Source organism: Ovis canadensis, chromosome 24 (genome assembly GCF_042477335.2).
Source record: "Ovis canadensis isolate MfBH-ARS-UI-01 breed Bighorn chromosome 24, ARS-UI_OviCan_v2, whole genome shotgun sequence".
Taxonomy (NCBI): Eukaryota; Metazoa; Chordata; class Mammalia; order Artiodactyla; family Bovidae; genus Ovis; species Ovis canadensis.
In genome coordinates, this window is record NC_091268.1 from 46,408,413 (window position 1) to 46,552,591 (window position 144,179).

Here is a 144,179-nt window from a genome sequence, read left to right on the forward strand (position 1 = left end):
TTGTGTTTCTTCCAGTCCAGCGTTTCTCATGATGTACTCTGCACAGAAGTTAAATAAGCAGGGTGACAATATACAGCCTTGACGTACTACTTTTCCTATTTGGAACCAGTCTGTTGTTCCATGGACATCTACACATGGACATCACCAGATGGTCAACACTGAAATCAGATTGATTATATTCTATGCAGCCAAAGACGGAGAAGCTCTATACAGTCAGCAAAAACAAGACCAGGAGCTGACTGTGGCTCAGATCATGAACTCCTTATTATCAAATTCAGACTTAAATTGAAGAAAGTAGGGAAAACCGCTAGACCATTCAGGTATGACCTAAATCAAATCCCTTCTGATTATACAGTGGAAGTGAGAAATAGATTTAAGGGCCTAGATCTGATAGATAGAGTGCCTGATGAACTATGGAATGAGGTTCGTGACATTGTACAGGAGACAGGGATCAAGACCATCCCCATGGAAAAGCAATGCAAAAAAGCAAAATGGCTGTCTGGGGAGGCCTTACAAATAGCTATGAAAAGAAGAGAGGTAAAAAGCAAAGGAGAAAAGGAAAGATATAAGCATCTGAATGCAGAGTTCCAAAGAATAGCAAGAAGAGATAAGAAAGCTTTCTTCAGCCATCAATACAGAGAAATAGAGGAAAAGAACAGAATGGGAAAGACTAGAGATCTCTTCAAGAAAATTAGAGATACCAAGGGAACATTTCATGCAAGGATGGGCTCGATAAAGGACAGAAATGGTATGGACCTAACAGAAGCAGAAGATATTAAGAAGAGGTGGCAAGAATACATGGAAGAACTGTACAAAAAAGATCTTCACGACCCAGATAATCATGATGTGATCACTAATCTAGAGCCAGACATCTTGGAATGTGAAGTCAAGTGGGCCTTAGAAAGCATCACTATGAACAAAGCTAGTGGAGGTGATGGAATTCCAGTTTAGCTGTTTCAAATCCTGAAAGATGATGCTGTGGAAGTGCTGCACTCAATATGCCAGCGAATTTGGAAAACTCAGCAGTGGCCACAGGGCTGGAAAAAGTCAGTTTTCATTCCAATCCCAAAGAAAGGCAATGCCAAAGAATGCTCAAACTGCCACACAATTGCACTCATCTCACATGCTAGTAAAGTAATGCTCAAAATTCTCCAAGCCAGGCTTCAGCAATATGTGAACCGTGAACTCCCTGATGTTCAAGCTGGTTTTTGAAAAGGCAGAGGAACCAGAGATCAAATTGCCAACATCCGCTGGATCATGGAAAAAGCAAGAGAGTTCCAGAAAAACATCTATTTCTGCTTTATTGACTATGCCAAAGCCTTTGACTGCGTGGATCACAATAAACTGTGGAAGGTTCTGAAAGAGATGGGAATACCAGACCACCTGACCTGCCTCTTGAGAAATCTGTATGCAGGTCAGGAAGCAACAGTTAGAACTGGACATGGAACAACAGACTGGTTCCAAATTTTCTGACAAAGGGGGAGTGGAAATGAAGAGAAAATAAAGGCGAAAAGAGGGGGGTGGTTCTGAGTACATTTTTTGACCTCATGAAGCCTCAGATTCTTCCGATGTTAAAGAAATGTGTGTGTGTGTGTGTGTGTGTGTGTGTGTGTATAACACTACTATTTCACATGGTTACCATGAGGCTTAATGGTGAGAGCATATAACAGTTTCTGACTCATTCAGAAGGTGGTCAGTTGATGGTCACAGCAGCTGAGTCTGAAAGGAAAAGAGGGGAGGGAGGGCAGTGTGAGTACGGTGGAGCAGGGGGAAGGGGACCAGAGGGCAGGAGAGGAGGCAGGAAAGACCTGTCCGATTTCACGGGGACTGACCTGGAATATAAGGAGAGTGGGTGGGAGGGAGCAGGGGTTAGCGCAGTGACGGTGGATCTGAGGATCTGGAAGGGGAGGCTGAAGGTGGGAGAGCCAAGCGGTGTAGGGTGCCTGAGAAATCAGAGGGGAAAGCACTTTTTATGGCCGCTATTAAAGAACCTAAATGAATGTGCTTTTAAATGAATTGTGTGTTTATGTTTCTGCGATGGACATGTGCCAGGACTGCCTGGGGACGCTTCTCCCACAACTCACCCACCCGCTCCCAACCAAGTTTGTGAAAATATATACCTGCTTCTCTCTCCAAGTCGTTCTACCAGCTAATTATCTGTGAAGATTCAAATCGTGAACGGAAACTCCGAAGCTTTTTATGGGCATTAGGGGAGTATTAAACAGGAAGATTGGAAGCAAAATTACAGTTCCCCCAATAGATTTTTTGGGGGATTGATAAAAATCTGCTTTTAATTAAAAATATAAAGCAACGAAGCCCCCATACACAAACTGGAAAGTCTTTGGGGTTTAGTCCCCTGTGCAAATGTCTACGGATGTCTGGTGGGCTCCCAGCCTGTGCTGCCTGGTCTGTGGGCCTCCAGGAGGAATGATTGATGGGCTGGCTGGATTTTCAGCTGAGAGGCCTTGCTAATAGATACACGAAAACAGAGGCCATAATGCAGCTCACAAGATGAAGTAATGGGCTTGTCTCTGTCTAGGTAGGGAATTCTGCCAAACTCTGTGTTTTAAATAAAACGAGGCTTTTGTGGTTCTTGGCATGGGCCCACCAGTGCAGGCTAACCTTGGCATCTGTGTGCTGGGCTTTCTCTAGAATGTGGCTAAGAGTGGATAAGAGCTCATGGGTGACCCAAGGGAAGGGATACTGGACTTGGAGACCCTCCCCATCAAAGCTATTCCTCTTTCAGCAAAGGCATCTGCTCATTTTCTCAAGCTGCAAACCTAGGAGTCAGCCTTGATTCTACCCTGATCTCAGATCTGCTTTTGCCGTTGTTATTCAGGCACTCACTTTTGTTGTTGTTATTCATGTCCCACACTTTTGTGGCCCCATGGACTGTAGCCCTCCTGGCTCCTCTGTTCATGGGGTTTTCCAAGCAAGAATATTGAAGTGGGTTGCCATTTCCTTCTCTAGGGGATCTTCCCGACCCAGGATTGAACCCATGTCTGCTGCACTGGCAGGCAAGTTCTTTACCACTGAGTCACCAGGGAAGCCCCAGGTATATCTTAAGTCTCTTCATTTTTCTGTTTTCACTGCTTCCAACCCAGGCCTGCCACCAAAATCTCTAAACTAGATGCTACAAGACTTTTTCTTAATTAGTCTGTGCGGTTCTCTTGCTCACCCTCCACAATCCACCCTCTTGCTACAGTCAGAATGATTTTTTTTTTTTAAGATTGTGCACACCTTATTTTTTTACTGTGTATATCAATCCATTTCTTTTTATTATTGAGTATTATTCCATTATATGAATATAACCACAATTTATTGATTTTTTTCCCATAAGACAATCTGGGTTGTTTCCAGTATTTGGTTACAATGAACAAATAAGGACATTTATGTTTAAATTTCTGCGTTGCAAAGAACACTCATATACAAGTATTTCTGTAGACATGTATTTTCTTTTTTTTTTTTTTTTTTTGAGTAAATACCTAGGATTCAAAGGGCAGCATTGCGTTTAACAAACTTTCCCTGGTCGCTCAGTGGTAAAGAACCCACCTGCCAGTGCAGGATATGCAAGAGACACGGTTCCATCTCTGGGTCAGGAAGATCCCTTGGAGTAGAAAATGGCAACCCACTCTAGTATTCTTGCATGGGAAATCCCATGGATGCAGGAGATGATGGGCTGCAGTCTGTGGGGTCAAAAAAGAGTCAGACATGACTGAGTGACTGCACCCACACTAACACCCTTGCCTCCACACATGCACAGCCTCCTACATTATCAATGTCTTCCTCCAGAGTGGTGCATTTGTTACAATTGATGAACCTACATTGACACATCATTATCACTTAGAGGGCTCACTCTTGGTGTTGTGCATTGTTTGAGTTTGGACAAATGTACAGCTGACCCTGCACAATGTGAGTTTGAAGTGTGTGGGTCCACGTATGTGCAGATATTTTTCAGCAATGGAAACTGCTGCTGCTGCTAAATTGCTTCAGTCGTGGCCAGCTCTTTGCCACCTCATGGAGTGTAGCCTGCCAGCCTCCTCTGTCCATGGCATTCTCCAGGCAAGAATACTGGAGGGGATTACCATTTCCTCCTCCAGGAATAAATACTATAATACTACGCAATACATGGTTGGTTGAATCCACGGATGGAAGAGCAGATACCAAGAGCCAACTATAAGCTATGTGCCAATTAACCCCCATGTTGTTCAAGGGTCACGTTTCCATTGTGATATCCTACAGTGTGTTTTCACTCCCCTAAAAATCCACCCCCCTCCTCCCATCACACACAGGATTGTTTTTCTGTGTGAGGTCCCCAGCAGGAAAGGCAGCGCGGTGTTGTGCTTAAAACACGCACTGAGAAGCCAGGTCACCTGGGTTTGAATTCTGGCTTCTACCTTATACCTGACTGTGTGGACTTGGCAAGTTGCTTAACCTTTCTGTGCCTCAGTTTCCTCAGCTGTAAAATGGGGATAATGGCATCTACTCATGCAAATTTTTGAGAATTAAACTGATATAAATGAAGTACTTAAAGCAGTACCTGATACTATACATGTAGTCTTGGTATACATAAGCTTGTTACTATGCATGTAATGGTTAGGTATTGTGGTGGTTCCTGGAGAAGGGAATGGCTACCCACTCCAGTATTCTGGCCTGGAGAATTCCATGGACAGAAGAGCCTGGCCAGCTACAGTCCACGGAGCTGCAGAGTCAGACACAACTGAGCAGCTTTCACTGATTGTGGTGGTTGGGCTTCCCAGGTGGTGCTAGTGGTAAGGAACCCGCCTGCCAGCACAGGAGACGTAAGAGAAATGGGTCCGATCACAGGGTCGAGAAGATCCTCTGGAGGAGGATATGGCAGCCCACTCCAGTATTCTTGCCTGGAGAATCCCACGGACAGAGGAGCCTGGTGGGCTATAGTCCATAGGGTCACAGAGTTGGACATGACTGAAGCGACTTTGCATGCACGCATTGTGGTGGTTATTATTTGTATCAATTTACCCTTGCTCTTAGAAAATACCAGATTTCTCCCCCTGGTGCTCAAGGTCATGCATAATCTAGCTTTTCCTTGCATCTCCAATCTTAAATTCTCTCATTCATGACCTTCAGCCATGCTAGCCTCCTCCTCTTCCTCATATTTGTCAAGTTTTCTCTTTCTTTATTTTTCACTTTTTTGGCTGCAGCACGCTACATATGGGATCGTGGTTCCCCAACCAGGGATTGAACCTGCACTCCCTGCATTGGAAGGTGGAATCTTAACCACTGGACCATCAGGGAATTCATATGTTCTCTCTTTCTTAAGCCTTTGTGCTCTCATCCCCTCAGTCTGGAGTCCTTCTGATGGCTGATTCACTCTCTTTTTTGGGGTGTCTCTTCAAATGTCACCTCTGCAGAGAGGCCTTCCACTTGCAGTGTGAAGCAAAGTGACTGGTCAGCCATTGAGATCACATGGCGGCCAGTGCAGAGCATGGACCGAAAGTCCTTTCAGAGAAGGTTTTCTGAAGCAGGAAGGCAAAGTGAACATGTCAGGTTTTCCTGAACCTGAGCAGGAGATCTTAGACCAGCAGCCTGTCCCTCTCACTGTCCACTTAGTGGAGAGATTCTCTGGGGCTCTTACTTCCTCCCCAATGGACAAGTTCACTTAGATGTGAATTTCCTACAGGAACTTGAATACCAAAAGAGTAGAGAGAGATTGATTCCAGCTGGGGAACAGAAGGTGGACTCTTAGCAGATAGCTTAAGAGAAGAGCCATTGAAATGGGTCTTGAAGAATAAGTAAGGTTGGACAAGGAGATCTAGTGGTGGTGTGGTTGGCATTGTAGAGTCCAGTGTTTAGAACAGAGTGAACCCCGGGGTTCAGAGGCTGTCACCTCGGCAGATGGGTATCTGACTGTGGGGAGCATGCCAATCAACAACCATCTGGTTTCAGAGGCAGACTCCTGGATCCCACCTTCGGAGACCTGATTTGGAAGGTTGGAGGAAGGTGTGTTTTAATGGCACATGAATGAATCTGATGCAAGTGGGGTCTTGCTGAAGATGCTGTCTTGGGCTAAACAAGTGAATGTAGTGAGAAGTATGTTTGGTCCAGTTGGAACTAACAGCCTGAGTCCAGAGTTCCAGACTGGGGATTTGACATGTTATCTTGTTGGGACTATTCGATGACTTGCGGCTCTGAGTCTGAGCTCCAGGCAAAGGCCTCCAGCTCTGAGGCCGGCTCATATGTAAAATGTATTCATCAGCCACATGCAGAGTGAGGCAAAATGCAGCATACAGGGGAAGCCACAGTTGCAACGGTGAGTGTGAAAGTCAGCCTGGACGAGGACCAGGGCAGGGGGAGGGGAGGTGTGAGAGATGAGAGGTGGCGGAAATGGACTGAAAGTCCCACAGGCAGAGGGATTCCCTCCCCCTTGTTCACCTACTGTGTGCTTGGCACCTGGGAGATGCTCAGTAAATATTTCTGAAATGAAAGAATCCAGGAGACTTGCTTAAATGTCCTGATGCTCTATGGTTGCTTAGAAAACACTCAAGAGCTGTGATTTCAACCAATAGTCCAAGCAGATGGGTTCAATAAAGCCAATGGTTATTTACATCAATGCAAAGATTGTGTGAGTTTATTTCTGGCTCCTGGGGTCTGGAAAGGAAAAGGAATGATTGAAATGAGGAACGTGCTGAAAGGAAAAAATGAACAATCTAACAAGGCAAAAATGCTCATGCTTAGCCTAGTCCCTTTCCTCCCCGGGATTTCTGAGGGCTCAGTGAGGGGATCTGTGAGCCCTCCAAAGACCTCAGACCCTCCCAGCTGGCATATAAGGCGAGGGCTCTGGGAACCCCTCTCCTGAGGTCAGGGGACAGAGGGCCTGTGTGGGAATGCAGGAGGAGCAGGGGGCTGTGCTCTGGGGCTGGAATCCTGCCCGCTCCCCCTTTCCTAGTGCTGACATTGGGCGAGACCAGAACCAAGCTGGGCTTCAGTTTCCACATCTGTGAAAGGAGCAGAGTCATCAAACATCCTTTGTTGGGGTGGTGGGAGTTAGGAGAGGGGTTGGGAGGGTTAAGTGAGTATGTGTTCGAGTGCTTGGAACAGCCTGGCAGTATACGCCCACTTGCTGCTCCAGTTAGGGGAGTGCTGTTGGTTCTCCAGTGGAAGGCCTTCTCTACATCCTTGATAATGCCGCAGTGAACATCTTTGAGAGAGGACAGGACTCACAGAACAACAGTTCACTGATTTTTGTGAGGCTCTTTCCCTTCTTTTTTTTTTTTCTTTTTTAAAAATTTGTTTATTTATTTGGTCTTAGTTGTGGCACACAGGATCTTCTTTAGCTGTGGCATGTGAAGTTTTAGTTGTGGCATGAAGGATCTAGTTCCTTGACTAGGGATCAAACTTCGGCCCCCTGCACTGGGAGCCCAAAGCCTTAGCCACTGGACCACCAGGGAAGTCCCTGTTGAGCTCTTTTCTTGGGCATAGTCAAATGAGGCATGATTTCTTTCTTTCTTGGGGTGGAAAGAGGGGAAATCTAGTAACTCAAGAAACATGCCAAGCCAAACCAAGCCCCCAGAGGAGGGGACTGAGCTATGCTGGTTTCATGGAGGAAACGGAGGATGGTGTGGTGTGCTTGTCTGAGACATGTATGGTGCTATAGTTATTGCTTGTGGCTTTTGAAACTCGTCTGGGCAACACCTGCCTGCCTGTTCAGATTTGTGTTCAGCTTGTGCTGGCTCACTCAGTGGTGTTCGACTTTTTGCAACCCTTTGGACTGTAGCCTGCCAGGTTCCTCTGCCCATGGATTTTTCAGGCAAGAATACTGGAGTGGGTTGCCATTTCTTCCTCCAAGGGATCTTCCCGCTCCAGGGATCGAACCTGCATTTCCTACATCTCCCATAATGGAGGTGCACTCTTGTGGCTGAGCCATCAGGGAAGCTCCACATGCTCAGGGAAAATCCCTCTTTCTCTCAGGCAAGAGCACCTGGCCCCTGGCTGCCTTCTCTCCCATGGAGTCTTGCACCTGGGCTGCCTGGCTGTGGCTGGGGCAGGGCTACATCAGAACCAGTAGGATTGCCCAGGAGAGTGACCCTCAGGGAGGAGGCCTGGTTGAAGCTCCATAGATCCTTAACTCCTGCTCTGCTCAGGGGAGAAGAAAAAAATTTAAAAAGAGTATGTAGGCTTATCTAGGTCTGTAAATGTCCTTGTCCAGCACTCGTGGATAAATGCCTTTGTCCAGAGCTCTTCCTTATGAATCAGGCCCCACCAGACCTATGGCTTCCCAGGCGGGGCTAGCAATAAAGAACTGGCCTCCCAAAGCAGTAAACATAAGAAATGTGGGTTTGCTCCCTGGCTCAGGAAGATCCCCTGGAGAAGGAGATGGCAACCCACTCCAGTATTCTTGGCTGGAGAATCCCATGGACAGAGGACCCTGGTGGGCTACAATCCATGGGGTCACAGTTCAGTTCAGTTCAGTCGCGCAGTCGTGTCCGACTCTTTGCGACCCCATGAATCGCAGCACGCCAGGCTTCCCTGTCCATCACCAACTCCCGGAGTTCACTCAGACTCATGTCCATCGAGTTAGTGATGCCATCCAGCCATCTCATCCTCTGTCGTCCCCTTCTCCTCCTGCCCCCAAACCCTCCCATCATCGGAGTCTTTTCCAATGAGTCAACTCTTCTCATGAGGTGGCCAAAGTACTGGAGTTTTTGCTTTAGCATCATTCCTTCCAAAGAAATCCCAGGGTTGATCTCCTTCAGAATGGACTGGTTGGATCTCCTTGCAGTCCAAGGGACTCTCAAGAGTCTTCAGAGTTGGACATAATTGAGGCAATTTAGCATGCACACACACCACCAGACTTAGCATACCAGCCAAGCATGTGGCTCTTTAGATAAGACCTAGCATCACCTCAAATTGAGCATCTCAAAGGCATCTCTGATGCTGCAAACACTTCATCAGAGCCTCGCTACAAGGACGCTGCCTCCTAATGGTGTGCTTCTCCCAAGGTCTGGGGTGCTGGAAAGCTGAACCTGCGGGCAGAACCAAGAACAATCTGGTCTTTTCACTCATCTCATCCCATACATTCCTGGGCTGCAGAAAGCCTTTTCCTTTTCCTTTTTATGCTGGATGAGGAAACCAGCTCAGGGCTGGAAGGAGCAGGCAAGTGCTCTTCCATTATGAAAGCTCTGTCGCATGCATTCTCACCCCTTTTCCAGACAACAGCGGTGTCTGATTTGGGAGCACCTACAGGAAGTGCTCTTTTACTTACTCTTGAATGCCGAGCAATGGCTGACACAGGGTGGGTGCTCATGACTGTTGGCTGAGTGGATAAAAGAACAAAAACTGGCTCCTCTGCAAATGGAGTGGAAAGCAGTAGAGACCGTGGAAGAGCAAGAAGTGGGATGTATGGAATCCAGCTGCAGGACTGGCCCCATCAGGGTATGAGGATGGTGGTGGTGGGGTGGGGGTGGGGGGTAGGCAGAAGGAGAGCCGGCTATTCAAATGACAGAGCTCAAGGAGGCATGGGTGAACTCCAGCTCCAACCAGCTGCCTTTAGTTTCCAAACCATCCCCCATTGTAGGGGCTATAGGGCTGCAGGAGGAACCTCTGGAGAGGGACATTTCTTGAAGTTGGGTGAGTGGCAGGGTTTTGGTTGTAAATGACTTTTTCCCACCTGGCAGGAGTCTAGGCAGCATCAAAGCTTTGGGGGCAGGGTCCTGACTTCAAATTTCTCGGTCTGACAAGAGTAGGCAAGGAAGGCAGGACCCAGCCAAAGTGGTTGGAGTTCTAGGATATGTCTTACTATGGACTGAATGCCTGTGTCCTCTCCCAGTTCATACGCAGAAATCCTATTCTCCAATGGAATGGCATTTAGAGGTGGGACCTTTGGGAGGTAAATTAGGATGAGGTGAGGTCATGAGGGTGGGGCTCCCATGATGGAAATAATGTCTTTCAGAAGAGACGAGAAGGTCTGATGCTTTCAATTTGTGGAGCTGGAGAAGACTCTTGAGAGTCCCTTGGATTGCAAAGAGATCAAACCAGTCAATCCTAAAGGAAATCAGTCCCAAATATTCACTGGAAGGACCAATGATGAAGCTGAAGCTCCAATACTTGGCCACCTGATTCGAAGAGCCAACTCATTGGAAAAGCCCCTGATGCTGCGAAAGATTTAGAGCAGGAGGAAAAAGGGGTGACAGATGATGAGATGGTTAGATAGCACCATCAACTCAATGGACATGAATCTGAACAGACTTTGAGAGATAGTGGAGGACAGAGGAGCCTGACATGCTGCAGTTCATGGAGTTGCAAAGAGTTAGACACAACTTCGGAGAAGGCAATGGCACCCCACTCCGTACTCTTGCCTGGAAAATCCCATGGACAGAAGAGCCTGGTAGGCTGCAGTCCATGGGGTCGCTAAGAGTCGGGCACAACTGAGCAACTTCACTTTCATTTTTCACTTTCATGCATTGGAGAAGGAAATGGCAACCCACTCCAGTGTTCTTGCCTGGAGAATCCCAGGGATGGGGGAGCCTGGTGGGCTGCCGTCTATGGGGTTGCACAGAGTCAGACATGACTGAAGCGACTTAGCAGCAGCAGCAGCAGACACAACTTAGTAACTGAACAACAATGCCAAGAAGAGAAGGAGACAAGAGATCTGTGTCTTTGGCATGTGAGGATATAACATGCAGACAGCTGCTTGTAAATGAGAAAGGGTGACTTCACCAGATACTGGATCTGCTGGTGCCTTAATCTCCAACTCCTCAACCTCTAGAACTATGAGAAACATGTATCTGTTGTCAAAGCACATGGTCCATGGTATTCTATTATAGCAGCATCCTCTCCCTCCACTCAGCCTAACTGTTTCACAGGATAGAGAAATAGAGGCCACCTCTTGATGATGGTGGGAGCCGTTACATTGCAAAGGGTGTGCATATAGGGTGGGGTGGGGATGTAGCTCTTTCTGCAAATGACTCTGGAGCCATCCTCAGCTCCCACCTCTCATACCTGATTGGTTGCCCCATGCTGTTGAATGTACCTCTGCAGTGTCTCTCTTAGACTATGTACCTATTTTTCATTCCATCACTTACCTCTCTCTTTTTAAAAAATAGCAAAAGCATTTATTTGGCTGACTGGGTCTTAGTTGCAGCATGCAAGATCTTTGATCTTCATTGCAGCATGTGAGATCTAGTTCCCTGACCAGGGATTGAACCCAGGCCTCCTGCATTGGGAGCACGAAGTCTTAGCCATTGGACCACCAGAGAAGTGTCTGCAATCCCTTATCTCTTACTTGAACTTATGCAGTAAGAGCATTTACAGCTTTCTAACTGGCCTCTGTGTCTCCATCTTCCCCTTTCACCCCAATCCATCTCCCAGGAGCTTCTGGAGTTATTTTCCTAAAGCACATCTGACCAAGATCCCATTGTCCACAGGAAAACATTAAAATTTCTCGGCATGATATTCAGGCTGTGATTTACTTTTTCAGCCTCACTTCCTGGCATTTTCCACCCACATATTCCAGAAATACCAGGCTTTTCTCCACTCCCTGAAGGTTCTCATCACTTTCCCTTTGGCTAACATTCTCCCCTCCACTGTATTATCGACTGTCAGAGTCCTGAGCATCCTCCACAGCTGAGCGCAAACATCTTCCTGTGCCACGCTTTGTGACTGCCTGCATCTCCCTGCCTATACGGCCCTTTGTCTACAGGTCATTGAGCAAACACTCGTTCAATTAACTTGTGCTTGTGTTGGGTTCTGGGGTTATAAGGTGTGTCTTGTCTGCTTTACTTATTTGTTTGTCTGCTTCCTTGTTTGATTTTCCTTAACCATGGAACTGTGAGTCCCACAAATAAATGGAATATGCCTTCCAGTGTGTACCAGGGTAGTGGGTGTTTAGCAGACCTTTGTAACTCGAATTGAAGTAAAACACATTGGCTTGTGGGTGAGAAGAGAGTCACCTTGTGCTTCATATGATTGATTGGATTCCATCGATGTGGAATACAGTATAAAGTGCACTTAACGCTAAAGTGCTACTGAACATAATTTAATCTTTCTTGGATGATTCAAAAGCTCTCCAGACTCTTGTAATACTGCAGAATCATCAGTGCAAGCACCCATTCTCATTGTGTGACGCTGCCAGTCAGGAGTTCAGGTTGATAGGAGTTCTGGGGAAATTGGAATTCTTTTTTTTTTTTTTAACCAACAAGTTGCTTAAGTGTTTTAAAAGTACATATTATAATCAAATGCTTGATTTAAAAAACTTTTTTTTTGGACAGAGCAGGTTAATTCTGGTGAGCTGTGGGGTGGATGAGAGTATAATAGTGGTTATCTGGGAGATGAGGTCACATGTGTCAGTGCTTGAAGTTGAGGCTTCTGAACTGAGAGCACAGCAATCACATCCTGGAACAATGACACCAGTGCCACTAAGGTTGTAGGGTAGCCCAGGTCATGTGCCATGTGCCCAGATGTGTCTGACTCTTTGCGACCCCATGGACTATAGCCCACGAGGCTCTTCATCCATGGGACTTTCCATCAAGAATACAGGAGTGGATTGCCCTTTCCTCCTTCAGAGGATCTTCCCCACCCAGGTTTCAAACCTGCATCTCCTCTGTCTCCTGCGTAGGCAGATTCTTTATTTGCTGAGACATTGGGAGGAAGACCTACCAGAATGTAACTGTTGTTTTGTGCAAGTAACTCTAGGCAGGAGGGGTCCTCGCATCAGATTGGAAGATGGATATCTTGCATCTGAATTAGGAACTGCTTTCTCTCTTTAGCCCAGGCCTGGCCAGGGGGATAGAGCAGATCTGAGCTGAGGGACTGGACACTTTGGGAAATCAGCAAACACAACTGTAACCTCCATGATATAAAATGATCTGCTGGACTTCTTTCAGCTTCAGTTCCAGCATGGGATGAACTTGGAAGTTGTGGAACTTCCTTGTGGTCCAGTGCTTAAGAATCCACCTTCCAGCACAGGGGATGTGGGTTCAACTTGTGGCCAGGGAACTGCATTCCACATACCACGGGGCAACTGAACCCTCACAGCACAACTACTGGGCCCACTCACTCTGGAACTTGTGCTCTGCAACTCAAGAGAAGCCCAAGTGCCACAGTGAAAGACCCCACATGCTGAAACTAGGACGTGATGCAGCCAAAAATAAACAAAGTACAACTGATACACCGAGAGAGGAGACAAGATGTAATCATATAAAATCTCAATTAAAACCAAAGGCTGACACAGGGTGCAGCATGCTTGGGGCTGGTGCATGGGGGTGACCCAGAGAGATGTTGTGGGGAGGGAGGTGGGAGGGGGGTTCATGTTTGGGAACGCATGTAAGAATTAAAGATTTTAAAATTTAAAAACTAAAAAACTAAAAAAAAAAAATTCCATCCCCCCCCAAAAAAATAATAATCATAAAACCAAAGGAGTAGAAGGAAATGGCACTCCCGAATTCTTGCCTGTGAAATCCCGCATGGACAGAGGAGCCTGGCGGGCTACAGCCCATGGGGTCATTCTAATTGTACACAATTCAGTGAGTAAACAACAACTCTGACTATAGGCATCCAGCCTAAAGAAATCTTCATGCAAGTGTCCTAGGAATCAGGTGTAAGACTGTACCTTCAGTCAGTCAGTCAGCACCTTCAGTCAGTCACTCAGTCATGTCCGACTTTTGCAACCCTATGGACTGCAGCACTCCAGGCCTCCCTGTCCATCACCAACTCCCAGGGTTTACTCAAATTCATGTCCATTGAGTCAGTGATGCCTTCCAACCATCCCATCCTCTGTCATCCCCTTCTCCTCCCACCTTCAATCTTTCCCAGCATCAGGGTCTTTTCCAGTAAGTCAGTTCTTCTCATCAGGTGGCCAAAGTACTGGAGCTTCAGCTTTAGCATCAGTCCTTCCAATGCATAGTCAGGACTGATTTCCTTTAAGATGGACTGGTTGGATCTCCTTGTAGTCTAGGGGACTCTCAAGAGTCTTCTCTAGCACAACAGTTCAAAAGCATCAATTCTTTGGTGCTCAGCTTTCTTTATAGTCCAACTCTCACATCCATATATGACTACTGGAAAAAGCATAGCTTTGACTAGCTGGACCTTTGTTGGCAAAATAATGTCTCTGCTTTCTAATATGCTGTCTAGCTTGGTCATAGATTTTCTTCTAAGGAGCAAGCGTCTTTTATTTCATGGCTGCAGTCACCATCTGCTATGATTTTGGACCCCCCAAAATAAACTCTCTCACTGTTTCCATTGTTTTCCCATCTATTCGCCATGAAGTGATGGGACCAGATGCCATGATCTTAGTTTTCTGAATATTGAGCTTTAAGCCAACTTTTCCCACTCTCCTCTTTTACTTTCATCAAGAGGCTCTTTAGTTCTTCTCCACTTTCTGCATATCTGTTATCTGCATATCTGAGGTTATTGATATTTCTCAATCTTGATTCCAGCTTGTGCTTCCTCTAGCCCAGTGTTTCTCATGATGTACTCTGCATAGAAGTTAGATAGCAGGGTGACAATATACAGCCTTAATGTACTCTTTTTCCTATTTGGAACCAGTCTGTTGTTCCATATTCAGTTCTAACTGTTGCTTCCTGACCTGCATACAGATTTCTCAAGAGGCAGGTCAGGTTGTCTGGTATTCTCATCTCTTTCAGAATTTTCCACAGTTTACTGTGATCCACATAGTCAAAGGTTTTGGCATAGTCAATAAAGGAGAAATAAACATTTTTCTGAAACTCTCTTGCTTTTTCGATGATCCAACAGATTTTGGCAATTTGATTGCTGGTTCCTCTGCCTTTTCTAAATCCAACTTGAACATCTGGAAGTTCATGGTTCTCGTACTGTTGAAGTCTGGCTTGGGGAATTTTGAGCATTACTTTACTACTGTGTGAGATGAGTGCACTTGTGTGGTAGCTTGAGCATTCTTTGGCATTGCCTTTCTTTGGGATTGGAATGAAACTGATCTTTTCCAGTCCTGTGGCCACTGCTGAGTTTTCCAAATTTGCTGGCATATTGAGTGCAGCACTTTTCTTACAGCATCATCTTTTAGGATTAGGAATAGCTCAATTGGAATTCCGTCACCTCCACTAACTTTGTAGTGATGCTTCCTAAGGCCCACTTGACTTCACATTCCAGGATGTCTGGCTCTAGGTGGGTGAGCATACCATCATGATTATCTGGGTTGTGAAGATCTTTTTTGTACAGCTCTTCTGTGTATTCTTGCCACCTCTTCTTAATATCTTCTGCTTTTGTTAGCTCCATACAATTTCTGTCCTTTATTGTGCCCACCTTTGCATGAAATATTCCCTTGGTATCTCTAAATTTCTTGATGAGATCTCTAGTCTTTCTCATTCTATTGTTTTCCTCTGTTTCTTTGCATTGATCATTGAAGAAGGCTTGCTTATGTCTCCTCACTATTCTTTGGAGCTCTGCATTCAAATGGGTCTATCTTTCCTTTTCTCCTTTGCCTTTCACTTCTCTTCTTTTCACAGCTATTTGTTAGGCCCTCTCAGATGGACATTTTGCCTTTTTGCATTTCTTTTTCGTGGGGATGGTCTTGATCCCTGTCTCCTGTCCAGTGTCATGAACCTCTGTCCATAGTTTTTCAGGCACTCTGTCTATCAGATCTAATCCCTTGAATCTATTTCTCACTTCCACTGTATAATCATAAGGGGTTTAATTTAGGTCATAGTTGAGTGGTCTAGTGGTTTTCCCTGCTTTCTTCAATTTAAGTCTAAATTTGGCAATAAGGAGTTCATGATCTGAGCCACAGTCAACTCCCAGTCTTGTTTTTGTTGACTGTATAGACCTTCTTCATCTTTGGCCGCAAAGAATATAATCAATCTGGTTTCAGTACTGACCATCTGGCGATGTCCATGTATGAAATCTTCTCTTGTGTTTTTGGAAGAGGGTGTTCTATAAGCTTCCATATGGGTGTTCCATAAGCTTCCATAAGCCTCTTATCCTTCTTCATCAGAGGGCAGAAAGACTGAAAACCACAATCTCAGAGAACTAACCAATCTGATCAGATGGACCACAGCCTCGTCTAACTCAATAAAACTATGAGCCATGCCATGTAGGGGCACCCAAGACAGACAGGTCATAGTGGAGAGTTCTGACATAATGTGGTCCACTGGAGAAGGGAATGGCTAACCATTTGAGTATTCTTGCCTTGAGAACACCATGAACAGTATGAAAAGGCAAAAATATAAGACACTGAAAGATGAACTTCCCAGGTTGGTAGGTGTTCAATATGCTACTGGAGATCAGTGGAGAAATAACTCAAGAAAGAATGAAGAGACAGAGCTAAAGCAAAACAACACCCAGTTGTGGATATAACTCGTGATAGAAGCAAAGTCTCATGCTGTAAAGAGCAATATTGCATAGGAACCTGGAATGTCAGGTCCATGAATCAAGGCAAATTGGAAGTGGTCAAATAGGAGATGGCAAGATTGAATGTCAACATTTTAGGAATCAGTGAACTAAAATGGACTGGAATGGGTGAATTTAACTCATATGACCATTATATCTAGTACTGTGGGCAAGAATCCCTTAGAAGAAATGGAGTAGCCATCATAGTCAGCAAAAGAGTCGGAAATGCAGTACTTGGATGCAATCTCAAAAATGACAGAATGGTCTCTGTTCATTTCCAAGGCAGACCATTCAATACCACAGTAATCCAAGTCTATGCCCTGACCAGTAATGCTGAAGCAGCTGAAGTTGAAAGTTCTATGAAGACCTACAAGACCTTCTAGAATTAACACCCAAAAAAGATGTCCATTTCATTATGGGGGACTGGAATGCAAAAGTAGGAAGTCAAGAAACAGCTGAAGTAACAGGCAAATTTGGCCTTGGAATGTGGAACGAAGCAGGGCAAAGGCTAATAGAGTGTTGCCAAGACAATGTGCCTTACAAAGCATTTTTTTTTAAAATAATAAAAAATTAGAAACAACATAATTGTACGTAAACAAAGAAACTGTTGAATTAGTACATGCCAATTCCTACCATGCCATACTCTGCAGCAGATAAAAATGGCTTCATAGTGTGGACATGAAAATATTTCTAAGACATAATTATATGAAAACAAGGTGTACAATAATACTTAATTGCACTCTCCTGTTTACATTCATGTGGCTACAAACCTGTTTACATATTTATGGCATATGTGTGTCTGTGTGTGCCTAGAAAAAAGTCTGTAATAATGGATATCAAGTTGTTGATAGTTTCCTTCGCCCAAGGCACTAGGATTGGAAGAAGAGGAATGAAAAAGGGCTTTATGTAATTTACTCCATCTGCTTCTAGGTTATTTGATCTGTTTATAATCATGTTTTTATTAATGACATTTTCTTGAATAATGCAAATATATAATCTTTGATACAATAAAAAATATCAAAGAAGACAGAAATAGGAAGAAAACAACCCCAAAGAACAAATATAGCAAACAGAAAACAGAGAAAAGGTCATATATGTGAGAGACAGTAATCCAGCTTGATCAATTATCATTTTAAATGGGAATGGTCTACCTTAACTAAATTGAATCTATGAAGATTCTTTTCCTACATAAAGTCAAATTTACACTGTTGGAGGGCATAGGTCATGGACGTATTTTTTTGTGTGGGGGTTACCATTGTTCTACACCTGAAACTAGTATAAGGCTAAATGCTAGTGGTAAAGAATATGCTTGCTAATGTAGGAGACGCAAGAGACGTGGGTTCAATCCCTGGATTGCGAAGATCCCCTGGAGTAGGAAATGGCAACCAGCTCCAGTATTCTTCCCTGAGAATTGCTATGGACAGCCTGGCAGGCTACAATCCATGGAGTTGCAAAGAGCTGGACTACAACAGACTGCACACACACACTTGTCAATTATACCTCAAAAAAAAAAAAAAGTACTTTTGTGTGTCTTGAATTCCTATGAACTTCACAACCAGTATCTGTGAAATAGGTATGAAAGTATGCACTGGACAGATCATTTCACTTCTTTTTTTATGGATTATATAATCCAGGATTCAAACAGATGAAATCACTTGGCTGTGATTACCTACCTAAGAAGTGACAGAGCTGGATAGAATACTCAGTTCTTACCCCACTTTTCCTTCCACTCCACTAGGTTTTCTCTCAAAATAACTGGGTTTGAGAGAGATTTTGTTGCCTACTGCAATTTTGGACTTTGTAGACACAGCATTAAGGGAAACACCCCCCACCAACACACTCCAACATCTATACCAAGTACCCTTCCAGAGACGTTTTTTTGAAAACAGCAACTAGTGTTTATGAAGTCATTCTGGATTTGAGAGGATACAGTCGAGTAGTCAATGCCTCCCCGCCCCCTCCCTGTCTCGTTTCCTCTAGAGCACTCCCTCCACCTCTCCCTCCTACAGACATTGCATTTGAGGCCTCCATTGCCTCAAGAACAGAGTTGGAGGAAAAGGGCTTCCCATATTTTGCTTTTAAGATGAAATCCTTGTGTAAGTCAGAGAGATTTTGGAGAATACAAATTGTATCAGTATCTTTTTTTTCCTATTTAAGATGAGATTTTGAAAGCAGGGACTCTCGCTGGGTTGGGGTTGGGTTGATTTATAACAGGGGTCCCCAACCCCCAGGCTCTGGACTGGTACGGATCTGTGGCCTGTTAGGAACAGGGCTGCAGAGCAGGAGCTGAGCCGCAGGTAAGCGAGTGAAGCTTCGCCTGTATTTATAGCAGTTCCCTGTCACTTGCATCACCACCTGAGCTCTGCCTATGAGTGGATCATTGGTGGCACTAGATTCTTATAGGAGCACAAACCCTGCTGAGAACTGTGCATGAGAGAGATCTAGGTTGCATGCTCCTTACCGGACTCTAATGCCTGATGATCTGATTTTGTATTATGGTGAGTTGTATAATTATTTCCTTATATAGTACAATATAATAATAGTAAAAATAGAGGGCACAATACATGTAATGTGCTCGAATCACTGGAAGCTGGTCTGTGATGCCAAAAAGTTTAGGGATCACTGATTTATGAAGCGACTAGGGCCCTGCCAGTGTTCTGCCTCTCCACATCCCTTACTGATGCCCCACTGTCAAAGGCAGGTGGGCAACAGAGCTTCTGAAGCCTATGAGCTCCTGAGCCTAGAGGGCTGCTTTGCAGGAGCTGTGCTGGTATGATCTGGAAGGAACAACTGCAGGAGGAATCTACTGCAGTCAGAGGACGAGAAACCAAGCTCCTGATGACCTTGAACCAGCAAGGTGAAACCGGCAGAAGCCTCAGGGCTCCCAGGCCAGGGTGGCAGGTAGCTGAGCGAGACTGGTGGGCCCCGTGGCTCGTCATTACACAAAGAGGACCCTGCTGTGCAGCGCCTATGACTCTCGGGCAGAAACTGATGCACTGTCTACCTCCTTTCCTCCTGCCACTACTGGGACCCCAAGTGTTACCCGTGTTTTCTCAGCTTCCACTGCAGCTGGGAGTGGCCATGCTCTCACCAAACAACAGCCACTAACTTGCAGACTTTGTGTTTTGTGAAGAAAGTAAATTATTGGTTCCCAAGCTTGAGCATGCATCAGAATCACCTGCAAGGCTTACTTAGTGCAGGGATTACTAGTTCTGATTCAGTCTCCTGGAGTGGGGCCTAAGAATCTGTGTTTCTAATAAGGACCCAGATGAGGCTGATGCAACTTCCAGAGACCAGACTATAAGAAGCACTGATTTAACTCACCATAAGTCAGGACAACAAGTATTTTCAGTGGAGCACAATCCCAAATGATGCCAGGTCCTGCCTGAAGCCAGATAGTGACAGAGACAACTCAGCAGATGTCAACTTGGAGAGGTGACCCTGGGATTTGAAAGACTGCAACATCCACCTGCATCCCAGGTGGCAGAGTGGTAAAGACCCCGCCTGCCAATGCAGGAGTCTCAAGACATGTGGGTTCGATCCTTAGATCGGGAAGATCCCCTGGAGAGGAAGCGGCAAGCCATTCCAGTGTTCATGCCTGGGAAACCCCATGGACAGAGGATCCTGGCTGGCTACAGTCCATGGGGTTGTAAAGAGTCAGACATGATTGAGCATGCATGCACACCCAGCAGCCCAAAATACGGCTTTATAAATCTGCTGTGAGTGGAGAGCCAGAACGTAAATGCCAGGATGAGGAGCTAGGCTGGAAGCAGAAAAAGAGATCCCAAATTTAACTGAGTTCACCATGTATTGGCAAGATTTCAGTTTTCAGCTGGGGGTGTGGGATAGAAATTAAGTTCAGCTTAGAAAAACAAAGTTAAATTTTCGCATCCTCTTCTGAGTCAATGGCTTGTGAATTCATACTTACATATTTAATAGGGCCTCCTTAAATTTGGGGAGGGAAAAATAGAAAGCCCACAGGGAAGTATTAAATGAGTAATGTTCAACTTAATTTACTGTTTATGATTTTTAGATGAGTGAAAATTGACTGTAATTGGCAGCCTGAAGGAAGATAGTTTAAAAATTCATTAAAGCACACACAGGTCACATTCAAGAAAAGGGTTGCAACAGAAACCTTTCATAACTAGGATCTCAGTGCTCCATGCCTTCTTGTCTCCCTATTCCCAACTGATTCAACAGAATGCTGCTGTATTCCAAATTCTAAATTCTAGTGCTAGAGAAGACTCTTGAGTGTCCCTTGGACTGCAAGGAGATCAAACCAGTCAGTCCTAAAGGAAATCAATCCTGAATATTCATTGGAAAGACTGATTGATGCTGAAGCTGAAGCTCTATACTTTGGCTATCTGATGCGAAGAGCTGACTCCTTGGAAAAGATCCTGATGCTGGGAAAGATTGAGGGCAGGAAGAGAAGGGGGCGATCAAGGATGAGATGGTTGGATGGCATCACCAACTCAATGGACATGAACCTGAACAAACTCTAGGAGAGAGAGTGAAGGACAGAGGAGCCTGGCATGCTGCAGCCCATGGGGTTGCAAAGAGTTGGACATGACTTGGCAACTCAACAACAGCAATGAGGCTGGTATAATCAGAAGGATTTCTGTATCTTCTTATGATGGGATATGACCTGTAGCATAGGTTACTTAGTCTATGCAAACACACTTGCATATTTGAAAAACAAGACAGTGAAATACAGCACGGTGAGATATCAAGTAAATGTTATCCATTACCCGGATGTTCCACAAGTGTATGCTGACCACTGGTTGCAGGTTGGGGTGTGCTGGGAGGGGTACACACAGATGAATGTGTTCAGTTCAGTTCAGTCGCTTGGTCATGTCCGACTCTTTGCAACACCATGGACTGCAGCATGCCAGGCCTCCCTGTCCATGATCAGCTCCTGGCGTTTACTCTAATTCATGTCCACTGAGTCGGTGATGCCATCCAACTATCTTCCCAAATGGATTTTAAGTTCTTCAGGAGGAGGGATTAAGGCAAACCACAAATGTCTTTAGGATTAGGTGTGATACGGCAAGGGCCCTTAAAGAGTTATCTTAAAAGGGGTGGGGGATTCATGAGAGGTCCTTGGTAAATTCGAAAGGCAAATGTTTGAGATTCCCTTGAATTATGGGTGGGGATTTTTAAATAATTATATGTATTTACTTGTTTTATTTTTAGCTGTGCTGGGACTTCATTGCTCATCAGGCTCTTCTCTGGTTGCGGCAAGCGGGGGTCACTCTTGAGTTGTGGCGCGTGGGCTTCTCACTGCAGTGGCGTCTCTTGCTCTTTGGAGCGTGGGCTCTGGGGCAGGCAGCCTCAGCAGCTGCAGCTCCCGGGCTCTAGAGCACAGGCTCAGTAGTTGTGGCGCATGGGTCTAGTTGCTCTGCGGAATGTGGGATCTTCCCGGGCCAGGGACAGAGCCTGTGTCTTCTGCACTGGCAGCTGGATGCTTTACCCCTGAGCCACCAGGGAGGCCTTATGGATGTGATTTTTTGATAGTGAAGAGCAGACTTATTTTCTTTTTTTTCGTTTTGCAAAGGACAGATGAGAACACAGTCATGGACTAGCATGAGTTCAAGAACTGCCAGTTGGTCATTTGTGTAAGAACGGCAACCAGTATGTGGTAGAGTCAGAGGATATTCAGGTCTGTCTGACTCCAAAGCAAGTGACACTTCTGTATCCATCTACCTTTGACCCATGCATCCCTTCTGTCATTCAATAAATATTCAGTGAGAATCTATTATGTGCAGGGTACCATGCTCATGTCAAGGACACGATGAACCATTTTTCTCCCTGTCTTTCTCACCATTTCTGTTTCCCTTGGCAGGTTTTTTTTTTTTGCGGGGGGGAGGCGGGGCTGCATAGCATGTGGGTTCTTAGTTCCCCACTCAGGGATCAAACCTGCATCCCCTGCATTGGAAGCGTGGAGTCTTAACCACTGGACCACCAGGGAAGTCCTAAAGAGCAGTTATTTGGGCATTAAAAACAGACCTTAATTTACATCTATTCTGGCCACTCACTTAGAGGCTTTTAATTCCCTCCCAGACTATGTCCAAATAGTCATTGCCTCCAGTCGTCTCAACTATTCATTCCTTGGCTTGTTCAGCACGTAGTTGCTGAAGCTCTTGTGTGCTGACAAGGCAAAGAGATGGTGAGCAAACCCAGATTTAGCCCCTGCCCACCTGGTGCTTACAATCTCATAGGTGAGACAGCAAACAAAGAAACAAGGAGTCATCTGCGGTGAGGAGAGCCTGGAATAAAGGCAATGAGCTGCTCTCTTAAGGGCTAGAGCCTGACTCTGTCAAGATCTCAAGGATGCAAAGCATGCATTAGGCTTAGGAAGGGAGAGAGGAGGGGCTGCCCTCGTGGTTTGGTGGTTAAGACTCCAAGCTCGTAATGCAAGAGGTCTAGATTTGATCCCTGGTTAGGAAACTAGATCCTACATGCTGCAACTAAGACCCGGTGTAGCCAAGTAACTTTTTTAAAAAAAGCATACTTAAAAAAATGAAGAGAAGAGCTTTCCAGGTGAATGGAACTTCCTCAGCAAAAGTCTTGAGCAGGAGAGTTTGGTGAGAGGTTCCTAAGTAGGGGCAGAAGGAATAAGGAGGAGAGAGAAGAAGAAGAGACCAGAATGAGCAGAACCTCACTGGCAGCATGAAGAACTATGCTGCTGAACTCTGAGGACACTGGAAAGCCCTAGAAAGATTTAAATCAGGGGTTTGGGTAGGGGTTGAATGGTAGGGGAGATATGTGTGTGGGATGAAGGGATTCTGACTGTGTGTTTGTGTACGACATAATCAGATCTGTACTTTTTTTAATTTTCAATTTTATATTGGATGGCTCAGATGGTAAAGAATCTGCCTGCAAGGCAGGAGACCCAAGCTCAATCTCTGAGTCGGGAAGACACCCTGGAGCACGGAATGGCAACCCACTCCAGTATTTTTGCCTGGAGAATCCCATGGACAGAGGAGCCTGACAGGCTACAGTCCACGGGGTCCCAAAGAGTCAAACCCAACTGAAGCGACTTAGCAAGCACGCATGCACAGTTTCTGAAGGCGAAGCAGACCCCGACCCTCCACCTGTTTCTCATCTGACTTTACCTGAAGTCCCCTCACCACCCTGGTCTTTTCCCTCAGAGTCTGCTAGAGCCTGGCCCATGAAGTGTGATGCTCAGAATGAACCCAGAACCAAGGTATGGTCTGGCTGGCACGTGCGTTATCTCATTCTAGCAGCTACACTTTTAGTGCAAGCTAAGGTTGTGTTCATTCTTTTGGCAGTCAGATCACACTATTGACCCGCGCTGCGCTCCCTGACAACTCTGACTCCCCAGGCTTTCCACACAAACTGCAGCTGCACACCGTTCCCTCTCTCCGCATATATGCCTTTTGGACCCAAGGGCAGAACCTTACATTTGTTCCAATTAAATTTTATCTTGTTAAACCCAGCTCATCACTCTAGCCTGTCAGAAATGCCTGGAGCCCTTATTAGGTTTTCCAAAATATATGCTGTACTCCCACAAGTTCCCACCCATCAATCTACACATATTTGAATGCCTTTTCTGTGTCAGCTCTGTTCTCCTTATTGAGGATTTAGAGATGTTTAAGGCTCTGTCACTGCCTTTAGCGAACTCACAGATATGTCAGAAGGCAAGTATAATGCAGTGCCTGGGGTGCAATAAAAGAGGCACTGGGTTCTATGATAACAGGTGGGGAGAAGTCCCTGATGGAGACCTGGAAGATGCCATAGAGCAGGAGGAAAGGCTCCTTTACAAGGGTGGCACCCTCAATAAATACTGCATAGAAAGTAGAAGCAGAAGATACAGGATAAACGGCACTTCAGACACAGGAGAAGGCTCAGAGGCATGCATATTGAAGAACCTGAAGGCGCTTTGAATAGCGTAAGGATAATGTATGGTGGAGCATAGTGAGGTCAGATTGTGAAAGGCTGAGGGTTTTAGACTTCAGTTTTCATCATGATGGGAAACAGAAGAACTGAGCTAAAGAAACACCACTTAGGCTGCGAGTGGAGGGGATTGAACACATCTAGAAGTGGAGAGGGCACTAGGGCTGTCTCAGTGCCCCGGGGGAGGGCTGATGGAGGTGGTGTGGATGGAGAGAAGGATACAGATCCGAGACTGGAGCAACAGGGCATGGTAACATTTGGGAGGAGTGAAGCTTGATGCTCAGAATCCCAGCCTTGGCACCTGAGTATGTAATGGCAGTCTTCATTTGGATAAGAAATTAAGAAGAGGAATAGGTTTCAGTTTGAGCATTTGAGGTTGAGGCACGGTGAGACATCTGGCTAGAGATGTCCAAAAGGCAGCTGAATACATCCATCCATGGGGTCTGCAGAGAGCTGGGTTAGAGATAAAGATTGGGGGATCACTTGCCCGGAGACAACAGCTGAATACGGATTGGATGAAAATGTTTCGGAAGAGTATGCGGAGTAAAGAGAGGCTGAGATGTGATCTTATGAGATTAGTATCTATCCATCCACCTAGTCATCTATTTATTCATCCATTCTTTCATCTAGCCAGCAAACTGAGTACCTCTGATGGGCCAAGTATAGTCATAGATGTCCTCAAGGAACTTATATTCTGGTGGCGATGGGAGGAGACAGCTAACAAACACACAAAAATTACTTCAGTCATTCACAAGCAGCACAAAGAAGATAATATAGGGTAACGTGGAAGAGAGTGGCTAGGCGAGACTGATTTAGCTAGGATGCCAAGGCAAACAGGAAGGGCATTTTGGTTGAGACCTGAATGAGAAGGAGGCATCCATGTGACAGTCTATAGGAAAATCCCAAGATGGCTAAGGAGCAGCAGTATAAAGCTCCAGGAATCTTAGCCTTTGTGAGCAAGAGCAGCCAGAACAGCTGGACTGTCCTGAGCAAGAAAAAGGAGGGTAGAGGAGGGACGACGTGAGAGAGGTGAAGGAGGCACATCCTCGTTCATGTCGGCTCTTTCAGACCTTGCTAGAGAGTTCAGATTTCATTCTGGTTGTGATGGGCAGATTTGGGAGAATTTTCATTCATGATACAATCTGATTTGATTTATGATTTGAAAAGATCACCATTGCTGCCATGTGGAGGATGTATTCTAGGCAGGCAAAGTGAAGTTGGGAGACCAATTAAGTCACCGTGAGTGGTCCAGGCTAGAGATAATGGTAGTTTCACCAGGGAAGTCATAGGGAGGTGGGAGGAAGGGTCCTATTGGATAGGAGTTTGGGAGGTTTAGCTGAAAGAACACACTTATGGTAGTCAAGGGTATGCCTAGGTCCTGTGCACGCACTTTTGGATGATGTTGATGCTATTTGCTGAGAGAGGCAAGGCGTGAGGATGGAGCTTTTTTTTTTTTTCTTTTTGTGGGAGGTGGGAGTAAATGGTTTGCCGTGTATCAAGGTAGGTTTGAGTTTTCTCTCTGTCATTCAAATGAAGATGCTGGACAAGCAGTTGGAGATAGGCATCTGGGCCAAAGGTGCTTATTTAAATGTGGTGAGATCACAAGGAGGGATTCAAAGCCCTGGGACTGGATGCAAACTTTCAGAGTTGAGAAAGGAGAAGAGAATCAGCAGGGGAAAGGAGGGCTGGCAGGAAGACTGAAAGGAGAGTTGGGCACAGTGACAACAGGCTTTAAAGAAGAGAGGTCAGGAATTCCCGGTGGTCTAGTGGCTAAAACTGCGCTCCCAATGGAGGGGGCCATGGTTCCATCCCTGGAAGGGGAACTAGGTCTTGTATATTTATCAGACGGACTGATGCTGAAGGCCATCTGATGCAAAGAACTGACTCATTAGAAAAGACCTCGATGCTGGGAAATATTGAAGGCAGGAGGAGGGGACAACAGAAGATGAGATGGTTGGATGGCATCACTGACTCAATGGACATGGGTTGGAGCAAACTCCAGGAGATGGTGAAGGACAGGGAAGCCTGGCATGCTGCAGTCCATGGGGTCACGAAGAGTTGGACACGACTGAGCAACTGAACTGAACTGACTGATCCCGCAACTAAGAGTTTGCATGCCGTAACCAAGAATCCTGCATGCCACAACTAAAGATTCCACATGCCACAACTTAAAAAAAAATCCTGCAGGTGGCCCGAAGATTCCGTGTGCCACAGCTAAGACCCAGTGAGAGAGAAAGAGAGGTCAAGTTAAACAAGGGCTGACGACTGTTCATTGGCTTTAGCAAAAGACAGGACAATGGTGATGTCTTTGTCAGAACATTTCAGTGGTGTTGTGGCTTGAAGAGTAAGTGGCAAATGAAGATATGGAGAAGTTACTTTTCCAATAGCTTTTACTCTGAAAGAAAGCAGAGAGACAGGGTAGAAGGCAAAAGCTGATGGAGAGTTTTAGAAATAATACTCGTGGTTTAAAAGATGGGAAGGACTTGAACTTATTTAAGGGCAATGGAAATGGACCATGAGGAGGGAGGACCATGAGGAGGGAGGACCATGAGGAGGGAGGACCATGAGGAGGGAAGACCATGAGTTTTGGGAGATTGAGAAGACAGTTGATGAAGTGAAGGCTCTGAGGAAGAGAGAGAGGAAGGCTCAGGTATTACATAGTAGGATTAGTCTCCTATAAGGGAGGGAGAGCTCAGCCACTGAGATGGAAAGGAAGAAGCAAAGAGTGGATATTGAGGTGACTGTTTCATTTGATGGATTCTGTTTTGTACCAGGACCTTGAAGCAGCACCGTCTCTTATAAGGGAAGGGGAAGGTGGGTTTTGGGTAGGGAGAGGAGGAAGACTGTAGTGTAAAATAGAAGGACTGTTACATAGAGCCATGGGCTCAGTTCTAGATAGAGACTGCAGTCTAAGGGGGGTGTAATTTTTCTTCAGTTGTATTTGGCAAGTCGTGCGAGTACTCCTGAAAAGTAAAACCATTATAAAACCTCAAACAGTCCTGTACCCAGTGGGGAAAAAGGGTGTGAAGCTAACCTGTCATGGCTATGTTTCAAATGAATCCTTGCTGCTTCCTTTTTTAAATGCTCAGAAACCATCTCTTCTAGAAACTTTCTTGGATCAACATAAAGCACATTTGTTTGGACTCCTCTTGGGTTGTGAGGCAGGGTTCCAATCTTTTTTCCCTGTCTCAGAAAATTGGCAGAAGCAAGACATATTGTCACTTTTAGGGGTGAAGGTGAGGGGAGCTTTCAAAAAGAGGAACTAGGTGTAGGGGCTGATACTGGAGGCTGAGAGAACCAGTCTCCATGTTTTTTCATACACAAAGTATGGTTTGGGGACCAGGAAAGTCACCACTGCCCTGAGTTTGTAGAAATGCAGAATCTCAGCCCCTACCATAGACCTTGAAGAATCAAAATCTGTGTTTGAACTGAGTCCCCATATGAATCCTCAGCCATTAAAGTTTGAGAAGCAGCCTAGATGCATCCCATACTCATCAGAAAAGAACTTCTGGGAGTGGGACCTGAGCATTTTTAACAAGCTTCCAGATGATGCTGATGCTCTAGGCCCATGGACCACACCTTCAGTGGCATGATTCTAGAGCTGGGACTGGTCTCTGATCACTGGTGGGAGCTGCAGGGTACCTGACACTCCCGGCCAGGCTGAGGAATGGCAGGGTCAGGAACGCCCCTTGGAACCTGTTAGCATCCCAGCAGGGACTGTTGACCTCACAGCCCTTGAATAGCATTAAATGTACTCTGCTTTGGGAGCTGTCAGAAATAACAGGAGGACCCTTTGACAAGGGCAGATTTTCTTCTTGAGTAACTTGGGGAGGCGTGGATTCACCGTAAGGCAACCCTACTCTATCCTTCCCAGATTGTAAGGCCTGATGTTTTGTTTGTCATCTAGCTATCTATTATCTATATTTCTATTTTCTACTATCCATTTATCTTTCTTCTATTATCTATCAATTATTATCTATATCTATATATTTTCTTATCTATTATCTGTATTTATATATCTTCTACTATTTATCTTCTTTTAATACTTATTATCTATATATCTATCCTCCAGTATTTATCTACCCTCTACTTCTATCTTCTTTTTCTATCTTCTACTTATTATCTATTAATTATCTATTGCTGTTTAGCTGCTTAGTTGTGTCTGACTCTTTTGTGATCTCATAGTTAGTAGTCTGCCAGTTTTCTCTGACCATGGGATTTCCCAAGCAAGAATACTGGAGTGGGTTGCCATTTTCTTCTCCAAGCGATCCTCCTGACCTAGGTCTTGAACCCGCCTCCTGCATTGGCAGGCAGATTCTTTACCACCGAGCCCCCTGGGAAGCCCTAATTACCGATATCTATATGTTTATCTTCCACTGTCTGTGTGTACGTGTGTGCCAGTCGCTCATTTGTGTCCACCTCCTTCCAACCCCATGGACTGTAGCTTGCCAGGCTCCTCTGTCCATGAAATTCTCCAGGCAAGAATACTGGAGTAGGTTGCCATTCCCTTCTCCAGGGGATCTTCCCAACCAGGGATCCAACCCAGGTCTCCCACATTGTGTGCAGATTGTTTACTGTCTGAGCCACCAGGGAAGCCCCTTCTACTCTCTATTTATCTATTAATACCTTCTGTCCATTATCTGTCTCTCTCTTGATCTATCATTCACCTACCCACACTCCTGTATGCATATACAGACTGCTGGTTTGCGCCTTGTTGGTGAACTTTAGCTTTAATCGCTGCCATGTAGACTAGTCTGGATTGGCCATACTTTGTTAAAATTTCCCATGAGGATGGAAGGCAGGGCTCTGAAGAAGGAATGAAGGCGTGTTCTTTCTTCATGTGGGACAGCAATTTGCAAAGGTCAAAACCCTAGTACCATTAAGGAACACCCAGAACATGCTCCTGGGAGGCCACAAGGCCGTGTCCTTTACTGCCATTTCCTGGACTCTTTAAGAATTCTCCATGTGGGAGAGGGTGTGGAGAAAAGGGAACACTCTTGCACTGTTGGTGGGAATGTAAATTGATACAGCCACTATGGAAGATGGTATGGAGATTCCTTAGAAAACTAGAAATAAAACCACCATATGACCCAGCAATCACACTCCAAAATTGAAAGAGAAACATCTATCCCATTGTTCATTGCAGCACTATTTACAGTAGCTAGAACATGGAAGCAACCTAGATGTCCATTGGCAGATGAATGGATAAAGAAATTGTGATATATATATACACAATGGACTATTACTCAGCATAAAAAGGAACACATTTGAGTCAGTTCTAATGAGGGGGATGAACCTAGAACCCATTATACTGAGTGAAGTGAGTCAGAAAAAGAAAGATAAATACCATATTCTAACGCACATATACGGAATCCAGAAAAATGGTGCTGAAGAATTTACTTACAGGGCAGCAGTGGAGAAACAGACATAGAGAACAGACTTCTGGACGTGAGGAGAGGGGAGGAGAGGGTGAGATGGATGGAAAGAGTAACATGGAAACTTACACTACCATGTGTAAAATAGATAGCCAACAGGAATTTGCTGTATGGCTCAGGAAACTCAGACAGGGGCTCTGTATCAATCTGGAGGGGAGGGATGGGACGGGAGATGGGAGGGAGGCTCAAAGGGGAGGGTATATATGTATACCTTTGGATGATTCATGTTGAGGTTTGACAGAAAACAGCAAAATTCTGTAAAGCAATTATCCTTCAATAAAAATAAATAAATTTTAAAAATTTAAAAAAGAATTCAAGATGTGTTTGGAAGCTGATGTCTTGAAATGAAGATTCCGGTGTCTTCAGACTTTGTGGAAATTCACTGAGAGTTGCATGCAGCCGTAGTGTTCAGCAGTGAAAATCATGGGTGCCCTCAATGACAACTGGTCCTTGTTAGCAAGCACAAATGGCCCACAAACGGCCACAGGTTGGCAGCTTGTGGGCTTTGCACAGTGGAAAATTGGCCCCACTGGAAGGAGCAGAGCTGTGCAGCGGCCCTGGAGTCATTTGAAGCATCATGTCCCCACCTCTAAGCAGATGTGTGTCCTGGGGAGTTGGGTGGCATTCCGCAATGCAGATGGCTTGATGCGCACAGCTGCATGCATAGCGTGGGTGGGTGGCAGGGCCAGAGATCTCACCCACCCAGAACAGAGGGCACAGAACTTCTTCATAGCCTTTCAGCGACTCTCCTTCCGCCGCTGTTATACTCCTCCTCCCAGGCTAGAAAGCTTGCTGCCACCTCTGACACTGCTGTCACTTTCCCCCTTCCCATGGCTCTGGTTCTGCATGGCTTTATCTGGAGGCCGGATGTCCTTTACCAATACTGGGTCAGCCGGGACAGGGCAGCCACCTAGCGTAGGGCAGGCGTGGGCGAGAGCTGACCTTGCTCCAGCACCACATCTGAGAGCATCCGTCACTCTCATTAATCCTGGAAGCATGAACTCCCAAGAACCCATCAGTCAGGGTTGCCCAGCAGCAGCGGGCCTAAGTGGTAGCCGGTACGTGGCAGTTGGGTTAGGCCTGAGAGCCTGTGGGCCTGGCTGTGGCTGGAAGCAGACCCTGGAGAATTTGGAGGACATATATGCTGGTTCTGAGGAAAAGGGGTCACTGGAAGCCAGGGGGAAGGCAAGGATGCCCCTTGGGGCTTCCATGTAGGTTGGTATCATTGGGGAGACAGTGGCAGGGCAAAGCCAGGATAGGGTCCTAGGACTGGGAGAGTGACCTCGGGCTGAGTTCCCAGGACAGTAGCACTGAGATCACTGATGGCTGCCCTGACTTCTCAAGACTGACTCCAGGTGCAACAAAAGCTTCAGCTTTTAGAAACGATCTAATTAATTAATGCATTTGGCTGCACCAGGTCTCAGTTGCGGCAGGCGGGGTCTTTAGATGCGGTACTCAAAGTTTTGGTTGTGGCCCGTGGGATCCAGTTCCCTGAACCTGGGCCCCCTGCATCGAGAGCGTGGAATCTTAGCCACTGAGCCATCAGGGAAGTCCAGAGAGCTTCAGCTTCGGTTTCACGGGGGGCCGTTAGCCCTGAAAGCTGGGAAGCTGAGGTTGCACAGTGAAGCAGAGTCCTTCAGACTGAACCTGTTATCCAGCTCTGCTTCCTCCTTGAAAGGACATTTGAGGTCCCCTCTCCTCCTTTCTGTTGACCTTACTCTGGTGAAGCCCTTAAAATAATGCCTGGCACATAGTAGGTGCCACGTGTATGCTGTGGCTGCTGCTGCCACTACTGCTATTATTAAGCTCCTGCTCCTTACACTCCAATCCCCTGACACCTCCCCTTTGTTGTGGTTTCTCGTCCACAAGCATTTTCTCTCTATTCCAATTGTCACCATGCCATTTTTAGCCCTCCATCATCTCTTGTCTAGAAATAGCCTTCAGTTGGCCTCCTTTGATTGGCAATTAAGTCCCCCTTTGAGCCCTTTTCCACTCTGCCTCCAAGAGTGTTATTTTTAGAAAATGCAAATCAGACCATGTCATTTTGCTCTTACTTGCAGTGGCTCCGTGTTGCCCATGGAGTGAAATTCATGCTTCATCTGACCCCACACCCTCTGCTGAACTCTCCACCTGTGTCCCTTTGGCTCCAGATACATTAGAATTCTCATTCTTTGTCAAACTGGCCTCCACCGACATTTGCCCTTCTGCCTGAAATTAGTTAATTTTTCTCCCTCCCTCCTCCCCTCTTTGTCCTTTTCTTCCTCTCCTTCTCTCTCTGCCAAGAAAACTCTTATTCAAACTTTAAAACCCAAATCGAATCCTCCCCTATTTTCTCAGTGTATAAGCCCAGTAGTCTTCAGTCCTTGCAGGCCAGGACAGAATCTCATTCACTGTGTGCCTCTCACGCCTGGTGTCACCCCTGCATGGGCAGGAAGGAGATGGCAAGTCTGGAAGCCCTGTCCTGCCCCTGCAAGGGTGTACATCTGAGAATGAGCCAGGAAGCTGAGGTGGAGCCAGTCATTGGGACAATGAAGGAGACCTTTCAGGGAGCACCAAACACAGATGTTTTCCAGTTCTATTTAAAACGTCAAATGCTAGGAAACCCCTGGAACAAGACATTCAAATTGTGGGTACAGAAGAGCCGAAGTTCCTAGTTTTCAGCTTTGTAGACAGTGTGTGTGTGCGTGCGCTAAGTTGCTTCAGTCGTGTCTGACTCTTTGAGACCCTATGGACTGTAGCCCTCCAGGCTCCTCTGTCCATGGGATTCTCCAGGCGAGAATACTAGAGTGGGTTGCCATGCCCTCCTCCAGGGGACATTCCCAACCCAGGAATCGAACCTGAGTCTCCTGTAGCTCCTACATTACAGGCAGATTCTTTACCACTGTACCATTGAGGAAGCCCTTGTAGGCAGCATCCACTTTGAAATTTGGAACATTCAGAGCGAGAGGTTCAGGAAAACAGATGCAGAGCAGCTCCAAGCTGCCTTGAGATGAAATAGGAGCAGCTAGGGACAGAGATATTAAGAAGAGGTGGCAAGAGTACACAAAAGAACTATGAAAGAGAACTATACTAGAGCCAGACATCCTGGTGTACAAAGTCAAGTGGGCCTGAGGAAGCATCACTCTGAACAAAGCTAGTGGACGTGATGGAATTCCAGTTGAGCTATTTCAAATCCTAAAAGATGATGCTGTGAAAGTGCTACATTCAATATGCCAGCAAATTTGGAAAACTCAGCGGTGGCCACAGGACTGGAAAGGGTCAGTTTTCATTCCAATCCCAGAGAAAGGCAATGCCAAAGAATGCTCAAAGTACCACACAATTGCAGTCATCTCACATGCTAGTAAAGCTCAAAATTCTCCCAGCCAGGCTTCAACAGTATGTGAACCGTGAACTTCCAGATGTTCAAGTTGGATTTAGAAAAGGCAGAGGAACCAGACATCAAATTGCCATCTTGAAAAAGCAAGAGATTTCCAGAAAAACACCTACTTCTGCTTTATTGACTATGCCAAAGCCTTTGACTGTGTGGATCACAATAAACTGTGGAAAATTCTGAAAGACATGGGAATACCAGACCACCTGACCTGCCTTTTGAGAAATCTGTATGCAGGTAAAGAAGCAACAGCTAGAACTGGACATGAAACAACAGACTAGTTCCAAAATGGGAAAGGAGTACGTCAAGGCTGTATATTGTCACCCTGCTTATTTAACTTCTATGCAGAGTACATCATGAGAAATGCTGGGCTGAATGAAGCACAGGCTGGAATCAGGATTGCCGGGAGAAATATCAATAACCTCAGATATGCAGATGACACCACCCTCATGGCAGAAAGTGAAGATCTAAAGAGCCTCTTGATGAAAGTGAAAGAGGAGAGTGAAAAAGTTGGCTTCAAGCTCAACATTCAGAAAACGAAGATCATGGCATCTGGTCCCATCACTTCATGGCAAATAGATGGGGAAGCAATGGAAACAGTGAGAAACATTATTTTGGGGGGCTCCACAATTAGTGCAGATGGTGACTGCAGCCATGAAATTAAAAGACAGTTGCTCCTTGGAAGAAAAGTTATGACCAACCTAGACAGCTTATTTAAAAGCAGAGACATTACTTTGCCAACCAAGGTCTGTCTAGTCAAAGCTATGGTTTTTCCAGTAGTCATGTATGGATATGAGAATTGGACTATAAAGAAAGCTGAGTGCTGAAGAATTGATGCTTTAGAGCTGTGGTGTTGGAGAAGACTCTTGAGAGTCCCTTGGACTGCAAGGAGATCCAACCAGTCTGTCCTAAAGGAAATCAGTCCTGAATATTCACTGGAAGGACTGGTGCTGAAGCTAAAGCTCCAATACTTTGGCCACCTGATGCGAAGAACTGACTTATTGGGAAAGACCCTGATGCTGGGAAAGATTGAGGGCAGGAGGAGAAGGGGATGACAGAGGATGAGATGGTTGGAAGGCATCACCGACTCAATGGACATGAGTTTGGATAAACTCCAGGAGTTGGTGATGGACAGGGAGGTCGGGAGTGCTGCAGTCCGTGGGGCTGCAAAGAGTCGGACATGACTGAGTGACTGAACTGAACTAAACTAAGGGACAGAGTTTCTGGAGTTCTCTGAGGGGAGGTTGTGAGCCCTGAAACAAAGAAAGGGCCAAGTCTGCCTGAATCAGTGTACAATGGGACACAGCGGGAACCAGCAAGTAAGAATGATGTTGGTGACCTGTTGGTAAAAGGGCTCATGCAGGACAGAGCCTGGCCACTCCAGGCCACCAGGAACTGGGTTCTCGTCGCTGTTACTGCTGCACATCCCCAGCCTTTTCAGGTGCTCATGAATTGTCTGTAATTAGACACAGTTCTGTGGAAAAGGATTGACTTTGTTCTTTGTGGTGTCAGCTGGGGCTGGAGGATCCACTCTCAGAAGGCTCTCTCATATGGCTGGAAAATTAGTGCTGGATATCAGCTGGGAGGGCTTCCCTGGTGGCTCAAACAGTAAAGAATCTGCCTGCAGTGCGGGAGACCCGGGTTTGATCCCTGGGTTGGGAAGATCCCCTGGAGAAGGGCATGGCAGCCCACTCCAGTATTCTTGCCTGGAGAAGCCCATGAGCAGAGGAGCCTGGCGGGCTACAGAATTCAGGGTTGAAGAGTTGGACATGACGAAAGCGACTCAGCGTGGAGCTCAGTGAGTGATGAGCCTGAGGCCTTGGTTTCCTGCCACGTGGCCCTCTCCTTGGGACAGAATTCCGGGAGTGAGCATCATGAGAGAACCAGGTGAAGCAGTGTGTGGGAAAATGAAAAACAACTGGCTTCCTTGATGGAAAACCCTGTCTGTCATGTTTGCTGATTTTCATGATATGAATACTCCCACCATGGCCCATTTCAAGCCACTGAACATAGAGTTTGGAGGAGGGGTACCCAGTTGGTGTGAGCCACCTCCAGCAGGGGTCACTTAGGGTCACTTCCGCAGAAGTCCACATACATGCGAATATTTAGAAGAAGAAACTTAGACCCCACGTCTTCATGGGAAATTTTTTTTTTTTTAATTTAACTGCACCGGGTCTGAGTTGTGGCGTGTGGGATCTTTGATCTTCACTGTGACATGCAGGATCTTTAGTTGCAGCATGTGGGACCTAGTTCCCTGACCAGGGATTGAACCCAGCTCCCTGCATTGGGAATGTGGAGTTTTAGCCACTGGACCACCAGGGAAGTCCCCATGGGAAGGATTTTGAAGTCACATTGTAAGAAGAGCTTGTGGGAAGGAAGGTATTTTTGCTGCAGTTTAGAAATACAATAGGCCTGAGACTATAGATGCAAATACCTGGAGAAGCCAGGTGGATGATGTAAGTTAGTGAAGGGGTCAGGTGACAAGAGCAGTTGTCATGTGCCCTCAGTGTTGGGGAGAAAGGGGCTGGAGGAGGCCCTGGAGAGAACCCACAATGAGAGAGACAAACACTTTTGAGCCCAGATCCAGCCCTCAGGCCTCTTGCTGGCCAGGTTAGGTTGAACAGTTTTCAACTCAGGAAAGACCAGAGGAAATAAATTAATTCTTTTATTTTTTTAAACAAAGCATATTAACTTTTAAGTCTTGGTTACAAAAAAATAACAAACTGCCTTTAGGCTATCATTAGAAATCCTCTGAAATTAGTAGACCCAAGTGACATGTGCATTCAAGATTCTGATTAGCAGTGGCTGCATGAAATGGTTTTCAGATCAGGTCTGTTTCTTCCTGAGTTTGCCTTGTATTCCAAAGGCACAGTAATTGTGCATAACACACACACACTAATTGTACATAACACACACACACACACACACAAGAATGTGTAATTGGCAGATGTCATAGTTGTTGTCATCATTGTTCAGTCACTAAGTGATGTCTGACTCTTTGTAACCCCATGGACTGCTGTATGCCAAGTTCCTCTGTCCTCCACTATCTTCTGGAGTTTGCTTTTAAATTCATGTCCATTGAGTCTGTTGATGCCATCCAACCATCTCATCCTCGGCTGCCCTCTTCTTTTGCCTTCAGTCTTTCCTAGCATCAGGGTCTTTTCCAATGAGTCAGCTTTTCCCATCAGATGACCAAAATTGGAGCTTCAGCTTCAGCATCAGTCCTTCCAATGAATATTCAGGGTTGATTTCCTTTAGGACTTGATGTCATAGTAGGTGTTCAGTAACATTTGCTAATTGAATTAAGTAGATCTGGCCTGTGTGGTGTGATTCACATTTTATTTTCCATGTGAGTCTCTGTTCCAAGGTCTCATGAGATGTCAGCCCCACGTTGGCTGATTTAGCCAATGGACATGCTTGGCTGGTGACCACGGGGGTCAGGGTGTCATTAGGATTGGAATTTAGTGTGTGATCCTATAAATCCTCTTTGTCCTTTGACACAGCACCAGGCAAGGCCTCCCGAGAAGCAGAGCCAGGCTTTGTTATCTGAAGGCTGATTAGCAAGCAGGAGGATTGTCTAGACTCTGGGCTTCCCTTCTCCCTGACAAGGATGCCTTTTGGCAAGATCTGCCCCAGCTAGAGAGAAAGGAGGGGTGGGGAGAACAGTAACATTCACAGTGGGACATTTTCATACTGGCTGGAAGCAGCTACTAAAATTAAACGTATGGATTATTTGTGGGTTTCATTATTCAGACTATTCCTGTTCCCCACTGACAAAGATAATTGGAAATTGACCATATTCGCTCTTTGAAAAGATTACAGAAACACAGTGAATGATTTATGTAGTTGGATGAAAAGGAACATGGGTCTTCTGATGTTGTGTGTGTGAGTGTGCTAATAAAAGTGTTCAGTATACAGCTTTCAATTAATTGGTTACTATTTACTGAGAATGTTCTATATACCAATATTATGTTTAGGGATTGACAAAATAGGTTATGGTCTCTGACCTCCAGGGAAACAGGATCTGCCTATGAAAAATCATACAGTGTTACAATGAACCAGTCAGTGGTTGAAGCCAAGAGTGAATTGCTGTTCATTTTAGGCCTGCAGACCACAGAGTGCCCGATTCTTCCACAGATGTCGTCTTCTTTACTCTTCTCAATGGTCTTGTGGGGATCAGGGATCAGTTGCTCTATTTTAGTGATGCAGTTACTGAGGCTCAGAAGGTTAAGTAAACTTGGCCATGATCCTCCAGTCAGTGGAGTCAGGATTCAGGTTCATACCTTTTGGATTTTACCCTGGCTGTCTTATTCGGTGTCTGTGAATCTTCAGTCTTGCCTGGAAAATCCCATGGACAGAGGAGCCTGGTGGGCTGCAGTCCATGGGGTTGTGAAGAGTCGGACACAACTGAGCGACTTCCTTTCACTTTTCACTTTCATGCATTGGAGAAGGAAATGGCAACTCACTCCAGTGTTCTTGCCTGGAGAATCCCAGGGACGGGGGAGCCTGGTGGGCTGCCGTCTATGGGGTCACACAGAGTCGGACACGACTGAAGTGACTTAGCAGCAGCAGCAGCAGTGAATCTTCAGATTCCAAGCACGTCTTTTGAACATCAGGTGCTGTCACAGCTGTGCTTCGTTTCCTTCCCATGGCAGCTTGAGAAGGCTTAGGTAGGAGGCATGTTGCATGAGGGGTAAGAAGGGGTGCAGGCTGGGGCTTCCAGGCATTGGGCTGGGGATGTAGAAGAGCTGACAAGTGGTCTGTACAAACTATAGCCACGGTGGGAAAAGTGGGCTGGATTAATCCTGCTTCAGAAAGAAAAAGCTGACCCTTGCACTGGGGCTGAAGAGCAGGTGGGTTGTGCAGTGGAGGAGGGGAATGGGTCAGTGGAGGGGGTATGAAGGGGTGGGCAGAGGAGCAAAAGCAAAACCTCAGAACAGAGAAAGTAGAAGACAATCTTTTTTTTTTTTTTTTTTTGCTTTCGTGTTTGATTTGGGTTTTCCAGGTTTTTTAAAAAATATTTATTTATTGACCCCAAGCTGATTTATTATATTGATGAACCTGTGAAAGACTATTATTATTTTCAAAAATAAAGTTAGGGGCTTCCCCGGTGGTCCACTGGTTAAGAATCTGCCTACCAGTGCAGGGAACATGGGTTTGATTCCTGGCCCAGGAAGATCCCACATGCTTAAGGCAAATAAGCCCATGAGCCACAGCTGCTGAGCCTGCATGCCATAGGGCCCGTGCTCTGCAACAAGAGAAGCCATCGCAATGAGAAGCTTGAGCACCGAAACTAGAAAGTAGCCCCCCATTGCCACAACTAGAGAAAGCCCAAGTGCAGCAGCGAAGACCCCACAGCCAAAAATAAATAAAAACGTTTGTAAAAAGTTTGAAATAAAGTTAAATGTATGAATGGATAAAGAAAATGTGATGTATATGTAAATATAATGGAATGATATTTAGCCATCAAGAAGAATGGAGTCCTTCCACTTGGGACAACATGAATGGAACTTGAGCACATTATTATGCTAAGTGAAATGTCAGACAACGCCAAACACTGTATTGTCTCACTTAATATTTGAAATCTAAAACAAACCAAAGATGAGATTTTTTTCAGGCCTTTGAGTTTCAAGGTACAGAACTTTGTCGAACCAGCTCAAACACCTTTGGTGGTTCTTGTAAAGAAAGCTCACAGAATCCAAGAAAAAAAATTCCAAATAGAACCAGCCTCTCAGTCACTCTGGCTGGGAAACAGATGACAATGGAGGTTTTGTTCTCTATCTCTGTCTCTCCCTGGGGTCCTGTGCTGCTGGTTTGTCTGATTCTATTCCTTCTGCAGATTGACTTTTCTGGAAAAATGTCTGCCCCGGTCCCTAAATCTATGTGACCTGTCAACTCCAGAGCTTATCACTCCTACTGGCAAGTTTCTATGCCTTTTACTGAAAATTCTGGTGAGAATTAGATTGAACCCGTTTATCTGTCTGAGCAGAGCCTTAGGTCACACTGGCTGCCTTTGGGTCACATGTCCACCCCGGGTCCTGTGAGCTGTTTCTCGAGAGAGTGGGAGACCTGGTTCTTGCCCAGCTGTGCAGACTTACCCTTAGGGTGGCTTGGTATTATCTGCGCTGCTGTGCTGCTGCTGCTGCTGCTGCTAAGTCACTTCAGTTGTGTCCGACTCTGTGTGACCCCATAGACGGCAGCCACCAGGCTCCCCAGTCCGTGGGATTCTCCAGGCAAGAACACTGGAGTGTGTGGCCATTTCCTTCTCCAACGCATGAAAGTGAAAATGAAAGTGAAGTCACTCAGTCGTGTCCGACTCTTAGCGACCCCATGGACTGCAGCCCACCAGGCTCCTCCATCCATGGGATTTTCCAGGTAAGAGTACTAGAGTGGGGTGCCATTGCCTTCTCCGGCGCTGCTGTGCTAGGAGCCGCTTAAGGGTGGAGACCCTGAGAACACCAAGTCTAGTGTTCACCTTGACACACAGTTTGATGCTTTGCAAATATTCTTTTTCCCCCCCTTTGCTCTCTTCTTGGAAGATACTATCCTTCAGAAAGGACTGAGAAGCCTGCATCTTAGCTATTTATTCAACTGCCATTAGGGAGTGTGGTGAAGCAGAGAGGACTCAAAAATTAGTTACTGCCAGGAGGTAATGGTTTGGAGCTGTGTGCTCCTCTTATGAACAGGATCAATAGATTATTTTCATTAGAAAAACAAGATGAAAAAAATCCCAGAGAAGCAGAACAGCTGCAGCCTGGGATATGTCCTCTAGATAGAATTTAACTGTATGTCAACTCAGGCCCCTGTAAGTGTGACAGAGTAATAAACTCTTAATTGGAATATCTTGGAGGGTGGCCAGTCTGAGTGAGTGAAAATTGTGAAATTATGACAAGCGCTTAGACAAATACAAGGCCCACTTTAATGACTAGATAAGAATCATTGATAAGCACAGTGTTTACACGAAAATGATGCTGATAAAGTGATTGCCAAATATCCAGAATTAATTTTCTTAAGTAGATTAAACATCCATCCCCCTTCCAATTTTTGTGAGCATTGATAAGTCGAGTCGCAAAACATATTTATAAAATCACTACAAATCCCAAATGAGCTGATTCTGAAGGTAGATTTGACTGGTTTAAAAAACATGTATTTACTACCAACTTGTGAATTTACAATTGCTAAAAATGGTACTACATTTTAACTGTTTTCCTGGGGAAAACTATTATACAGAGGCTGCATGTAATTGTGTGTAAATCACTTATGGTCTGCTAAGGTGGGTATTTGTCTGAGGAGACCTTACAAATAGTTGTGAAAAGAAGAGAAGCAAAAGGCAAAGGAGAAAAGGAAAGATATACCCATTTGAATGCAGAGTTCCAAAAAGTAGCAAGGAGAGATAAGAAAGCCTTCCTTAGTGATCAATACAGAGAACTAGAGGAAAACAATAGAGTGGGAAAGACTATATCTCTTCAAGAAAATTAGAGATATCAAGGAAACATTTCATGCAACGATGAATAAAAGATGCATGCAAAGATGAAATAAAGGACAGAAATGGTCTGGACCTAACAGAAGCAGAAGATATTAAGAAGAGGTGGCAAGAATACACAGAAGAACTATACAAAAAAGATCTTCACAACCCAGATAATCATGATGGTGTGATCACTCACCTAGAGCCAGCCATCCTGGAATGTGAAGTCAAGTGGGCCTTAGGAAACATCACTATGAACAAAGCTAGTGGAGGTGATGGAATTCCAGGTGAGCTGTTTCAAATCCTAAAAGATGATGCTGTGAAAGTGCTACATTCAATATGCCAGCAAATTTGGAAAACTCAGCAGTGGCCACAGGACTGGAAAAAGTCAGTTTTCATTCCAATCCCAGAGAAAGGCAATGCCAAAGAATGCTCAAACTACCACACAACTGCACTCATCTCACATGCTAGTAAAGTAATGCTTAAAATTCTCCCAGCCAGGCTTCAACAGTATGTGAACTGTGAACTTCCAGATGTTCAAGCTGGATTAGAAGGGGGTTCAGGATGGGGAACACATGTATACCTGTGGCAGATTCATGTTGATATATGGCAAAATCAATACAGTATTGTAAAGTAATTAACCTCCAGTTAAGATAAATAAATTTATATTAAAAAAAAAGAAAAGGCAGAGGAACCAGAGATCAAAATGCCAACATCCATTGGATCATTAAAAAAGCAAGAAAGTTCCAGAAAAACATCTACTTCTGCTTTATTAAATATGTCAAAGCCTTTGTGTCAGTTCAGTTCAGTTCAGTTCAGTCGCTCAATTGTGTCCGACTCTTTGCGACCCCATGAATCGCAGTGGATCACAACAAACTGTGGAAAATGCTTCAAGAGATGGGAATACCAGACCACCTGACTTGCCTCTTGAAAAATCTGTATGCAGGTCAGGAAGCAACAGTTAGAACTGGACATGGTACAACAGACTGGTTCCGAATTGGGAAAGGAGTACATCAAGGCTGTATATTGTCACCCTGCTCATTTAACTTATATGCAGAGTACATCATGAGAAACGCTGGGCTGGAAGAAGCACAAGCTGGATTCAAGATTGCTGGGAGAAATATCAATAACCTCAGATGTGCAGATGATTCCACCCTTATAGCAGAAAGCAAAGAAGAACTAAAAACCTCTTGATGAAAGTGAAAGAGTTGTCTTAAAACTCAACATTCAGAAAACTAAGATCATGGCATCTGGTCCCATCACTTTATGGCAAATAGATGGGGAAACAATGGAAACAGTGAGAGACCTTATATTTTAGGGGTCCAAAATCATAGCAGATGGTGACTGCAGCCATGAAATTAAAAAACACTTGCTCTTTGGAAGAAAAGCTATGACCAACCTAGACAGCATATTAAAAAACAGAGACATTACTTTGCTGACAGAGGTCCATCTAGTCAAAGCTATGGTTTTTCCAGTAGTCATATATGGATGTGAGAGTTGGACTATAAAGAAAGCTGAGTGCTGAAGAATTGATACTTTTGAACTGTAGTGTTGGGGAAGACTCTTGAGAGTCCCTTGGACTGATCCAACCAGTCCATCCTAAAGGAAATCAGTCCTGAATATTCATTGGAAGGACTGGTGCTGAAGCTAAAGCTCCAATACTTTGGCCACCTGATGCGAAGAACAGACTCATTGGAAAAGATCCTGATGCTGGGGAAGATTGAAAGCAGGAGGAAAAGGGGATGACAGAAGCTGAGATGGTTGGATGGCATCACCGACTCAATGGACATGAGTTTCAGTAAACTCTGGGAGTTAGTGATGGACAGGAAGCCTGGTGTGCTGTGGTCCATGAGGTCACAAAGAGTCGGACAAGACTGAGTGACTGAACTGACTGAACTGAACTGAAGGTGGGATTTATGCACTGTTTGTATTTGTTCCAGATCAAGAGGTATTGTTTGATGGGAAATAGAAGGGAATAGGGTTCTGGAAATCAAAGCTCTGATCTGTGGGAAAGCTAGCTAGAAAAATCTTTCATCCTGCATACTCTTCCGGAATGCGTCTGTCCTACCCCATCAAGAAGTGGAGAGTCTGCACCCCTTCGACTCGTAGTGGCCCTGTGACAGTGGTGACAAACGGGGTACCGTGGAACTGACTCTGTGCTACTTCTAGGCTTTGCTCTTTGCTGGCTCAGCAGCTTCGGTTACTCCCTCTTGGGAGCCAGCTCCCATAGAATTGTGTCTTAAGGACTTCTCTGGTAATCCAGTGGCTAAGACTCCATACTCCCAATGCAGGGGGCACAGGTTTGTTCCCTGGTCAGGGAACTAGCTCCCACATGCTGTAATCCAGCGCAAGCAAAGAAAGTAAATTCACCCTTCCTCTGCCTTTTTGTTCTATTCTGGCTCCTTGACAGACTGGATGATGCCCACCTGCATTGGTGAGGGCTATCTTCTTTACTCAGCCCACCAACTCAAATGCTAACCTTTTCCAGAAACATTTGCACAGACACAGCCAGAAATAATGTTTTCCTAGCTCCCAGAGCATCCCTTAGCTCAGTCACATAAAATTAACCATCACAGCACCTTCAATGGAGGATACCTGGTTTAGTGAGTGTGAAAAGTGAAAAGATTTTAGTCGACTAAAAGCTGAGTGTGCATCAATGTCTTGAGAAAGTCACCAAAGAGAAAGAAAAGAAAAACACAATGTAGTGACTTTTATTAGGATCAATAGAGGCAAATAGCCTGGCTTGAACCAAGTGAGGGGTCTACTCTGCCTGCCTGCATGGGTCAGATCATCCCTGAAACGTTGCACTCAGTTCTGGGCATGGCTCGGAGCCAGACCTGACACCTTGGGGCATGAATGAAAAAGGATGTTCCTGCAGGTTTCTCCCACTTGTTGGAGGGCTCTAGGAACCCAGATCCCAGCCTAGCATAAAAGGCATTCATTCATTCAGTACTTATTCTCTGAAAAGCACAGGAATATGTCCAGAGGCAAATCTATAGACACTTTGAAGCTGTTGAAGGAGGAAACATTTAGAACAGGCTCCACCTCGAAAGCAGGACTCCATCTTGGGCTGCACTGTGGACTTTGAGTTATATGCCCAGTATCTATGGAAATGCACCAACTGGAAAACCAGACCCCCAGATGGAAGAGCCCCAGGGCTCTCCATCGCCTAAAAGAATACTGTAATTATCTGTGTAACCAAACAGAATCATAAATTCTATTGCGCTTATTGGGTTATGAACACAGGCCTATTGATAATTGTCCACTGTTAACTACCTAGGCTTAAGGCATACGAATCATGGGTTAACTTTGACTGTATCTTTCTTTTCCTTTGTTCAGACTAGCTTCAGAGAATTTGGGGAGGTGGGTTTGAGCATGTACACTTAGGGTATATAAGGTTTTCACAGAAACTGGTCGGGGTCCTTGGCTAAGAGGAGACTCCGCCTTGGGCCCGCCGGGGTAATAAACTGCACTCCGCTATCTGCATCGTCCTTCTGAGTGAGTTTGTTTCCCGGAACGCGTGGCTACAACACTGTTGAAACTGAAACTTCTGACTCTTCTCTCACCTGATTCTCTTCTAAGGCCTTGATGAGGCCTGGATTGTAATGTATCCCCATGGTTGTCTGTTTTCGCTAAATTTGTAAACCTGAGCTATTATAACAGGAATGATTAACAGTCCTGCCTCTTTCATCTCTGACCTCCCTTTCATGATATTATGCTTCCTTCCACTTGAATTGGGTGTCACTGGAGGGGTGGTCGTCATTTTTTTTTTTAACCATCTGAAGGGGAAATTGAGGTGGTATGCATTTTCAACTGAGTTTAGAGGTATGGATAGATGTAGTTTGCTCATTTATAAGCATAGTCAGGTTCTTGCCTTCCTTTTGTAGGTATGGCTTCCAGGAATACTCTTAACCTCCATGGTATTGATTTACCTGGTATTGTGACACAATGGTACTGTGGACTGAAAAAAATAGTCACAACCTAGAAATTGAGAGTTATGTTTTATTTGGTGGGAATGTTAAGGACTTCAAACCTTTGAGACAGCATCTCAAGTAACCCTGAGAAACTGCTCTCAGGAGGCAGTGGAAGAAGTCAGGTTATATAGAAGTCTGCAACAAAGGGGGCAGGTAGTCTGAACATTAAAGATTGTTATTAATCAAGGAAAACCAGATATGTCAAGTTAAGGAATTTAGCGCTCTTCTGTGCGCAGGAAAATGCAAGTGTCTTGGCTTACTGAAATCATTCCTTCCATATGCATCTCAGCTCTCTGGGGCCAGCATCCTTCTTGGTTTTTCAGGTGGGCAGTCGGCAGCCAACAGCTGCTGGATCGCAGACCTTGTCCTCTCTTTGGGACACCCTTGGGGCTCAGAAATGCACATTTGGAGGCCTGAAATTGCTGATGGCTGTGACATCATTCTTTACTGACATGGCAGGAAATACTCCATTTCACAGTACAAGACCAGAAGTCATATAATAATACGATCATACCCCACAGAACCCAGAACCAGAAACAAGTAAGAAATGGGGAAGAAAAAAGATTTGAAATGTACAAAGTCATAACCTAGTCTGGGGAAAATTCAAGTATCAGACAGGTAAAATTGTTAGCAAAGTGTTGATTGCTCTCCATGTTTAGACAAAATGGAGTTTCTTCCTGTAAAATAAAACTTACCACACTCCTGCAATGAGGACAGTTATGACACATTGGTAAATTTTGTTGTTCAGTCGCTCAGTCATGTCTGACTCTTTGCAACCCCAGGGACTGCAGCACGCCAGACTTCCCTGTCCTTCACCATCTCCTGGAGCTTGCTCAAACTCACGTCCATTGAGTCAGTGATGCCATCCAACCATCTCATCCTCTGCTGTCTCCTTCTCCTCCTGCCTTTGGTCTTTTCCAGCATCTGGGTCTTTTCTAATGAGTCAGCTCTTCAAGTTAGGTGGCCAAAGTATTGGAACCTCAGCTTCAGCATCAGTCCTTCCAATGAATATTCAGGATTGATTTCCTTTAGGATTGATTTATTTACATTGGTAAATAAGGGTCATCAAATCAAAGGTATTTAAGATATGTCTATGAACAAGAACACTTGTGATGTCCCCAAATCTTACAGCTATTTTAGGAAATAACTTGATAAATGTAACATTGCCATTGACAAGTTGTGATGCTCAAATAAACCTTTCAAAACTCTTGATAACACAAAACAAGTCTTGGTCAACCATGCTTGCTATTGAAAAAGGTATAACAAAATTTTTATCATATGAAAAGGCATTCAAAGATTATGCAGTTAAAAAATTGGTGGTTAAAAAAAATTTTACAGAGAGGCATTAGGAGGGCTGGAAGAAGCACAAGCTGGAATCAAGATTGCCGGGAGAAATATCGATAACCTCAGATATGCAGATGACACCACCCTTATGGCACAAAGTGAAGAGGAACTAAAAAGCCTCTTGATGAAAGAGAAAAAAGAGAGTGAAAAAGTTGGCTTAAAACTCAACATTCAGAAAATGAAAATCATGGCATCCAGTCCCATTACTTCACAGCAAATAGATGGGGAAACAGTGGAAACAGTGTCAGACTTTATTTTTTTGGGCTCCAAAATCACTGCATATGGTGACTGCAGCCATGAAATTAAAAGATGCTTACTCCTTGGAAGGAAAGTTATGACCAACCTAGATAGCATATTCAAAAGCAGAGATATTACTTTGTCAACAAAGGTCCGTCTAGTCAAGGTTATGGTTTTTCCAGTGGTCATGTATGTATGTGAAGAAAGCTGAGCACTGAAGAATTGATGCTTTTGAACTATGGTGTTGGCGAAGACTCTTGAGAGTCCCTGGGACTGCAAGGAGATCCAACCAATCCATCCTAAAGGAGATCAGTCCTGGGTGTTGTTTGGCAGGGGACTGATGCTGAAACTCCAATACTTTGGCCACCTCATGTGAAGAGCTGACTCATTGGAAAAGACTCTGATGCTGGGAGGGATTGGGGGCAGGAGGAGAAGGGGACGACAGAGGATGAGATGGCTGGATGGCATCACTGACTCGGATGGATGTGAGTCTGAGTGAACTCCGGGAGTTGGTGATAGACAGGGAGGCCTGGCGTGCTGCAATTCATGGGGTCGCAAAGAATTGGACACGACTAAGTGACTGGACTGAACTGAACTGAACTGATTAAGCAGTTAGGGCTTCTCTGGTGGCACAGGTGGTAAAGAATCTGCCTGCAATGCAGCAGATTTGGGTTCAATCCCTGGGTCGGAAAGATTCCCTGTAGAAGGGAATGGCTACCCACTCTAGTGTTCTTGCCTGGAGAATTCCCTGGAAAGAGGAGCCTGGTGGGCTACAATACTTTTGCACTTTTTCACTATGAGGAAAAAAATATGTTATGTTGGGGGTTTTGTTGTATTTATCAGTTTTTAAAATTTGCATTTTGTTATGAGTTTCTTCTTCATTCTAAAAAAATATTCACTTTTTACTCAATCTAGTGTTTATAATTTTACTGGTTTCCTTCAAGAAGTTCCCCCTGAGTCGTATAAACTACAGGATTCAGAAAACTTATATTCATCCTGGCTGGGTTTCAGAGAAATTAAAATATGAGTGTGGCCAGTGTCTGGCCAAAGAACTTGTCGTAAAAGAGGAGAGATGAGACAAGTTCATTCAAGAAGAACGTCCTGGGGGACGTGACAGGGGCCTCAAGAGAAATGTTCATCAGTTTCTCTGAGGGTTTGGGGCTCTCTGGGGACACCTTCACCGAAATCTCAGCTTTCCAGTCTGCCCTTCTCCTTGCGTTCACAATTCTCTTCCTAAAAGGGAGATTCCTTTTATAAAGCAGTCAGCCTTCCCCATGCAAGTCACATGCCCAGAACTGGAGCGCTTGTATCTCTCTTATACTGTTGTCTTGGCCTAGAACGTCCTTCCCCTTAAGTGACTTAGGAGGTGAGTCATCAACAGTGTCATCGTCAGTGGCTCCCTTGCTCACTGGCTACCTGACCTTGACCAGGTCATTTGACCTTCCCTCCCGTCTACAGTCCAGGGTTAAAATGCCAACTTCAAGGGCAATTGAAAACCACTAAATGAGTTAATGTATATAAAACACTGATCAACTTTAAGCTCTGAACAAATGTTTAATGTTATTACTCCCCATCCTTCAAAGCTCAATTCAAATATTACCTTTGTGTTGAAATGCTGCCTTTACAAAGACTCCCCCCACCCCTGCCACCCCACTGACCATTCCTCACTCTGCACACTTGTCTGTTTTTTCATGTATTTCCTTTATTCTTTTACTAGTGCTGAGCCATTCACTTACTTAGTCATTTACTCTTTTATTTCATACATATTTATCGAGCTCCCCTCCATTCCAGACGTCAGTTTGCTCCCTCACTGCATTTGTAAACTGGGCAGAGGCTGTCTTATTCTGCATTGTGTTCCTGTCAGCACTTAACTCATTACCTTGGCACTCAGTAAAGACTCAGTGATGGCTGCTTTTCTGGGGAGACCGGTGGGGACAAATATTCTCAGCCCTATTTCCTCTAAGGTAGGAGGAATGGCTCCAGCCTGGCTAGACATTAGAATTATTGGGAAAGAGCTTCAAAAGAAGTGGGGATGCCTGCACCCCACCCCGAGGCATTCTGCTTTAATTAGCCTGGAGTGAGGCCTGGACACTGAGTTGTTTTTAAAGCCCCACTGGTGATTCCAGTGGGCAGTAGTGTTTGCTAACCACTGCTCCAAGATAGGGGCTTCCCAGGTGATACAGGGGTAAAGAATCTGCCTGCCAGTGCAGGAGATGCAGGAGACTCTGGTTCAGTCTCTAGGTTGGGAAGAGCCTCTGGAGTGGAGAATGGCAACCCACTCCAGTATTCTTGCCTGGAAAATCCCATGGACTGAGGAGCCTGATGGGCTACAGCCCATGGGGTTGCGAAAGAGGTGGACACGACTGAGCATGCACCCTCCAAGATAATCTTTGGTGACTGAGAATTGCCTTTAGTTCCCCGGTCCATCCTGAGGAAGACTCTGGGGTCACAAACCCTACGTGATAACCTAGTGCCTGGATCTTTTGAGGTCACGTGCAGTTTTGATGCACCTGCCAAAGGCCAGGTCAGATACACTGCCAACAGCTTTCTAGTCCTTTTGATCCTTTCCTGTTACTTCATTGAAGTGAATTAGCAGGTAGGTCAGGGCCATGTGGCTTTGCCAGGACCACATTCTCCCCCATGTCTCGCCTTTCTACAATCTTCTGCTTTCTCCCACCAAGGACTGAAAAACAAAAGGACTCTCAGCCACCCATGCAAGGACTAAAAAAGAGATCCGGAGTCCCCTTGCACGCTGACACCCCCATTTCTTCATTTCCTTTCACCTTCCCACGTCCCTAATCGAATTTTTACATTTCATTTATATGTTGTTAGTCAGCTCATCCTTGTGTTTTCTTTCTCTTCTCTCCTTGAACAGCTTCCCCTCGGGGTCTACCACCTGTGATTATGCCTCCCAAGCAGCCGAGCCGAGCAGTATTTAATAACAGGGGTGCTCCCCTGACAGCGGTTTTGATAAAGGTGGTGGGGAAGCATCTTTCCTTCAGGGCTGCACTTGGAGAGAAAGCCTCGCCAGGTATCACAATCTAAGATGCTCCAGGCTCCACCTGTAATTACACCTTCTCCACCTCACCTCTCCACCTCCCTTTCAGAGAAAAACTATAGCAGGTGACACTCACCTCCCCAGTGGGGGAGGCGCCGATGCCTCAAAGTGGAGCCGGCAGGAGTTCAGTAGGGAAATAAAATGCACATTCCATTTTTTATCTGCGCTGCGGGTGCTGTCAATACCAGAAGAGGACTCCTGGCTGCCCTCGGAAAGATCATTCACTTGGGCGGTAAAAACAACAACCTTTACGTTTTTAGGGAAGCTTGTTTCCAAAAGAAATTCTGCCTCCATTACAGGCCGTTTTAGACCCTAAGCGATATGTTTGCACTTCCACAAGAATGTTTACCGTTCCCTGCGGGGAACCGAGGCCAGCCGGGGCTGTTCGGAGTTAGTGACTGTGATCAAAGCTCACGACTTCAGCTCAGGGAACCGACAGGTTTTGGAGTGGAATTTTAAGTCACTAATTGGCTCTGCAGGTGCCTTTGTTTTTGCGTTCCACTCCCTAAGTGCCCGTGTCTGTCTTGGGCTGGCCTCCCTGGGTGCTAGAGAATTCTAAACAAGCAGAGGCCCGCAGAGTGTCCCAGGAAGGTGCTGTCTGTCCGTCAACTGAAGGTGAGCGTGAAGATTCTTTCCGAGAGTCTTTTGTCGCTTTAATTTGTCACTTTAATTCTGCGTGCCTGTGTTTTGGTATAATTATGGTATTTACCTACTAGGTTCAGGCGAAGATTAGGCGGGATAAGGCAGATAAACTCAGCAAGTGCACAGCGGCGTGTTCCTGCTCGCTAAATGGGGGTTGTTTTCCTTTGGTGTTCTTTCCTCCCGATACACAAGTGGGGAGCAAAGTCCTACATGGAGGATGGCGCTCCTTGCTTCTCCCCAGGAAGGAACCACCGAGGAAACACAAAGAAACCTTCTGAAATCCTCAGCACCATGGCAAAGTAATAGTTGGAGGGCTCCCTCGTTGCTTTTCTCTGTTTTGGCTGTGCCGGGTCTTCTCTAGTTGGGGTGAACGGGGGGGCTACCCTCTCGCTGTGGTGCACACGCCTCCCCCTGTGGTGGCCTCTCCTGTTGTGGAGCATGGGTTCTAGGTGGACAGGGCTCAGTAGTTGCAGCTCCTGGGCTGAGTAGTTGTGGCACATGAGCTTAGTTGCCCCTTGGCATGTGGGATTCTAGTTCCCAGACCAGGGATGGACCCCTCATCCCCTGCACTGGCAGGCGGATTCTTAACCGCTGGGCCACCAGCAAATGACCCCTCTTGTTGCTTTTCAATCCATGGTTCCCTCTTCTGCCTGATACTCACAGGGCCAGAGATGCACCCTCTTTCCAAGGATGCCTATTTCGTTTTCAGACTTCAAAAAGTTTTTGTTCACTCTGGGCTCAAACTATCTTAATGTGTTGTGATGGATGGGATTGCAATTAAGTCAAACCTTAGGATGGAGAATTGAATGCTTGGGTCCCTTCCAGCTCTGAGCGTCTTATGAATCCTGTCTTTTTCTCATTCATAACACAGGAGGAGTTATTACTTCCCCTGACACCACTTCTAGGAGGATTGACTGTAACCACGTTGGTTTCAAAAATGCTGAACAATTTAAGGGATATTCATTAATGTCCCATAGACGGAGGAGCCTGGTAGGCTGCAGTCCATGGGGTCGCTAAGAGTCAGACACGACTGAGCCACTTCACTTTCACTTTCATGCATTGGAGAAGGAAATGGCAACCCGCTCCAGTGTTCTTGCCTGGAGAATCCCAGGGACGGGGGAGCCTGATGGGCTGCCATCTGTGGGGTCTCACAGAGTTGGACATGACTGAAGTGACTTAGCAGCAGCAGCATTAATGTCTTGGGCAACACATGACATGTTTAGTTCATTTTTAGTAAGACTGATAGAAGTTTTTCAACCCCAAAATACAATGAATAGTAGGAAATTACCCCATGTGCTTATTATCCAGCTTCAAAAATCACAGTTTTTCTTTTTCAATAATATAACGATATATTAGTTTCAGGGGTACAGCATAGTTGATTTAATATTTTTATAGATTGTACTCGAAAGTTATGACGAAATAATGGCTAAGTTTCTCTGTGCTGTATAATATATCCTTGTTGCTCATTTATCTTATTATTTTTTTAAAATGTATATTTATTTATCTGGCTGTGCCGGGTGTTAGTTGTGGCACACAGGATCTTATCCTTCTGTGGAATGTGGGGTCTTTAGTTTGTCGCATGCAGACTCTTAGTTGTACATGTGGAATCTAGTTCCCTGACCAGGGATCGAGCTCAAGCTCTCTGCATTGGGAACGTGGAGTCTAAGCCACTGGACCACCAGGGAAGTCCCAATCCTTTATTTCATGAACAGGAGTTTGTGGCCCTTAATCCCACACCCCTATCTTGCCCCTCCCACTTCTCTCTCCCCACTGGTAACCACTAGTATATTCAAAAATTACCACTGATTTTTAAAAAATCTTGTTATGTGATTTCTTAACCTTGTTCCCACCTGTTTTCCTCTCCAGCACTTTCTAGGTTGGCAGTGCCTCTATTGAAATAACCGCTGGACTGTAAACTGAAGGCAGAGGGCATGTCTGTGTTGTCCACCATTATTTTACGAGTGCCTGGTACTGCCCTGGTCATGATAGTCTCTTAATAATAATAAAAGGCTGCTGAACTAAAAAACAAAACAGCCTTTGGGGCTGTAGCACTCTCTCAAATATTGTGTCCTCTGGAGGGTAGGAAGTTGGTTTTTCTTGCATACCAAGGAGTATGAATCATGATAATAAAAATTAACTGACTACCGTTGGCTGCTGAGGGAATTATGGAAATCCTTTGGGCCCCTGCTGGGTGGAGTGTTGGTGCCAAGTGGGCCTTATTGTGTCATTGGTTTGGATGAGAAAACACCCCCGGATCCTCTTCAGGGTGTGCTCTCAGGGTTTCCTGAGAGTAGAGATGGGTACCACCTTGATGCTTCTCTCTCAGGATTTGGCTTTGTGATTCTTCAGTGCGCCAGGCTCTCCCCAAAGTCAGGTGGAGCATCAGTGCTGCTTCCGAGGGGAGCATGAGAGCATCAGCGATCGTGATGAGTCCCTTCACCTCCTGTGCCTTTTCGCTCATCAGTAAAATGAGTTTCTTCCAGGGGCCGTTGGGAGTTATAAGGAAATAATGAGTGCCAGGCATAGGATCATTGTTCTCACAATGTTCGTTTTTGTTTTCCAAGTGTTCTGGAAGTAATTGAGTATGAGCATGTGACTTTTGAACCCACTGAGTAGCCTTCCAGGCCTGACCTCCACAGTCGTCCATGCTTTAGTGACACCTCTCGTGTCCCAGGCATCATTCTGGGTACAATGGCCTGGTTGGGAAGTTACTGGAGGGAACTTAAAGCACTGAAGGTGGTGTTTGTGATAAGTTGTTCTTCTTCAGGTGTTCCTTGCTGCCCTTTCAGAGCCAGAACATGGGCCTGAAGGAAAAGTGGTCTGTTATGGGGTGGAAATTGTTGGTTATTCTTGATATTAAAAGGTTAACAGTGTGCCATTCATTCTTAACTAGTTAACTAGTCTCCAGTCTTGCCTTGCGTACTGTGGGAACTCAATCAATTCTTCACCAAGGTAATTCATGTATTCATGAATGGATGTGTAGGGAGGTTAGCCCTTGCTTTGTCAAGGTATTCTGGAAGAATCTCTTTTGACACAAGCAGCCAGGAGTAGTAATTATTTTTACTGAATGAAAAGAAAAACCATGCATAAGAACCGCAAAAGTATTGCCTCACCTAAGGAAAGAGAGAAAAAGAAAAAAATTATTCCTTTTCCTCTTGCCTGCGTTTTTCTGGCACTCCATGCTTAAAGAACTGCTAGGGCTTCTCTGGTAGCTCAGCTGGTAAAGAAGCTGCCTGCAGTGCAGGAGGCCCTGGTTCAATTCCTGGGCTGGGAATTTCCCCTGGAGAAGGGATAGGCTACCCACTCCAGTGTTCTCGGGCTTCCCTGGTGGCTCAGACAGTAAACAATCCGCCTGCAATGTGGGAGACCTGGGTTTCATCCCTGGGTCGGGAAAATCCCCTGGAGGAGGGCATGGCAACCCATTCCAGTATTCTTGCCTGTTGAATCTCCATGGACAGAGGAGCCTGGCGGGCTACAGTCCATGGGATCACAAAGAGTCTGATACGACTGAGTGACTAAGCACAGCACAGAGTGTCTTCTGTACAGCACAGTCAGTTACCAAAAAATGAATCCGGGTATGGCCTGTGGGGAGATACTGCTCAATACTTACAATGGATGAGATCTAATTTGCATTAAAATTTGGCAGTTGACCAGTGGGATGTCTCGGCTTCTTCCTGTTGATACCCACTTCACCTCCACACCTTTCCCAGGCAGGCAGAAAGACTTCCTGAGCCTCACAGCTACATTCTTACCTTAGTCTTTATAAAAATGTTATTAATTAATTTTTTATTGTAGTTGTGTTAGTTTTTGCTCTCCAGCAACGTGAACCAGCGGTACATATAGATACATCCTCTGTTTGTCCCCACAGAGCATTGAGTCCCCTGTGTTTCACAGTAGGTTCTCACTCTTACCCTAATCTCAATTGCCATTTCTTCACGACCAAAGCTTCTCCATTAGTGGCAGACACAGCTTGAGATTTGGCAATTTCCTTTTTTTTTTTTTGGTTCTTTCTCTGACTACTCGTTGCCAGAGGCAAGGTACTCAGAGACTTCACTGAGGGGTGGGATAATGGAAAAAGGCCCCCCAAAGAAGAAGGAGATGCTCTGTCTCTCCTCCTAATTCCCACCCCCCCCCCCCCCCGTTCCCTCCCTCCCAATGTCTGTCTCTCTTGTTCTTTTCTTAACACTAATGTGGCGGAATGAATCATCTAACTTAATACTGGTGAGAAGAAAGTCATAAACAGGAAGAGGGGGTGTGGAGAAGGGGAGAAAGGTGAGTAGGACGGGAGATTAGAAAGCCTACGTCTGCTCCCAGTGGAGGATTGTCTGTGTTCGTGCAAGCATGCTAAGTCACTTCAGTCGTGTCCAACTCTTTGTGACCCTGTGGACTGCAGCCCACCAGGCTCCTCTGTCCATGGGATATTCCAGGCAAGAAGACTGGAGTGGGTTGCCAGGCCCTCCTCCAGGGCAGTGGAGGAATCCAGGCTGGAACTACTTCCCTTTGGTGCACTTCTTGGGAATCCACCTCCCAACACTGTACAAAGGCCAGTCTTTGTACAGTGGCATCCATTAGGATAAGTGCAGAAGTAAGAGGGCACCTGGGAGCCATGAGCTCCCAGGCCACACCCATGCTGTTGGGATCTGGGAATGATGCGTTTCAAAAAAGAGCCTATTGACCACGGAGGAATTAAATGAACCCTGTAGTCTCTCTTCCCGGCTTTCCCTCACACAGCGTTCTTACTGGGCTGTATTTGTTCCCTTTGCCTCATCTTCATCTAGAATCAATAGCCAGAAATGATTTCCCCTGACCAGTGTAAATTACACACAGGCGTGATGAGGCGGTTCTGTGGCAACTGGGCTGGGCAGTTCCCAGGCTGTCCGTCCTGAGACACGTTCATCACGCCAACCCTCTTGGGGCCTATGGACTGGGTAATGTGACCCCAGGGCCTGGGAAATGGTGGTGTGTGTGCTAGTTAGCAGGGAGTCAGCGCTCTGTCTCTCCAGGCCTGCGGAATTCTGGAGTGACCATGGGAAGAAAATCACACCAGAAACAGATGCTCGTGTCGCCTTAAGACAGAAGAGAAGCAATTTCTTCTTTGCTTTCACATGCTCTTCCGTTTTATAAAATATTTATTTTTATTTATTTATTTGGCTGCACCAGATCTTAGTTGCAGCATGTGGAATCTTCTCGTTGGGACATGTGGGATCTAGTACCCTGACCAGGGATTGAGCCTGTGCCCCCTGCATTGGGAGCACAGAATCTTAACCACTGAACCATCAGGGAAGTCCCTGAATTTGAGTATTTGAATGTGGTACTAGTGGTAAAGGACCACTTGCTAATGCAAGAGATATAAGAGATGTGGGTTCAGTCCTTGGGTCGGAAAGATTCCCTGGAGGAGTGTAGGAAGACCCACTCCAGCATTCTTGCTGTAGAATCCCATGGACAGAGGAGTCTGGCAGGGTATATATAGTCCATGGGGTTGCAAAGAGTTGGACACGACTGAAGTGACTTAGCACGCACGCACCTGGCAATGTTAAGAGCCTATCATGTAAGTCCTTCCAAGTCCTTTCCCTGTTTAAAAGCCCCAGAACAAGTTGCTGGCTCTTAGAATTTGAGATTTAAATTAGCCTGCGGGCTTCCTATAATGGGGCCATTCTGAGTGTGCAAACCTAGCCTTCTCTCTTTCTTATTTTACCTACTTGGCCTAGGAGGGAAGAGACAGGGAACAGATTTTGGTCTATGGTGCTCGTGGAGTATTTCCAGATGCTAAGTGTATAATCCCTTTGGTTCTGCTGTACCTGCCAAAGGAGCAGAACAACCATGTGCTACAGCATAGAACAGAGAGTCAAACAAAAGTGTGACACGGTGCTGTGCTTGTGGGGGGATACAGGGTCATTGGCATGCGTACAGACTGACATTTTTTCCCCCTTTGTGTGTAATTTTAAAGAATTTTGAATGGAAAGATAGTTGAGGGGAAAAGGGAAAAGTGATTTGATGGATCAAAAAATATCTATTAATGGTGTATTTCACTGGTTCTAATGAAAGGAGATTTTATGAAAATTGTTGATCAGTGACTAGAGTTGTGTTGACCCGGGAGACAAAGGTGAGCGCTCACTCAGGACGGGTGGTTGGGAAATTGAACTCAGTGATCCATTGTCTTCTCTCTCACCACAAAGTGGTGTCAGCTTTTTTGGGGGCTGCTTTCTCAACAGTGGGAGGTGATGGGCCACATGCAAAGATAAACAGGAGAAGGAATTCCTGGTGGTCCAGTGGTTAAGACTCTGCCTTTCAGTGCAGGGAGTACAGGTTTGATCCCTGGTTGGGGAACTAAGATCCCCAAATCAAAAACAGAAGTTGCTGTGGGAGCCTGATGGGCTGTAGTCCATGGGCTTGTAAAGAGTTGGACACCACTTAGCGACTAAACAGTGACAACAGCAACAAAGGGGCAGTGGACCTTACACGTTTGCAACTCTGTAGACCACAGAGCTGCACTGGTATCTTGGTGTCTTTACTGGGCTGTGTTTGCTGTTTTTTTGTTTTTGTTTTTTCCCACTGTGTTTCTCACAGTCCTCAGTGTGGAACTCGAGTTTGTGGTTCAGTTTAGAGAGCACCTAGAATGTTTCAAAAGTGTTATAGAAAGTCATCAAGCATTTTGTTTTTCCTGGAAAACAATTTTATTTAAACTCATCACTTCCATTTGCAATATCATCATCTTTTACATCATACATTTATATTTTATTTAACATAAGTTTTCAGAGTCCTTTATCATTTTTGTCCTGATCTTCAGAACTGCTAGTTGATTGTGAGTGTGGCTTGAGGGCAGGGATATAACAAGTGTTTCCAGGAAGTGAAAACTGAGCCAAATTCAATGTGAAATACATTGATATTAATAAGTTCTCAAGCAAGTAGTGAACACAGTACATGTGGAGTTAAAGTACCAACTGTACCATGTAAATAATATCTGTGTTTCTTCTTTGGTGGGAGTGAGGATGAAATCACCTATGCAAAATTCTTTGGAAGACTTAGGTTGTGTTTTAAAAATTCTGTTCGGGGACGTCTCAGGTGATTCAGCAGTTAGGATTCCGTGCTTACCGAGGCGGGCTTGAGTTCAGTCCCTAATCAGGGAACTAAGATCCCACATGCCCGGTGATGCAGCCAAAAATTAGAAATAAGTTAAAAAAAAAAAAAAAGAAAGAAAGAAAAATTAAAAAGTCTGTTTGTATTTTAAACTTAGAGAAATTCCCCTCTCATACTTTAGCCTACACCTTAGTGAATATAAAACTGACAACTTACAGTGTTGATCCAATTAGTATTCAATTATATTTCCCAGATAAACAGCTGGAGGCCATCACTTCAGTGACAAATGTGTTTGATTTGACTTAATCACCACCACAAGGCACATCATTTTCCAACATTTTGCTGTAGTATCATTTTAATAAGTAAAGTGATTCACCCTAGAAGAGGAGAGAAAAATAATGTAAAACGCCGAGACACAAAGGGAGGATTAAGCTAGGATGGAGTGAGAAAGATATCCGAGCCTTTAAAAATTCTTACCTTCATTGAACACATAACCTTGATACCGAAAAGTGTACCAATTTTAAGGGTATACCGTACAATGAATGATCATGATTTCATCATATCCAGGCCACGAACTAGAATATACAGCAACGCAGAACCACACTCACATACCCTCAGTAAGCCTTCCTCGCTCAAAGTAACCAATATCACTTATATCTCTCATTGTTTTTAAGGATGTTGGCCATTGTCATTCTGGAAGTTTCTCAACCAGACTCTTCTGAGGAAGTCCTTGGTATGCTTGTTGACTAATGTTTCCATGAGTCAGGCCTAGATTTGAGTGTGTTCCAAAGTTTAATAGTGGCTGGGAAGAGAGCAGAAGTTGGGGGTGGATGGTGAACTAAGGGTTCTGATGAAACTGAAATTGCGCAACTCAGGTTGCGACTTGAGCCCCCGTGCTAGGACTTGAATCCAGCCAAAACCCATGATCTTCCACCTGAGATCATACACCTAGTTTTAGCACTTAATGAAGCTCAGGTTCTTGATGTCTCATTGCAGAAAGAATTCAGTGAGACAAGGCGGTAGGTGAGAAATGGATTCATTTAGAGAGAAACACACTCCACAGACAGCGTGTGGGCCATCTCAGAAGGCAAGTGTGACTTCAAAATAAGGCATGGTTAGTTTTTATGGACTGAGTAATTTCCTAGGCTAATGAGTAGAAAGATTATTCCAGCTATTTTGGGGGAAGGGGCGGATATTTCCAGGAATTGGGCGGCCACCCACTTTTTGGCCTTTGATAGTCAGCCTTGAAACTGTCATGGTGTTGATGGATGTGTCATTTAGCTTGCTGATGTATTACGATGAACACATACTGAGGCTCAAGGTCTAGTGGAAGTTGACTTTTCAGCCATCTTGGACCTATTTGGTTCTAATCAGTTTATGTCATGTCCTCAGGCTATGTCATTCTTTCAGAGTTTATTCCTTGTTCTCTTCCTTCCTCGTCCCAAACAACCATCCTTCCCCCTCCATGTCGGGAGAAGCCAAAATGCTCTCTTCTCCTGCTACTTACCTCTTCAGCATGAACACAGGCAGACACCTGATCTACTTCTTCTCTGGGTTACTGTGAAGCTCTAATGATGTAATGGATATGAAAACACATTGAGTGGGATAAAGTACTATGCAATTATTACATCCCTTGGCCAGTGTGATGGAGAGACATCGATTGCAGAGGGAGTTATTTTGAACAAGAGGAAGACAAGTACACATATTTCTAAACCAAAAAAGGTACTGATCATAATGGTTTTAAATGGCCCTAAATGTTTCTCTTAGTTTGGAGATGCGCCATTAGCTTAACTCTATAGCCATAGCTGCAGGAAAGCCAGAGTCATGTACTGACATCCATATCTTAGAACCATAAACCTGGCCACTTATAAACAACAGGAATTTATTTCTCACAGTGCTGGAGACTGGGAAGTCCACGATCAAGGCACTGGCAGATTTGGTGTCTGGTGAGAATCTGCTTCCTCATTCTTGGTCATCTTCTTACAACCTCCTCATGTGGTGGGCAGCCTCTGGGGTTTCTTTCATAAGGACATTGACCCCATTTATGGTGGCTTTGCCCTCATGATCTAATCACCTGCCAGAGGCCTCACATCCCAAAATCATCACATTGGGGATGTGTTTTAAGATATGAATTTGGCGGAGATACAGTCAGTCTATAACACTCTATATGATCTCACTGACTTTATTTTTATTATACTTTTGTACAATCCTATGTTGATCTAACTGACTTTAACCTGTTGTGTATATGATCTTATTTCCCTAATTGCATTCAATTTATCAGAAATGTGAACTGTTGATTATTAATGACTATTGGTCTGATTATGAACACATTATCAGAGTACTGGGAAAAAAATCAAGATATATAACCTACTAATAGAGAACTATTTTCACATGAAAAGGAAGCATATTCTAATATTTATGATGTGAAATAATGGCGCGATGGTGCTTTGGTTAGGTTTCAGGCAACTTTTGGAACATAGACAGGTAGTGAATAGGCACCGTGTTAGCCCTTGGTGTTCTAATGGTGAACAAAACAGTCATGCTCCTTTCCTGGTGATATTTCAAACTTCTCAGCATGTTTTTCTATCTTTCTTTTTTAAAAGTAAGCTTATTTATTTATTAGACTGCACCAGGTCTTCGTTGCAGCACGTGGGATCTTTGATCTTAGTTGTGGCATGTGGAATCTAATTCCCTGATCAGGGATCGAACCTGGGCCCCCTGCAGTGGGAACACAGAGTTTTAGCCACTGGACCATCTGGAAAGTCCCTCTTGACTTATCCTTGACAGAGGAAGATATAATTTATCATGGTTCCTACTAATGGCTGGGTTTGTGCATTGCGTATTAGGTTCACTTAAGTACTGGGTCCAACGTGCTTCTCAGATTCAGTGAATAAAGCTCCAAAGACTGTTCCACAGTGTGGAGCAAGTTGACTCTAAGAAGATTCTGCTGGTGGAGATGGGACCTTTCATTCCCACAGCCCAAGGTTCTAACAGGTATAGGAAGTGAAACCTTACATTCAGCTCCCAGGATGCACGGCTCCAATAGCTCTTCCTGGGTGCCTCCCTCCCTAGGAATTTATCTTCCAGAGGGTATCTTTCTCCTGTTCTTCCACTGGCCCCACCCATTTCCTGGGACCACTTATTTTCTGGGGGTGACTGGTTCTGACTGGATGTTTTATTTATTTATTTATAATGTTAAAGATTTTTTAAAAGGTTCCAAATTTAGAGTTTCAGTTAACATCATAGTGTTATTTTATGAATTGTATAGCATTTAGAGGTTGCAAAGTCCTTTCACAGTCATTACTACCTTCGCCTCAAAACAATACTGTGGGATGAATGATCTATTTTATGGAGGAGAAGACCAAGGATCCTGGAGGTGAAACTACTTGGACCATTAGCAACAGAGGTGAAACTTTCTACTTGGATCATTAGCAACAGAGGTGAAACTTTTAACTCTTCTGCTTGATTTAAATGGTTATGGGCACATACTAGATTTTGACCAAAAGAATAGGATAAAAAGTCCAGAGATAAACCCACCCACCTGTGGCCACCTGATCTATGACAAAGGAGGCAAGAATATACAATGAAGAAAAGATAGTCTCTTCAGTAAGTGGTGCTGGGAAGACGGGACAGCTACATGTAACATCATACAAAAAATAAAATACATAGACAAAAATAAACCCCAAATGGATTAAAGACCTAAATGTAAAGCTGGAAATTGACTGAATGAGTTTTAATGAGCCCTTGATCTGGGTGAGGAGAGAGAGAGCTTGGAGGAAGAGGAATTTCACTCGGATGGCCTCAAAAGCCAGCATTCTTGCAGGAGAGGGTATCTCTCTCCGGTTTCTGAAGATACATACCTGGAACCAGAGAGCAAATATGAGCAAACGAAGGAATGCTGTGTGTCTGCTTTCAGCTCACGGGGCATCAAATTGTCTCTTTTTTTTCTTCCAGTTCCTTTGCTTCATAAAGGACAATCTTCCCAATTATATCCAGAAGTAGGTTGACCACCGGTCCTATTTTCCTATGGAGTTGTGAATTTTAATTTTTTTCTGTGTTTTAAGCGGCATTTTAATTAAAAGCTGTGAAAGGCTGTTTCAGGGCTGCTCAATAGATGTTATTTAAAACTGGAAGCTGAATACAGCCAACTTCTGCTTCATATTATAATCATATTTATCCTTTTCTCCTTCAACCTCAACCTGTCTTTTCTACTTAATGAAGTTCTTTGTTTTCTCTCATTACAAGCATTATTTCTGTTAGATACTTTGAGCTTTTCTATTCCTATTTAAGTACAATTGGAAGGCAGCTTTATTCTACCAGTCTACTACTGTCTCACAATTAACCCTATTTATCTAAATCAAATTGTGTTCTTTTTCTATTCTTGATATATATGAACATACAACTCCCCTTTTGAACTCTAATTTTGTTATTTATTTATTTTTAATTTTTGGCCTTGTGAGGAGACGTGTGGGGTCTTAGTTCCCTGACCAGGGACTGAACCTACATCCCCTGCAGTGGAAGCATGGGGTCTTAACCATTGGACCACTAGGGAAATCCTTTTATGTTTGTTCAAACATCACTTTGTCAGCAGATTCTTTCCTAACCACCCTGCTAAAGCAACAATCAATCACCCAATTCTTTGACCTCACTTTGTGTTTCTTTGGAGCACTTGGCACACTTCATATTTATTAGTTTATACATTCACTGTCTGCCCTCCCCATTATTGTGTTCACTGATGTATCTTTTGTGCTTAGAACAGCTCCAGGCCCAACCCAGTTTTGATGAATGTCTAAATGAATGGTTCTTAATTTATTAGGTTTGCACTTTTCCATTTCATCAAGTATCTTCACTCTGGTTAGGAGTTTCAAGCTGTTTTTCTGCTATAGAACATTCTCTGTAAACAAAGTCTTAAGAGGAACATTAATGTACAAAATTGATACGATTGGAGTCACTTGATTGAAAGAAGGGCAGGAGCAGAGATAGGGAAAGCTCCCCTCTCTGAGCTCCTCATGGCAGCCCCTGAGTGTTTTAAAAAACTATCAATATAGGTTATCTCCCTCAATCCCCATAACTACTAAAGGAGGAAGATATAATTATCCTATATCTTAGATGAAGTAAATAATGAGATGGAATAAGTGAGCCAAGATGGCACCATGAAATGAATAAGCTATATGGTATAGACTTTAAAAATATTCACAACCTAAAAGTAGAATGTTACTTTTAAAATTTATTTTTAATTGGAGGATTATTGCTTTATAATGTTGTGCTAGTTTCTGCCATGCAGCAACATGAATCAGCCATAAGTATACATATACCCTCCCTCTTAAACCTCCCTCCCACTCCCTGCTCCATTCCACCCTTCTAGGTTGTCACAGAGCACTGGCTGAGCTCCCTGTGTTGGAGAGTTATGTTTAACTCAGCGGGAATTTTTAGGACTTCAAGCCTAGGAGACAGCATCTCAAGCAGCCCCAAGAGAACTGCTCCCTGCGTTGAGAAGCCAAGGGCAGGGGAGCCAGGTTATAGAAACATTTTGCAATAAACAGTAGGTAGCTGGAACATCAAAAGATGATTTTTAATTAAAGAAAAGCAGAAATCTCAAGTTAAGGAATTCAGGGCTTTTCTTCGTGTGGGAAAATGCAAGACTCTGGGATCACTGGAATCACTTCTCTGATATGCACCTCGGCTATCTGGGGCCAGTATCCTGTGTTCTCACATCCTGAGCTTCCTCAGGGCTCACCGCAGGGAGTGGTTGCAGTCTGACGGCTGCTGGATGGCAGGTATTCTTTCCTTCCCGAGTTTCCTCAGGGCTCACTGCTCACCTTGGAGGGCTGCAATTGCTGATGACTCTGAGAGCCTTGTTTACTGGTACGGCAGGAAATATTCCATTTATGAATGGACGCAAAGTGACAAAGTCAGCCAGACACCAACTCAGGTCAGCTAGCTGACACAGCCACTTCTGAAAAATTCATTCTCAGAGATGATACACATCACTTCCACACACACTCCACTGGCAAAAACAAGCCCCGTGAAAGACCCTGGATGCAAGGAAGCTGGTAAAGATCAGATCCTGGTGTAGGACCTGCCAGCTATGAAAAGGAGACCAAACTTCTGTATATAGATAGAAATCTGTACTGTAACATCCCCTCTCCCATGCCCCCTAAAAGGTCTTCATCACAGTCTATAATGCTTGTTGAACTTCTGAGAGGCTGCATTCTTTGGAGACAACTTGAAATTCTGTGACTGGAGTCCAGTGGGAAAATCATACTGTCCAAGAGGCCAAGGAACAAGGCAATAGCTGACATCTGGCTCGTACATCTGTGCAGGACATACCCCCTCAGGCACATTTGTGTGTGCATGTTCATAGCGGCTTCTCTAAATGTGCCCAAACTAGACTTTAGAGTCTGGCAATTTCTCAGAATGGTTCACTGGACCACCCATCCTGGTTTCCATATATATGAGTTGCTGTGTGCTTGTGCAGGAGGTTTGGGTTGTAATTTTGACAAACGGAGGGAAAAACTGTAATTTTCTCCTCTGGAGAAATGGGTGCACAGGAGAATAAAGATGAAGGTGATTTGAGAACTGGCCCTACCAGGCTATGTGGACACATTTTTAACCCTTTGAAAGAGAGGACATGGGACAAGAAGCTGAAGAGTTTGTTCCCATAAAAGTTATGTTTCACAAATATATGGTAGGATTGTGCTTCTTGGATCTGGTTTATTTTTATTTATTTATTTTAAAGAAGACAGATGTTTTTTAAGTGTTTATTTTTATTTATTTTTATTTTTGGTTGCACCTTGAGGCATGCAGGATCTTAGTTCCCCAACCAGGGATAGAACCCATGTCCCTAGCCCTGGGAGTGCAGAGTCTTACCCACTGGACTGCCAAGAAAGATTACAAGTCCTTTTTATTTGAGTGGAGCCAAGTGACGAGTTTTGGCTAATGAACTGGGGGTTGAAGCTATGTGTATCTATTTTAGGCTGAGCATTTAATTCCTGGTGAAGTCTCACCCAGGCCCTCTTTCCTTCTGCCACGGTCACATGCAAGTATTCAGATGGTGGCTCTTCCATTTGCTTGGGCTCTTACCTGATGATAATAAGCAGGGCACCACTGTTGATCTGCAATGGATGTGCTGGAAGGGAGCAATCAAGCTTTATTGTTTGGGCCTCTGGGATTTTGGGTTGTCATTGCAGCATAAACTAACCTCACTTGACTGATAGATACAAAGGTCCTTGTGAGACTGTAGGAGAAAAATGTGTTTTCACAGAAAGAAGCAAAGTATAACACACAGTAGACAAGTGAGCATTCCTTCTTTTTCACACCAGAGCATAGCAACAGCACCAACTCTGTAGCTGCAGAGAAACAGCATCAGGGTCCACCATATCTAGCAGAATGGAAAGAAAATCATATCCTTGGGGATCAAGAAATCAGTAAAACAACTATCTTTGAGGTTTGTTTCACCAGCTAACATTGCCCTAAGGTAGGACTTTATACCTCATGCAACTCAGCTAATGATCTAAGAATCCTACTTAGATACTTTTCCTCCCCAAAGTCTATTTCTGGCAAAGTTGCTCATGTCCTCATACCTATTCTTTCCCAAATAGTGCAGTTTTAGGTTTCTCTTCCTTTCCTCAGTATTATAACTCTCTAATCTGCATCTTACTTTTCTGACCACTCTGTTAAGCAGAGCTATTCTATCACAGATTCTGACCCTGAACTATATTCCCATCCTCAAGAAGGAAGTGGAAAAACCCTCCATTTAACAGAACCCATTCTGCAAATATGGATCTCCTTTAAAAGGCAAAAGGAGAAGAGAGAGGGGGGCAGATGATGAGATGGTTGGATGGCATCACTGACTCAGTGGACATGAATCTGAACAAGCTCTGGGAGACAGTGGAGGAGAGAGGAGCCTGGTGTGCTGCAGTCCATGGGGTAACACAACTTAGCAACTGAACAACTCCAACATTCTGCAAAGAGTGTTGGGAAACTATTTCTAATTCCTTAAACTTTTCTTTTGGGTTTTAAACTCTGTCCTAAATGGATCACCAACTATTTCTCCCTAACACATGGCCAGCTGATTCCCAAGGGGATTCCTGGTGGACATGTTCCTCATGTTTCACAGATGCATTGTGGGGCAATGGACACAGCACCAACCAGGGGACTGGAGACCTGGTACTAGTCCTGGCTTAGCCTCTTAGCAGCTGCATGCCTCTGGATAGATTATTTCACTTTTCTGGATGGCAGTTTACAACACTTGAACCAAGAAGGCATCTGAAAGAAGCAACAGAACTGTTTCCATTCCTGCCATTCTAGTTCTTCACCAGTTCTATGCCTGGTGGTGTGGGCAACAGTAGATCTTCTAACATCCTGCTTTCCAACAAAGCAAATGGATTTCAAACCAAACTGAAACTCAAGATGCTGACTCATGGAATAATTTTATTTCGATGCATATCAGTTTCTATAAGAGACATTTATAAGAACCCTTTTATTTAAGTCCCAAGTGGTTTTCTTCAGGTGTGTTGGAAAAATAGAACTCTTGCAGGAAGGGTTGGACCCCTTCCAGGGCCTGAGAGTGGGCTCTTGTCTAACACTTGGAAATGAGTTATCTGAGGGGACCTGTGCTGACAAAGCAGGAGACTTTATTGGGAAGGGGCACCCGGGGAAGAGCAGGAGGGCAAGAGAACCCAGGAGGAGTGCTCTGCCACGTGGTTTGCAGTCTCTGGATTTACAGTGCTGGGATTAGTTTCTGGATTGTTTGTCCAATCATTGTAACTCAGGGTCCTTCCTGGGGGTGCTTGCATCACTGAGCCAAGATGGATTCCAGTGAGGAGGATTCTGGGATGTTGGTAGGACGTATGGACTGGCTCCTCCTGTCTCCTTTTGACCTTCCCCAGATTCTTCTGGTTGGTGGTGGCTTGTTAGTTCTGTGTTTCTTACCAGGATCTCCTGCTCGAAAATAACTCATGTAAATGGTTACTATGGTGCCTCACCAGGGTGGGCAGTTTCAATCAGTGTTTCCTCTAACAAGACTTATAAACCCTGTCTTTATTCTCTCTCTCTCTCACACAGCATAAGCCCATCAGCCCTTAGTATCGAAAAAGCAGCTTGGCTGCCTCGAAGCTTTTATTGATTTAGAGATGCTTTTGGTGACTGACAGATAAACTGATACTGAATGAGGCTTTCTGAGATAATAGAATGCATGAAGTTTGAAAAGAAATCTCAAAGGATGAAAACCTTTTCAGGAAATTTTTAAGGAAAAGTTGCCATCTCATCTGGGCTGTGTGCTCCTGCCTGTGGGGGACATTGCAAGGGAAGGATCTCCAAGACACTGGAGAGACAGAGCCTCCTGAGCACAGCTGGCATCAATGAGACATCCACGGCTAAAGCCTCATTTCACAGCTAGATGAAAATTAAACATAAAAGACTCTTCCTGCTCCATAGAAATGGAAGTTATTTGCTGTTCTGAGTTGAGAAGTGCTACCTCTAGTCAATGAGTCACTAGCTTCCAGCCCCACCTTGCTTCTGAATAAGGGTCCATGAATTTAGAGGCATTTGCTCATCATTGGAAGTAATTGCTCATTACGTCTCAGAGAGTTTGCAAAACTCCCTGGAGTCTCAAAGCAACATGACCTCAGGAAGACCCTTCCCCACTGGAATTCTGACCCTTTGCATGGAATCGTTGACTCCAGTAGTCTGCTCTGTGATCCTGGAGAAGCATCTCTGAAAACCACATCTGACTTTGTTGTTGTTAGTTGCTAAGTTGTGTCTTACTCTTCTGAGAACCCATGGACTGTAGTCTGCCAGGGTTCTTGTCTGTTAGAATCTGCCAAACTGGGGCTAGAGGGAGACTGCAAAGGGGAGGAGGAAGTTAAGGACTGCCCTTCCTGCCTGCTTCTGGTGGACTTCCTATTCTTGTCAGTGTCACCCAGGCAGAAGTGGTTCCTTCTGATAGTAACTAAAGGTCTGCAGCCAAATCTTCAGATAAATATAGGCTCACATCTTAGCTGCAGTCTCATGAGAGAACCATAAACCAGAGTCACTCATCTGAGCTGCAATGAAATTCCTGCCACAGGGTAACTGTGTGAGATAATTCATGTTTCTTTTTACTTTATGCCACTTGGCTTTGGGGAGTTTGTTACACAGCAATAGATAACTATTACCTTTAGTATGTATTAGATACAGTCCTGAGTTTGAGGGTATAGATGTAGGTAATGCAGACAAGTTTCCCTTGTATATTATTTGTTGCTTTTACCTTGCTGCTTTTAATATTCTCTTTTTATCTTTAATTTCTGTCATGTTGATGACAGTGTGTCTTGGTGTGTTCCTCTTTGAGTTAATCCTGTGTGCAACTCTGCACTTTCCAAACTTGGATGACTGTTTCCTTTCCCAGGTCAGAGAGGTCTTCAACTATTGTGTCTTCAAACATGCTTTCAGCCCCTTTCTCTCTCTCTCCTTCTGGGATCCTTGTAATGCAAATCGTAGTGTGCTTAATATTGTTCCAGAGGTCTCTTAAACTGTCCTAGTGTCTTTTCATTCTTTTTTCCATTCGATGGCAGTGATTGTTGTACGTTGCTTATGTTTTTAGTTGTGTAAGATCTCTTCTGGCAGGTTTTGGTCTTATTCACTGATGGCTGTTCTGCAGATAGTTGTGATTTTGGTGCGTTTGTGAGAGGAGGTGAGCTCAGGGTCTTTCGATTCTGCCATCGTAGCCAATCTAAACAAACTATTTTGAAAGGGAAAAAATGGTCACTGATAGTTATAACAGTTTTTAGCTTTAAATTAAATTCTGTTCCAGCAGTCTCTATGCATGTATTTTAAATACTTGTAACTGGAGTATGCACATACATGTAAATTCTTCATTTTTAAATTAATGCTTTCCTGGAAAATTTGTATAATGTGACATGTTCTTCAAAGTTATTTTTATGGCTATACAATGTCAATGAACAATTAATCAGTTGATCTTAGAAAGAAATAGAAAGTTTTATTGGAGGAACATTGAAGGTTATAATCTGGGAACAGCATCTCAGAAAGTTCTGAGAACTGTTCTGCATACTAGAAATCAAAACACAGTTACATAAGTTGTTTTTGGAGACAGAGGGCTGTACATTAAATGATATACAACGTGGTGGGTCATTGTGACTCTTTACAAGATCAAGAAGGAACGTTATATTTTAAGGATTTGTCTTGTCGATGCTAGGAGAATGTTGCTCGTTGTGGCTGAGCAGATATTTCCATAGGTGAGAAGGTCTGGCCCATGCCTAAAGCATATACACCATGCACAATAGAGGGGAGACAGGATGCCAAAAGGCAGAGAAACATTTTTATGTTTAAAGTTTTCTTTTCTGGCCTAAAATATGTTTTATTTCGCAATAATACATCATGAAGCTAATTTCTTGTACCTTACTTAGCTATTCCCACATTACTGGATAAATCGTTTGCAGTTTCTCAGTATTGGGCATAATTCTGAGATCTTTATTCTACTGCATGTAGCTTTTTGTTTCTGTTAATGGTTTCTCTTTTTAAAGTTTTATTTGTTCATTTTTGGCTGCCTTGGATCTTCTTTGCTGCATGCGGGCTTTCTCGAGGTGTGACAACCAGGGGCTACTCTCTAGGTGCACTGCCGGGGCTTCTCATTGCGGTGTTTTCTCCTGTTGCAGAGCACAGGCTCTAGGGCATGTCTGTTTCAGTAGTTGTGGCTCACAGGCTCAGTAGCTGAGGTTCGTGGGCTCAGTTGCTCGAGGTATGTGGAATCTTCCTGGACCAGGGATTGAACTTGTATCCCCAGTATTGGCAGGTGAATTCTTAACCACCGGACCATCAGGGCAGTCCTAAATTATTTCCTTATAACAAATCCCTCAAGTGGAATTGCTGGGTTAAAAGGTATACTTGTTTGCATTACACTTAATGCATATTGTCTTGTTTCCCAGTGTAATTGTCAATGTAAAATGCTATCAGCTTGAATGTTTTTGTTTCACACAATTGCATCAAATTTTTTTTCTTTCCTTCCTTCCTTCCCTCTCTGCTCCTCCTTCACCTCCCCCTTCTTCTCCCCCTGCTGTGAAAGTGAGCCACCAGGGAAGCCCTCTCCCCCTGCTACTTCCTTTCAATTCCATGGGGGTAAAACACCTCCTCCTTGTTTTGATGACCACGTCCCCTATCTCACCCCTGCTTCAGAAATGTTCTTGACTTTGAGTCTAGTGCAGAGGAGGACATCATGAGGAAGCAACAGACAAGTGGCAGTTGGGAAGATTAGCGGGGTTTAAGCAAACTGTGTGGGGTCCCAGAGGCTTTGAGGACCAGTTATCAACTGAGAGGCTGGCCAGTCGCAGCCCTTATTGGAGACTGGCCTATCCTGGGTTCCCCTCCAGAGCCAGGTCTCTCGAGCCACCCTGCACCCTCCCTGCAAGAAAAGGAAACAGAAAAGAGAGACAGGGCTTCTTTCTTTCAATACCTGATTTTCATTAGGTTTGAAGCAGTTCTTTGTTGTGGTTTAAACTGGTTCTTTTGTTCGGCCTGAAACCTGCCTCGCTCACCGCTGTGCAGGACAAGAGGGACCTGGGGCCACAGAAAGTTAGACCTGTGGGATTCTTGCTCCAGGACTGGTGTGAAAGAAGGATTGGGTGACAGGTGATTAACCAGCTGCAGGGCTCGCCCCTCCCTCTGGATGATGGGGGATGGGTGCAGAGCTCTGCCCCATGTAAATCTACTCAGGAGGGCTGAGAGGACGGGGGGGTGGGCATGGAGCTCCAAGCTCAGCCTTGCTGTCAGGAAGACCCCCTTGCTCCTGTGAGAGGCAAAATAAAATATTATCTAACCTCCACCTTCTCTCTCCTTTCCTGTATGAAATACACATAACAAAATTTAGCATCTTAACCTTAAAAACTAAAAAACAAACCTCTTGGCTATACCTCGAGGCATGAGGGACCTTAGTTTCTAGACCTGCAGGCAGAATCTTAGTTCTCCGACCAGGGATCAAAATGGCACCCCCTGCAGTGGAAGTGTGGACCACCAGGGAGTCCCTCATCTTAACCAGTTTTATAAGTGAAAATGTTAGTCGGTCAGTCATGTCCGATTCTTTGCAGCCCCATGGACTGTGGCCCACCAGGCTCCTCTGTCCATTCAATTCTCCAGGCAAGAATACTGGAGTGGATAGCCATTCCCTTCTCCAGGGGATTTTCCCAACCCAGGGATTGAAACCGGGTCTCCTGCATTTCAGGCAGATTCTTTACCATCTGAGCCACCAGGGAAACCCTTTGTAATTTTGTAAGTACCACACCTTAATCCATTATGGCTACTGGGGCCATATTCCATCTTGACCATGTTTAAATGCATTGGTAGTATTATATACATTCACATCACTGTGTAACCATCACTACCACCCGTCTCCAGAACTCTTCCCATTTTCCCGAAACTGAAACTCAGTTTGTATGAAACAATAACGCCTTTCTTCTTCTTCCATCAACCCCTAGCAACCACCATTCTGTTTTCTGTCTCCATGAATTGGACTGCTTTCTGTAAGTCACGTAAGTGGAATTATACAGTAGTTGTCTTTTTGACTTATTTCCCTGAGCGTGTCTTCAAGGTTCATCCATATTGCAGGATGTGTCAGAATCTCCTTCCTTTTTAAGACTGAATAGTATTGTATATATGTGCATAGCACTTTCTGTTCATCCATTTCATCTGTCAATGGACATGTGGGTGACTTCTACCTTTTGGCTACTGAGAATAATGCTGCTGTGAAAAATGGGTGTCCAAATATCACCTAGAGTCTTTGCTTTTAATTCTGTTGGGTGTATACCCAGAAGTGGAATTGCTGGATCATATGGTGGGAATTCTATTTTTAAATTTGGATGAACTCCCATCCTGTTTTCCATAGCAGCTGCACCATTTTCCATTTCCACCAGCAATGCAAAATTAACTGCCACCTCAATTCTGAGTTACTGGGATTATGTAAACATGGCAGGATAGAAAGATGCTGATTTTTCCAGGTACCCTCCGCAGATTAGAGACCAGAGAAATGAACCCATAGCCAGCTGTGACAGGCCTGGTCAGTTGAGTCAAATTTGTCCTAAGTTGCTGCAAAATCCTGGAGCCGATACAATATTGTGCCTCTAATTCTGACACCCACAGCCACTTTAGGGAGACCATGGGGATCTATTCTTTAATAACATGATTATGGCTTTCTCTGTTTTAATTTAGCATGGCAGCAAAGTTTTTAAACTTACTTTAGACTGTGAAGAGTAAGATCTCTTTTTGTGTACATTAAAAGTGCTTCAACCTTCATGGGGGTACTCCAAATTCCAGTGGTTGCCAAAAATGTGTTCTCAATGGTCACATAATTAATGAGATTATTAAAATAGTGGTCTCTCACTGCTTCATCCTTCTAGACAGAATATTCCCAAAATATTGTTCCTTAGAACTCCAGTTCTTCAGAATATTGGTGGACAGCCGTGAGAAAAAAGGATTTGGATTTCAGACAGATTTCTGTTTAAATATAAAATGCTCATGTGACTTTCACAGGGGGTTCTAGCATGATCAGCTCTCATGCTTACTTACCTTGGGATCATTTTTTTGGAGGACTGTTTTCAAGATACTAGTATTGCATAGGACATATGTTGAGGCACTTTGCTAGGCAGATAAAGCCTCATATTTTTACGTTTTCCATATATAGTCTTCTGTATTCTATCATAGGGAAGCAACATGACTGTTTTAGATTTCAAGCAGAACTAGATCCAAATCATGCTTCTTCTGCATGTTAGCTATATGAACGTGGGGGAGTTCTTTCATCTATGCAAGCTTCAGCTTCCTCTTTTGTGAAACGGGGGACGTTTTAACATCTTCACAGGGTTGCGTGCAATCATGAACATGATTCTTGCCTCCTCCTAGTCATTTTTACCTGCTGAGTTGCTGGTTCTGCTAGTTACAACCTATGTATACCATTGGAAGGTAATTTCTTTTTTTTTCCTGTTGTTGAAGCTGCCACGTTCCTTCCTTGGGTTGTCACAAGTTCTCCTATGCCTGTTCTCCTTTGGATCACTAGTTTATCTGATGCTGTCAGGACACATCCACCGAGCCTGAGGAGTCGGGTTCACTGAGGTCAGCCGTCTGGTCTGCCACAAGACCAGCACAAGAGAAGGCTGTCTGGTGCGTTCTTCCAGATGCTGCAGATACAAAAGCCTGCTGCTCTGGCCCCTCTTCAGTCACTGCTAGTTCTTGTCTGGCATCGATGGATCGAGTCTGACTCTAGTATTTGTTCTGAGGAGATCTGGTGTTTCCTGCTGTGTAGACCTGGTATCTGACCCCACCCCTGGAGCCTCCCATCCCAGTGGCTTCACTGACTGTTCCTGACTGCTCTCCCTTTCTTTCTGTGCTCACCTGGGATCTTTCTTCACCTCCACTGGCGCCCTTAGGGCAGGCAGCTCAGGGAGACCTTGCTTCCCAATGCGGATAACCTAAGACATGTCCTGTTACTGAAGAACCTAAGCTACTCCATTCTGTTAACAAAAAAACTCCATTTTGTAAGGTTCCGGGAAAAGAGCCTTTGGAAATCCCCTGACCTCACCCTACCACCCACGAGCCAATCGGACCCCAGACCAGAATCTCCTGACTTAACGTTCAGGAAATTGTGGTCTACCTAGGTGACAGGGACCAATCAGAAACCAACACACAACCCTTCGAAAGAAAGTGACCAATCAGACGTCCCCCTACCTAGAAATTCTTTGTTTCATGAACACTTCCTATATAAGCAATGTAATCCAAAACCAGGGGCTCCTCCCTATAGCCGCTGCGTCAGTAACGGTTGGAGCCCCAGCTCGAGCTTGGTAATAAAAACTCTCTTGCTTTTGCATCGGATATCAGCTCCCTGGTGGTCTTTGGGAGATTTCGCGACTTGGGCATAACATTACTTTGATCCTTTTTCTTTCTTTTTAAAAATCAATTTTATTGAAGTATAGTTGCTTTACAATGTTGTATTAGCTTCTACTGCGCAGCAAAGTGAGTCAGCTATATGTATACATAGATCCCCTCTTTTTTTGGATTTCCTTCCCATTTAGGTCACCACAGAGCACTGAGTAGAGTTCCCCAAGCTACACAATAGGTTCTTTTTAGTTGCCTATAGTATCGTTAGTGTATATATGTCAATTCCAAACTCCTAGGTCATCCCTCCCTTTTCTCCCCTTGGTGTTCATATGTCTGTTCTGTTCGTCTGTGTCTCTATTCTGTTTTGCTAAGATCTATATCATTTTTCTAAATCCCACATTTATGCATTAATATGTGATATTTTTTCTTTCTGACTCATTTCACTCTGTGTGACAGTCTGTAGGTCCATCCACAGCTCTACAAATGACCCAATTTTGTTCCTTTTTGTGCCTTTTTATGGCTTCTTCTTTATCCATCCCTCTGTTGATGGATAGCATGTTCCTTCCATACCCTGGCTGTTTTAAAAAGTGCTGCAATAAACATTAGGGTGCATGTATCTTTTTTGAATATGGTTTTCTCTGGGTGCAGTGCTTCCTTTCCTTTCTCTGTTTATGCCTATTTAAAGCTCTCCTGACTTCATTCAGGAAATACTTACTGTGTGCTTTATATGATAGATAGACTCCAGAGAAACCCACCGCCAATTTCTGCTCTGTACATCCATGTTGCTCCTCTTCACCAGGAGTGGAGAGCTCTCTGTCCTTCTATCTTGACTGAATTGTGACTTGCCCTGACCAATAGAAGGCAAAGGAAGGAATGTTGTATAGGTTCTGGGCCTAGGTCTTAAGAGGCTTGGTAGCTTCTGCTTTTGCTCTCGCTTCTGAAGTTTCAATTAAGAAACATGGGATGGACAAATGAACAGTCAGAGACCAGAAAGGGAGACTGCCTGGAAGAGAATCAAGATGCTCCAGCCAACAGGACTAAGGCCCCAGACATGTGAGTAGACCATCTTGGATGTTCTAGCATGAGTCAAGTTCTCAGATGAATGCAGCCTCATCAGGACAACGTAGAGGGAGAAAACCTGCTCAGCTGAGCCCAGCCAGCCATAGAACTGGGAGAAATAATAAATCATTGTTGTATTAAGCCAGGTACTGGTAGACTTTCTGTAAAGGATCAGATGGCAAATATTTTAGGCAAATCCTCTCAGGAGGACTGGATAGTCTCTGCTGCAACCACTTACCTGTGGCTACAGAGTGAAAGCAGCTGTGCTCAGCCGCTCAGTCGTGTGGGACTCTTTTCAACCCCATGGACTGAAGCCTGCCAGGCTCCTCTGTCCATGGGATTCTCCAGGCAAGAATACTGGAGTGGATTGGCATTTCCTCCTCCAGGGGATCTTCCTGACCCAGGGATCAAACCCAAGTCTCTTGGCAGATGGATTCTTTATTTCTGAGCCACCTAGGAAAATGAAAGTGAAAGTGTTAGTTGCCCAGTTGTGTCTGACTGTTGGTGACTCTATGGACTTTAGTTTGCCAGGCTCCTCTGTCCATGGAATTTTCCAGGCAAGAATACCAGAGTGGGTTGCCATGCCCTTCTCCAGGGGATCTTCCTGACCCAGGGATTGAACCCAGGTATCTTGCATTGTGGGCAGATTCTTTATCATTTGAGCCACCTAGGAAGCCCTATGTAAATGGAATAATATTCAGATAATATTCATGGTGTCTTACAACCTTTTTAAAAAATATAAATCATTCAATCTATTTAAACTAAAAGACAGAAGCTGCTGCTGCTGCTAAGTCACTTCAGTCGTGTCTGACTCTGTGCAACCCCATAGACGGCAGCCCACCAGGCTCCTCCATCCCTGGGATTTTCCAGGCAAGAGTACTGGAGTGGGTTGCTATTGCCTTCTCCCAAAGACAGAAGAGTTCACCCATTTTTTCAACCCTCCCAACCCCTGCCTCTGGCAACCACCAATCTATTCTCTGTATCAAGAACTTTTTTGTTTGTTTGTTTCTTCTAATCTTTTAAAATCATGACTATTTTGCCTCACATGCCTATTTAGAACTTATAGGGACTTCCCTGCTGGTCCAGTGGTTAAGGTAAAGAATCCATGGGCCAAGGCAGGAGACACCGGTTTGATCCCTGATCTGGGAAGATTCCGCATGCCACTGGGCAACATTTGAAAAGCACAATGAAGTGAAATGTAATAATAATAATAAAAACAAAAAACCCTGAAAGTCTGACTCAGTCAACCTTGTGCACTCCCACGAGTTTCGTTCTCTCAAGGGATATTGAATGCTGGGGTGGGACTGAGGCCGGGGCCAGTGGAGGGCAGTGTTCTGACTACCATCATCTCCAATTGTTTTCTTGTTGTCTACTTTTTGTTGTTGTTGCTTTTGCTCTAGTTTTTCAGGACAAAGAGTGATGGAAGGGTCTATTGGCCTCCCACATTCTTTCATGATGCTTGAGTTTCTCTCCTTGTGAAATAGATGAAAAGAAACTACATATTACCTTTTCTACTCAGGCCTATTGACCCTATAGGCAGTGGAAATTTCACTCAGATTTCTATGACATCACATACCTTTTGGGAAGAAAACACGAAAAGAAGATATTGGAGGCTACTGCCTGATGCTTTTTCATTACATTTCTTAATATCAATAACAATGTTCTGAAGTGTTCTGTAATTCTAAGGCAATGCTGTTCATTCATTTTTTATTTGCATTTGGACAGGGCTTAGAGAACAAATTTGCACATACATTTAACTTTGGCTCTTTAAGATTTGGAATTCAAATGATCTGAGCTCGATTCAATATTCATATAATGTAACCACTTTACACTCTATATTTTTCAGAGAGTTTCACAAACGTGATCTCATGAAAAAGACAGCTGGACCACAAATCTGGATTCTCACGTTTGTTCTGGTCTGGCTCTCCCACCAACCAGAGGTGGCACTTTGGGACAACACGTACTCTTCCTGGACCTCAGTTTTCCAATTTATAAAATGGGTGAGTGGACTTGATGATCTCTGAGATCCCTTCTGTATCAGAGATTTTGTGATTCTGTGTTCATCACTGATCATCATTTTGATATAGCACACAGAGAATGTATCAAAAGTTTTAATATCATCACTCTATGTTTTTAGTTTTTCAAGATCAGAATTTCAAATATTCCTCTTAGGTGGTTTGTTTACCGCTAAAATGAAGTGCTACCAGTAGACACAGGGTACTTTTCTATGGCTCAGGTCAAAGTCAAGTTCAAGTCAGAGTGGTGGTTGTTACACTTGTGACAGAATCACCTGGAGGGCTTGTTAATACAGGTTACCAGGCCTCATTCCCAGAGTTTCTGGAGTTGCTGATGCTGCTGGTCCAAGGACCACACTTTGAGAACTACTGAGCCAGAGGTCTGTCAGCCCAGTGAGATTGCTTTGTTTTGCTTCTCTTAAATATATCTTTAATTTGGATCATAAAAATCATTGGTTTCTGATGTGTTGGAGTGAGGGAGATTAAGAAGTTTAGACAAAGATTTCTTTAGATAATACCTGGAATTGCAAGGTATTATCTGGCAAAATCCTATTTTTGAATTCCAGAAGCTGAATTTTGCTTTAGTTTCTGTGGTTTCTTTCTCTAATAAACCCCTCCAGGTAGATGGGCCTTAGAGGCTGATGATGGTTGACTAGGATGAAGGTTATGCATAGAAAAAGGCAAAATATTATTATGTTTCTTTTATATCAGATGATGCCATTTTGTATATTTTTATATAATATGTACATTATGTATAAATACATGAAATTCAACAAGTTATGAGTCATTATTATTTCTGAGTAGTAGTATAATAGGTGATTTTTTCTTTATATTAGCCTGAAATTTTATTTTTCTAAGCTCACTATAATTCTCATGCATTGCTTCTGTGATTAAAAAAAAAACAAACACCATTGTTGCTGTTGTTTGCTTGCTAAATCATGTCCGACTCTTCTGTGACTCCATGGACTATAGCCCACCAGCCCCTCTGTCCATGGCATTTCCTAGGCAAGAATACTGGAGTGAGTTGCCATCTCCTGCTCCAGGTGATCTTCTCAACCCAGGGATCAAACTTGCATCTCCTGCATTGGTGGGCAGATTCTTTACCACTGAGCCACCTGGAAAGCCAGATTCCTTGGTGGTTCAGATGGCAAAGAGTCTGCCTGCAGTGCGGGAGACCTGGGTTTGATCCCTGGGTTGGGAAGATCCCCTGGCGAAGGAAATGGCAATGCACTCCAGTATTCTAATCTGGAAAATCCCACGGATGGAGGAGCCTGGCAGGCTGCAGTCCATGGGGTCGCAGAGTCAGACATGACTGAGTGGCTTCACTTCACTTAAAAATATTGTAAAAGTAAGAAATATAGGGACTTACAATAGCCAAAACAGACAATATGTGGCAAAATTCAAAATGGTGATAATAAATTTTAAGACAGAAATGTAAGATTCAATCTAGTAACAAGTCTGTATACTTGTATCAAAATACAGTTTTCCTTTAAAAGATAAAATGTGCTTAGTTTTTAAATACCCATAGTGTTCAGTTAGAAAAACTCACTTGCTTGTTCATATGTTGCCATGGCTATTTATAGCATTACTAATTACCATACCAATATGTGAAATAATACGTGTGACATATTTGATGTAAATGGGCATTGTTTTGTCAGTATGCATAGTCTTCTCTGAAATTAATCTGATAGTCTCCTTGCTTCTCATTCTTACTGAGGGCTAATTCTGGCAAGGAAAAGCCAGGATTCTGTTCCAAAACCTGGCTTTCATCACCTTTTTCTCTCTCTCATCAGAGAAGAGAAATGGAAAGGGCGTTATAGAACAGGAACCATAGCTTGTTGGGAAAGATGAATCACCAAGTGATGAATCAAACCAGGGCCACTGATGGCGCCCTAAATCATAAGAGCAGCCTGTCAAGGGGGAACCCCATAGGAGATTTAGGACTTGGCACCACTCATCCATCTCATCCAGAGTGCCTTCGTGGGCCCATGTGCTCATGTGACAAGTGATATTTTGGGATAAGGAACTCCTGGGGTTCTTATCAAAAGCTTCTCTGACTAATTAGAACAGAGGCTGTCCCCTGCCTTTCCTTGGCTCTGTGTTACTAGTGCGAGGTGCTAGAAATGGATGTCTACATTTATGTCATTCCAGCTCCAGCCCAGCTGTTTAGAATAAGCAGCCAGCTCTTGGCGGACTTCTCCGCCCTTCTCCCGGAACTCACAAAAGGTCAGTTGAGCAGTACATCAAGAGGGCTCTTCCTGAAAACTTCTCGATTACAAAAATAGAAATGACATTCCATGTAGAGGAGCGTGCTGACATGTCACTGAGTGATAATCCCACCTCGCCAAATCCCCACATGGAGCCCTCAGGCTGCCTCCAGGTTTCTTCTTCCTGTTTTCTAGGCTTGCATCCTGACCTCTGGTGCCAGGGAAAAACTAGGCTCCTGTGATATGTGTTAGGATGGAATTTTCTAGAATCACCTGGTCTTCTCTCTGGCAGTTCCACTGTCTCAGTCCTTAAATTGGACTAAGCTATTGTGTACTAAGTACACCTCACTGCTGGACTGTCTGTTGACACTCTCCTTTCTTAGCTCAGTTTCAACTTGAAGTTGTCACCCACTGCGCCCAGCAGAGCAGTGAGCAGAGCACGCAGTGCCCTGGTGCAAAGGTGATGTTGTTCGGTAGAGTGTGAGTTATTTTCAGAACACACTGGCTCTGTGTTTAGCTCCTTGGGTTATATGAAACTTCTCACTAGCTATCTACTTTACACATGGTAAACCCTGTGCTCTGTGACAACCTAGAGGGATGGGAATGAGGTTAGGGTGGAAGGAGGTCCAAGAGGAAGGGGATATATGTATACTTACGGCTGATTCATGTTGTGTATGACAGAAACCAACACAACACTGTAAAGCAATTACCCTCCGATTAAAAAGAAATTAGAAAAAAAAGCACACTGGCTGAATTCAGTCAAGTAACCAGGCAGTTACTAACTGGTGCTTTATAATCAGCCCTCAGAAGGGCTGATGTCTTTCAAAGCTGGCTGTTTGTACAGACACAGCAGGAATTCCTATCAGCTGACATTTCTATGATCACGCCTCTCAATTGGCCCAGCAGTACTGGGTACCCTTAGTACTCCTGCTTTGCCAGTCTGTTTCCTTAAGGAATTAATTTATTCTAATTAATTTTAGGGTACAATATTCCTCCATTGAACCTGATTCCACTTGGAAAAAGATATGTTCTTCCAACGCGATAGGATGGTATAGGAGCAAGCAATTGCAATGAACTTCAGGTCTGGGAACTGGAAATACAGTTTGCAGTGAACTCCTTTTTCTATTTCTCCTCTTCTTCCTTCTTTTTCACCTCATTCTCCTCTTTCTTCCATATCCTTCCAGGCCTTCAGTATGAAACATGGTTAATTTAGATTCCAGAGGTGAAAGTCTGGCCTGGAATGGGGTAAAAACTCCTCTTTCCCCTTTTCTGCTCTAATTAGAAATATGTGAATCACAGTCCTAGGAAAACACACAGGGAAAGAAAAGAAATACATAGAGGAGGAAGAATGCCTGGCCACATGTCCACCCAGCCTCCCAAGGCATCCAGCAGATAAGCTAATAATTTAAGACAATGTCTGACAGGTTGATATTTCTGGCTCACATTCCTAAAAAAAATATTTTGGGACCCAAAATATGGCAGTGCCTACCTGCTATGTGAAACTCTAAAGGGAGTTTCCAAAAAGCAAGTAAGAATGCTTAGAAAAAGGACTATTTCTGAATTTGTCACTACATTTCAGAGGTCATGCGTGCATGCCTGCTCAGTCATGGCCAGCTTTGTGTGAGGCCATGGACTGTAGCCCACCCGGCTCCTCTGTCCACGGGATTCTCCAGGCAAGTATACTGGAGCGGATTGCCATGCCCTCCCCCGGGGCATAGAAGCTGTCAATTTAAAGAATCTATTATAGGGACTTCCCTGGGGGTCCAGTGGTTATTACTTCACTTTCCAATGCAGGCGGTACAGGTTTGATCCCTGGTCAGGAAGCTAAGACCCCACATGTCTTCTGGCCAAAAAAAACCCCCCAAAAACAAAAAACACCTTAGAACAGAAGCAGTATTGTAACAAATTCAATAAAGACTTTAAAAATGGTCCACATGAAGAAAAAAAAAAGAGAGAGAGAGAATCTGTTATAAAACTTGTTCTCAGGGAGCAGTTTGCTAGCTGGACTTAGAACTGTCTTCAACTTTGGTGACTTCCTACAGTTGACAATTGCTCCTTAATTTTATTTCTCTTAAGACTCACTTGGCCCTTTATGTTCTTGTGGCCCTTTGATAGGTTGAGTTATGTTAACTACTGTGGGTTTGCTTTCTAGACTCTAATCTAGCAGGAGGAGATGTCACACCTCTGACCTCTATCTCCCCCTTTGCTTGGACCCCTTACCTTCTATATCCCCATTCCCCCCTTGGCATATCCCAGGTGTTTCAAGCATATGGTCTTCTTTTTTATTTATTGAGGTAGAGTTGATTTCCAATGTCATGCCAATCTCTGCTGTACAGCAAAGTGACTCAGTTATACACATATCAGTTCAGTCTCTCATTCATGTCTGACTCTTTGTGACCCCATGGACTGCAGCATGCCAGGCCTGCCTGTCCATCACCAACTCCCAGAGTTTACTCAAACTCATGTCCATCGAGTTGATGATGCCATCCAACCATCTCATCCTGTGTCGTCCCCTTTTCCTCCTGCCTTCAATCTTTCCCAGCATCAGGGTCTTTTCGAATGAGTCAGTTCTTTGCATCAGATGGCCAGAGTACTGGAGTTTCAGCTTCAGCACCAGTCCTTCCAGTGAATATTCAGGACTGATTTCCTTTAGGACGGACTGGTTGGATCTCTTTGCAGTCCAAGGGACTCTCAAGAGTCTTCTCCAACACCACAGTTCAAAAGCATCAATTCTTCAGCAGTCAGCTTTCTTTATAGTCCAACTCTCATATCCATACATGACTACTGGAAAAACCATAACTTTGATTAGATGGACCTTTGTCGGCAAAGTAATGTCTCTGCTTTTTAATATGCTGTTTAGGGTCATAGCTTTCCTTCCAAGGAGCAAGCGTCTTTTAATTTCATGGCTGCAGTCACCATCTGCAGTGATTTTGGAGCCCCCCAAAATAAAGTTTCTCACTGTTTCCATTGTTTCCCCATCTATTTGCCATGAAGTGATGGGACCAGATGCCATGATCTTAGTTTCCTGAATGTTGAGTTTTAAGCCAACTTTTTCATTCTCTTCTTTCACATTCATCAAGAGGCTCTTTAATTCTTCTTCACTTTCTGCCATAAGAGTGGTGTCATCTGCATATGTGAGGCTACTGATGTTTCTCCCGGCAATCTTGATTCTGGCTTGTGCTTCATCCAGCCCAGCGTTTCTCATGATGTACTCTGCATATAAGTTAAATAAGTAGGATGACAATATGCAGCCTTGACATACTCCTTTCCCTCTTTGGAACCAGTCTGTTGTTTCATATCCAATTCCAACTATTGCTTCCTGACCTGCATATAGATTTCTCAAGAGGCAGGTCAGGTGGTCTGGTATTCCTATCTCTTTAAGAATTTGAACAGGACAAAATGTGGTCCAGTACAGAAGGGAATGGCAAACCACTTGAGTATTCTTGTCTTGAGAACACCACAAACAGTATGAAAAGGCAAATACAGGACCCTGAAAGATGAACTTCTCAGGTAGGTGCCCAGTAAGCTACTGGAAATCAGTGGAGAAATAACTCCAGAAAGACTGAAGAGACAAAGCCAAAGCAAAAACAACACCCAGGTGTGGATGTGACTGGTGATGGAAGTAAAGTCAGATGCTGTAAAGAGCAATATTGCATAGGAACCTGGAATCTTAGGTCCATGAATCATGGCAAATTGGAAATGGTCAAACAGGAGATGGCAAGAGTGAACATCAACATTTTCGGAATCAGTGAACTAAGATGGACTGGAATGGGTGAATTTAACTCAGATGACCATTATATCTACTACTGTCAGCAAGAACCCCTTAGAAGAAATGGAGTAGCCATCACAGTCAAAATGCAGTACTTGGTTGCAGTCTCAAAAATGACAGAATGATCTTTGTTTGTTTCCAGTGCAAACCATTCAGTATCATAGTAATCCAAGTCTATGCCCCGACCACTAATGCTGGAGAAGTTGAATGGTTCTCTGAAGACCTAGAAGACCTTCTAGAACGAACACCCAAAAAAGATGTCCGTTTCATTATAGGAGACTGGAATGCAAAAGAAGGAAGTTAAGAAACACCTAGAGTAATAGGCAAATTTGGCCCTGGAGTACAGAATGAAGCAGGGCAAAGGCTAATAGAGTGTTGCCAAGAGAACACACTGGTCATAGCAAACACCCTCTTCCAACAACACAAGACTCTACACGTCGACATCACCAGATGGTCAACACCGAAATCAGATTGATTATATTCTTTGCAGCCAAAGATGGAGAAGCTCTATACAGTCAGCAAAAACAAGACTGGGAGCTGACTGTGGCTCGGATGATGAACTCCTTATTGCCAAATTCAGACTTAAATTGGAGAAAGTAGGGAAAACCACCAGACCATTCAGGGATGACTGAAATCAAATCCCTTACGATTATACAGTGGAAGTGAGAAATAGATTTAAGGGACTAGCTCTGATAGACAGAGTGCCTGACGAACTATGGATGAAGGTTCATGCCATTGTATAGGAGGCAGGGGTCAAGACCATTCCCAAGAAAAAGAAATGTAAAAAGGCAAAATGGTCGTCTGAGGAGACCTTAGAAATAGCTGTGAAAAGAAGAGAGGCAAAAGGCAAAGGACAATAGGAAAGATATACCTATTTGAATGCAGAATTCCAAAGAATAGCAAGAAGAGGTAAGAAAGCCTTCCTCAGTGATCAATGCAAAGAAATAGAGGAAAGCAATAGAATGGGAAAGACTAGAGATCTCTTCAAGAAAATTAGAGATACCAAGGGAATATTTCATGCAAAGTTGGGCACAATAAAGGACAGAAATGGTATGGACCTAACAGAAGCAGAAGATATTAAGAAGAGGTGGCAAGAATACACAGAAGAACTATACAAAAAAAGATCTTTATGACCCAGATAACCAGGATGGTATGATCACTCATCTAGAGCCAGACATCCTGGAATGCAAAGTCAAGTGGGCCTTAGGAAGCATCACCAGGAACAAAGCTAGTGGAGGTGATGGAATTCCAGTTGAGCCATTTCAAATCCTAAAATATGATGCTGTAAAATTGCTGCACTCAATATACACATACAGACATTTTTTAAATGTATTTTTTCATTATGATTTATCTTTGGAGATTGGATATAGTTCCCTGTGCTATACAATAAGACCTTGCTGTTTATCCATTCCAAGTGTAATCATTTGCATCTACCCACCCCGACTCCCCGTCCATTCTCTCCCTCCCCCCACTTTCCCTTGCTAACCATAGGTCTGATCTCTATGTCTGTCTGTCTGTCTCTGCTTTGTAGAGAAGTTCATTTGTGCCATATTTTAGATTCCACATATAAGTAGTGTCATATGGTGTTTGTCTTTATGACTTCCTTCACTTAGTCTGATGATTTCCAGATGCATCTGTGTTGTGACAGATGGCATTGCTTTGTTCTTTTACAGCTGAATAATACTCCATTGCATATATGTACCACATTTTCTTTATCCATTCATTTGCTGATGGACATTTAGGTTGTCTCTATATTTTGGCTATTGTGAATAGTGCTGCTCTGAACATAGGGGTGAGTGTCTCTTTTTGCAATGTAATTTTCGCTGGGTGTGTGCACAGGAGTGGGATTACTGGGTTACATGGTAGTTTTATATTTAGTTTTTTAAGGAACCTCCTTACTGTTTTCCATAATGGTTGTACCAATTTACATTTTCACCAACAGTATGGGGGGGGTGGTCCCTTTTCTCTATTGATAGATTTTTTTAATGATGACCATTCTGACAGGTGTATGAGGTGGTATCTCATTGTAGTTTCAGTCTTCATATGAGCATCAAATCTTCCTGATGGCCATTAACATGCTCCTGAGTCCCCAGAACAGGAGCTGCCACAGGCCCTCTGTACCACTGACCTTGATATCACTGTTTGTTCCACGAGTGCTATAACTCTTCTGTTTGGCTCTTCACATAGTGGCCCAAGGCCTTTTGTTTTCTTATAACCCTGCTCTCATGGAATAAACTCCACTAGAGCCATTTGTGGTTGTTCAGTCTTTAAGTCGTGTCTGATTCTTTGTGACCCCGTGGACTGCAGCATGCCAGTCTTCCCTGTCCTTCATCTATCTTCCAGAGTTTGCTCAAACTCATGTCTGTTGAGTCAGTGATGCCATCCAACCATCTCCTCCTCTGTCACCCCCTTCTCCTCTTGCTCTCAATCTTTCCCAGCATTGGGGTCTTTTCCAATGAGTTGGCTCTTCTTATCAGGTTGCCAAAGTATTGGAGCTTCAGCTTCAGCATCAGTCCTTCCAATGAATATTCAGGGTTGGTAGAATCACCCTCTGCCTCTTTGTAGCTCCAGGTCTTGCTGCTCCTGTTCTCCACCACAGGGAAGAAACTCTGGGGTGAGTAAGAACACCTCTGTCCTGGTTAAAGAGACAGGATAACGTCAATTTAAAGGAAAGTTGGCTACCACTCAGCAATGAGAAAGATGCAGAGACAGGGGACCTGGCAACCCAGAAGGGGCATTCCTTAGAGCAAGTTATGATGAGTATGCAGGTTTCAATGACTTACTGTGTTATTCGACTGCATCTGAGAAACCGTATTCTCCAGAGGCTGACGTGATGCTCCCAGGGCAGTGCTTTATTTTCCTGCACAACGTCTGTTTTACATTCCTGCTGTCTGTAAATGTGCGTAGTTGGCTAGTTGCCTGTACTTGCCTCTCGCCCTCCTCCCTGTTCTCTCCTCCCCAGATAGCTTTTCTCTTCGGAAGAACGAGATCATTTCTCTCCATACACAGGTCTTTCCAGGGAGGAAAACACTGAGCAATACCAAATGTGGCCTTTGGTATGTGTATTTCCCCCCGGCCCTGGAGGGAAACTGGGCAGAGCATGGCCTCTGGAAGATTTTCCCTCTTGTGGACACAGCCCTGAATTCCATTCTTCCCAGAAGGGCTTGTGACCGTGGTGAGTGTTGTGGTGAACTCGAACGGCTTCAGGTGTGACTCCTGCAACTGCGGGGTTTTTCCCTTCTTCCCTCCCCCAACCGCCCCACAATCCCTTTCACCTTCATTTCTAATTGGGAAAATAGGGGAGGGAGATATGGTTAGAGCAGAGATCCTAAAATAGGTCAGGCCATCACACAGGTTCCAAAGTAAACGTCATTAATGCCAAATCACTGAACCATACAGCCCAAGCTGACAGTGCCTCATATGCCTGCTGCTCCTGACTTGGGATTTTAAAGAAACAGTGAATGTCAGTGGAAAGGGCTTAGAAAAGAGCCTCCCCAAAAGAGAAGGCAGTTTTGGGGTGAGTGGGGGAGAACATGAGATAAGAAAAATGAAGAATGGCCCTACTATACCAGGATTTTAGTGCAAACCAGAATTTGGCCTTATTATTCTGGTGGTGATTTTGGGTTATTAATGTGCAGTTGTAGGGGGGCAAACCAGAATGGGGAGGAGGCATAAACCTGTTCTCGCCCCAGTAGTTTGAACTTTATGGGGATGGAAGAGTAAGCACACAACCTCAGAATTTAGACATCAGCACAACTTCATGTTAAATTGTTCTCAGTGGGTATCTTGTAGGGGGATGTGAATATGAATAGCCCTGTTGTTCTAGAGGTTGAATTGCAATTACTGAGATGTGGTAGGAAGCAAGGTCTTAATGTTGCCCAGTAAAACAGTATTCCTCCACTTATGTATGGTACCTATGGTCCATTTAGTTTCATATACACAAAGTAATCTCTTTGGTAGTCAGACTCCCATGAGCCACCCAGAAAACAGGGAAGCAAGAACTCTGTTGCCTAGCAACCAATGGACCATTACAACACTAGATAAATTGAATCAATATTGCTCTAAATATTGAACCCTCAGATGATGAAAAAACACTCAGAGCCATGTCCATAACTCCTTGACTCTCTCCTTTCTTAGACTCAGCTGCTGAGTGGGACCAGCTTGCATTTTGATGATCTCCAGGGTCCCACTGGGAGGGAGAGGGCAGTGTGCTGAGACTCACAGGAGAATCCATCAGGAATGATTCCAGAGAGGGGGTTCCTGAAGGCTGAATCCCTGGAGTTTGGAGCCTCCTGCCCACTTTGGCAGCACTGGCTGGCTTGGAGTGAGTTTATGGTCCTGGGTTCCTAGCCCGCTGGCATCTGGTCAGGGCTCTTTGAAGTTGATGAAATCAAAGTGACTCTGACAACAGTTTCTTATAAAGAGGTCCAGCAGTCAGGGTACTCCATGGTCAGTCCTCCCCTTGCCCCCTCATCACCAAGTCCCTGTATGGACAGTGTCTTCTCTGTCTGCCAGCATTCCTTGGCTTGCCACTTTGGGGTCTCTTTTCCCTTAAAGTCTCTTTTCGTCTATTTTAAGCCAACTGTCACAGCAGATGTCTGCCTAGGCCCCCACTGCTTGATAGGAAACAACCCTGTTTGGGGAAACCTTGAGTAACAGCCAACTGCCTTGGTTTTCTAACTAGTGTTATTTCTTCCTGGAAATAATACTATGCCCTATGGTAAAGAACCTGCTTGCTAATGCATGAGACACAAAAGTGGTGGGTTCAGTCCTTAGGTCGGAAAGGTCCCCTGGAGAAGGAAATGGTAACCCATTCTGGCATTCTTGCCTGGAGAATTCCATGGACAGAGGAGTCTGGTGGGCTAGAGTCCACAGGCTGCAAAGAGTCGGACATGGCTGAGCATTCCTAGAAATGGTTTTCTGGCAGAATATTCTTTCTGAAGAGGCCGAATTATGTACTCTTGGGAAAGGGAGCCCCAACTTTAGGCTTCTGTCACAGTGCTGTTGGAAGCATTCATTTTTCACATGTAAACTTGAGGGTTGACCTTGGTGAGTTACTAAGATGTAGAAGATGAAAATTAACATGAACTCTGCCACATACCACGTGCTGCCAGTTGCTTTAATTAAACTGGGGCTATTCATTCAAGCTCTGTGATATCCGCATGAGGTCAGAGTTTTTATTTCCATTTTACAGATAGGTGCTGTGGTGTACTTAGTCGTGCAGTCATGTGGGACTCTTTGTGAATCCATGGACTGTAGCCCACCAGGCTCCTCTGTCCATGGGGATTCTCCAGGCAAGAATACTGGAGTGTGTTGCCATGCCCTCCTCCAGGGGATCTTCCCAACCCAGGGATGGAACTCAGGTCTCTCACACTCCAGGTGGATTCTTTACCTTCTGAGCCACCAGGGAAGCCCTTAAAGATGGGTAAAAGAGGCCTAACAAGGTTATAGGAACTTGCCTTTAAGAGAACGTTGCAGTGTCCTGGCAGATGGTAATTCTAGGTTTCTCTCTGGCCTTTGTGTGGTCATTGAGAGGTATATGACTGGACAATGGGCCCTTCCTTATTTACAATGGCCATATGGTGTCATTTTTAAAAAATTGAAGTATCGTTGATGTATAATATATAAGTTACAGGTATACAACATAGTGATTCACAGTTTTTAAAGGTTATGTTCCATTTCTAGCTATTATAAAATGGTGGCTATATTCCCTGTGTTGTAGAATATATCCTTGTAGCTTATTTAAAAAAATTTTTTTTAATTGGCATATAGTTGCTTTACAATGTGTTCATTTCTGCTGTACAGTAAAGTGAGTCAGCTGAATGGATACCTTCCCTCTTGCACCGTCCCCCCCATCCCACCCCTGTAGGTCATTGCAGAGCCCTGAGCTGAGCTTCCTGTGTTATACAGCATCTTCCCACTAGCTAGCTATTTTGTACGTGGCAGTGTGCGTACGTCAATCCCAGTCTCCAAGTTCACCCTCCGTCTTTACCCCAGTGTCCACATGCCCACCATTTGCTATGTCTGCATCTCTATTTCAGCCCTGCAAATAGGTCTTACAGCTTATTTTTACCTAAAGTTTGTACCTGTTAATCGCCTACCTCTGCATTGCCCCTCCCGCTTCCCTCTCCTTTCTGGTAACCACCAGTTTGTTCTCTATATCTGTGAATCTGCTTCTTTTTTGGTTATATTCCTCATATGGTGACATTTGAAAAGAGGGGGTGAACACGGATAGGAACTAACAGGTTTCTGTATAATAATGTGGAGGGTGGTCTCCAGCGTACAAGACAACCTCTCAAATTATGCAGAGACAGGGTAGGACAGAACAGATGAGTTTCCCTCCTGGATTTCAGCTCTGATAATTCGTGTAGGTCCTTGGGAGGTGTATGTGCCTGCAGAACCCGACATTCACCTCCAGGACAATTCGGGCAGGTCCCAACCCCCACCCCATTTCATTATTCTCCTGATGCTTTGTTCTCTGTCATTTTATGACTTGAGCTTGGATTAAATTGTCCTCATGGATGTGTGGATAAGTCCGGAGACTTACAACACTGGAGGAGGAAGCTTATAATTGTCCAATATGATTTTCCAGCAGACTCTCCTCAGGGATCCTTCTTCCCCGACTGGTCCCCTGCCTTCAGGTACCCTGTTATCAAGCACCCCATTCTTCCAGTCTACATGGGGGCACAACTCCATCTACCTTCTGGGAAATCTGTCTCCCTATCCTCAGGGAAATCTCTGAATCTCAAAATCCATTACCACTCTCCCCATCCCACCTCAACAGCGCATTCATCCTCATCTGAGTCATTAAATTAATGCTAACACTTTGATGCTTTTGAACTGTGGTGTTGGAGAAGACTCTTGAGAATCCCTTGGACTGCAAGGAGATCCAACCAGTCCATTCTAAAGGAGATCAGCCCTGGGATTTCTTTGGAAGGAATGATGCTAAAGCTGAAACTCCAGTACTTTGGCCACTTCATGCAAAGAGTTGACTCATTGGAAAAGACCCTGATACTGGGAGGGATTGGGGGCAGGAGGAGAAGGGGACGACAGAGGATGAGATGGCTGGATGGCATCACTGACTTGATGGATGTGAGTCTGAGTGGACTCTGGGAGTTGGTGATGGACAGGGAGGCCTGGTGTGCTGTGATTCATGGGGTCGCAAAGAGTCGGACACGACTGAGCGACTGAACTGAACACCCCAGGCAGGGTGGGCAAGGGTGTGTAGCCTCGAACTGAGCTGCTTTTCCCAAGTTCCCAGACAGGGTTCTTGGCAGGGCTGGAAGGCCTCCATATCTTCTCTCTCCAAGAAGCCTGAGTTCTGCTGTCCTAGGGCAGAAAAAAGACAGAAGTCTCAGGGTCTCAGGGTCTGGGTCTCCGGCCAGGTCAACCCCCACCAGCTGCTCTGTGCTCAGCACCTGTGAGTCGTTTAATTGTCAGCACCGTGGCCGCTCTTTGTCGCTCTGCTCCTCCCTGTCCGGCACTGTGCAGGGTGCCACTCTATTTGCTCCTCCAGTAACTCTGCAAGTTAGATATCATTAGAGCCATTTTACGGAGGGGGAAGTGGAAGCAGAGAGTGACCATGCAAGTTGCCCAAGAACACCCAGCAAATAAGTGGGAGCTGTGATTTGGAATGAGTTCAGGCTGAAGTCGAAGCTCTCATTCCCATTCTGGAGAGTTCACTTTGTGGAAGCCTGTGGGAGGGGGTGGCTTACAGGAAATGCTCAGGGAGCACAAGAGGGGCCCAGGAGGTGCTGGTAGAGTCTTGCCTTCACCTGGGAAATCAGGTGATCTCGAGTTCCTTTCCATGTACGCGTGCTCAGTCACTTCAGTCGTGTTAGACTCTTTGCGACCTATGGACTGTAGCCCGCCATGGAATTCTCCAGGTGGAAATACTGGAGTGGGTTGCCTTACCCTCCTCCAGGAGATCTTCTGGACCCAGAGATCAAACCTGTGTCTCCTCTGTCTCCTGCATTGGGAGGAGGGTTCTTACCACTAGTGCCACCTGGGAAGCCCCAGGTTTTTTTGCAGATTTATTTGAATAAACTCCTGGCTTGTTTTTTTTAGCATCTGTAACATGAAGGAAGGTTCAGTGACCTTTCAGCTCTCAGAATCCAATTCAATCCAATGGCAGAGTTCTGAATCCTGGAGGGAAAACTTAGGAACTGGATTCAAACCAGTGCCGCATTCAAATGTCTGTTCTTCCAGACTTCAGCTGAAATGAATAAAAGACATGATAAAATAATGTTTTCATGCATCCCCACTGCAAGGGAACCGTGGAACTGGGTGACTGAGGTCTCCTTCCACCTGGAATGGAATCTTTCAGTCACTGTTCCCTTGGCTGTGATTTCTTCACCTGTGAATAAAAGTCTCTGTAGGAAGGTATTTCTGATTTTAAAGAAACCTGAATCTATAAAATGAATTGATTGTTTAGGTACTATAAATATTTGCATTATGAAAGCATCCTAAAAAATCCCTCCTTTTGTGCCATTCTACAAATATTATCATTAACAAATCAAGTAATGGAAAGATAGTTAAAAATTAGGGATAGAGAAACAGGGCCAACATATAACCAGCCTACTTACTGGTTCAACATGATCATTCATAGCTTACCTTATAAAAGTTGGGATGATGTATGTTTGAAACATGGAGAAGGGCATGGCAACCCACTCCAGTATTCTTGCCTGGAGAATCCCACGGATAGAGCAGCCTGGCGGGCTACAGTCCATAGGGTCGCACAGAGTCAAACAGGAGTGAAGCAACTTAGTTTGCATGCATGCATGTTTGAAATAATGCTCATTCCCAGGTAGAAACTTTGTGTCCCTCAGATGTATTTCTTTTGAAAATGCCCTTGCTGGGACTTCGCTGGTGGCCCAGTAGTTAAGAATCCACCTGCCAATTCAGGGAACGTGGGTTCAATCCCTGGTTTGGGAAGATCCCACATGCTGCAAGGCAACTAAGCCTGTGCGCCACAACTCCTGAGCCTGTGCTCTAGAACCCGTAAGTCACAACTGCTGAAGCCCGCACGCCCAAGAGCCCATGCTCCTCAACAAGAGAAGCCACCACAATGAGAAGTCAGCACACCACAACTAGAGAAAGCCCGCTTGCAGCAGTGAAGACCCATCTCTGCCAAAAACAATACCTAAGAAAAGAAAATGCCCTTGCTTACATCTATCAAAATCCTACCTACCCATCCCCATTCTTGACTTTAATCATGTATGGCTTTGTATTATCAACCAGCTATGAGTATGGTTGTACAAATTGATTCCATTACTAAATTTTTCTTTAGAGCAGTAGGTACCCCTCATTATACCCCCCCAGGTGACTAGTAGGCTATTCATAGTCATTCAGTGTCTACCTGTTGACAAAGGCTGTGCTCCAGGAGCTGTGGTCCAAAGAGAGGTAGAGAGACACAGGGAGCTGACCTGAACCCCACTGGAAGTCTGCAGCCAGGCTAAGCTGACCCACATCCTGGACTGTCCTAGAAACTGCATACCTTGGAACTAGAAAAAGACACCTTTGCTGCTGTAAAGCAATGTGTTTGAGGGAATCAGATATGCAGCTTTGTTGCAGCAAGAGTTGGTTAATATCTGTGTATCATCTTACATAAGTTATGGACTTTCATGGTGGCTCGGTAAAGAAACAGCCTGCGATGGGGGAGACACAGAAGACAAGAGTTCAGTCCCCCGGGTTAGGAAGATCTCATGGAGGAAGGCTTAGCGACCTACTCCAGTATTATTGCCTGAAAAATTCCATGGATGGAGGAGCCTGGCAGGCTACAGTCCATGATGTTGCAGAGTCGGACACAACTGAAGCGACGTAGGATGCATGCGAATTACCTGGGGAAGAGAAGCAGGGTGGTGGGGGAAAAGAAAGATTTCTAGGTTACCTCTCCCTGGGGGAGGGGAGGATGCTGTTATTTGTCTATCACAGATCCTGAAGGACTTTGTAGCAAGAATTTCTCTGAACCTTCCAGACCTATCACTGAGCCAGTCGGGCCATTATGCTAAATTTTTTAAGGCAAGAGTTCAGTGGTGACCCGTACAGAGCTAAAAGGGCAAAACTGAAAGGCAGTAAGAGAATAACCTTTTACATCAGGCAAAACTGATGGCCTGATTCCACAGCCCCAAAGGCTTGTATAGCTCAGCAACTTAGAGCAACCTTCATTCTTGTTCAGTTAGGCGACATCCGTTCATGGTTAAGAGCGAGGGTCCATTCCTTCACTCTGCCCAGTTGGAGGAGAGAGCTCTGAACATTTAAAGAAATATGGGCATAATGTAATTCAACCTTGATGATGATAGAAATTTCCAGGGGAATGGCAATAATATTCAAATCAGTATTACGATCATCATTTGGAAATATTCACATGATGCTTTAAGCCGCTGTTGTGGTGTTCTTTCGTGTGTAGAGAGATAGAACTTTTGAAAAATGGAACACTTAAAAACCACTTGATACTGGTAATGTGATCCCAGAGGGCTTTGAAGAATATTGGACGAAGCTTAGAAAAATGATAATTATCTGTTACCTAGAAAGAGCGGGTAGGTCATTTCAGAGAGAGCAGTTTAATTTTAGTCTGCGTATTTCCACACAAATTTAAGCCTCCCATGTAATTAACTAAAATAACTGAAATTGGGGAGTGTACAAAGGCCATGCCCATGTATACTAATTAATGATTCAAATTAAGCAGAATTTATAAACCTGTCGAAGTCACTTGTTTGACCTGAATTCTCATTCTGTGATGATGAACTCTTCTGTTGAAATGGCCCACATGGTCATGAGTGATGCCTGCCTCTGTCAGGTCCAGAACCACATAGCTTCTGAACAAGTACTTGGCTCTCAGGGTGGAAATTACTGGCTATATTTCTCTATGCACTTATCTTGTCTTCTAATAATCTTTGAGAGTGAGCACTGAGTCTTGAACCACTCTATTTTCATCCCTTTATCATGGTGCTGACATGGTAGGGTGTCTTGAATGTTGGAGTTCCAAAGATAAATTTTTATTTTTATGGCAGACCCATTTGATTGGCCAACCTAGCCTTCATTCATAATTCCTTTCTGCCTAGCCATCTTCAGTCTAGGCACATGTAGCACAAAACCAGCCAGAAACCTCCAAGTGGGGCTTTGGGCAAGTATTATGCTGCCTTAGCTATTTTACCCCTTTTTTTTCTCCCTGCCTGGCATGCACATGTGAGGTTTGGAAGAGCAGCAGCCATCTTGCAACCATGAGGCAACAAGCATGCTGATGAAAGTATACACGTTGAAGACAGACGAGCAAAATGATGTAAAGTACTTGCATTCAACGGTGTGTTGGAGACAGCTGTACCAGCTTGTGAGAACTGACTATTAAATTTCCAGGAATTTTGCAAGCCTGTTTTTCAGCACAGCCATTATTATTAATTATATAAACTTACAATTAAATATATTCTATTAAAATAAATATAATGCCCTAAACTTCCAATTTCCTAATTCTTCTATTACATTTTACTATTATCTAATCCTTCAGGATTAGATAAAGCTATGATTTTTTCAGTAGTCATGTATGGATGTGAGAGTTGGACTGTAAAGAAAGCTGAGCACCAAAGAATTGATGCTTTTGAACTGTGGTGTTGGAGAAGACTCTTGAGAGTCCCTTGGACTGCAAGGAGATCCAACCAGTCCATCGTAAAGGAAATCAGTCTTGAATATTCATTTGAAGGACTGATGCTGAAGCTGAAACTCCAGTACTCTGGGAAACAGATGCAAAGAACTGACTCATTGGAAAAGAACCCTGATGCTGGGAAAGATTGAAGGCAGGAGGAAAAGGGGACAACAGAGGATGAGATGGTTGGATGGCACCATCAACTCGATGGACATGAGTTTGAGTAAACTCTGGGAGTTGGTGATGGACAGGGAGGCCAGGCATGCTGCAGTCCATGAGGTCACAAACAGTTGGACACAAGTGAGCGACTGAATTGAACTGAATCCTTCAGGATGCTTGTTAAGTATTTACCAGGTGAGCTTCTGATGGCATTACCGAGTTGCCATGTCAGTTTTAGATTGTCCTTTCCCAGAATTTTTTCTGGATGAGACAAACCCCAATGTTTTTAAGCCCATTTTAGTCAAGTTATTGGTATTTGCAGCGAAAATTTAACTTACATAATTATTAAGTCATTCATCCCACTCTATCAATCACAGGTGGAAAATAGTCAATGTACTGGGTTGACCAAAAAGTTCATTCCAGTTTTCTCATAGCATCTTATGGAAAAAATCTGAACGAACTTTTTGACCCAACCCAATAATACCATGGATGTGCAGGAGAAGAAAGAAATTCTACTTGGAACTTAAGTCAGGCAGTTGGAATTTGCAGAAGAAAATCTTGGCAGCCTGTAGTGTTTGAGACATTACATAAACATCTGATACTTGACTCAGTAACTATCAGCACTTGGTGTCAGCATACAAATGTTGGGTTGGAAAAGTAGATAAATTGATTTTCCATTCCTCTCACTCTAGCGTCTTCCTTTTCATTAATGCAGTAGTGATGGATCTTATTACTAGCGTAACAGTCCATAATGTAAACATGTTATTTTTCTGGTCAAAGAACAATTCCTTTCAAAGTTATATAATGTGATGAACTGTCTCTGAATTATGACCATAAAAATAATAATTCACTCTTCTCTCCAAAGCTATCAAAAAATCCACAAGCTCTGTAACCTATAAAATCGCTAACCTTAAGCCATTGTTAGATAGTTTCCACATTTTATGAGTTAAAATAGACCTCAGAGTTGGGAAGAGGCAAGTATTGATACACCTACTTTACACCTGGGGATATTAAGGTTCAGAGAATTTAAGTCATTTGTTCAAGGAGTAAAAATAGAAAGTAGGACTAAGACTGAAATAAGTTGTATCTTCTTGTTACTTTTTTTTCCTCTTAGAATCATGTTTCTATATCCCAGTATAAATATTGAGTTTGAGTGAATGAAAATCATCTTTCTGGTGATTTTTTTTTGCATTCTTCCTGAGGCCATTAATAAGAGCCAGAGATCAAGTATTTGGGTCTTTGAATGCAAAATAAAATATTGCAAATATTGAAACTTGATTCTTTAATGGGGATTCTTGGTGGAGAAAAATATATTTTGGTAAAAAGTGAGCAGGCTAATTGCTTCCTTCTCCTTCTGTACAATTTCCTTTAGCTTCTTACCTTTTGTTGATTCATCTTTTATTGAATACATATTTATGGAGCACCTAATACATGCTAGGCAGTCTTTTAGATCCTTGAGAACACAATGGTGGGGAAAAATATCCTTGCTCTCATGGGATGGGTATGGTGGAGAGATGGCAGGGCTAGGACAATTAGCAAGTTACCATTTAAGGGAGTGCCATGGAGGAGACAGAATCAGGGGATGTTTCTCAGTGAACTGTCCAAAGGACTGGGTAATTTGATAGGGTCCTTAGAGATGGTTAGGAGGAGAAATGTGAGTAACACCTTTCAGTCTTGCAAAGATTGGGATGGAGCCCAGCAGAAGTAGTAAGTACCGATATTCTAAGTTACTGCCATCAGCTCCCCTTCTTCCCTCTTGTTTTTCAGTCACTAAGTTGAGCCTGACTCTTTTCCCTCCTACAAGTTCTTTTATTCCTGGGTGACCTCATTCATTCCCATAGCTTCAGCTGACTATCCTGGTGACCTCCCAAGTCTGTGAGCCTGTCCTTGTCTCCCTCCCCACTCCCTTCCCACTCCTTCCCTCCTCCTTTTCTCTCCCCCAACAATAATTAAATCAAACTCATTCCACTCACATCCATTTAAGTCAGGAAGCATTTGTTGGACAACTTCTACACAGCAGGCACCATGCTGAGCAGGTTCGTTGGTCATCGGTGACTGTACAGGATGGATCCACTTTGGCGAATCTAAATCCTCACCCTTGAGGGCATAGAAGGTTGGTTCTCTCGGCATATTAAGTGAGCCAGTTTCTCAGGATGTAAATTAACCCAGCTCACAAGAAACTCATGTATATAAATCAAAATGTCAGTTCACTAATTTACAACGGGAAATACAGGAGCAGACATTCACATGAACCTGATCTGCACATTTTCTCCATCTCAGAAGACTACAGATAGAGTCAAATTGTCAGAAGGTTGCACGGATTATAAGAGATCAGAGCAAGGGGCCTCAGTGGTGGATTTGAATGTTTGATATCATCAGGCTCTGATGGTCTGATGCTTCTATGTCCACAGAGAAATCAAACAAATCATGTGTTCCTGTAGGCTTCCTAGGCCACTTCCTGGGATTTGTTTGTTTATCTTTTTAAAATGTATTTTATTTGGCTGCACCAGGTCTTAGTTGGGGCACTGGGGTTCTTCCATCTTCATTGCAGCATGCAGAATCTTCTTGTTGTGGCAAGCGAAATCTTTATTTGCCACACAGGGATGGTGGAGCCTTGTGGGCTGCCATCTATGGGGTCGCACAGAGTTGGACGTGACTGAAGCGACTTAGCAGCAGCAGCAGCAGCAGCAGCAGCAGGATCTTTAGTTGCAGCATGTGAACTCTTTGTCACGACATGTGGGATCTAGTTCCCCAACCAGGGATTGAACCTGGGCCCACTGCATTGGGAGTCTTAGCCCCTGGACCACCGGGGAAGTCCCAGGAGGAGTGCTTTGATGAGCACTGCCAGAATGGATCGCTCTCATTTTCCCTCTTCACTGTTCTCTGATCACACCTCTCTTTATTCTGATATAGTCTATCTCTGGATAAGTTAATAAAATCAGTTAACTCACCATCGGGTCTTGGTTTCCTAGGAACCATTCTATTTCAGTAAAAGTAATGCATGTATTTAGGACTGACTTCTTTATGTATGGAAGGTTTTGCTTAGCTATTAGAGAGATTTATTTTCTTCATTTCGAATTCTGTAGCCTCAAATTCCTAGAATAATGTTTTGCACATAAACATCTCGGGAAATGTTTGTTGAGTGAATGAATGCATGATTAAGTTCACTTCCGTCTCTGTGTAGCTTGAATGGTTAACTTAAGAGGAGTAGGTTCTATTTAACATACTTAGTTGATTTTAATTGGATGGCTGAAAAACCAGTTTTCTAGCCCACCTCCTAGGACCCAGGGGTCTATCAATATTGTACTGACCAGGGTGACCTTTGTGTCAAGATGGAGTGCAGGACAGTTTCATGGCTCCATTCCACATAGACTCCAAGGAAGACAACTTTTTGCTCCACTGCTAAATTTTGATTCAACTTTCCCTCTCCTGAGGCTCTCTTAAGAAATCACTTTAAGGCTGCCATCTGCTTTATCATTTCTTCTCAACCCCAATATTCTTTTTCTCATGTTAGCAGCATGGCCAGGGTCAGAGGAGACCCAGGTCACACCCAGTGGGAGGTCTTATAGCTGAGTACTTTCCTGGAAGTTCAATGTAAAAAGCCTGTGATCCAATCATTCCATTTCTAGAAATGTATCCTGAGGAAATAAAGAAGCAGTTAAAGATTTATATGCAAAGATATTCCTTATAGCATTGTATTATTAATAGAACGAGCTTCTCTGGTGGCCCAGATGGTAAAAGAATCTGTCTGCAACACAGGAGACCTGGGTTCAATCCCTGAGTTGGGAAGGTCCTCAAGAGGAGGAAATGGCAACCTTATCCAATATTCTTGCCTGGAGAATCTCATGGACAGAGGAGCCTGGCAGGCTATAGTCCACTGGATTGCAAAGAATCAGACACAACTGGGCGACACACACACACACACACACACACACACATTAATAACACAGTGCAAAGCAAACACAAAACTAGAAAGCATCCAACAATGACTGGCTGATACTCTACATTCATACAATGGAGTTTTATGCAACCATTAAAATCGTATTTTCAAAGGATGTTTACAGGCATGGTAAAGTGCTTTCTGTGCACATGGTTATTTTTGTTCCCTATTATCCTTTTCTTTTCCTTTGATTGTTATGCTGAGAGCCCTCCCATGTTCTACATGGCAGTAACACTCACATGCTAAAACCTATAAATTGAAAAACCTAATGTGCTCAGCCTCCCAAATCCCAAACTCTCAAGCATCTTTTTCTACAGACTTCTCTGTGCTCCCACTAAAAGGATACATAAAGGGAAACAATAAAGGAAGAATTATGTAATGACCAACTGGGGACTGTCTTGGGCTAAGTCTCCTTTTAGGAGCCCATGGCTGTGGCGGGAGGTGGGTTTAGAGTATGGATCTCATAAATTCTCACAGAGCAGGTGGAATTAAGCAGAACATTTAGCCTGTCTTTGGGGATTTGGGGCTAGGAGTAAGAGGCTCAGTTACTACTCTGTAAGTCTTCTACCACAAATAGTCAGTTAAACAGATAAAAAATAAAAAATCAGATTTAGCTAAAGACAGAAGGTCAGTTCAGTTCAGTTCAGTCGAGTCTGACTCTTTGCGACCCCATGGACTGCAGCACGCCAGGCCTCCCTGTCCATCACCAACTCCTGGAGTTTACCCAAGCTCATTTCCATTGTCACATGATGTGTTTCTCTCCTACTTATGTCTGCATTGGCACCAATGGCGACATGAGTCAACCACATGTCTGCCACTTTAAAATACATGGCGGCAGCCACCGCAGCAGTGGACAGTGTCAATGACACTGATTCCACCAGAACATTGACATTGGCATTGATGCCAAATTCATTGCGTGAAATCATCTCTGCCTTTCAGTCCATCAAGTTGGGAGGCAGAGACTATTCTTATTGGCTCCAGGAGTGGTCATGTGACACACTCCTGGCCAATCAGAGAATAGTATCATCCCGGACACAGAGAAGGGTTCAGAGCTAGGGGACCGCATCAGAGCCAATGATGTGATACTTCTGCTGAAACTTGCCATGACGCTACGAGGAGAATCCCAGAGTTGTGAACTGCCATTCTGCGAGCCTGAGGAAGAAGCCAGGCTGACGTGGAGACCACGCAGGAAAGCAGAGCAGAGGTGACAAGAGGTCAGGCCTCAGGGACGTGGCTTAAAGCTCCAGATTCTACCGTGTCTGACACATGCTTCGCCCTGAACTCTCATGTAGGTGAGCCCATAAATTCCCTTCTCTGCCTCAGGCACTTTGAGTTATATTTTCTGTCACAACCAAAAGATGACTAACTGATGGGCTGCCTATGAAAACTAGCTGATAAAAATAACAGGAAAAATTCATAAATTGCAAATTATGTATGTGTGTGAAAAGAAATGTACCACAATGTTAACAAGGATTATCTCTGAATTGTGGTATTATGAGGGTGTTTTTTAAAGATTTAACTTTCAATACTTTATGGAATATTTCAAGTTTTCCCCCCAACCCCCACATATTCATTTTAATAATAACAGAAAGCAAACAAAACCCTCCAGGCTTCCCTTCTTTGTCAGTGACACAGGCAGAAGGCCATGTGGCCTTTCTTACAATATCAACACTTTTCACAGCCACCCCTGACACTGTTTAGATGAAGACCAGTGAGCTAAAGTTGTAGGTTAACCTTGTGTTTAGTTAGGTAATTGGAAAGGCACTATAGCAATTGAGTAACTTAAAGACTAGAATTTATGTTTTTGATTCAGTGTCTTGGAACCCTATGGACTGTATCTCTCCAGGCTCTCTGTCCGTGGAATTTTTCCAGACAAGAATATTGGAGTGGGTAGCCATTCCCTTCTCTAGGGGATCTTCCTGACCCAGGGATCAAACCTGGGGCCCCTGCATTGCTGGCAGATTCTTTACCGTCTGAGCTACTAGGAAAACCCAGTAAAAAGGCTTAAAAGCAGTCAAAAGCCTGCCCAAAAGGCCCAGTGATGAGACGGACAGATTGACTGCTAATCCCAAGAGGGGAACAAGATGGCAGCTGCTGGAGTCTTTTCAGGGAGGCTGACGGGACATTGGTGGTATAAAGCTTCCTTGGGACGTGCTTCCCTGGTGGCTCAGTGGTAAAAAATTCACCTGCAGTGCGGGAGACACTGAGACTTAAGTTCAATCCCTGGGTCGGGAAAATCCCTTGGAGAAGGAAATCCAACACACCCCAGTATTCTTACTTGGGAAATCCCATAGACAGAGGAGCCCCGTGCGCCACAGTCCATGGGGTCACATAATAGTTGGATATGACTTAGTGACTAAACAACGACTGATGGGAGAAAATCAGAAGGATTTCCACTAAACCATCCTATGCATTCCAAAGGTCAAACGTGTCTTCGATGACTAGCTTTGCCAGCTAGCCTTCAGGAGGGGAGAGGGGAGGGGAAGAGAGGGAGGGGGCTGTGAGGAAGCCCCTTGGGAAGCTTGGCTACAAACACTACTTCCCCCATCACCTGTATCAACCATGGAGGGTTTCATGCTTCCTGGGAGGCCATGAAGTGAATGAACAGCCTGAGTTTTTAAAGGGACTGCAAAACTTGACAGCAGAGACTATGATAACATTTATAGGTCTCCACCAAAAAGAAGTTAAATAAATCTCCTGCCTGGGGACACAAAATAATCACTTGCCACCTTTCTGTGGTCGAGAGGGAATTGCCAGCTCTGGGGGCCCATCCGCTGCCAGCTACGCTCATGTCAGCTGAGGCCAAAGGGATGGGATGCGGTCCTCAGTTTCCCAGCACCTCTTTTGTCCTTTAGAACTAATTGCCCCTGGTGGACTCACCCATATTTTAAGCACATGTCTAGTGATAAGAATGCAGCAAGACTCTTAGGCTTACAGGAGTTACATGTCTGTGAATCTGCTGTCTCCCTATTTCCTCAAAGACATCCTGTCTTTCTATTCTTTGAAAAATTCTCCCTCTTTCCCCTGCTCCTACCCCGTTAATATATGTGTGGGTCTGATTTTGAATTTTCATAGCTGGCTCTTTTCATCCTGTCCTCCCAACCAGAGAAATATGGGTTGGCCAATTGTCCCCCCTAGCTTTCCAGATGGTGCTGGTGGTAAAGAACCCGCCTGCCAATGCAGGAGCTGTAAGAGATGCAGTTCCATCCCTGGGTTGGGATGATCTCCTGGAGAAGGAAATGGCACCCCACTCCAGTATTCTTGCCTGGAGAATCCCACGGACAGAAGAGCCTGGTGGACTATAGTCCATGGGGTCACAAAGAGTCAGACACGACTGAAGCGACTTAGCACACGTACCTCACAGGGGACCAGGGGATGTGAACTTCCCTAGCTTAGCAGCTCAGGGGGGCCTTGGCCCTTGACCCCCACTACTGTTGACTTTCCTCGGAACCCTGGGGTCTTGTGCTGCCCAAACATTAGTAACATGTGCTCTAAGTATTGCCTCTTTCTTTACAGGTTTTTCCCAAATTAAAATGTATGGTACATAGACAAGACTCAAAACCTTTTACTTCAAGCCCTGCTAGAAGGTCCCACTTGGGAAAAGGATTGGAGAATGACGTAATTAAAGGCTTTAGAGTTAGGTAGCCATGGTTTTGACTCCCATACAAAATTAGACAAGTAACCCCATCCACATAAGCCTCAGTTTTCTCATCTGTAAATGAGCACAATAATACTTGTGTCATAAGGTGGTTGTGGGCAGTAAATGGAATATTTAATCCCAGGCACATTGTAAGTCTGACTCTTTCCAAACCCAGGTGGCTCAAAAGTAAAGCATCTGCCTGCAAGAGACACAGGTTCGATCCCTGCGTCAGAACAATATCCTGGAGAAGTAAATGGCAACCCACTCCAGTCTTTGTGCCTGGGAAATCCCATGGACAGAAGAGCTTGGTGGGCTGCAGTCCACGGGTTTTCGAAAAGCCGGACATGACTGAAGTAATTGAACTTACTTGCGCATAGTAAAGGTTCAATAAAGGTTCTTTTCTTTCTCTGTTTTTCTCATTGTCTGGGTTTGTCTAGATTTTTCTAGGTTTTCTTAGTGTTTTATCAACTGGAGTATAATGATGACTTATCTGAGAGTGTTAGTTGCTCAGTTGTGTCTGACTCTTTTGTGACCCCATGGACTGTAGCCTGCCAGGCTCCTCTGTCCATGGGATTCCCCAGGCAAGAATACTACAGTGGGTTACCTTCTCGAGGGGATCTGCCTGACCCAGGGATCAAACCCAGGTCTCCTGCATTGCAGGTGGATTCTTTAGTCTGAGCCACCAAGAATCCAGTTCCTAAAAGCACAGCATATTGGTTATCCCCAGGAGGATGAAATGTCCATGTCAGAAGACCCTGCATTGAACCCGGGGTCAGCATTTCAAGACACAGCAAGTAGCCAAGAGGAGATGTCAGGAAGGCATCTAATTCTGTGTAACTCAAATCAACAATCCATGGAGGTCACCCCAGCCTTCCATGGTAGGGCCAGTCCTTTGCACAAAAGCACTGGCAGTTTCAGATGTGAACTTGGACACAATGAGAGACATTTCCCCTCCCTTCCAAGGTCCTGACAGGGGAAGGTTCGTAGTCATTGGAGACTTTGATGGACCGAGGTGAAGTCCTGACCGACTAAGTCCTATGTCCCCAGTATGATCTATATCAGCGGTCCCCAAAGTTTTTGGCAACAGGGACCAGTTTTGTGGAAGATGATTTTTCCTTGGACTGGAGGAGGGGGGATGGTTTCAGGATGATTCAAGTGCGTTACATTTATTGTGCACTTTATTTCTAATCTAATGTTGTTGCTGATCTGATGGGAGGTACTTGTCTGTACCCCGGAGGTTGGGTACCCCTGATCTATATCATATACCAGTGGTTCAGAATGAACTTACATTCTAAGTAAAACCAAGAGGGGAAGTCAATTTGGGAGCCAAAGGCAATACCCCTGAGATGCTGGTCCTTCAGAAAGGAGATAGAAGCAATCCGAGGGGCTTGGCTTCAGCAACTGTAGAACAGAAGGTGACATTTATGACTCTGGTTCACAGCCTAGGGGCCAGTGGATCCTGAAGGCTCTCCCTGTGCTTGGGCAAGGGAAGAGAGGGCTGAATGTCCAGAGGCATCTTTGGACACCCTGTTGGAGCTCCCAGCACTGCATCAGTCTCCACAGGCATCACCTGCCCATCCTCTTTATCTTCTGTACCCAGAGCCAACAGGAAAGGGCAGGTGCCCAGCAGAGAGCACGCACTGTGCTTGGAGCATAGAAGCCAATGCAATTACGTTAGATACAAATTGGTGTTTTGTTCAGTTCTTTTCTAACAGGCTCCTAGGGCTAGGATCCCTTTTAGATCAGTGTTGGCCTGTAATGGAGAGGAAAGAGCAGTCTCTGCCTTGTTTCCTTTATCAACACCACCCTACTCTGTGATTCTGCCCCATAAGCATGCATTCCTCCACTTGTTACAAAATCATCACTAAAACCCTTCTCTGAGGCAGGCCATATTGTAGGGTGGTACGTCCCCAACTCAAGGTCTGTGGACTTGGCAGCAAAAGAAACAACTCTGGAAACTGTTAAAAAAAAAAATACCAATGCTGTACTACTCAGCTATAAAAAAAAATGCCATGGTGCCATTTGTGGCAAACATGAATCAACCTAGAGATTATCACACTAAGTGAAGTAAGACAGAGAAGGGCAAATACTATATGATATCACTTACATGTGAAATCTAAAATATGATACAAATGAATTTATTTACAAAACAGAAACAGACTCCCAGACATAGAAAACAAACTTATGGTTACCAGAGGGGAAAGGGGAGGGACATATAAATTAGGAGTTTGGGATTAGCAAATACAAACTACTCTATATGGTCGCAAAGATCTTCCCTGGTGGTTCAGAGAGTAAAGAATCTGCCTGCAATGTGGGAGACCCAGGTTCAATGCTTGGGTTGGAAAGATGCCCTGGAGAAGAAAATGGCAATCCACTCCAGTATTCTTGCCTGGGAAATCCCATGGACAGAGAAGTCTTGTGGGCTCTATCCCATAGAGTTGCAAAGAGCTGGACACAACTGAGCGACTAACACTTTCACTTTCGTATGGTTGCAAAGAGTCGAACATGACTTAGTGACTGAACAACCATCACAAAATATATAAAACAGATAAACAAAAAGATACTCCTGTATGGCACAGGGAACTGTATTCAGTATAATTGAAAAAATAAAACCATAATGGAAAAGAATATGGAAAAGAAAAAAAAATATATATATATAACTGAATCACTTTGCTGTACACCAGAAACTAAAACAGCATTGTAAATCAACTATACTTCAGTAGAAAAAATTACCAATTCTGGGGATTTTCAATAGGTCTAGGTAAATTCCAAACAATCTGTCTTTTTCAAAAAGTTCTCATTTGGATGTCCATGTATTAGGGATACAAGAAGGAATGACCAGGACACTGAACTAACTAATTCATAGGAAAGCAGAGAGTTAAAATTTGAGGTAGGGGCTGTGATTAAAGCATTTACAATGTGCTATTGGGCTTCCCTGGTGGCTCAGAGGGTAAAGCATCTGCCTGCAATGCAGGAGGCCTGGGTTTGATCCCTGGGACAGGAAGATCCTCTGGAGAAGGAAATGGCAACCCACTCCAGTACTCTTGCCTGGAAAATCCCATGGACAAAGAAGCTTGGTAGACTACAGTCCATGGGATCTCAAAGAGTCGGACATGACTGAGCGACTTCATTTTCACTATTGGACCTCAGAAAAAGATTGCTAGTTGCCTTGTGAGAGCCATAAAAACTTCCCCAGAGGAGTGACATTTGAGCTGGGTATTGAATAGTAGGTGCAGATTTGCCACGTGCATAAGGGAGTTTTCACTTGTTGAAAGTGAAAGAAAACTAAGATCATGGCATCTGGTCCCATCAGTTCAGTTCAGTCGCTCAGTCGTGTCCGACTCTTTGTGACCCCATGAATTGCAGCACGCCAGGCCTCCATGTCCATCACCAACTCCTGGAGTTCGCTCAAACTCACGTCCATCGAGTCCATGATGCCATCCATCCAGCCATCTCATCCTCTGTCATCCCCTTCTCCTCCTGCCCCAATCCCTTCCAGCATCAGAGTATTTTCCAATGAGTCAACTCTTCACATGAGGTGGCCAAAGTATTGGAGTTTCAGCTTTAGCATCAGTCCTTCCAAAGAACACCCAGGACTGATCTCCTTTAGAATGGACTGGTTGGATCTCCTTGCAGTCCCAGGGACTCTCAAGAGTCCTCTCCAACACCACAGTTCAAAAGCTTGGTGCTCAGCTTTCTTCACCGTCCAACTCTCACATCCATACATGACCACTGGAAAAACCATAGTCTTGACTAGACAGACCTTTGTTGGCAAAGTTTGAATATGCTATCTAGGTTGGTCATAACTTTCCTTCCAAGGAGTAAGCGTCTTTTAATTTCATGGCTGCAGTCACCATCTGCAGTGATTTTGGAGCCTGTATGAAAAGGCAAAATGATAGGATACTGAAAGAGGAACTCCCCAGGTTGGTAGGTGCCCAATATGCTTCTGAAGATCAGTGGAGAAATAACTCCAGAAAGAATGAAGGGATGGAGCCAAAGCAAAAATAATACCTAGTTGTGGATGTGACTGGTGATAGAAGCAAGGTCTGATGCTGTAAAGAGCAATATTGCATAGGAACCTGGAATGTTAGGTCCATGATTCAAGGCAAATTGGAAGTGGTCAAACAGGAGATGGCAAGAGTGAACGTCGACATTCTAGGAATCAGTGAACTATAACGGACTGGAATGGGTGAATTTAACTCAGATGACCGTTATATCTACTACTGTCAGCAAGAATCCCTCAGAAGAAATGGAGTAGCCGTCATGGTCAACAAGAGAGTCCAAAATGCAGTACTTGGATGCAATCTCAAAAATGACAGAATGATCTCTGTTCATCTCCAAGGCAAACCATTCAGTATCACAGTTATCCAAGTCTATGCCCCAACCAGTAACGCTGAAGAAGCTGAAGTTGAACGGTTCTATGAAGACCTACAAGACCTTGTAGAACTAACACCCCAAAAAGATGTCCTTTTCATTATAGGGGACTGGAATGCAAAAGTAGGAAGTCAAAAAACACCTGGAGTAACAGGCAAATTTGGCCTTGGAATGTGGAATGAAGCAGGGCAAAGGCTAATAGACTTTTGCCATGAGAACACACTGGTCATAGCAAACACCCTCTTCCAACAACACAAGAGAAGACTCTACACATGGACATCACCAGATAGTCAACACCGAAATCAGATTGATTAAATTCTTTGCAGCCAAAGATGGAGAAGCTCTATACAGTCAGCAAAAACAAGACCGGGAGCTGACTGGCTCAGATCATGAATTCCTTATTGCCAAATTCAGACTTAAATTGAGGAAAGTAGGGAAAACCACTAGACCATTCAGGTATGAACTAAATCAAATCCCTTATGATTATACAGTGGAAGTGAGAAATAGATTTAAGGGACTAGATCTGATAGATAGAGTGCCTGATGAACTATGAATGGAGGTTCGTGACATTGTACAGGAGACAGGGATCAAGACCATCCCCATGGAAAAGAAATGAGAAAAAGCAAAATGGCTGTCTGAGGAGGCCTTACAAATAGCTGTGAAAAGAGAAGCGAAAAGCAAAGGAGAAATGGAAAGATATAAACATCTGAATGCAGAGCTCCAAAGAATAGCAAGAAGAGATAAGAAAGCCTTCCTCAGTGATCAATGCAAAGAAATAGAGGAAAACAAAAGAATGGGAAAGACTAGAGATCTCTTCAAGAAAATTAGAGATACCAAGGGAATATTTCATGCAAAGATGGGTTCGATAAAGGATAGAAATGGTATGGACCTAACAGAAGCAGAAGATATTAAGAAGAGGTGGCAAGAATACACAGAAGAGCTGTACAAAAAGGATCTTCATGACCTGGATGATCACGATGGTGTGATCACTCACTAGAGCCAGACATCCTGGAATGTGAAGTCAAGTGGGCCTTAGGAAGCATCACTACGAACAAAGCTAGTGGAGGTGATGGAATTCCAGTTGAGCTATTTCAAATCCTGAAAGATTATGCTGTGAAAGTGCTGCACTCAATATGCCAGCAAATTTGGAAAACTCAGCAGTGGCCACAGGACTGGAAAAGGTCAGTTTTCATTCCAATCTCAAAGAAAGGCAATGCCAAAGAATGCTCAAACTACCGCACAATTGCACTCATCTCACACACTAGTAAGGTAATGCTCAAAATTCTCCAAGCCAGGCTTCAGCAATACATGAACCGTGAACTTCCAGATGTTTAAGCTGGTTTTAGAAAAGGCAGAGGGCTCTCTCTCTCTCTCTTTTTCTCTCCCTCTCTCTCTCTCCCTCCCCCACACACTCCTCTACTCTCTTCTCTTCAAGTCTTTGGGTTGGCATGCCCTCAAGCTTCAAGGATGGATTCTCCTGCTATCTTCTAAATAAAATAGAGCTGTAACACTGATTTGCCTAAGAGCTATAACACAGTGTGTCCAAGACCTGAGAGCTGTGACGCGCCAAGGGCTTTAATGTCCGTCGCTCCAAATCTTTGTTGTGACGAGACAAAGAACCGAGGAACATACACTCGCGTGACATCTATGGTGCTGTGACTCAGATATAACCTGGCTGAAACAACCTCCATGTGGAAGAGGCCAGGCACGGCAGGAGCCCAACTCAGCGAAGCTCCCGCGGTAGAGGCAGAACGTGAAGAAAATCCAGCGCATGGGAAGGCCCATCGTGCTGGAAACCGGGACAGCGAAAAACAAACTCAGCAGAAAGCTCACGTGGCCCAGTTTCAGATCCCAGAAGACCTCTGGTTAAGAAACCTTGGATCCCTGGACAAAACCCCTAGAGGGATTGTCAGAAGATCCTCTGACCAATCCTGAGGAAATCTGGTACACTGATGGAAGCAGCTTTGTCTTGGATGGAAAAAGAAGAGCCGGGTATGCAGTAGTCTCCAATTTTGAGACCATAGAGGCTGAGCCTCTGCCACCAGGTACTTCAGCCCAATTAGCTGAGCTCATAGCCCTGACTTGAGCTTCAGAGCTGGGAAAAGGAAAAAGAATAGCCATTTACATTGACTCCAAGTATGCCTTTCTGGTGCTACATGCACATGCTGCTATTTGGAAAGAAAGGGGCCACTTGACCACCTGAGAGTCCCCAATCAAATATGGTGATCAGATTCTTTGACTCCTGGAGGCAGTCCATCTGCCCACTGAGGTTTCAGTCTCCCACTGTAAAGGACGCCAAAAAGGGAGCACAGAAGTGGCACGAGGGAACCAAGCAGCTGATCAGGCAGCTAGGAGAGCAGCATTACAGAACCATGACCTAATAGGGATTGCCACCTTAGTTCCACAGACTAATTTGCCAGAAACTTCTTTATATACTGAAGGTGAGACTCTTAAAGCTAAGAATGAGGGCTTTCAAGATCATATAGGATGGCTCCAAAAGGAGGGATTCCTTTTTCTGCCTAGGAACCTCCAATGGAAGTTGGTTAACTCCTTACATGCCACTACTCATTTAGGAGAAAAGGCCCTCCAAAGATTACTAGAAAGGTCCTTCAGAGGAACAGGCTTCCAAACAACTATAAGACAGGTGGTCTCCTCTTGTCCCACTTGCCAATTAAACAACCCCCAAGGAGCTCAAAGACCCCAGCTGGCCAAGCTCGTCCAACAACGTGGGGTCTACCCAGGAGAGGACTGGCAGATGGACTTCACCCAGATGCCAGTTTCTCAAGGGTATAAATACCTATTGGTCATGATAGATACATTCACAGGATGGATTGAAGGCTTTTCCACCCAGACTGAGAAGGCTGAGAAGGTGGTAAAAAAACTGCTCCATGAAATCATTCCAAGATTTGGTCTCCCCAGGTCATTACAAAGTGCCAATGGGACATCATTTACTTCTAAGGTCACCCAAAGGGTCTCAAAAGCATTGGGCATTACTTATTATCTCCATTACTTATTATCTCCATTGTGCCTGGAGGCCTCAATCTTTGGGAAAAGTAGAAAGGGCCAACCAATTCTTAAAATCAGCGATAAAAAAGATAACCCAGGAGACCTCCTTGGGGTGGAAGGAGGCTTTACTGATTGCCCCTAAGGAACAGCTTGGTCTTAGCCCTTATGAGATGCTATATGAGAGACCTTTTGTTTATGTCAATGACCTCTTCCTAGATCCAGAGGTTCAGACCCTCCAGTCTTATACCATGGCCACTGGGCAATTCCAATAGGATATACGCTTGTGAGATATGAACCAGGACCCAAAAGATTCTAAGGAGTCACCACTATATGCTCCAGGGACTCAAGTCCTAATTAAAGTCTGGAAAGATGGGGCCCCAAAGGCTCAACTCCAGCCCACATGGAAGGGCCCCTACCCTGTAATGCTTTCTACCCCCACAGCAGTCAAGGTACCAGGACATGACTCCCGGATTCACTACTCACGAGTCAAGCCATGGAAGAAGAAAGAAGAGGACACTCAATACACCTGTGAGCCCCTGGGAGATCTCAGATACCTATTCAGGACTGCAAATGAGCGCCATCCTAATGAACACCCCCAAAATCTGGTTTCTGGGGATAAGATTTCTCAGGATAGCTCTACACAGCCAACACAGCTTGACAGAGATTGTACTCCAAAACAGACAGGAGATAGATCTTCTGATCCCTGAACAAGGAGGGACTTGAGCCATCCTGCTGATGGGAATTTAAAATTGACTAATGCCCCTACTAGTCCTTGTTAGGCTATATTGATGATGCTTATGATTATTCCATATACTGTCAATTGTCTAACCTGTTTTGTCTCTGCCCAGGTCAACAAGCTACAACATGCAGTGCCAGTTCAACAAAGATATAAAACTACAGCCGACCATGAAAAATATCACACACCCTTAGATGGACACCGCTATAAGGACTCTGAGGCTTGAGACTAGCACGAGGGGGAGGCCCAATACCCCTCGCTGCCCCAGTTCAGCAGGAAGTAGCCAGAAAGACCTTGAAGCCCCTATTCCCAAAGAATTGGGCCTCCCATCTCTTGAGGGGGGAATGTTAGGTAGGTAGAACAGGGAAAAGGAGTCCAAAATGGCAGGGGCTAAAAAAACAAGGAAGGTCCGAGGACCAGAGTGAAGACTTCAGGTAGAACAAACGGCAGTCCTGGATAAGCCCAATTTGCATAGGGCAGGCCCAGGTGGAGGAAAAAACATACAAAAGGAGGAGCCAAAGTGCAAAAAAAAAAAAAAAAGAAAGAAAAAGAAAAGGCAGAGAACCAGAGATCAAATTGCCAACATCCGCTGGATCATCGAAAAAGCAAGAGAGTTCTGGTCCCATCACTTCATGGCAAATAGATGGAGAAACAGTGGAAACAGTGTCAGACTTTATTTTAGGGGGCTCCAAAATCACTGCAGATGGTGACTCCAGCCATGAAATGAAAATACACTTTCTCCTTGGAAGAAAAGCTATGACTGACTTAGCATATTAAAAAGCAGAGACATTACTTTGCCAACAAAGGTCCGTCTAGTCAAAGCTATGGTTCTTCCAGTAGTCATGTATGGATGTGAGAGTTGGACTACAAAGAAAGCTGAGTGCTGAAGGATTGATGCTTTTGAACTGTGATGTTGGAGAAGACTCTTGAGAGTCTCTTGGACTTCAGGGTGATCCAACCAGTCCATCCTATAGGAGATCAATCCTGGGTGTTCATTGGAAGGACTTGTGCTGAAGCTGAAACTCCAATACTTTGGTGGCCTGAAGCAAAGGACTGACTCATTGGAAAAGAACCTGTTGTTGGGAAAGATTGAAGGCAGGCGGAGAAGGGGACGACAGAGAATGAGATGGTTGGATGGCATCACCAATTCGATGGACATGAGTTTGAGCAAGCTTTGGGAGTTGGTGATGGACAGGGAAGCCTGGTGTGCTGCAGTCCATGGGGTTGCAAGGAGTTGGACATGACTGAGCAACTGAACTGAACTAAGGGAGTAAAAGGCATTTTGGGCAGAGGAAGTAGCCTGGGTGCCAGGGAGAGCTTGTTTGGCTGAGAAACTGTGAGTACTGTGGAGATATTTAAGTGGCTGGTGCATGGGTCCAGTCACTTAAATATATTGGGGTGGGGGAGTAGGTAGCTAGAGTTGAAGCTGGCCCTGTGCAGGCAAAGGGTGCATGCAAAGCGAGATGGGAGTTTGTATCTTCTTCCATGGGCCACCAGGCACCACTGTTGTGAGGGGCGTCAAGATCAGATTTATGCTTTAGGAAGACCACTCTGGCAGCCTATATGGAGGGGTGGAAAGAGATGAGGAAGAACAACCAAGTGTCTTATTTCACCTGGGTTGCTGAGGCTATTGGCCCTGAAGGCCACCCCAGTGGGAATGGCTGTGGGGGAGAGCATGTACAGGGATTTGTATCTCTGTGCTCATCCTAGGCACATGTCAGGTACTCACGTGTTCCTGACCAGGTGCTGCCCCTTCACCACCTCCACTGTGCATATGGCTGGGCATGACCTCCAAATGGGCCATGATTGCTAAATTAAGTAGCACAAACCACTGTCATCATTAATGCAAACACACAGGGCAGTTTTAGAAATCCTGGCAATGCTTCCTGGCAAGTGTAATGAAAAAATTAATTGAATAATCATCCCATGTAAATAGATTTCATGTGAGCTCTCCTTTTGGCGGGAGGGAAGGGGGAGACTCCTGTGATTTATGGCTTTGAGTGGTGTAATGAATTAGGCCAGGCACCCTGTGGTGAGCCTGAGTTTGCCTGGCCGATGTTACGAGGTGGTTAGATCATTTTGAACAGTGTGGCTCAGGTGACCCAATGCAGGCATGAGAGATGGGGGTCATTAAAATCTGCCACACGGTAGGAACTCGCTTTAAAAAGAGACTCAAAGGCTGGCTTTGCAGAGGAGCAGCATTTCTCTTTGGGCTACAAGGTGTTCTGTCACTTAGAGACAGTGGGTGCAGATCCAAGCCAAAATGATAATGATGGAAAATAAATTGAATGGCTCAAAGGGAGGGGTAGGCAAGAGGGAGGGAGAAGAGAGATGGGGAGCTACCTACATCTGTGGCTGAGGCTCCTCCAAAGGAAATGATGAACGGGTTAATATCAGGTGGGAAATATTGACTTATGTGCTCGGAACTCAAAAGCAGAATTTCTGAAGCTGCCCAGCCAGTGTGGGCAGAAGGAAAGAACAACTGGGAGCTGGAAGCTGACTTATTAATCCTGGTTTAAGACACTCGAGCATGCCCTTTAACTTCTGCTAAGCCTTAGTTTCCGCAAATGCAAAATGGGGATATTAATGTCTATTCCAACAGGTAATTTTGAGTATCAAATGCGATTATGTATTTGGAGGCTGTGTGTGCATGTATTTTCATGCATTTGTTCATAGGAAATAGGGAACTAAACTCGCAACTTACAGGAAACACAGTCTCATCTTTCTCCTGGAAGGTAACACAAAGGGCCTGAATAGAATGGCTGGAACCCAACCTGGACTATTCATTGGAGACCCTGCACCTGATGAATTCGGTATTAAATGCCCGAAGCTCTGGGAAATAAATGTCAAACCGAAGGGCAAGGTCATACATTTGAAGAGATGTTTCCATTATCAAGAAGCCTAGAGTGAGGAGGGCAGATTTTAGAGGATGACAGCAGGCTTTACCTGAGCCTTGGAGAACTGTGTTCTGAACCTTGGGTGGAGGAGACATATGCCTCGGCATTGGTGCTGTAGGAAGAGAAGCTGAGTCTTACAGCCTGGCAGCAGTCCAGGAGCTTGGGACCAAAGGACCTGCTCTGCAGGGACCAGGTCTGAGCATCTGACAACAGCTACATTTAGTCTAGAGAACTAAGTTCTCTCTATTGTCCTTCTCCTTGGTTAATTCCAAGCCTTTCTGAAAGTCCAGTAAGTACTGCAGTCTGGTATGGCCTCCACTGACTCTCACTGGCCACACGTGTGATTCTGTGAGCCCCAGCAGCCTGTGAGAAAGAGTGGTTAGCCATCTGCTGTGTTATTGGGCATGTCTCCTGAAGCCCTGTGGCTGATTATATTTTCCAAAGATGATCGCAATGATATCTCCCACCCCATACCTTCTGATCATGTGATCTTGACAACCTCCTTGTGGAGTGATGGCCTCCATGTCCCCCAGCTCTTGAACGTGGGTGGATCTTTGTGACTGCCTCAGCGGTAGAGCATGCCAAAAATGATGCCACATAATTTCTTGAAAATGTTACATGTTTCTGTCTTGTTCTCTTGGGACACTTGCTCTTGGAACCCAGCTATGTAGGCCACATAGGGAGGGAAAAGGTAGATTTAGATACAGACGTCCCGGCCAACACTCATCCAAGGTCCTGGTCAGCGTCCGTCACGGGACACGTGAGTGAGGCACCTTCAGATGGTTCTAGTCTCCAGCGATTGTCTGCCCCCTGCCTGCCAGCTGTCTCTGTAAGGGTCCTTCTCAAATTTCAGGCCCACAGAGCTATGAGCTTAACAAAATGGCTGTTCTGTATCACTAAGTTTTAGGTTGGTTTGTTATATAGAGATAAATCATCCTTCTTGCTTACTTTCCACTTGAGGCTCAAAGAAAACTTGAACTCAGAAACAACATTTTAATTACCAGGACAGTCAATATAATAAAGCATAGAAGACAAACTAGAGATGAAATGGATTGGTGGTCAGAGTTAGAGGGAGGAACATGATGGGAAAGTAAAAGGAATATTCATCTTCTCCAAGATTTATTGCTTCAAAGAAGGAGTTAATAACTCTATATGGAAAGTCTTTAAAAAAACATGTAACAAGCTAGTTTTATTTGAAATAAGACTCTGTTTTTACTAGGAACCAGAATTCAACTTAGCTATAAAACAGAACTTACCACATTAATTTACTGAGCCCAGGCAGAACTAGTTCTAGGTATCATTTTTATTTTTAGTGAACCGCAAACCAGAATTGTTTAAAGAAATTATAAATAAAAGCCTTCTATTCAAATTAAAACCAAAGCTATATATCTTAGAAAACAATTTTTTGCTGTGTTAAAAATTATTGTGCTTTGAAAATACCATGCTATTCTCTAAAATGAACCTGAAAAAAAAACCCTTCATAAATAAATAAATATATCATTGTTCAAAGTCCCTTAGGGTACACACTAATTCATTTAACATTGATTGAATAAAATTGTGAGAAATACATTATTGATATGAATTGAGGAGGGGCATGCTGCTTCACACACCAGTTTCCAACAAGCCCCAAGTGCTTTGTGGATTGAAAGAGCTGTACAAAATACTTGTTATATGTCACATGATATATGGGAAAGATCCAGGGTTTTAGAGTCTTATAGACCTGGGTTATTATTACACCTTAGGAAATTTGCAAAACCTCTGTTAGCCTACTTCATCATTAGCCAAATGGAAAAGCTGCCTGCTTCATTGGATCTGGGTGCACGCCGTGTGTGTGCGTGTGTGTGTGTAGTGAGGACAGGAAAGAAACCCCTAAAAAGTGTGCTCCCTTTTGTGCAGTATAGATTATCTCTGAGAACCGGCTTTCCAGCCAGTTTCTACATTTGCTGACTGCCCCCTCCCCCCGCCACCACCACCTCCCAAGCAGCTTACTTCTAGGTGAGGACTGACTTCTGGTCTCACTGTCTCACCAAGTGACAAGAAGTCAATCGGAACTTGGTGTGCCTTTCTCCTCTCTTCTATCCTTGCCTGCCAGCAAGATGAGACTCCAGAGAGCGTGATAAGAGATTCGAGGCCTTATTTGTTACAATAGCTACTGTTGCCCTAACTATCACATTATCAGATGAGATACTGTATGCAAAGTGGTAAGCTCAGTGCCTGACAGCAGTGCTCAGTAAATGTGTTATTTTGTCCCTATGATAAAAGAAGCATCTGTATCTACCTGCTTATTCAGAATCAAATAAGAGGCAGCACCTTCCTTGAATTGTAATCCTTCAGGTTATCTTTGTGAATCCTGATATGCCAAATGAAATCTGGAAAGTCTGGAATTGCAGCCGAGACAGGTGTCTTCAGTGGGAAGATAGCCAATGAGTGAGTACATCTGCTTACGTAAAGTGTGTGGTTCTTTTGCTACTGATATTTGTGCTGTACATTTAGCCTCACAGGAAGATGGTAACAGAGAGATTTAGGAGAAGGCTGGAATGCTCAGATAGCAAAACTCACATCTCAAGATGTGGTTTATCAAAAGACTGCCAGGCATTTCAAGGTTTTCTGGCTTCCAGTCATGAAGGGGTAAAATTTGATATAGCAGAGAGTAGCCCCTGGGCCACATGAAATCCTCCTGTTGCCTCTACTAATTAAAACCCTAAACATAAGAAACATAAAAATGAACATTTCATGTAAAAATGTTTCATTTTAACATAGCAGTAGCAAGTCAAATCCTAACAGTAATATCGTTTGCTTTTTTTTTAAAAAAAATCTAATGATTCAGAAGCATGAAATGTAACATAATACCTAATGGATTAGCAAAGTGAAAATTTTCTGTTATGTCGCCTTTTTACATCACTCATGTATGATTAGAGAAACTACTTCTAAACATTCTGATTTTTTAGATTAATTTTTTCTTGTCAATAAAATTTGAGGAAGCCGCTCAATTGCCTAAAAATAAGCTTTTATATTTGCATGTTAAAATGCTTTAATTTGTGATGACAGTTGATCTTGGGTAATGATTCTCTTCCCTCTTTTTTGCCTCACATATTTTTGAACCAACATTTGCTTGAAAGAAGGATTCTTCAGTGTTTGCTTTCTGACTATGTATATGAAAAACATAGCGTGAAACACTTCAGCAGAAAGTTTCTTTCAGGAAGTTGAAGGTGAGCCTTTGTTTTGTGCATGATCCACTGCTCATGCTTTGATGGATTTAGTGTGGGTGTGGGGACTAGTCAAGGCGCAAGCCGGAGTGTGTGTGAGCGGTCAGTTTTGGCTTGAGTTCATGGCCAATCAGTAGGAGTCCAGTTCCTGAAGGAGGGAGCCCGGAGAGACAAAGATAACCCTTTTTAAAGCATTTTTTAATTGGAGTATAATTGCTTTAAAGCGTTGTGCTGTTCCTGCTGTAAATGAAGGAGGTCAGCTGTGTGTTGCGTTTGCCCACTCACTCAGTTGTGTCTGACTTTTCGTGGCCCCACGGATTGTAGCCCACCAGATTCCTCTGTCCAAAGAATTTTCCAGGGAAGAATACCAGAGTGGGTGGCCACTTCTACTCCAGGAAATCTTCCTGACCCAGGGATCAAACCCCTACCCCTGCACCACCCCACCCCCTTTCACCTCCTGCATTGGCAGGTAGATTCTTTTCCCATCTACGTCATCACAGAGTGCCAAGTTGAGCTATGCAGCAGCTTCCCACCAGCAAAGAATGGTGTCTCATTCCAGGTTCCCTGCAAAGCAGAGCCTGAGGTGTCAGGGTGTAAGACCTAACACTTTATTGGGGAGTGTAATCCCAGGGTGGCCAGCGTGAGGCTGAAAGCAGGGGAGCAAATAGAGGAGGCATTTTCAGCTGTTACCAGCTTCACCCCAAGGCAACGTCTCCCTGCCAACCCCCTCCATGTTGCAGAGAGGGAAGGGTGGGGAGAGAATTTATTTGTTGACATCCATCTCCCATTGGTCCAAATTTGTCCTGCATTTCCAGGTTACTTGTGAGTGCCTTGCGGGTCCTGAGGCATTTTGCACGTTAGGAGCTATGAGAAAACCCCAGAGTGGTGACTGTGATGCGGAGGTGCATGGCACCCGTGTGAGGTAAGACGCCATCAGGGCGTACTCCCTGCTGACATCGGGGACCAGGGGCAGCTGTCACTGTGGGCACTGGCTCTGTATTGGCAGTGACAGCAGCAGAGACCTTGCTCCAGGGTCACCTCAGCCAGAAAGCAGGGTAATTATGTAGATCTGGGATAGGGCATAACTGAATCTGGGACAAATAGCGAGTCCAAAGGGAATGGGGTTTTTAATTAAAGCTTTGGTAACGGTAGGTTAAAGTTAAACTTTGCTGAAGCACATCCTAAATTGTGAGGTGGGAGACCACCAGGACAAAGAATGGACACTCAGGTTCATCTCCCTTCCAAGCTGTGTTTTTCTGCAGTTGCCTTCTGGTTGTTAGTGCAATGCTGGCTTAAACAGGCGCAGTAATGGCCGAGGAAGGCAGGTAATTTGTAAGCAGCATTTCAGGTTCCCAGTGGATCAGACATGGAGTTGCGTTTAATTGCATTCACTGGAGAAGCAAATGATGGTAATGAGCTTGTGCTAAATGTGGATGGGGGTGGAGTCAGGTGGGAAAAGTCCGCTGCTCTGTGGCTTCCCTTTCCTTCTTTCTGTGTCTGCCCCCCTCAACTGCTGGATCTTATAGGATGAAGCAGCACCCAGAGGTGCCTTTGGATAATTGGGGGAGCGTTCTTTCCAGCTGTGTATGACAGAAGAGCTGTCGTGTGTGTGTGTGAGTACACACGCACGTGCGTGTGAACCAGGTGCTTCCTGCTCTCTTAATGCAAGCTTCAAGTGAGTTTCTGTTCTGACAGTCCAAAGCCACCTGCTCTTGACTCTTCCAGGTTTCCTAGGAAAAAAGCCAATAGCCGAGGGAAGGGACAGTGAGTTGGGAATTGCAGCTCACCATGAAAGCCCTGGGAAACAGTCGAGGGGAAATTTAACCTAAGGAAAGTTGACATCTGCAGCTTAGAGAACTATCAACAGAGCAACCTGGGACCTATTGCACGTTCACTCTGGAAAACTTTCAAGCACTTTTTAGATCCACTTTAGGATTTCAAGGGAAAACTCGGAATGGAACATCTTAATTCCTAACATGGACAATGTGACAGATTACCTGCCTTTTTAATTAAAAATCGAGTTGCCATTAACATACAATATTTTATCAGTTTCAGGTGCACAGCATAGTGACTCAGTGTTTTTATACATCGTGAAGTGATCACTGCAGTAAGACCAGCTACCATCCGTCACCATTCCAAGCAGTTACAGTGTTATTGACTATATTCCCTACGTGTACATCCTATCCCTGTGGCTTATTTGTCTTACAGCTGAAAGTTTGTATTTCTTAATCCCCTTCACCTGTTCTTAAGCATGAAACTCAACCTTCATAAAGAATTTGTTTGAAGCTCCTTAAATATCAAGGCCTTGCTCTGTGGTTTTGGAGAACATACATGTTGAGTTTAGTTCTATGATGTATTTTCTCAGTGTTTGGAGTATCTGGTTATATAGTTTTCCCTGAATCTCCAAGTTTGTATAACACTTGGTAGCCAAAAGACCATGGCTTTAAACGATATGGATAACCTTAGTAGTGTTGTCCCATCACTGAGTTGTACTCTTTGTGACCCCATGAACTGCAGCACACCAAGCTTCCCCGTCCTTCACTATCTCCCAGAGCTTGCTCAAGCTCATGTCCATTGAGTCGGTGATGCCATCCAACCATCTCATCTTCTGTCACCCCCTTCTCCTGCCCTCAATCTTTCCCAGCATCAGAGTCTTTTCCAATGAGTTGGCTCTTTGCATCAGGTGGCCAAAGTATTGGAGCTGCAGCTTCAGCATCAGTCCTTCCAATGAATATTCAGGGTTGATTTCTTTTAGGATTGACTGGTTTGATTTCCTTGCAGTCCAAGAGTCTTCTCCAGCACCACAGTACATAAGCATGTTTTCTTTGGTGCTCAGCCTTCTTTGTCGTCCTTAGTGTAAGTAATGCAAAAGAAGAAAAAACCTATAGAATTGAAAGCCTACTTATTTGGGGGCGTTTCTTTGAGTTTGCTCTTTTTTATCAGATAAGGTACTGATTCAATCTCTTTATTTGTTTTAGGAACATTCAGGTCTGTTGTTTCTTCCTGAGTAACTTTCATATACTTTTTCCCTCAAGATAATGCCAGCTTATTCTGTTTCCAAATTTATCAGTATAAGGGTGCTTACAATGCTCTCTTATTGTGTATATCATGTTTCATTGTCTATTGTAATCTGTTTTTTTTTTCAGTTATGCCTTTTCAATCATGATACTGTGTTTGTTCTCTTTTTCTTAAGTATTTTCAGTTTAAGAAAGTTTACTTTTTAAGTCTTTTCAAAGAACCTACTTTAATCTTTGATGATCCTTTGTATTTTATCTTTATTTTAGATTTCATTAATTTAAGCCAGTATTTTTTTTATTATTTTCTTCCTACTTCCTTTGAGTTTATTCTGTGTTCTGTCACCAACTTCTTAAATTACATGCTTTGATCCTTAATTTTTAGTCTTTATTTTTAATAAGTTAAGATTATAAATTAACCTTACGAGCCTTGCTTTAGTATGTGCCAAGAAATTTGTTGTATAAGACTTTACTATGGTTTAGTCTCAAGTACTTAAATATTTTCATGATGATTTCTTTGACCCATGAGTGGTTTTAAAAGTGTGTGTTTGAATGTTGATACAAACACAGGATTGATGACATATATGTTTGGAAATATACACAATAAAAAAGTTCTTTTAAAAGTGTGTTTCTAAAGTGTCCAAACACATTTGACTTAGTTATCTTATTGCTGATTTCTAACTTGATCAATGTGGTTGAATGTGGTCTATTAGATATTGGCTCTATGAAAACCTTTAAGAACTCTCTGACCTGTAATGATGTCAATTTTTATAAATGCTTTATAAGTGGTTGCATAGAATGTGATTTCCATAATTGTTTGATGCCAGGACACAGATACATGTTCATTAGGTCAAGCTTGATAATTGTGTAGTTTAAACCTTTGATAGCTTTCTGATTACTTTATTTATTCTTAGGAAAGATGTATTTTACAATCTGTGTTGATGGATTTGACAATTTCTCTGAAAGTTATATAATTTTTATCTTGTAAATGAGACTATGCTATTAATCATGAACAATTAAAGAATTGCTGTATCTTCCTGGTGAGGCAAACACTTGACTGCAATGCAACCCTCTTTATTCACAAAGGCACTTTTTTTGGCCATAAAGTCTAGTTTATCTGATATCAGGAAGCTATAACGGTTATTTTTATGTGTTTTTAATATTCATTTTGTACACTAGCATATCTTTTTTTTTTTTAACCTCAGTTTGACATTCTCTATTTACTGGTAAATATTAGTCAGTCTATACATTTATGACTGATATGGCTAAATGTCTTTTTGGAATCGTAGTTCTTCGGTTCAATTTGTCTTTTCTCTGCTTTGCCATTTTCTTTTTCTAGTTTAGTTTTGGATTGATGACATTTTTAAATTTCATGTTTCCCCTCTATTGTTTTGGAGTGGAAACTTCCACTATTCTTAAAATTGCAATATGCTTAAAAAACATAAAATCCGAAGTTAAACAATATCTTTTTTCTCCAAATAATAATGGTAGAACTTAGAACACTTTAAATTCAATCAGTTACCCTGTTTTACATATTATTGTATATCAATATTTTCTGCTATTTTTTTCATTTAACCCATTAACTATTATTTTTGTTGTTTTATTTTGCAAATGCTTTAAACCAGGGGTCAGCAACCTTTTTCTGTAAAGGGCTAGATACCCAGGCTCTAAGGTCTTTGTTGCAGTTATTCAGTTCTGCTGTTGTTTGTAGAAACTGCCATAGACAATGAGAAGCTGTGTTTTAATAAAGTTTTATTTTCAAAAATAGACTGTGAGCTGAATTTGACCCATGATCTGTCTATAGTTTGCCAACAACTGCCTTGGATTTTTCTGTGATGCCTATTGCTGTATTTGGCTAACATTATTTCTTGAACCTTAGACTTCCTTTATAGGTCATCTCCTTTTCCCTGAAGTATATCATTTGGCTGGCCCTTTAGTGAGACCCGTGGGTCATAGATGCAGTATTTCTTCAACTTTGTATTTAATTTAGTACTCCTTCTGAGATGGGATCACAGTTTATCTGGATGTATTTTCTTGCAACACTTTATTTTGGGGGTATGAAACAGCAAATCCTATTATTTCAATATTTATTTTCCAGTCTTTTAAAAAAATTTTTTTTTTAAATTTTAAAATCTTTAATTCTTACATGCATTCCCAAGTTTCCACCTTGACAAGCTAATAAAAAATTCCACCTTAGTTATTATTGTTGGGCCACCTTTCCCCTTCTGTCTTCATAAGACTATATTTGAAAGTGCTTAGACTCACTTAGTGGTGAAGCATTAATAAAAACGACAGTCTCTTAGTACTTTCAAGTTAATATTCTATGCTTTTCTGGATTTCATAGTTGCTGTTAAGGAAATAAAGAGGCAGTTTGATTGGCATTGTTTTATATGTGATTTAACATTTCTCCTTGGCTACTTGAGATTTTCTTTGCCTTTGGTTTTCTGTGGTTGTACCATGATGTACTGTGGATACATCATAGTATCCTTTCTAGGTACCCTGCTTTATATATCTTGTGTTTCCTGAATCTGAAGATTCACATCTTTTAGTGTTTTTGGAAAATTTTTACCCCTTAGCACTTTTAATACTTCCTACTCAGTATATTTTTCTTCTTTTGGAATTTTTGTTTGGATGTATGTTAGACAATATTATTCTTTCCTTCCTACTGTTTCAAATTAAAAAAAAAAAAGGTAAGTAGACCAATTTCTGCTTTCTTTTCTGCAGCTTAGTTTTTAAAAAGTATTTTCTTGGGTTATCATTGAGATCACTCTGGGCTTTGGGTTGTTTTCCTAATTCCAAGCAGAGTCCCAAAACTTCACCTTGAACAGACTTTTCGTCCCAATGATTCTCTTTCCAAAGTTCATCCACTTGTCTCTGGTCACTGTATGGACTTTGCTCCCAGCCGCTGGAAACTACAGAGGTGAAACTCAGGATTTTGTCCACAGTGTTTTGATCTGCAGGAAGAGGGAGGCAAAACTGGGTCTCTCTGTGTTTCCTTCCCTTCCAAGTCTCTCCCTCCCTCAGGGTATCTTGTCTTATTTATTTTCTTTACTGCATTGCTAAATCCCTGTTATTGCTGGAGGTAATTAGCTTTGAGCAATTATAATCATTCTCTATTCCCGCTCTAGCTTTCCTTCCAGCCAGGGAAAAGCGAAGGTGAGACACTGAGATTGTGGGGGAGGGCTCTTGTTTTTGAAGCGTTTCTACCTCTTTTACCCCGACTGCCTCACATCTCCTCAGCCTTCTTCTCTAGAAATTACTAGGTATTTATGAAATATTTTAGAATTGTGTCCATGGGCCATCTTTATTCTGTTCTGCTTTTTGGTGGGATGTGCATATAAGAAGCACTAATTCCTAGTAAGAAGCACTAATTCCTAGTCCTTTTTCTCTAGACTTTCCAAAAGCATGATGCCATAAGCTTACAGCCCTTTGTTTTATGATTATTGCCTGTTTTTTATGCTGGTTTTACATTTATTTTTCAAATTTATTTTGCTAGTTTTGAGAACTGAAGAAACCATTTATCTCTTTATATTACTTGTGCTAGTGGTACATTTAAGAGCCTTATAGATCACTTTCTGAGGGGAATGAGAGCTTTAGAACCAGGAAGATGCAGATTAAAATTTAGCCTGGCCATTTATGGTAACATTCAGTTACTTATTCTTGGTATGTCACAGTTTTATCCTTTAATATAGTGATAACTATTATTGTTGTGAGGTTCTAAGTTCATATATATATATATAAATAAAATAGGTTTGCTCTCCCCAGAAGGTCATTTTCAAAGACAAACTGAAAAATAAATTGTTCCTCAAATTGTCCGATGGAAGGCTCCTCTGGATGATGTAGAGAAGTATCCTAACCCAGATTGTGGCAGAGGAGCAGGGGCGAGGATGACCACTCACCCTTCCTGGGTGAGGATGCCCTTGATCAGGTACATAACATGATCTTTTTGAGATAGCCAGAAGAGCATGACTTGGCGGACCAGGTGAGCAGGGACACTGGGAAGGACTCAGGGACCAGGCCCTGGCCATGGAAGCCTTCTACACCCTCCATGCTCCTCTGTTCCTCTACCAGGAGTAGGGAATTTATCCTTTTAGTAAAGGGGACCGCTGGATGCTTTTAAGCTGAGAGGTACCACAGTCAGCTTTGTGTTTCAGCAAATCCAGAAGCCATGATCAAGACGCTTAGAATGTGGCAGATTGTATAAACAGCTGCAACAATGTCAGACAGGCCACATGCTCTTCCTATAATGTGAGGTTGACACTCCTATTGTGGAGGAGTATCTGGGCAGACGTATGATGCTGTGTGTCTTCCGAGTCACATCATAGGGGGAAGTGCAGCTTCCACCTAGCTCTCTTGGTAGACTTGCTCTTGGAATTCAGCCATCACACCGTGAGGATGCCCAAGCATCTACAGAGAGGTCCACAAGGAGAGGAATTCCAGGCTTCAGTTGACATGGCTGAGCTCGCAGCTGACAGTCTGCACCCTGTGAGTGTGCCATCTTGGAAGTCAATCTTCCAGGCCCCAGCTGAGCCCATTCTGTTGAATGCCGCATGGAACAGAGAAGGGCCCATCCTGCTGAGCCTTGCCAAAATTCCACACTCGAGGGTGAAATAAAGGATTGCTGCTGTTTTAGGACACTCTATTTTGTGAGGGTTTGCTACATGGCAATGGATAACTGATACCAGGGAAGCGAATAAAAGCAGGGGCAACTCTTAGGCAACATAATTGTTCAGGCAAGAGATGATAAGAGCCTCAGCTAAAGCACTAATTAATTAATTAATTAGATAATTATGACATGCCAGCCACTGTGCTGTGTCATGAGAATACAGTATGAACTGGATGGAGAGGTCCCTTCACTCAAGAAGCTAGCTCGTTAGTGGGCAGGGAGGATGGAGTATAGAAAGGATCCGCTGAGCCATTTAATCATATTTACCTGTGGATGTCTGCTCTTCCAGGTGGCGCTAGTGGTAAAGAACCTGCCTGCTAATACAGGAAACGTAAGAGACATGGTTTCAGTCCTGGGAGTGGGAAGATCCCCTGGAGGAGGGCACAACAACCCATGCCAGTATTCTTGCCTGGAGAATCCCATGGACAGAGGAGCCTGGTGGGCTACAATCCACAGGGTCGCACAAAGTCAGGCACAACTGAAGCGACTTAGCACATTTGCTCTCCACATCCAACATTAGGAGGAAACTCTTACACCTAGAAAAAAATGCATTATTACAGGGATAAAAGTTTTGGCATCCAGCTACCATGAAAAGGACTTTGACTTTTCTTTATCAGACCCACTGACCATGTTAGGAAGTGGTTTTTTGGTCTTTGTCTTCATCAGAGAAAACCTTCACATGGGCACTTTTCCTGCTCCTGTGTTATTGGGTGATTTTTAGTTCAAAGCACACACATACACACAAAAGGCACTTGTATTTGCATCAGTGCTTCTTACTTTTTTTTTTTTTTTTTTTAAGAGCTGGAGAGTGGGAGGATTACCACAGTATTCTTTTCAAGTGCTCTCAGTCCCTGATCAAAGGAAGGGTTTTAGAGTCTTAGTTCATCTCAGAGTAAATATAAGACTATTCTTGGTTTGGGGTTTTGAGTAAATCAGTTTTGGTTAAGCACCAGAGAGAGGGCATGGACTCATGTATTGTAAACCACAAAGTTCTACACAAAATAATGTCACCAATTATTTTTATTATTTTAAAACGGCATTTGGGGTGTTCAGTTTGATCGCTCAGTTGTGTCTGACTCTTTGCGCCCCCATGGACTGCAGCATGCCAGGCTTCCCTGTCCTTCACCAGCTCCCGGAGCCTGCTCAAACTCATGTCCACCGCGTCTGTGATGCCATCCAACCATCTCATCCTCTGTCGCCCCCTTCTCCTCCTGCCTTCAGTCTTTCCCAGCATCAGGGTTTTTTCCAATGGTCAGTTATTTGCATCAGGTGGCCAAAGTATTTATTGGAGTTTCAGCTTCAGCATCAGTCCTTCCAATAAATATTTAGGGTTGATTTCCTTTAGAATTGAATGGTTTGATCTCCTTGCAGTCCAAGAGATTTGGGGTGTAGTGGTAGTCAGAGAACTAAGCATCAGCTTGGATGTTTCATTTTAAAAATAATTACTCATTTTATGATTTTTTCTTCTTCTTATTATTTTTTTTTTACAAAGAGCAGACACTTTGCATCTTACTTTTGTCCCAGACTATGGCTCATTCTTTCTTTTCATCTTTTATCACCACAGTAAAGAGTCATGCCCTGAGCTGGCTCCCCAACCAGTACAACCTGGCTTTGGTTGCCATTGCTCTGCTGGGAATGACCTTTGAATCATCCGTGATGATTGTTGCCTAAACCTTTGAGTTTTCCTTGGTATTCAGTTGGCTTAAACTCTCTGCAGCATTTGGTACTGTTGACTGTTGTCCAGTTTTCAAAACTCTAGTCTCCTCTGGCTTCCGTGTTAACAGACTTCGTTCTTGCATCTCTGGTTGCTTCCTTTGCTTTTATTACTGGCTTTTCTTTCTACCTCTTTCTTCTTCTTAAATGTCATTGTTCCCAAGGGTTTAGTTCTTAAATCCTCTCCAATCTCCAGAGACACTGTCTTCTATTTCCAAGACTCCCATCCATCCAGGGGTCTTATATATTCTACTGAGTCTTGAAAACCATGTCTACTGTTCTTAAAGCACATATGCCCAGGAATTAAACACTTTTAAAAATTGCAGTATAGTTGCTGTACAGTGTTGTATTAGTTGCTGCTGCTGTTGCTGCTAAGTTGGTTCAGTCATGTCCGACTGTGCAATCCCATAGATGGCAGCCCACCAGGCTTCCCCGTCCCTGGGATTCTCCAGGCAAGAATGCTGGAGTAGGTTGACACTTCCTTCTCCAATGCATGAAAGTGAAAAGTGAAAGTGAAGTCGCTCAGTTGTGTCCGACTCTGTACGGCCCCATGGACTGCAGCCCACCAGGCTCCATGGGATTTTCCAGGCAAGGGCACTGGAGTGGGGTTCCATGGCCTTCTCTGGTGTTAGCCTCCACTGTATAGCAAACTGAGTCAGCTGTATGTATTTCCTCCCCTAGGGGATCTCCCGTCCTAGGGATTGAACCCACGTCTCTTGCATCTCCTGCAAGAGAGATGCAATTGGTAGGTGGATTCTTTTACCACTGCACCATGTAGGAAGATAGGTATACATATATCACCTCTATTTTTGAATTTCCTTCACATTTAGGTCATCACAGAGCACTGAGTAGAGTTCCCTGTGCTAGACAGTAGGTTCTCATTGGTTATCTGTTTTATAGGTAGTAGTGCATGTATCCCTCCCACGGACAGAGGAGCCTGGCAGGCTGCAGTCCATGGGGTCTTGAAGAGTCGGACACGACTGAACGACTTCAGTTTCACTTTTCACTTTCATGCATTGGAGAAGGAAATGGCAACCCACTCCAGTGTTCTTGCCTGGAGAATCCCAGGGACGGGGGAGCCTGGTGGGCTGCTGTCTATGGGGTCGCAGAGTCGGACACGACTGAAGCGACTTAGCAGCAGCAGCAGCAGTGTATATATGGCAATCCCAGTCTCCCATTTCATCCCATTTGCATTCCCCCCTTGGTGTTCATACCTTTGTTCTCTGTGTCTGTGTGTCTGTTTCTGCTTTGCAAATAGGTTTGTCTGTACCATTTTTCTAGATTTCACATATATTCATTAAATATATGATACATATCTTTCTCTCTCTGACCTACTTCACTCTGTATGACAGTCTCTAGGTCCATTCATGTCTCTGCAAATGGCACAATTTCATTCCTTTTTTTATGGCTGATTAATATTCCGTTGTAGATAGGTGCCACATCTTGTTTTAATCCATTCCTCTGTCAGTGGACATCTGGGTTGCTTTCACATGCTGATGCCTAGGAAGTTTTGAGGATACAAAAACAAACACACCACAATATCTCACAGAAAGTTGCTTACAGTCTAGTAAGGTGGATGAGATGTCTCACCACAGCTTTGAGAGCTGTGCCTTTGCGGTCTGGACTTTCCCATTATGTCTGGCACAAAGCAACTTCTCAAGGTAATATGATCAAAAGTTACTGCTTCCACTGCATCCAAGAGACATTAAAATACGAAAGCTTTAAGACTGACACAAAGCAGGGCTTTCTGTTTTATTTGAAGCTGGAGAGAAGTCTTGAGGAAAGTAAAATTCCTTGCCTGCTGATGTGTAAGAAGGAATGGATCAGGTGGCGTTCCTCAGTTGGAAGCAATAAAAACCAACTCCAGCTTATTTAAACAAAATAGAAGGAGTTTATGGAAAGGACAGGCAGTGCTTCTTGGAACTGAAGAGAGAACTGAATAACCAGTCATCCTGAGGGAGAGGTGCCAGCACCGCTCTGGAAATCTGAGTGATAGGAAAACACAGCCCATCATGGCCCGAACCTGGGCTCAGAGCTAGCTCCATCAGAACTCCCAAGTAAATGAAACTCTTCAGGCTTAGACCACAGCTATCCACCACAGAGGAGACAGATGGACTGGGAAAGCACAGAACCTGGCTCATAGGAGACAGGGAAGGAAATATTTTTGAGTGGAGAAATAAATGTCTAGGGTCGTTAGCTAGATTAGATGACATCCACCATCTCTACCAATAATACTAGACTTCCCCAGATCAAGGTGAAACTTCCTGGGCATTCTGTTTTATTATTTTTTAAATTATGTGTTTATTTGACTGTGCTGGGTCTTGGTTGTGGCATGTGGGATTTTCAGTCTTTGTTGCCCCATGTGGGATCTTTAGTTGCAGCAAGTGAACTCTTCCTGGCAGCATGTGGTATTCAGTTCCCTGACAAGAGACTGAACCCAGGCCCCCTGCATTGGAAGTTCGGAGTCTTAGCCACTGGACCACCAAGGAAGTCCCTTCCTGGGCATTTTAATCTGGCTGGTATAGTGAATAAAATATATTTCTGCCCAATTGGGAAGGCAGGAATACTATGTGTAACTGTCTTATTGGAATTCAAAAATCACCCTGGTCATCCCCAAACCAGATGAAAATAAACCCAGAAGAAGCATCTGCACATCATGGTGTTGCTTTTTTTTTTTCCCCTCACTGATAGGAGCATTATGGGATGTTGAGGGATTCCAGAGAGAATGCAATAATGTTCCCCTGGATATAGAACACTTGAGATTTGACAGTTTCACATTTTTCTTTATTTCTGTTAAGGCAGGATTCTGACAGGGCTATATTTTGCCACCCACTTTCGCTGTTTTCTTGTAAATGGCAGAGAATGAAAGAGGGGAAATAGAGACACCTTATTAATCAACTCGGTTACAGTTTTACAGCACTATGCCCAGAAGGACACACTGAACTATCAGTGTCCGTCAGGATAGCACATGATGCAAATTAGAGACTGTAGAAATTCAACAGGTAGACAGGAGCTGACTTCTGTCCAGCAGAAGCGGTTCCCTTAAGCCTGTCTGGGCAGCACTAGCTACTCAGGACGTGAAATGCACAACTCTGTTGGTCCAATGGAAAACTTTCTTTTTTTTTTTTTAATAAATGTAACTAAATGTCTTTCCAATTGTGTAAACTGAGAATTCAGTGTTATTATTTTTAAAAAAATATTTATTTATCTGTCTGTACCTGATCTTAATTGCAGCACACAGGATCTTTGATCTTAGTTGAGGCATGTGAGATCTTTAGTCGGGGTGTGCAGACTCTTAGCTGTGGCATGTGGAATCTAGTTCCCCAACCAGGGATTGAACCTGGGCCCCCTGCACTGGGAGCAAGGAATCTTAGCCAGTGGACCATGAGGGAAGCGCCACATTTTCAGGTCTTGTGCTTTGTTTTATCTAATCTTTTTATTTGTTTGTCTTGTTTATTTGGCAGCACCAATGTCCAGGCACAGATTTTTCCATTTCTGCAGAACAAGCCACCTCAATAGTTAGTGACTTAAAACCACAGCTTATTCCACTCTTTCAGTTCTGTGGATGGACTGGGCTCAGCTGGGTGGTTCTCACTCAGTTGCAGTCAGTCATTGGGTGGGGCTGGAGTCTTCTGGAGGTTCAGCTGGGATGAATGTCTAACATGAGGTCTTCACTCATGTGTCTGGTCCTCAGCTGGGTTCCCGGGCCAAGTGCTGGCTGGGCGTCTTTCTGTTTTCACGTGGTCTCTCTGTGTGGTTAACTTGGGCTTTCTCATGGCATGGCGGTTTTAAGGCAGTGCCAGCTTTCCAAGATCGCCAGATGGAAGACATAAAGCTTCTTATGACCCTGCCTCAGAAGTCAGCAGAGTCACTTTTACCACAGTCTGTTGGTCAAAATTAAGATGCAGTGCAGGGGTTAGTAGTCAGCCGCCTGTTGCCCCAAGTCATGAGAAAATCACCGTGGGAAAAGAATAAAAGCAAATATAGCAATACAGCATAACCCAAATAAAAGTACATCGGGTTGATCAGTTGGGGTTGTCATGCCCTGCTAAGCTAAGGAGAAACATAGTGTGGACCTTGGAATGCTGGGTCTGCACAAGTTCAGAACACTGCTTGTGCGCATGCTAAGATGTTTTCCCAAGGTATATGAGGGTCTATGACCTCCAGCTAGGTGTTAGCCCTTGTACAAGCAAATAACAAAGATAGTTTAAAGTAATCAGTAAAATGGGAGACGTGACCGGGGACACAGGAGACTGACTTTCTCGTAACACAACAGATACTTTCTGCTTGCCAAGACACTAAATAGAAGTGATGTGGCTCTGAGGAATAGGGCTCTTGATCCAAGAGGTCTTGAGTTCCCTGGTCCCATCCTTAAAACTTTAATTCTGTCTCTAGTTTCTTTTTCCCAAACTGTGTGGCGACCACTTTGGACTCCTACCAGCCGCGCTGGCTGCAGTAATGCAGGTCCTACTGAGATTCAGGGGGTGGGGATTCCATAAGGTCTTGAGTGCTGGGAGCTGGGCCCCCTTCTGGAGCTGCTTTTGGAGTGGGACTAGGAGTGGCCTCTTCTCCTGTATGGGGCTCTGCAGTAGCTGAGCATGAGCTTGCCTCACTCTGTGCTTATCCCACTCTGAAGGGGTCCTTTCAGCTCCTAGGATTTGCTCTGTTCCCTTGATCCATGTGCACCTGCCGGCCTCCCCCAGCCACATTGCTTTCCCATCGCTGCCCCTTTGCCTAATTAACTATTGGTGGCTTATTGCCAGATTTCACACTTTGGCTGTGTAGGCTCAGCCACCTCTTCTAAAACCTAGAGGGTTGGGAAGGGGTAGGAGGTGGGAGGGAGGTTCAAGAGGGAGGGGACATACATATACCGTCGGCTGATTCATGTTGATGTATGGCAGAAACCAACACAATTTTGTAAAGTAATTATCATCCAGTTAAAAATAAATACATTTTTAAAAAAGCTCTCAAAGAAATGAGTTCCTTTCTTTCATAGCCCCACCTGTGGTTTGTGCTCAAATCAACCACAGGGTGTCTTGGATAAGACTGAGCTCCAGAGAACAGCGACTATATTCTGTGTATCTAATTAAAACAACAACAACAACTCCATATCGTGTTCCCTACACTTAGCACATAGCTCAGGAATCTTTGTTAAATGAGTGAATGGACCTTCCTTTTTGGATTGCCATGCTCTTTAAAGGGTTTCTCTATCAAGATCATTTCCTTTTCTTCTTGGTAACAAACTTCCTCATGGAGAAGACAATTGGTTGAACGCAGAGGATCAGTGATTTCTCAAGGGAATGAGAAAAGAGAGCAACCTGCTAGGATTTTCAGAGATGTTGCCTCCATAAGGGTGATGTATTATTTTACTTTTGTACCTGGATTCTTTCATTTTATTTTGTTTTTATTGGAGTATAATTGCTTTTAGAATGCTGTGTTAGTTTCTGTTGGACCATGAAGTGAGTTAGCTATATTGTGCACACACATTCCCTCCCTCTTGAGCCTCCCTCCCACCTCTTCATCCCACTCTTGTGGTCATCACAGAGCACCCAGCTGACCTGTGCTATATAGCAGCTTCCCACTAGCTATCTCTTTTGCACATGGTAGTACACACACACACACACACATACACACCAACACCCACACCCACATCCACACCCACCCACCCACCCCAGTACTACTCTCTCAATTTGGGATGACCTGTGTTTTGGTGGTGAGACCAATTAGTGAGATCTTACTGGAGCCAAGAGCTGAGAACAATTGTTGCTTTTGCTGCCTGTAGCCGGGGATTGGGCTGACTGTGCCGAGCATTCAGGAAAGAGGCAGTTGGTCTTGGCAGGTGGCAGGTAGGATATTTAAGCAGCAGCAAAGCTGGTGTGAGTCTGGTAAGACCTACACGTAGGTAGATTCACAGAACCAGCATAGAGGCTCAATTGAAACGTGGCTGCTGCCTCCCACAATGATCTAAAAGCTGGGAAGCCTTCTGGAGGGAGCAGAGCAAGTAACCTGAGTGTCTGGCCCGCCAGCCTTCCTTTATTAACCAGCTTGTATAACTAGAGGCTCTGTCCTGCTTCATGGGTCTAAGTCTGGAGTTTCTCCCACTCCTCTTTCGGCATGTTTTAAGTAGTTCCAACGGCCCCATATTCCGGAACTCTCTGGTTGTCTGTGTTGTTCACTTGCTAAGTCATGTCTGACTCTTTGCAGAGTCAGACTGTAGCACGCCAGGCTTCCCTGTCCTTCACTGTCTCCCAGAGTTTGCTCAGACTCATGTCCATTGAGTCAGTGATGCCATCCAACCATCTCATCCTCTGTCACCCACTTCTCCTCCTGCCCTCAATCTTTCCCAGCATCAGGGTCTTTTCCTGTGGGGTGGCCTAATATTGGAGTTGGCTCTTTGCATCAAGTGGCCAAAGTATTGGAGTTTCAGCATCAGTGCTTTCATTGAATATTCAGGGTTGATATCCTTCAGGATGGCCTTGTTTGATCTCCTTGCTATCCAAGGGTCTCTCAAGAGTCTTCTCCAGCACCACAGTTTGAAAGCTTCAATTCCTTGGCTGTCAGCGTTTTTTTATGGACCATCCCTCATATCCATAGATGACTACTGGAAAAGCCATAGCTTTGACTATATGGACTTTTATCAGCAAAGTGATGTCTCTGCTTTTTAATATGCTGTCTAGGTTTGTCATAGCTTTTCTTTGAAGTGTTTTATTTTCTGGATGTCTGTGCCTTGATGCCTTCCTTACTATTTCACATCAAACATGAATAGAGGCACCCCACCTTCAAGCCCCCAGCCCCACCCACCCACACTGACTTCTCTAGAGAATCTAGGTTGAGGAATAGTGGGAAATGACAGCTTGGGGCAGGAAACAAGTTAAAAATGGACACCAGATATTGCTGTTCCTAAAATTTATTGGCTAGCTCTCGCCACAGGAAGTCCCTTAAAAGCTATATTTTTCCTCGGTTTTGGCTGAATGTTATTTCATGGAGGCCCAATCCTCCTTAGAGCAAAGACCTGGTAATATCTTTTGCAGCTGCCTCAGCCCCCAGTAAAACTCTTTGAGCCTGCCAAGTGAAAACTTTAAGTCTCTCAACAGGAAAAATATATAATGGAAAAAACTTAGCCAAAATGCCTTCATCAAAGAAGACGCCTTTCAATAAGGAAGAGAGATTTAAACTCTTTGTTTCTGCCCCTTCCATTTAGATTTTCCCTTGCACAACCAAAGGCTCTTTTGAAGGGTACTGGGGCTAAGTCTACATGCCTTGATGGGCTGCCAACCATCTATTAGGAGCTGCGTGGCCTCCTGGGGGGGGCAGAGCAGCAGAAAAAACACACATGGTCTTTATTGTATCCAGGCTTAGGCCTTCTAATCCTGTCCTCTCTCCCATGATTCTCTCTCTTGAGCAAAGCTTGGGTGCAGTGATCATTAGCTAAGGCCAACCTTCAGCTCTACTTGAGGGATCTAAAGCATCTCCCTTGACTGAGAAGAAAGTAGATTTTCAGGAATGACCATGGCTACCTGCCTTGGAGTGGCCATTTGCAGCCATTCCTACCAGGCCTGTGCTCCACCTGCATATGGAGCCAGCTGCCCAGAACTGCCCTCACCTTCCTCCAGCATCTGTGCCCTGCTTCTGAGGCTCCACCTGATGGGCACCTCTGCCCTTGCGGTGGGCCTGGAGCTGCCTCATCTTCCCTGTAGCTTTTCCTTACATCCCTGGTAGGAGGATGACCTCCTCGTCAAGCTCCTGCAGAGCTTCACAGGTTTTCATTCGCGTACACGTCCATCTGGTCATGGTGAGCTCCGTGGCTGGTAGTTACTCACATCTCTGTGTCCCAGGCTCACAGCATCGTGCCTGCTGCAGTAGGTGCCCAGCAGACAAGCACTTGGAAATAAACTGGACTCTCACATTTTTTATTTGTTTTTATTGAAGTGCAGTTGATTTACACTGTTGTGCCAATCTCTGCTGTATAGCAAAGTGACTCAGTTATATCCCTACAGACATTCTTTTTTTTTTGAAGCATTGTTTCCCATTGTTTATCCCAGGGTATTGAATATAGTTCCCTGTGTTATACAGTAAGACCTTGTTGTTTATCCATTCTGAATATAAAAGTTTACATCTGCTAATCCCAAACACCCAGTCCTTCCCTCCCCCATCCCTCTCCCCTTTGGCAGCTGGGCTTTTCATCCTCAGCCTTTGTGTTGTCAGCTGACTTCTACAGGGTCTGTAAGACCCTCTTGTTTGTTGCCCTTCCCCATGATATAAAGTATGAGGTGTCAGGGATTTTAAAGACAGCATCCTGATCTGATCTGCAACTCGGGACAGTGAGTAGGCTGGGCTTGAATAGAGTGACAGCCTTATCTCAAGTCATTGTGTGTATGGGTGTGTGCGTGCTAAGCTGCTTCAGTTGTGTCCAACTCTGTGTGACCCTATGGACTGTAGCCCGCCAGGCTCCTCTGCCCGTGGGATTCTCCAGGCAAGAATACTGGAGTGAGTTGCCGTTTCCTCCTCCAGGGGGTCTTCCTGACCCAGGGATAGAACCTGCATATCCTACACTGCAGGTGGAATCTTTCCCACTGAGCCACCAGGGAAGCCCTGTTGGGTGTATATTTCTAAAAATTAATTCACAATAAATCGACCAGCACTGATTGACCTTAGCTGCCTAGGTTGGTTAAATGCCATGTAGGCTACAGAAGAAGGCTATTGCAATGAAGCCCAGCCTCCAAGAGGGGTGGCCTGGCTGGGAGAGCAAGGCTCTGACTTCCTAGGTAGGGAGACACCTTGGAGTGTCACAAGGCTTTAACTGTCAGAGGCAGCTCTGAGCCTCTACCCACTTCTGTTCACAGCCCTGACCGATATTATAAGTTTCTCTCTTTTCCAAATGTAAACAGGTAAAAATTTTTTTCCCTCTTACTGAAAATGTCAGAGCTATGAATTTTTGTTTAAGAAAGGTCCAATTCTCATACAAAATTTAGTTCTGGAACTTCATTGGTATGTTGCTTGTTTTATAGGAATGTGCATTTTCTTTTCATGGAAAGGTAAAATAAATATAATTTTTACTTCATTGTTACTTTGTTTTGCTAACTTACCAGTCTTATTTAATAATATTGTTTTATCATTGCCATACAGATGATCCTAGATGCTTCTCATAATAGTGGGAACCATAAATTGACCCCAGAAGCTTAAACCGTGCAGAATGATCTTAATAATCAATGGGAAAATTATGAGTGTTCAACGATCTTTAATTTTTTTGTCAAAACATTAAGAAAATTCTTGCTGTCAGTTACAAATGTGTAGGAAAATTAAAACATAGTAGAAAAACGATGTTTCTTTGGTAAAGTAATTGAAAGCATTTGAAACACTGAGCATAAAGACATCTTACTTCTTTGTAAAAAATTTATCAAGAGTAGTCTGAATAGTGATTGACTTCTCTTTGTTTAATTTATGATACACAGTGAGCATTTTGGTGAACTGTCATACTCCTTTCTGAGTCTGAATCAGCTTTTCAACATTTCATTCTGTGTGCTTTCAAAATCATCAAATATCTCTGAGTGTGCCTTTCATGTGAAGTCCCTTGCAAGCATCACTTCCTCTGGGACATAGCTCCTTTTTCAAAAATCCTTCCTCACTGAAGTCAATACATTTGCCTTCACTAACTTCTGGCTGCAACAAACTAAGGTGACTGCAGGAGTGTCCACATCCCGTGATCCTCTACGACTCCAGTAACATTAGAATCTGGAGAAGGTGACGGTCCCCCACTCCAGTCCTCTTGCCTGGAAAACCCCATGGATGGAGGAGCCTGGTGGGCTGCAGTCCATGGGGTCACTAAGAGTCGGACACGACTGAGCGACTTCACTTTCACTTTTCACTTTCATGCATTGGAGAAGGCAATGGCAACCCACTCCAGTGTTCTTGCCTGGAGAATCCCAGGGATGGGGGAGCCTGGTGGGCTGCCGTCTATGGGGTCGCACAGAGTCGGACACGACTGAAGCGACTCAGCAGCAGCAGCAACATTAGAATCAGGTTCCACCTCCGGAAGTATCTCTTTTTGTTTCCTGCTGCACTGTGATCTTTTTTAGCCAGTTCCCGCTTCCACTTACCCCTTTTTATAACGTGTCACAGGTTTATCCCTGGGAGATAAAGAAGCAAAACCAGCGCACATGTTGCTGTCTGCGTGTCATCTGAATCATAGACTGTTATTCATTGTTATCCAGATTGTACAGTGACCAGTCACCAACAGACTTTGGAAGAAGGGATGTGATCATTCACTGATCATGAGGTTTGTGGACCGAAGAGCTGGCACAAACGTTTGTACTTTATGCCTTTACTCATATTAATATACTGCAGTCACAAGATGCATTCTGTTTATTATTGTTTTTTTGTGGACTGAGAGTCATGAGTCATTAAGCATAGTCAAGGACCTTTAGTTCTTTCTCAAGGGCTATAGAGAATTGCTTAATCCCTAAGTCGTGTTTGACGCTTTTTGTGACCACATGGATTGTATCCCATCAGGCTCCTGTGTCCATGGCATTCTCTAGACAAGAACACTGGGTTGCCAGTTCTTTCTCTAGGGGATCTTCCCCACCCATGGATCTAACCCAAGTCTCTTATGTCTTCTGCGTTGGCAGGTGGGTTCTGTACCACTAGCAGCCACCTGGGAAGCCTGTGGACTGGGAACTTAGCACTATTGAGAAAATCTTGTCCTTATTTTTAACGAATGAGTTCTTGTTTTGATAGATATACAATCTATTTTGTAGGTGCATTCTTGCCCACCCTCCCCCCATAAGTCTGGAGGCAGTGTCCTGAGCTTTAACTTTTCCCCAAATTGTTTGCTCATCTTAAATATAAATGATTGAAGAATTATAAGTAATCTTTGTCTGGTCTTGCTTGTCTTAGTCCTGAGTTACCTTACTGATGAAGCACCACCTATTGGGTTTAGAATACTAACTTTACATTTATTCATTCAATTATTTATCAAAGATATACCAGCCACCTTCACTGGGGTAAGCACTGTCAGACAAACAGAAATGAATTTAACATGGGTACTGCCCATTACAATTCAGTAGAAAGTTTCACAGTTGTAAATTACCATCGATCTGCATTGTTTGCAGATTCTATGTGAATTTGCTAACATTTATTTATAACCCTCACATAGATATTTCCCGTGTTTTCTGGTCATTCACAGGCATGCACGGAACAGTGAGAATTTAAAATCATCCAGCAGGCAACTTCTTAGCAGAGGTCAAGCAAGGCTACTCTCTACCTTCTTGTTTCAGCCAGTGCAGGAGACATAGGAGACACAGGTTCAGTCCCTGGGTCAGAAAGATCCCCAGGTGGAGGCCATGGTGACCCAATCCAGTATTCTTGCCTGCAGAATCTCATGGAGCTTGGCAGGCTATAGTCCATGGTGTTGCAAAGAGCTGGACATGACTGAGAGACGGAGCATGCATGCACAGAGAGATGACCAGATGATGGAGAGGGTAGGGGCAGTGCAGAGCAGCGTAAGAAACTCACTCTGGGGCCAGTTGGGTAGGAGTTTGAATCCCAACTCTAGCACTTGTATGTGGAATGGACTCAGACTTAACACTCTGAACCTTTTTAACACTCTGAACATTCAACACTCTAAACATTTAACACTCTGAAACTCATTTTCTCTTCGAAAAATAAGGACAAGGACAATAGAATCTAGAGAATGTGTTGTTTAGTGGATTTAAGAATATAATTCATGTAAGATATGTATCTATACGTATATCCACATTTCCTCCAGGAGTAATGATTCAACATTTGTTAATTTAGTGTTCCTGGCAACATTATAGAACTTAACAACCAAGGAAAAGGAGAATTGACTGTATGTCTTAGCATGAAAATTATATGTTGTTATAAGATTATTAACTTTGTAGTGTTTTTCTCTACTTTTGTCAGGCTATTTGGAAATGGGTTTCTATAATATTAATAAAAGTATCTAAATTTGTATTGCTATAACAAAGAAGGTTTAAAGCATTCAAATATATCTGCATAAATACTAGTTTATTCACTTGAACAATATTTAAATCTAAAAAGGCTTCTAGTTTAAATGCAGTTCTTTTCACTTATGTGATTCTAAAATTACCAGGGCTTCCTAGTGGCACTAGTGGTAAAGATCCCGCCTGCAATGCAGGAGATGTGGGTTCCATCTCTGGGTCAGGAAGATCCTCTGGAGAAGGAAATGGCACCCACTCCAGTATTCTTGCCTGGAGAATTCCATGGACAGAGGAGCCTGGCGGGCTACAGTCCATAGGGTCGCAAAGAGTTGGACATGACTGAAGCAACTTAGCGTGCTCACGTGCACGACTCTAAAATTGTACGTATGGTAGATGTAAGAAAGGAAAATTCATAGGCCAGTGGAGATGGTTCTACAGCCATTCCTTGTCCATTTGTAGATTATTTTTCTTTCATTTTAGAGTCTAATATTGTCATTTCAATCTCCTCTCATCTTTTTATTATGAAAACTTTCAAATATAACGAAACATTGAGTGAATCATATGGTGAATACCTGTACACCCACCACTTAGATTCAATGATGGTTAGCATTTTGTCATATTTGCTTATTTATATGTGAGTGTAATATATACATATAACTTTTTCTGAATCATTTTTAAATTGTAGAGACAAGTCATCGTGCCCCAAATTATTCTATCATACATGTCCAAGGAATAAGAACGCACTAGCATGTGTGTGCTAATTTGCTTTAATTGTGTCTGACTCTTTGTGACCCTGTGGACTGTAGCCCACCAGGGTCCTCCATCCATGGGATTCTCCAGGCAAGAATACTGGAGTGCATTGCCATGCCCTCCTCCAGAAGATCTTCCTGACCCAGGAATCGAACCTAAGTCTCCTGTGACTCCTGCCCTGCAGGCAGACTCTACCCCCTGAAACTCCGGGGAAACCCAGGAATAAGAATATTCCCCCTACAAATGATGATGTCATGAGCAAGTCTGTGAATTTTATAATACTTTGATATCTAATATCCAATCCATACTCAAATTTCTTCAATTTTATCCCTATATATATTTTATGATTGTTTCTTTGGACTGAGATCCAATCGAGAGTTATGATTGTCACTTTGTTATTTTGTCTTTTCAGTCTCCTTAGTTTAGAACAGACCCTAATTTTTCCCCCAAGGACATCAATTTTTTCAAAAGGTAGAGTATATGTTGTAAATTACAGTTAAATAATTATCTAAGTTTGAGTCCTAGCTCTAGATGATCAAATTTGAGGTCAAATAATCATTAAGAGCTTTAGTGTATGTATCTATATTAAAGAAATTAGAAAAGATTAAAAAAGATAATGCATATGAAATTGCTTTCTAAATTATAAGGGCTGTATTATCTCACTTATTTTTAATACCATTATTTAAAAGTTATTTGGAAAGCTGTTAACATTATCATTCTATTACATGATGGTTATAATGAATTAAGTTTAAATTATAATTTAAAAAAAATTGGGTCAATGAACTGTTTTCAATTTTTAAAAAATGAACAAACTCTATATTCAATAAAACTCATTTTGAACTCTTCTATATTAGCCACTATGGGCACAGAGAAGATGGTGGTGTACAATTTCATTCTACCACTGGGATTAAAAATGGCTGATAAATCTGCTGATCATGGGCTCCCAAGAGTCTTCTAGAGACTACATTCCTGCTGGATGCTGTGTGATAGATTCCCAGCTGTGGCCTCTTTGCCAAGATCCCTGTGACTGGACTCAAGCCCCAGTTTAAACTCCTATATGGACTTTTGCTCACCCAAGGAAGAGGGACCGGCATGGAATTTATCACCATGCACTGTAGCCCACCAGATTCCTCTGTCCATGGGGATTCTCCAGGCAAGAATACTGGAGTGGGTTGCCATGCCCTCCTCCAGGGGATCTTCCCAACCGAGGGATAGACCCCAGGTCTTCTGCATTGCAGGCAGATTCTTTACTGTCTGAGTGACCAGGGAAGCCCATCACCCTGCCAGAAACAATTAAAAAAAAAATCCAGACAAAATATATAAAAATTGTGTGTGTGTGTATGTGTTTTAAAGAAAACTTACTGTCTTGGGTTTATAGGCTGTGCAACAGAGAGTGAGACCTCGGGAGGAGCCCAGCAGTCTCCTTGAATTGACAAGGTGGGGCTGGGAGTCCAGGGAGATCAAGGTAGCCAGAGTTCATAGGGCAGAGCACAGGAAGGGAGAGAGCTGCCCGAAGAGATAACCCTGGAGATTTGCAGGCATCGCCTTCAAGTGTTAGCAGAGTGCTGAGAAATGGGGTAGGGAAGTCTCCAACAATAATGGAGAATTAGTCTAATTCTCTGTTCATCTCTATCTGTTTTGATTCACTTACTTTGAGACTATGTTGTTTGGTGTGTCCATGTTTAGGGTTGTTGTGACTTCTTGGTGGATTGGTCTCTTTATCATTACGTAATCATGTGTGTTTCTCTCAATGGATAATGGAGCATGAGTGTCTTATTGCTGGCTTCTGTGTGACTTGTTAATGATCCTCACTCCTGGACTTTGACCCTGATCTGGTCCTTAAGTACTCTAAAGTTTGCCATTGTTGGCTTGTGGAACCGTACACCATTATTTAACTTCCTTAAGCTGAAGATTTCTCATGTGTCCATCAAGGGAGTCCAGTGGATGACTTTTAAGGTGTTTTCCCCTCTGAAAACCTATAGCATCATTAAGATTATGGGTGTGGTTTAGTTGCTAAGTCATGACCGACTCTTTGTAACCCCATGGACTATAGCCTGCCAGGCTCCTCTGTCCATGGGATTTTCCAGGGAGGAATACTAGAGTGGGTTGCTATTTCCTTCTCCAGGGGATCTTCCCCAACCAGGGATTGAACCTAAGTCTCCTGCATGGCAGGCAGATTCCTTACTAAACTGAGCCACCAGAGAAACTGACTATTATGGGTAGAGAGAAAGAAGGACGATAGGTAAAGCCTGTTGCCTGAAGTGCTGTGCCTCACTCCCAAATACACTGGACTCTGCTCTGCCAAACCCGAAACAGATTTTATCAGTTTCCTTCCCCTGCCTTGATTTTCAGAGTTGCATGTATTTTTAGAGAAATATAATCCATTTTTAAAAATTAATTTACACCTAACATGACAAAATATTGTTTTCTCAGAGCTTGCTGATGTCTTGCAAACCTCTTCTGCCTTCTTCGTAAGCTCTTTCTTCTTTAGCACACAGTTGTATTTGCCCCAGTAACCCCCTGAAATCCCACATCTAGGGAAAAAAAGAAAAGTCCTTGGATTCATTTGAACTCCTAAACCTGCAAGGTTGGATTGGATCCATCAGCTCTTGTCTTTCCAGTGTCTCCTCACAGAAGTGTCTGATGCTTTTTCTATCCAAGTGAGGCTCACCAGCTCCTGACCCAGCCCTAACTGGGATGGGATGCACAATCCGCGTGCTGGGTAGAAGACTTCCATCGTCCTCTGTGTCCTGTTCTGAGGTTGGACTGCTGTCTCCGCTACCCTGCCTGGCATTTCCGATGCTTGGAGCCCTGTCCCAGGCACCTGGAAAGGGTGCTGCCCAATGTCTCCTGTAAGTGCCTGGGTGCACCCACCTCCGGCAGACTGCCAGGTGCGTGATGGCCCAGCTAAGAATGTTCCATGCTGAATCACACCTGGGCTCTCAACCAAGCAGCTCTTAGATTCCCTCACATGGCTGCTTCCCCACGAGGCTTACCTGTTTCCAGGGTTGCCAGATAAGAGGTGATTTTAGTTGCTTCCCCATTACAACCTCCAGTTACTATTCTTTTGGAAGCTCTGACTCACTCTGGGAAGGAGTTAATCCATTAAATCCTTGTCTTCTGATTCTTCTGTTCCACGTTTGTGGACCTTTTATTGACTCTGTTTTCCAAAATCCACCAGCTCCTCCCAGCTAGAAATGCCCCTCAGGGGGTGACAGTGGTGAGATGACTTCCTCTTCCCTCCCTCCACTGGTTAAATGTCCTTGGGTTGGATGCAGATAAGGCTCAAAAGATAAGCAAAGCCGATATTAGAGAAATGGTTCTCACACTTTGTATCAGAATCCTCTGGAAAACTTGTCAAAACTCAGATTGCTGGATCCATCCCAGAGAGTCTGATCCCAGGTCTGGGATGAGGCCTTGCTGCTGTTCAGTTGCTAAGTCATGTCCGACTCTTTGCAATGGGATGAAGGCTGGGAGTTTGCAAGTTCCCAGGTGATGCTGATACTTCTCATCTTGGGATCACATTTTCAGAACCATCATATGTAAGCAAGGTAAGTGGTGAGCAGGAGTAAGGGAAAGGATTTGGAAGGACTGAAACCATGAATTTTGAGCCTGCTCTGGACTTCTGGGTGGCACAGTGGTAAAGACCAATGCAGGAAATGCGAGAGATGCAGGTTTGATCCCTGGATCAGGAAGATCCCCTGGAGTAGGAAGTGGCAACCCACTCCAGTATTCTTGCCTGGAAAATTCTATGGACAGAGGAGCCTGGTGGGTTACAGTCCATGAGATCACAAAGAGTCGGACACGACTGGGCCAATGGCCATGCACACCAGGCCTTAAATGGGTCCTACCGAGCTGACTTCCCTTGCCCTTCTGACTTTGCTCTTAGCTGAAGTGAGAGCAGAGCAGCATTATGTAATCTCCACTGTTGCCGCCTCCTATCACCAGTCATCCTCATTGTCCTTCTCCCCGGCTCCCCTAAGGCAGCTGAGGAATGCATGGAACTGAGCGATGGGGATGATGGCCTACTCAGGGGACTTTATAAAAGGAAATCCAAGAGCTGACCACATGAAAAGTTTTCATCTCTTCTTTTTTCCCCTCCTTCCTTCTCTCTCCCTCCCTCCTTTTGTAGTAGTACTTTTGTTTATTTTATTTTTCAAGCACTCTTAGAGATAGATTTTATGCAGGTGCGTTTGCAATGTATGCCATGCTCCCCATTGTAATGAACACATTCTCTCACTTAATACACGTCCTTATTCACATGTACACCTAGTATTCTTAGCATCATCATTTATACACGAGTTTGTTTTTCTTAATGGCTTTATTGACATATAATTGATATACAAAAAGTAGTACACTAGTTGCTAAGTGAGGACGTATGATTTCATAATTTCATAATTATGAAACCTGTACCACTATCAAGATAATAAATGTATCCGTTATCTATCTCCTCCAAGAATTTCTTCATGCCTCTGTGTGTGTGTCTATTATAAGGACACAAAGTTAAATGTATAGAAAATGAACTGGGGAAGAGGGTGATGGGGAGTTTCTGTTTGGTGGGTATAGAGCTGCAGGTATGTGAGATGAATACCATCTAGAGAGCTCCTGTTCATGGGGGTGTAGTTAACATATGGTATTGTATACTTAAAAATTTGTTGAGCGCATTTTTGGGTTGGTCAAAAAATTCATTTGGGTTTTTCCATAACATGTTACGGAAAACCCTGAACAAAACTTTTTATCCAAACCAATATGTGGCCTCTAGAAAAATGGTACAGATGAACCTCCTTGCAGGGCAGGAATAGAGACACAGACGTAGGGAAGGGGCATGTGGCCACGGGGATGGGCAGGATGACTTGGGAGGTTGGGACTGACGTACGTGTACTGTCAGGCATAAAACAGCTAGCAGGAACCTGCTGTATAGCAAGAGTTCAGCTCAGTGCTCTGGGGTGACCTAGAGGGGTGATCCCACCCCTAAGGGAGAGAGGGGATATAGGTATACATACAGCTGACTCACGTGTCCTACAGCAGAAACTAATACAAGCTTGTAAAGCAACTATATCCCCAGTTAAAAATGAAACCAAACAAAATGATAAGCAGCAACAGAGATGAAAACAAAAATTTGCTAAAGAGAGTAGATCCTTTTTTCTTTGAACTTCATGTTGCCGCTTTTGTGCTTTCAGTGGCCTGTGGGCTCAGCTCCTCTCCCTGCCCTGGGAGGTGATCACACTGGCGTCTTCGCTGGCTGGGTGGCTCTCCGCGCAGACACACGTGGCCTCCTGTACCTGGGCGGAAGGCTGGCCATGCTAATAAAGAATTACAATTTACATGAGAATGACAAGGCGAAATGTGAAGAGACTGATAGGGTTTGCCCACAGCCAAATCCTTTCTGCCTGAGTACATTCGATTTGAATTCCTCTAGAAACACGGGCTCCGCAGCGCATGGGCAATATTGAAAAGGTCAGCAGAGGCGATGTCAGACACGGTCCACGGTTGCTCTACAAGTGCTCGCTGGCGATGCATCACAATGCATTACAGTCACCACCGCCGCCTGCCAGCCCCGGGCTTTCTCCATTTATCTGGTGGCTACAGATTTTTTTTTCTTTTTCTTTCCCGCCTTTTCCCCTGCTCCTCCCGAATATGGTATACAGTCAGCTAATAAGTTTTTCTAAGACACTGTGAGGATAAATGCTTTGATCTGGCTTCCGGGCGGAGGCCTCCTTGGAGCATTTGCACATTAAATATAAATCGAGGTAACTCCGGGGGCTTAGATGTCTGTACGCAGCGCTCACCTTGGAGAGATTTTGGCTTAACATAAACCTTCTGATCCACTGCCCTGTTTGCCTCAGGCATTGCTGTGCTGAGGGGCTGTTCTTCAGGCTTTAAAGAAGCATTATCTGTGATTCTTACGAAAGTAAACAGCGGATCTGTAGTCAAGAGACTGGGGTGTCGCAGGTCGGGCACTGTGGGAGGAGATGCTGGGACAAAGCTTGCTGTTCAGTCATGTTTGACTCTTTGTGACCCCATGAATTGTAGCATGCCAGGCTTCCCTGTCCTTCACTACAGCTTGGGGTACAAGATATTTATTAGGGATCCCTTGTGAAGGGAAGGGGCTGGGAAAGAAGTGGAATCAAGGAGCAGCCCCTGTAAATCTTTGGCCAGAGTGGCCACTGCTCTGGAATCTGTCTGCCAGAATCCTATGTCAGATGGAAATGTCCCAGCCTTTCTGCTCTCGTTGGATCAGGATGTGAGCTGCCTGCGTGGTGTAACCAGGAGCTCATGGCTCTCTGCGACCTGAAGTACTGACAGCTGGAGGCTGTTTTCTGCCCAGTTCTCCCTGCTGCAGGACTGCAAGCGTAACCCGGGCAACACATAACAGTATCCACTACAGGGGATCAGACACTATATTTCTGGACCAGCTACTGTGTGAACTTCAAGGGTGTTGACCTTGTGATTTAATCACTGCCCCAAAGGCCCCTCACTTCCCAATACCATCACACTGTTTGGAATTAGGTTTCCACAGTAGAGGGGCACAAGAATTCAGTCTATAGCTCTCCCCTTAGCCTAGGTTTTTAGGCGGCCAGCCTTCAAGTTGGCTGGTAAGCACAGTTGGTTAGAGCATGGTGCTAACAACACTAAGGATGTGGGTTTGAGCCTCGTAAGGGTCACCACGAGCCTCTTTTTTCTGGCTTCCCTGGTGACTCAGATGGTAAAGAATCTGCCT

General features: G+C 44.1%; 2 long non-coding RNA genes across 4 annotated transcripts; both read left to right on the plus strand.

Annotated features, from left to right (window-relative positions):
* Positions 1-49,357: 49,357 nt before the first annotated feature.
* LOC138428902 (uncharacterized) lies at positions 49,358-109,810 on the plus strand. 3 transcript variants are annotated; one of them, XR_011252613.1, is made up of 5 exons: positions 49,358-49,753; positions 75,618-75,771; positions 77,938-78,012; positions 101,315-101,532; positions 109,368-109,810. It is a non-coding gene; the product is annotated as an uncharacterized lncRNA (long non-coding RNA). The 3 variants fall into 3 exon arrangements; XR_011252612.1 differs by lacking the exon at positions 109,368-109,810 and having other exon boundaries at positions 101,315-101,547; XR_011252611.1 differs by lacking the exons at positions 49,358-49,753; positions 109,368-109,810 and adding an exon at positions 73,036-73,765 and having other exon boundaries at positions 101,315-101,547.
* A 4,072-nt stretch (positions 109,811-113,882) lies between these two features.
* LOC138428903 (uncharacterized) lies at positions 113,883-120,139 on the plus strand. The gene is made up of 4 exons (XR_011252614.1): positions 113,883-114,579; positions 115,275-115,361; positions 116,174-116,280; positions 117,408-120,139. It is a non-coding gene; the product is annotated as an uncharacterized lncRNA (long non-coding RNA).
* The last annotated feature ends 24,040 nt before the right edge of the window (positions 120,140-144,179 follow it).